The sequence below is a fragment of the Trichomycterus rosablanca genome, chromosome 20 (genome assembly GCF_030014385.1).
Source record: "Trichomycterus rosablanca isolate fTriRos1 chromosome 20, fTriRos1.hap1, whole genome shotgun sequence".
Taxonomy (NCBI): Eukaryota; Metazoa; Chordata; class Actinopteri; order Siluriformes; family Trichomycteridae; genus Trichomycterus; species Trichomycterus rosablanca.
This window is the reverse complement of record NC_086007.1, coordinates 8,341,522-8,445,655: the sequence shown is the minus strand read 5'-3', so window position 1 is coordinate 8,445,655 and position 104,134 is coordinate 8,341,522. Positions and strand designations below refer to the sequence as shown.

Genomic DNA, 104,134 nt, shown 5'->3' with positions numbered 1-104,134 from the left:
ATCAGTGTATATGAAAACTGAACACCACATAGTAATATCTCTAATAAAAAAGATTCAGTCCATCATCTGTAGCAGTGGAGTACAATTAAACTTGAGTAACACTCCTATTCAACCATGGTAAGGTCAATCAATATGTGTTTATACATTTTAATTTAGCCCACAAGTTGATTAGTTTAAAAGTTCGAAAGTGTCATAGTTAACAAAACAAGGTACAGTACATGCCGGGTCCTGTTCCACCCAGAAACACTTTATGCAAGGCAGGAATACCCTGAGCAGGGTGCCAACAGACAAAAGACCCCCCCCAAGACATAGGAATGACAAATCATTTCTATGTATACAATAGCAAGGCTGAGATTTAATCGGTATCCCATGCCCATGCTTTTGGAATAAGATACAGTATGTAACAAGTTTATGGTCAGGTGTCAGAGTATATCTAACTTACTTTTTTATACATCTGTTTAAGATGAAGAAACTTGCCACTGTACCAGCAGGTTCTGTAAGTGGCTTTCCACGAAACCGGTTTTTTTTTCAGTAGCAGTAAATTTAGTCACGCATTACACATACAGGCTGTCTGATATGTTTGCCAGAGGCATATTCAGGCCTGTTTAGTTGGTGCTCCCCGAAACACCAAGTACATTTTTTGCCCAGGTTGGCCCAAGTCTATTATAACTTTTATATTATAACTGTGTTTTTCAAGAAAGTGATTTTAAGAAAGTTCTTCCTACTTTTATAAAAAATGCTACCAGCGTAGTTTCCGATGATTTTGATTGTTGTCAGTATGTTGACAGATCCTGAATATATTGTGGTATTATCAGCTCTGAATTAGTATTGTCCAACATTAAGAAGAAGTGAGTTATAACCACTCTAGGTGTTTTGTTAATAGGACCAGGTCATTAACTAAACTGATGTTTCCAGGAATTAAAGCTGTCATTAACTAAAGATGTCAGATCCCACAGCCTGCACTTTCCTAAAGACAGTATGCTAATTGCCAAAGCCATTTAAAATAATACATGTTGCTCTTCCACACATATTTTCACATAAATTAAATCAATGATCATTTTTGAGTCAGGGTACAATTTACCACGGGTGGAATGAACCTAGATAAACCTTTTTACAAATTAGATATTACACATACTTAAAACTTGGAAACGTGTTTTCAACATTTTGAATTATTCGTACATTTTTAAAAACAAATACACATATTGTGTGTAGAATGTATCTATATCTTGTACCATGTATTGACTACAAACATATGCTTATAAAAGCTATTCCAGTTTTCCAGTAGTGGCAAATAACTTTATTTCTATTTAATGTGAGATTACATGTACATGTATTCGGTGGTGCAACTGATATAATAGCTTTACCTAGTCCAAAGCAAGAAAATAAATATTAAAGCCACATCTTCATTAGATAATACTGTATTTATTTTAATAGGAATTTTCTTTAATTACCATTTTAAAAACTTGTCCAATTTATATATTGTATTGTAATTTTTTTAGTATAATATTTCATTGGGAAAAGTACATATACATAGAGGAAATCTAAAAACAGGAGTCGGAGTTCTCTGTTATTTATTCTACACAGCCTCCCACTGATAAAACAAAGGCAAACAAGTCATGATGTATTAGGAATTAGACAGGGAGGTGGTGACTGTTAAATCTCTATCACATGAAAAGATAAATTAGTGTGTGTTTTAGACTGTAAAATAGTCTCATTGTCTGATGTAAAAAGTCTGATTACTGGACAGTGATTAGCTTTGGCTGAGATCTCTGGTTCACTCTCTTAGATGTCTGATTTTACGTCCCATCTGCATCACAGAGCTCCTGATATGGTCACCAGAGCTGGTTTGGCTCTATCCATGGCTCTGTTTTTTGTTGTTTGGATTAGATTAACATTACAAATAAATAATAATTCAAATATACTTTTATTTCCAGTCACAGTTCTTCTCCTTTTAAGAAATGTACCTTCTACGAATGTAATGTGTCTGTTTCACAAAAACAGGATCCTAGGGGCCTGGGTTTAACTCCCTGTCAAAACATGTGAGTTACTGGATTGGCTACTTTAAATTGGCTCCTGTGCCGTATGCCCATTATGACTGATCAGGATAAAGTAAATGCTGCAAATAAATTAATGAACAGTAAAGGACATTTGCCATTTCTAAATTGTCTTAATATTAAATCACATTAAAAGTATAAACTCTGTAAAATAAAGTATTAAAAACAAAATAGAATTAACTGCTCAGCTTTGATTGCTCTTCACCGAGTTTTCCATCAGACTTTCTTGTTGTATTTGTAGACTTAGTTTAACTTTTCATCTGCATTAAAGGGTTTGTTATATGACTTTCTTAAAATCTGGGTGGGGTGCGTCATCTGAGTGACAGATGAATACATCCTGTTTTGTGGTCATGCAAGTCTACAGGGAGATGTATTTGTTTTGAAAGTGACTTGAATCTCTAAAAATGGTTTCATGTTCAATATACTTTGAAATGGATATAACCTGAGCACAACAGCGTAATTTAAACCAGCTCACTTCTCAGTAACCGATCCCTTGTGTTTTGTGTGTTTTTCTTATATGTGTCTGTTTGAGGTCACTGTTGAGAAAGATGCAAAATTTGCCTCGCCAAATGCAAAAGTGCCCCATTAATTATCCACAAGTATGATGAAAAGCTTAAGCCAAGCCACATGCAAGGAGCCGTCACAAACCACAAATCCTGTTTATTTATCACTATTGTCCTTGGTAGGTCTTATAGCTGTGAACTGAATTATTACCAAAACAGAAAAAGAGGAAGTCATTGTTTTTCATCACAAATCATGTAATCAGCGTCTGAGTGAAAAGTTGAATGTTTTAAACACATAGTATTTGGCACCACAGAGAAACAAGCAAGCATGCCAGTTCATATGTACAAAAGGTCAAATTTACTACAAAAACACATGCTGAGAGGACACTGAGCATGTGGATTTGATCTAATGATAGTTATATGATTAGTAATTAAAAACAATTTGAGAAAAATTTTGAGAATAGTCCACCCAAACATAATGTGGTCACTGGTTCTATAAGTGTCCATTTCAATTGATAAATGGGGTACAGGTGGTAACAAAAACTGATGGGCTGCAATTAGTAATACCCACAAAATTAGAATACCCACTTAATTCATCTTTAGCTTAAAAAATAATGGATGTAGATAGGTATACCTAATAAATTGATTGGTAGGTATCCATACACATACATACATTAAATATTGCCCTCATGTGGTTACAAAACAAATTTACATTAAATATTTGGAAATCATACATGCAATATCTTATATATACATGTGAAGAAATAGGAGAAAATCAGCAAAAGTTTTACCATGAAACACCAGCATGGCTTTAATGTAATGTGCCATGGCATAGATTTATCAAGTGTCTGCACCTTTACTGAACTGACGGCCATAGTATTTGGTTTGCATAATTTTTCAAACTTTAAATTAACTGGCCCCTTGTTCACTGAGTTTAGTGGCATTCCCATTAGGGTACAATGTTTCACCATATTTAATAGTGTAATATTTAATAATGTTGTTGTTAGTTTGCTTTCCTTTTAAGGCAAAGTGGCCTCTGTCCACGGTATCAAAATGTCAGTTAATCAGTATTTTTATTGAGGCCTTTTTCTTTTATCTGTGAACCCTCTCTTAATTCGTTTCCTCTCTGTGTATATTGTATAGAAAATGGTAGGGTATTTATTTCTTAGTTGTATCATGTACCTGTCCAAAAGACTACATATATGCTAGTTGTTGTGGCCTGTGCTTTTTTGCTATAGGCTATTTCCATATATTTTGCATGTGTATCATTACACTTTGTATGTATACCATTGCTACATCCAACCCACTTCTTACTATGAACAATTTGACAGCACAGCAGTGACACTGACATGGTTGTGTTTCCTGCTGTTAAAGGGGAATTTATTTATTTATTAGGATTTTAACGTGTTTTACACACTTTGGTTACATTCATGACAGAAACGGTAGTTACTGGTTACACAAGATTCATCAGTTCACAAGTTTAATTTCATACACAGTCATGGACAATTTTGTATCTCCAATTCACCTCACTTGCATGTCTTTGGACTGTGGGTGGAAACCGAAGCTCCCGGAGGAAACCCACACAGACACGGGGAGAACATGCAAACTCCACACAGAAAGGACATGGACAGCCCCACCTGGGGAACCCAGGACCTTCTTGCTGTGAGGTGACAGTGCTACCCACTGGGCCACCATGCCGCCCTAAAGGGGACTTAATTGCTGTAACACTGACGTTTTTAAAACATTCATAGGTCTAGTGTCCATAACTTACAGTAGCAGGAAAACCTAGAACCTGAATTCCAGCTTTGATTAACCATGAAAAGTGATCTTATCTTTATCCAAGTCGATAACAGACAAACACAATCTGCTAACACAGTTTTACCTATTATACGGCTGTTGAACACATTGATTCATGATTCATTAATTTATGATTCAGGCAGAAAACACAATGTGAACCTTTGTATTTATTAACTAGTAATTGCCCATATGGCAGCTTTGTGTTTTCAGTAACTGCACAACAATGGGGATGAATTTAAACCTATTTTTGGATTTTCAGGCCTTGAGACAGGATCTCTTGGGTTAAGGTTTATAATTTGGCATGGCCAATTAAACTATTAAACACTTTTTTCAGTTAGGTTGAGATTTTGGTGCTGTGCCCGTTTTTCTCCCAAACATAATGTAAACATTCTAATGAGTAATTCCAAATGGTTTACAAACTTCTTGTTTCTATCCTGTTGAAAGAACATGTAGGTATACTGTTAGAGACCATCAATGCTTTATCCATCACCTAATTTTTGGTAATCCTCCTCTTTGACGACAGGATGATTTTCTTGGTTGGTCGACTGCTAATGATTCTGCAGCTGACAGTATTCTCAACTCGCTGTAACACTATGGTATATTAAAACATAAAGCACCTTGCCATGCATATATGCCTATACTGCTGTTTTGTTGGGTATGGTTTACCTTTAAAAGACACTTTGGTCAGTGTTGGTCCAAAGGACCACTGATGGACAGGTTGCAGGGTCTTAGCCGTTATGCATTTTAACCAACTGACTACATTTAATAATTACACTATGTATATACAGTACCTGTAGAATAGGAGAATCTAACGTAAGTCTTTTTTCGCTTATTATTATCTATGTATTAAACCACACAAAATGTAATTTACAGAATTCAGTCATAATAAATAAAGACAATTATAATTTCTTCCATCTTTATTTCAATTTGCATTTTAGAAAGCTCAGTGCCTGTTGGCAGAACCTCCTGCCTCTCAGACATCACTATCCACCTCAAACAACTTCATGACAATGGCTTCATGTGGCTGAAGCTTTATGGACTGAAGGGACACTGAGCCGAGGCGATCCAGACCTGTGCTTGTTACAAACATCCCCTCCTCAGGTAAGCCTACGAACTGCTGCATGTCCAGTGAGTGAGGCTCTGAGCCCAGGTTAAACAACACCAGGAAGTTAACACACTCCCATGAACGGAGGAAGGCTAGAGGAGGTATAGCTGTGGAGTTAGAAGGACCACTGTTGAGTGATGTGGTGTTAAAAGTCAGAAAGGTGAAGGTACCATAGAGTAGCGCTTCTTCATGAGACCGAGTGCGACTTAGAGAGTTGAAGAGAGCTGTGGAGCGCAGATGGTGTTTATTCTAAAAAAAAGAAAAGAAAAAAAAAAAAAGAATTAGTGTTATAAAATATTGTGCTTTGTTAAAAAGGTTGTCCACCTCTTTGCAACCCTTCACTCTTCTAGGTAGGTTTTCTACAAGGATTTCTGTGGGAATGTGTGCTCATTTATTTAAAAAGCTTTTGTGAGGTCAGGCATTGATGTTGAATGAAAGGTCTGACTTCAGTGGGGTTAAGGTCAGGGCTTTGTGCAGATATTTCCATACCAAACTAGTCATGTTTTTGCTTTGTGCACAGGAGCACATCCCTGCCAGACTACAGAAGGGCAAAACTGGTGCCCTGGCCAGGGTATATCTTCTTTAACACCGGAGATTGCACTTTTAGTGTAATATTGGCAACATGGTCACTCCTAGAGAGAAGAGCAATATTACTACATTTTCATTACATTATTTTGAATTGTTTAGGTAAACAGTCTTTACCATACTAATAGACATCACAGTGCAATTGGCAGTGCCCAAATTTCTTAGAGAGAAGCTGACTATCAACAGGTTTATTAAGTTGGCAAGGTGAACTGTTGCACACAATCAAAGCTGGTCTTGCAACGATATTGACTATCAATACTAAATACTATGAATAATATTAAAAAGTGACTATAAATACTGAGTACTATTAATAATCTCTATTTTAAAACAATGCAATTAAACAGGATAAAATTAAGAATTGTTCTGAATACTGAGATTGAATACTTTACGGTCCTTTGCTTACTGATGTCTGGCTGATCTCATCACCATAACTGAAAATGGGAGTCCCAGGGAGGGTCATCATCAAAACCATGAATATTTTTTGCAGCTCTGATGCTATTGGTCCATCTACCTGCAACACACCATGATACAGATTAACACATAGAAGTGTTAGCAGAAAAGTAGTAACAGACTCTCAGCTCTATGGCCAACATTTGTATCTTTGGCTGAAACTGATCAAGTCAGGCTAGCAAGTCTTCCTAAAACACTTCCAGTATATATGCAAGCCAATCAGAACATAGACTAAATAATTTCCTTACAATTTAGTGTAGACTACTAAGAAAATTAAGCCTAAATATTATACATTAGTATAAAATATAATAGCCATTTTTTGCCATTTGAAAGTTCTACTGAGCTCTCAGTCAGACCAAAAGACAGACAAATCCTATGCAAATCATGCAGAATCACACACCTGCAGACTGTTGTGACCACCTACCAAGCAACATTCAAGTCTTTTTTTAGTCGATTGGCAAAACACCTGAGCACAGCAACAAAATATAGTTCCTTTAATGTATAATTTCTTTATTAAATTTGTATGTGTAAACACTGTGAAATTACTGTCTAAAATAATAAAACACAGTAATTATATTTTTCATTTAGGGTGGGTGCAAAGCAGCAACAAACCTGGAAAGGGCAGCAATCCATTACAAGCCACCATAAGTCTTCTTCCTTTTCTTACTTACATCTGGAAGTAATTTAGAGTAACCAATGCAGTTTCTGCATGTTTTATAAGGTAATAGGTTCCCTAAAGAAACCCACATGGGCAAGGAAGAACATGCAAATTTTCACAGCCAGTAATGAGATAAAAATCATACAGTAGTCCCTAGAATGCATGTTACTGTACAGCAACCAATCTACTGGCTAACATGTATCCTGAGGATCTTGGTCTGACCCTTATGTTTCAAATGCTCTTCTCATGTTTGTGTGGATTTCCTTCAGTTAGTTGATAAACTCTTGAAAACTTTTTATACTACCTCCCAAAAGCATGCAGTAGGTGGATTGGCTGCTTTGACATGCCCCTAGTTGTGAGTAAGTAAATGTGACAGTAAATGCTGTCCTGCTATGGACTGATGGCCTTTGTGTATTCCTGCCTAGTGGCCAGTGTTAGTTACTGATGTAATTTACTGATGAATTATTTCCAATTTAGTCAAATAACATTTTTAATAATGATGGACAAAAGTATGGGACATGCCCTTGAATTTTCAAATTACTGTGTTTCAGACACAGCAATTGCTTACAGGTGTAAACTATATGTCTCCAACTGTGGAGCAACAGTTTAGGGAAGGCCCTGTCCTGTTCCAGCATGACTGTGCCCCTATGCACAAGCTCCAACCTTGGCCCAGCTTTGGAATGAACTGGAACATCAATTGAGGCTTTCTTGACCAACATCAGTGCCCAGCCATACAAATGCTCTTTTGACTAAATGGGCACAAGTTCCCACAGACGGGTGGCTGTTGTTATGGCGGGAAAGATCACTTAGCGGTCACTCTATTTTAATACTATGTGTTTCTGAAATGGGGTGTCCAACTAGCTCGTGGTCAGGTGTCCAATTACTTTTGGCCATATAGTGTGGCCTGAGTACCAGTAAATGGAACAGGATGTTAATGCCTGTTAAGGAATTGATTTTAAATAAAAATATCTACTTACTCTCCAACTTGGCCACTCTCCCTGCAACGTCTTCAGATTAGTTTCCATAGCTTCGGCTATCTCAGAAGCAGATAACGGATAGGTGGCTAGAGGGAGAAGAGACTTCGATACCAGCTCCACTAGGGAGCTGTTTAGAACTGTATCGGACATATTCAGCGCTAAAAAAGAGTTACCCATCTGCCTCACCATTACAATCCTGCACAAAAAGGAGACTTTGTTAGTACCATGTAGCCTAATAAATCTTAATCCAAAAAAGATGACAATACCTTTCATTGGTTTCATTGCTGTACTCATTGATCAGTTCCCTCCACCCTTTTAGTGTCTAAAACGTACAAACAATGCAATGCATACAATGTTTTTTTTCTTCCCTAAAATGATCATTTTATTTTTTACCAATGTAAAGCACAACACCACATCACTGCATCCTCAGCACCACTTTACCTTCTCAAAAAAAGCAGCATCAGCATTACAGATTTCAAATCCTGACACACCATGCTCAAGCCAATACCTTAATGAATCCTTGGAGAGAAATACAACATCTGTTAGTGGTGTAGCACACATTATGAAAGCTAGTCCATGAGAAACACTAAGTGTAGTGTTAGTTTACAGTAAGGGGTTGTGCATTTTACCTGGCTGTAAATAGATGCATTAGATGGCATCTCTGTAGCGTTATTGAACACAGGTCCACCAGGCAGATCTATTTCACAGAGGTCCAGAATGATCTTCACACCTATATTAAATTAATAATTAAATTATCATATTTAAACACAAATTATAAATAAGACTGAATTGAATCATTCTTGTAGTGCGTGGACAGAATATTCTCTATAGAAGACCATTCTTAATATTAATTTAAAAGTATTCGTTCACACAAGAAATTAGGGCAGTTGTAGCTCAGGGGTTAAGGAACTACACTAGTAATCAGAAGATTACCACCAAGTTTCCTCTGTTGGGACCCTAGACAAGGCCCTTAACCCAGCTGAAATTGTATTTAGTCACAACTGTAAGTCATATTGTTTGTTTGTTTGTTTATTAGGATTTTAACATCATGTTTTACACTTTTGGTTACATTCATGACAGGAACAGTAGTTACTCGTTACACAAGATTCATCAGTTCACAAGGTTATACCAAACACAGTCATGGACAATTTTGCATCTCCAATTCACCTCACTTGCATGTCTTTGGACTGTGGAAAGAAAACCAGAGCGAGGAAACCCACACAGACACTGGGAGTACATGCAAACTCCACACAGATAGGACCCGGACTGCTCCACCTGGGCATCGAACCCAGGACCTTTTTGTTGTGAGGCGACAGTGCTATCCACTTAGTCACTGCGCCGCCATAAGTCATATTGGATAAAACTGTCTGCAGAATGCTGTAATGTAAATGTAGCACATGCACTCTAGGGCATTGGTAGTTCAGCAAATAAGGTACTGAACTTGTAATTGTAAGGTCATTGGCTCAAGCCCCACCACCTCCACCACCACCGTTGTGACATGGCAGTATGTCCTTAATCCATAATTGCCGGCACTGTAATTGACTACAGTTGTAAGTCCCTTTGGAGAAACAGTCTGCCAAATGCCATAAATGTAAATACACAACTGGTCAGTGCAGAGCCAGACACTATAGGCCAGTTTAGGCCACATATGGCTGAACATTGCCATCTAGTGCCCCCACTTTCCCAGGCACATCTGCTCCTTATTAAAATGGTACATAAATTACATCAACTGGAACAAACATAAATTATAGTAACCAGATGTAGGAAAGAAAGAAAGGAAAAAATGAAATGTAGCAAAACAAGAAAACAAACAAACATAATAAACTAAAAGATGAATGAAAGGGCAGCTGTAGCCTAGTGTTTAAGGTACTGGACTAGTAATCGAAAGGTTCTCGGTTCAAGCCCCACCACTGCCAGGTCACCACTGTTGGGCCCTTGAGCAAGGCCCTTAACCCTCAATTACTTAGAATGTCTACTGTCACTGTACTGTAAGTCGCTTTGGATAAAAAGCGTCTCGTAAATGCGGAAAATGTAAATGAATACACATACCATAACAGCAGTGCACATGTATATCTACTTCAAATTCATATACAGTTGCTATAGGCAATATTCAAAGCCCAAAGAAAATAAGAATTTATAACTAAATTTTGCTTTAATTAAGTATTTACGAGTCGGATGATCAAGCAAAAAAGGAAATACATGATTGAATATTTTAGAGTAGCAACATATTTTGTTACTGCCATGTCACAATTATTGCTGATTGTAAAACCTACTGCTAGTCTGTTTGACTTAAAGTTGGTTTACAACATGACCAAATAAACCACTGGGAACTCAGTAATTAATTTGCTACAGCTGTGACAGGTTATATAAACATGTTTTATAGTTTATTTCATACTGTTTTACCTCACTGCTTAAATACATGTAGAAGGTGGACTGGCTACTATAGATTGCCCTGAGGTATGAATGCAACGTCAAGGGTGTATTTTTGTCTCATGGCTACTGTTTGTGGTTGTGAGAGTCCAACCACAGCCTGGACTAAAATGAATGGGTTATATGCAGCTGTAGTTTGATCAGTGTATCATATTTTTATTTAGCCAGGGCTGAAATCATAACATCGCTTTATGTTTTCTTAAAGACTAATTATTACAGGAAACATTTTGTCTGAGGACCTAGGCTATATGTGATCTTCAGAAACATTTGCCTGGCATTAATAACAAAACACACAAAAATAATGTGTGAAAAAGAAAAAAATGTTGTGTGTTTTGTTATTAATGCCAGGCAAATGTTTCTGAAGATCACATATAGCCTAGGTCCTCAGACAAAATGTTTCCTGTAATAATTAGTCTTTTAAGAAAACATAAAGCGATTTTATGATGTCAGCCCTGCCTAAATAAAAGACAGATGAGAGGACATATTTATTTGCTGTTTAGGGCATCCAAAATAAAAAAAAATGTATTTTTTTAAATTACAGACCATTGACTACTTTAAGAACCCATAGAATTGATCTTCCAGAAATCCAAGAAGTCCAAGATGACAGTTCAATGTATTTATTAATCAGTAGTTTGACTGGCACATCTAATAATTTGTTTAATATGTATCTTATTCTAGCCCTTCATTAAGTAAGATTTATACCTGCTTGGTGGCTGTCTGTAATGAGCTGTTGCGTCTGGGGCAAAGTGCCTAGCCTCGGATCAATCTGAGTCAGGTTAAGAATGGAGACATCATGCCTGAACAGCCCTTCTAAAATCATTACCCCGATCCCTAAGGACTTGAGGTAAGGAAGTCTCTCGGATACTCCTGGATGGGAAGAAAGATGGCAACAGGATTAATAATTTAAAAAGTATTTGACCCTCCCCCCCTTTGCACAATCTTACATAGTGCTTAAACAGGTATAAATGAATTTGTTACACCTAATGCATTCTTCTATCGTTTATGCTGACACCAAACAAGGAGGTATTTATTCGTTCAGTCCTCCTTCCCTCAACCAACTGTCTGTTGGCACTGGTCCTCACAATTCTCAACTGAAGCCAATTTTGTTAGCACTTAATAAATAAAGGAAAAATATTTAATGTAAAACGTTTTCATTCATAGTCATTTTTGTGCAGTAAAAATGAATACTTGGACATGGAAAGAATTAAAAATCCCTGTCTTAGGCAATAGCTAGTTCACCATTTACTGGTTGCCTTTGACTACCATTCCACTTGGTTAAAGTAACAAAACACATTGCATTAGAGGGTTTTAAAAAAGTTGCATGAAAAAAGACTACTCCAATTAATTGAAAAATACAGTCTAAACGAGCTATTATACTCCAGTTATAATTTACTAATAATAAACAACTTACTGCTTATTGGTCCAGACCCTGTACTCTCTACATCCAGGAACAGGGCTGGTTGTAGGCGATAGAAAAGTTCCTTCTGCCACCAATGTAGGTGGCCAGGTGCAGGCCGTGGGCTCTGTATAATCACAGCAACAGCAATACCCAGCATGGTGAGCCAGCCCACCCAGAAGAGCAAAACCAAGCGAGAACGGAACTTTTTCCAGCCTGGTCCTCCAGCAACTGACTCCAGCTCTTCTCTGGAAAGGGGCTTCCATGTATCTGGGTTAGGTTCAGTCTCTGAGACCAGTAGAGGAAATGTCTCTGAACCACCAAGACTGCCTGCAAGGCTGAGGTTTGGGCCTACCACACTGCCATAGCCTATGTCACCCTCCACTTTCAATGTCATCCCTGCTTACTGAAACATAAAGACAGATGGAGACAGGTAGCAAAGACCAAAATGATGTCCACAAAAAGTGCAACAACAGATCTTCTAACTAATTTTAATGTATGATAAAGACAAAGAGTAAACAAAAATATGCAGCATTTAGTGAAGATAAATGTCAGTGCCAACTATGTGAAAAAGTAATTGCCCCCCAAACATAATAACTAGTTGTGTCACCCTTGGCAGTAACAACTGCAATTAAACATTTGCAAAAACTTGTTACTCTGGTTATCTTTGTCTGATATTGAAAGTAGTTTGATAATCTGAAACATATCAGTGTGACAAATATGCAAACATAGAAGAAATTGGGAATTCGAAAACTAGCACTGCAAATATAAAACAAAGTGTGGCAAGTATAAAACCGTTGGTACATTCAATATTTTATTAATATTTTATTAAATTGTATGCACAAAATTTGCACTTAGGATTTTCTTTGTTTAACTATACAGTAAGAATGGCAATTATGCTGAAAATAATTGCTAAAAATGACAATTATTTTTCTAAACCAAAAAACTTTGGAATTAATCTTTAAGGAGCCTTATTTTTTTAATGCATGATTTTTAAGCATATAAATAAATATATAAAAAAGTCTGTAGGATAAAACAACAAAAACCAAAAGTATAACAGGTTTTAAGAAGTTAAATGGTTATTTGGCAACCTGGATGTCAAATGTATGTTATAAATAGCATTTTCTTATAACATAGACTGTTGAACTTGTGGTAATTGTGGTAAAATGTTTTCCTAAATAATTCACACAGATATTTCCATTAATATTTACCAAATGTACTAATGTGTAAAATCACAGGATTTTATGGCTTACCTCAAACCCCTTTAATCAAGAAGAAATTCTTTATAAGAAAAGATCTTCAGTGTCCTGTTTATGCTGCTTCTTCTTCCAAACTAAAATGTTTTTGCTCACAGAGTCTTGTGCCTCTGTGTCTTTTTTTTCTTTTTTTCTTCTCAGTCAAACTGTAATAAAATGAAATGGTAGTCGTACCAGTGAAGACTAAGTAATTAGTACAGAGGTGGCAAGATGCCACACCTAACTAACACATTCATTACATATTACACACTAAGCGGTCAAGCTGCAGACTGTTAAGAGTGAAGGAAACCTCAGCTCATCTATATGTATGGCAGTTAAATTTCAACACAGAAACACATCATTCTATGTACTAAGGGGCTGATTAAATTGTAAGGTGAATAAAGTAAATCTTATTTATTGAAAAAAAGTATACAAACAACTGGTGTGGTCATCACTAACATCTTGCAATAGGTCCAGCTGGATGGTAAAAACAGTGATACCTAAAATGTAACTGAAAAATATATTGACTATGCCAAAAGAGTGGAAAAAAATGTTTATTTTATTAATGTTATTTTTATGTTAATTTATTACAATGAATGTCTCTTAACTGTAGGATGACAGTGACCTACAAAAAAATTACATCTGCAAGTTCCTAGCATGGAGTCTTGCATGGTTCTGTCTACGGCTTTATGTGGGAACCCAACATTGGCAGGTGATGACTGAAGTGGCCGCAGAGGAGGGTGTGGTCATTCATATTGTCACAACAGGGAATTGGAAATGACTAGACTGGGGGACAAAGGGAGAAAAATCCAAAAAAATTGGCTTAATCCAACAAATATTGATTTCTTGTCCTAAACTAACACATTACTATTGTGATCATTTAAAAATGAATGTGAACTCGTTTTCTTTACATTATTCGAGGTGTGACAATGCATATTTATTTTGACTAGTTGTCATTTTTTTATAATAAATGCTCTAAGTGAAATTAATTTTATTTGAACTTATAATAATTGACAGTCATTTCTAGAATAAAACAAAACTGTTCAAAAAACAATTAATAGTAAAACCAGAGAAACTGATCATTTCACTGTGGTCTCTTTTTATTAAAATTTTGCAGATAGTAAAAGAAAAAAACCCATTACAACTTCAAATTATTGTCAGTTACCTAAAATAAAAATATTTGAAGACTGAATGCATGCATATAAAGACCTGTACTTTCAGTTCATCAGTGGCCTCCAGGATTAGTTGTGAGAAACCATGGTTTAGGCCCTGAAAGTAATTGTTTACTATTTCTATTGTACTTTTAATTATTTGAAAGAGATTTAATACACAAGGCTAAGAAATCCCTTTAAAAGAGCGGTCTATCTAAACAGTGAAGTACAGTGGTTCCTCTGGGACTAGATCTGTATACCCTTGTTCTATTGGAATTCTTTTTTAATTAAGTAATCTAATGCTTACATACTGTAGCGTCAGTGGGAGGAGCCGTGGTATCCAGGCTTACCGTCAGCGTGTATCCCAGTGTGGCAGACTGGGTGGCTGCGGTGAGAGCTGGATAGGTAGCTTATATGTTTGTCTGTTGTATGAATGTATGTGTGTATGAATGAGTGTACGTATGAGTGTACGTCCTAAACCACTGAGAGAACTGCCAAGGGCAGCTCACTCGAGGCCCCAACGCTCGCCTTCCTGCTCGCCGGCGCCACAATACTTTGTATTAGTGGTCTTTAAATGTACCTCTTTGCAAGCTAATTGTTTAGGTCTGCACTTTCAAAGACTTAAATAAATGTACTTATGATAGATAATTTGGCACTCAGTGTCAACATTTCAGACAATAAAGTACGACTGTTGTTTAACTGGTACTATTGATGGTACTTCAAATGAGCTTGGAAAAATCAGTTTTAAAAGCATTAAAGGTATGTATAAATCTTTCTGCTAGTTAATTTAAATGCAACACTTAGAGATTAATAAGGAAATGTGGTACTTGGCCTTTTGTAAACAATCCTCATTGTGGATCACCCCTCTCCTGCATGTTATAGTAATCAATCAACTGTGTTGGAAGTTGGAAGTAAATAATGTGCAGGAGAGAGCAGATGCACTTTAAGACCAGGATTAAACACTGTTTTAACGGGTAACCCTTTGTGTGCCAAAAAAGTTGTATGATCGTGTCCTAAACAGCATAGTGTCGCTTAACTGTTTCACTAAAATGTATGTACACATGGTGGTGTACAATTTTAACACGCTAAATAGTGCTTTTCAAGCGCATGCGCAGTTTTTACATGTGTGAAGGTGTATTTCTTTTATATTCTCACCTTACAGCGTGGCCAAAAGTGTGCACAGACTAATGTAAAAAATATTACTAATAATCATAATCATCAGCGACAAAAACGTGTTATAAACCCGCAGAACCAGGGGCGCAACAACGCTGTGAAAAGTCAGCGTGACAAACCACCGCTAGAGGGCACACACGAGAAACTCCGTCATAATAATCAGGTGAACTACTGTATAACCATTTTAGCGAATTGCTTTAAACATATGCAAAAATATGTTTAAAAACAAAATTAATAAGAAAAATAGTATTTAGACACCACAAATAAATACAAAATAATTAAAATAATTAGTACATTCTTGCAAAACAGTTTTAAATTAATTACAGATTCAAAACATATATAGTAAGAACATTAGCTTTTTGCAGCATTGTGGTTCAGTTGTGGCCCATTGTTGGTATACTTTTATTTTTCATGTTGGGGAATAAAATGCTTAGCAAATGTGTGTCATCCAAAAATCTTGTTTCCAATCTTGTTCCTCAAACTACCACTAGTTTGAGTCTTCTGAGCCACCAATATCCTGAAATAGGGTGGAAAGAAGTAAGTATATAAATACAAACAAACATTTTAACAAACTTAAGCATTTTTGTGTGAAAGTTGTCAGTAACGTACCCTGCAGTCCAAAATCTAAAATTCATGTATCTCACTCATTGGCCCCAGTATAAATTAATAAGACCCTGTATGGCTACTGGGTTGTGAATTAATGCCCTAAATAACTTAAACATTGTTATTTATGTAAAAGTAATTTAACCAGAAACGTTTAAAATAGCATTTTATCAATTAAATTAAAAACATATTTAAGAGTATGCATAAAATCATCATTGGTTTAATACCATTGGCTCCTGAGTTCTGAATGCTGCTGAATATTTTTGGTAAGCAGCGATGATGCAGTCTCTCCTGTAAATGAGAAAGAGTACATGACTTCATTTTTAGGTTTAGCAGCATCAAATGTATGACTAAAACTTAAACCCCTCTGTCACTTACTTGCTCGTGATACCACCTCCTGGTGGAAGTCCAGGAATGTTCTCTGTGGCCAGAAACTTCATCACATACAGCAGATCTGGGTCTTCGTTTTTAGATCTGATTACCTGAATGATCTCTGTGTAAAAAATCATGAAAATCAGCTTAGACTGCTGCTGGTTGTTACAAATAAAAAAGTGTAATGGGTTATAAAAATGTTTTACGTTATTCAGACGTATATTGCAATGGTTTATATGTAATATTTGTCTTATTGAGACGTCTAGTAATGGGATTTAGGGGTCACCTACAGGAGTCAGGTGGTCATAGATAATCTTTTGGTAATAGGTGTACCTGTGGTCCTTATTATTATTATAAAGAATATTATAAACATTTTTAGGTGCACTGGTTTATCCAGTAGTTAAAGTAATGGAGTTTATTTGTGTGAAATTACCCTCAGTGCCAATCCTGCAGTTCAGGGACATTAAAGCCCCATACACAGGAGAGCTCAATGCACTGTCAAGTTCAACACATTCCCTCCATTACCTGTATTGAAATTATCTACAATGTAAGCCACAGTAGCATATTTTGTTGGTCAATGCCAGCTGTGATGGCCTTTATTGTCATCTGGCAGTGAAAGGAAAAAAGTACCCAAAGAAAACTTATACTGACTTTGGGAATATAAACAAGACTCTTCAGATACAGTGAGATACCGGAGGCAAGAATCATACCCAGCTTCCAGAACCCAAATAGGCCAATTTTCATTAGGAAAATAAGCATTTTAGCAGGATACATGGTTTATTAATTAAAATAAAAAAATAACCTTCCACTTTAAGATCTAGGAGTTGTTCCAGTTCTGTCTCTTGCTGTAATGCTTCAGGTGTCACTTGAGGTGCACCACTGAAGCAGATAATTATGATGCTCATGTTGTCCAGGCTTCCCTGCAATTTAAATCAGAGTTTTCACAGTTAGTGTCCTTGGTGTGCCACACTGGCTTTTTAAACTCTCAAAACAGTATTGTATATAAGTGGGTCATTATCAAAACTAAGAAATATTTCAACTGTCAGAATAATCCAATTTTATAATTTAGTGGTCCAATTTTATAATGCAGTTTGGGGGAGGCCCTTGTGTGCGAAGTGAGGCCCATAAAGACATGGGTCAGCAAGTTTGGTGTAGGTCTGGTCAGTGGCCAGAATACTTCAAATGTACATGCAAAACAAACAAGGACATATTTAAAGTTATAAACAAAAACCTTTATAGAGGGAAAGGTATTGTAAAGTGTTGCAAAGTCACGACTGGCTTTTAGGACATCTATAGTAACAAACAATGAGCTTTTATTCTGTGTTGCAGTGAGATTTTGGCCCTCAAATCCTTCTTTAATTCCTTAAGGACTTAAGGGTTCTTCTGAAGCACACTACCTTTTTTATTTGTAGTTATTTTGGGTGTATTGGGGTCTGCTGTTTGTCTTCTTTCTAGATTAAGCTTCTTTGCTGATTTGTCTAAATGCTTTTTTGCCAGCAGAGGAATTTTGTGTAGCCTACCATCTGCCTGAGATAAAACATACTATTTTTAGCAACGTTGTCCAAACTAAATAACCTTGAGCTCATACAAAGACAGATGCCGCCTTAATCTTACTGCTTTTACTTCTCATTCCCTGCTGTTTAATCTTCCTATATATAAAATGGGAGTGCCCTGTTTAAGAAAAGGTCATGATGAAGCTTATGCTCTTGGAATTTCAAATGTTCAAATGCAATTTTTCTTTTTCTGTCACTAAATGATTGAAACAAATCAATGTTATATTGGAAATCAAAATATGTGTAGAAACAGGTGTAGAAAGCTCTATGTTGTGATTTAACATTGTGCCATGGCCTCATTCCTAATTCCCAGTTAGTAAATATAAATGACAAATGCTGGTGTTTGGATAAACAGGGGTTGTGTGACTACACCCATTGCATGGATGTACATAGAACAGTGGTCTTCTTGCCAAGTTCAGGGACAGGAAGTTTATCAAGCAAGCTTTAAGCAGGCTTAGATAAGGCCATGCGGCTTCTTAATTATTTTTCAATTAGCAACAAACCTAGAGGCCAATTTTGGATAAACTTTTGTCAACAAGAAACACAGTATGCTAGTAAACAATGTCAGATCAAACAGGTTTAACAGAATTTTTCATCAGATTAGCTGCCTTGTTTCTACATTTTGGATAAATTCTAACACACACCAAATAGGTCCATCATCAGGTCTCAAACCTAAACTGTAGACTATAACTTGAACATTTTAGTTGTAATTCTGATGCCAGTAATATTCATTAATACCATAATGTCTACTCTAGAGACTATTCTTTTTCCTGTTCTCCAACCTTATAGAGGCAGAGATCGATGACCTGGGTGCAGACTTCCCGCAGATCATCACACACTGAAAGACGGTTGCGCACAAAAGCACACAGCTCTTCATTGCTTATGGCATCCCAGACTCCATCACAAGCCACCACCAGGAACTCATCACTAGGTGAGCGCTCCAGATCATAAACTTCTGGTTCAGGGGAAACCAGCTGCTCTGTCTGGGTCCTCCACTCTACCTCTTTAAAGGTGAAGTCTCCGAGGGCTCTGGACACAGCCAGGGAGCCGTTGACACGCTGGAGAGTGACTGAGCCTCCTGCGTTCTGGATGCGTTCTTTCTCACGTGGATTGCAAGGCTTGTGGTCCTCTGTGTAGAAGACCACCTGGCCATCACGGCAGAGAAAAGTACGGGAGTCGCCACAGTTAATAAAGTAGATGTTGTGTGGAGAGATCATGACCGTGGCTGCTGTGGATCCACTGCGGTCCCAGCCATTACTGCGGGTGAGGTTATGCATGTGGCGGTCGATGTTTAAGAAGCCAACTCTGATGCTTTCCTTCACTTGCTCCACATTTTCCTCTGCAGTTATGCCCCCTGGTAAAATAAACAGGCACACAGAAGGCATATTGTATATTCTAGTAATATTTTAGTGGTTTTTAAATTAAATCTAACCACAAATTCTATCCGGGTATTGCAATAAACACTGTTTCAATGCATTTTAACAAATCTGCATTTAGACCCCAAATGAGCTAGCAAGAGGTGACAGTGGCAAGAAAAAGCTTATTTATAATAATCATTTAAGGGCAGTTGTTCTGTAAATATAAATTTAAATATGTGAGTTCATAAATCAAATTAAAAGACATCTGCAGTTAGTATTTCTTATTTACAGGATGCTGTTAGTGATTACATAAGAATCGCAGCTTAGTGTTAGGCCACACTGACAAGGATGTTTTCAGAACACTTTGTGGGTCTGGTGAGATTAGCAGGTAGCTTTTGACTCTGCATAAGTAGATAAAATCTTTCTATGAGTCTATATAATTCATTGTGATTGCTTACCTGTAGCAAGAATGTGATCAAGCAGATGTGTTGAACAATATCGGGCCACAGTGTTCCCTGCATGTCCATCAAACACAGCAAAGTAACTCCAATCTGAAAGCCCATTAGCCATCTCAGGCATACACGTGTGGGCATCCTCCATCTGGGCACGCCATCCCTGCATGTTGGCCATAGCATAGGTAATGCCCCACTTTGACTTGCCCTCTGATGTGTGTTTCTGTAAGACAGGTCTCTCTAGGTATGGGCTGGGTATTTCCTCCACATCATCATTGTCATCTTCAGAGTCTGAGTCTGCATCTTGGTCACCCTGCCCTCCTTTAAAAAAGAAAGTGACCATTTTCTCAGTCTCTTTGACAAGCTGGCGCAGGAAGGAAGGTACCTCCACGGTGCTGGCTCGCCTTGTTGTCCTCATGGCCGCTTGGATAGTTTTTTAAAACCTCCTCTTGGTTCTTCTTCTTCTTACAAAATAAAGTAGTAATAGTTTTGTAGGGTTGTATCAAATGGAACAGTGTTAAATTACCTGACTTGTTCCTGTGCCTGGAATTAGCCAGACTATTATAGATTGCTTATCTGTAGAAGTGATTACCCTGTGTGCTCTGTCTCTCCCGGACTGTTTTGGTCTCTTAATAATCCCTTCTACACTAATAAGCTTGGATTAGTTCAAGTTCATGGACTGTCAGCATTTTATAACGTACCAACGCATCATGTGAGGTAGGATTTATATGTGTGGCATTGGTTTGACAAATGAATATTCTACACCCATTTGTTTCAGAGGGGTTTACTTGCATCATAGTGAACAGCATGTGATCTGATGTGTATGTGAATATGAGGGATCTTCAAAAAGTCTCCGCACTTTTATATTTTGGTTGGAAATGGTGAGGGTGGGAGGAGTAGTAATTGGTTGTGTCTGAGAGAATGAGAGACGCTTATAGTCCTGATTCAGCAGCATCTGATTTCCACCTTTTTGGACGTTCAAGGAAGCTTTAAGGGGAAGAAGATTTTCATGTGATGATGATGTAAAAGCAGCGGTGCATCAGTGGCTACACGCTCAACCAAAAATATTTTTTGCTGATGGCATTAAAAAGTTGGTACGACGCTGGAAAAGTAATGTAATTTGTTTTTGAAATTCTTAATAAAGTTAATAAAGTAAAAAAAAGTGTGATATATAAATACATGGGAGGAAACCAGAGCTCCCGAAGGAAACCCACACAGACACAGGGAGAATATGCAAACTCCATACATTTACAGCATTTAGCAGACGCCTTTATCCAAAGCGACTTACATTATAGTTACAGTATACAGTCTGAGCAATTGAGGGTTAAGGGCCTTGCTCAAGGGCCCATCAGCAGCAACCTGGCAGTGGTGGGGCTTGAACCAGCGACCTTCTGGTTGAATTGGGGAATTGAACCAATCATCCACCCACATACACCCATGTATCTGCCCATCTATTCATATACCTATATATCAATAATAATAATAAGTATTATTATATTTATTAGTGTTGTTGTTATCATTATTATTATTATTAACGAATAATAATAATGATTATTGTTATTATTATTATTACATTTATTATTATTATTACTATTGTTGTTGTTGTTGTTGTTATTATTATTATTAGTATTATTATTATTATTATTATTATTATTATTATTATTATTACATTTATTATTATTATTGTTGTTTTGTTGTTGTTGTTGTTATTATTATTTTTATTAGTATTATTATTATTATTAGTAGTAGTAGTAGTAGTAGTAGTATTAGTATTAGTATTATTATTATTATTCATTAAATCTTAATTTCTCTTAGGTGCCGCCCCTACGTACAAATGAACCATCAACGAGTTACAGAATCGACTCGTTTAAGTGAATCGATACAAATTAATTTAAAACGTGAACTGGATCGTTTACTGTATTGAACTTAACTTGAACGAGTCAAAGAATTGATTCGCTGTACTGAATCAAATGATTCAAATCGTTTCAAGAATCATTTTGTACCAGCCGACAATTTACCAGATGAGGAAAACTGTTCAATCTGGCAACACTCAGGCAGCGGTAGGACCACTGAGTGCGAGAGGTCCGGCGAGGGAGGCGGAGGATGATAGGAACGACAGGATGTGAAGGAGCCAGGAGGAGAGGAGAGAGGAGCGGATGCACCAGTGGTTAGAGATAGCAGCTGCATTAAACCGGAGGGGCAGAGGTCAGGCCCAGCAGCGCCTTGATGGAGCATGGGTCAGGTTTTAGGATTCTCCCACTGCAGTGAGTGCTTTCTTTGTTTCCTCCGACACAGCAGCATGGTAGCATCCTTGCTTCCTATAGCTGTACCCAACTACTGTATTATTATTGTTATTATTATTATTATTATTATTATCATCATTATTATTATGCTGTGAAGGCAATCCTGTCGACCAAAACAAAAGAATAGTTGCTCCAGAACATCTCATCTTCTGTTTGGGTATGGGACTCCTTAATGGCACGTTTATTGTTCATCTGTAGTATGCTAAAACACAGTCTCCATTCCTAAATCCGTGTAAAAGCTGTGGGTAATATACACATTATAATCTATAATAACATCTGTGGTGATGTGTTTATATTGGTATAAGTGGGATGCGTGTTTCTCAGCATTGTGCTGATGCAGTGAAAATATGTACTAGTGATCCACACTGTGTACATACAGAATAGAAGTCACCATCAGTGTGGATGTATGATCAGTTAGGAAAGACTTTAATTTAAAACGGTGTTTTCATGCTAGCTGTTATTTAGTGTACTAACCAGCACTGCAAAATGTTCACTTCACTGGTTTATACTGTACCTATGGGTGGGTCCATGTGTGTCATGTGCTTTTTGTCTCATTCATTCACATGTTCACTTGCTGGATGTAGTCAGCAGTAAGGCTTCATCTATACATGCTAGGGACAATATCTATTACAAAAATTATATCACAATACTAAATGATTTGCCAATGCAGCAACAAAACATTCATGTTTATAATTGCCATCTTCAGTAACCATTTTGTCTTGATTGAAGTGGCAAGAAACACTGGCGACAAAGAAATATACTCTGAACAGGGTGCAACTTGCATCACATGGTATCACACACAATTATGGACAATTTCAAGTAGCCAATCCACAAACCGGCATAATTTTGGGGGTACGAAAAAACATACTCAAAGGACAGAAGTATAATGATAATAAATGCAATATCTATATTATATTGTCTTACTGTCCAGCCCTAATAATGTTTCATTTATTTTTGGCATGGTAAGTACAGTGGTGTTGAATTTATGCTTTGATCTGTTGCTATATTAATTAAAGATTATGATGGAAATGTTTTAACTAAAGCTGCAAAGATCAAATTTCATCCAGATGCCTTTAAGCACATCAGGACAGGGAAGGAAAAAATGCAAAAGACTTTACAGAACGACCTGATGAAGGCTGGGACAAATGCGCTCAACTAACAACCAAGGACCTCAAGGCTAACTTCACAATGCATGTCATTCTTGACCAAGAGGCACAAAAAGGTTTGACTGGCTAGCCAATCATATAGCTACAAGTTATCATTACTCTTGTACGTACTGTATGTCCCATTACTCCATGTTAAAAACCAGAAGAAACCGGCTCTGACCAGAAGCATTAGCCGCTCAAGCACTTTTGAAAATATGCTGGGGCATTGTGGGGAATGTAGTGTATGTTCAATGATCAGAAAGTGTCCAGTGATAACAGGCTAAAGCAAAATTAACACACATTGTGCATGAAAAAAGAAAATAGGTCTGGTCTCTAATGGTACATCTACAGTACATCGATGTGTTCCTAATAAAGAGGGCAGTAAGTTTAAACACTATTTAAAAATTCCAACAACACTGTTGCCCCTGATATCCCAAAACAACACACAATACCATGTGATTACCATGTTAGTGTTTGTTTATTAGGATTTTAACGTCATGTTTTACACTTTGGTTACATTCATGACAGGAACGGTAGTTACTCATTACACAAGGTTCATCAGTTCACAAGGTTATATCAAACACAGTCATGGACAATTTAGTGTCTCCAATTCACCTCACTTGCATGTCTTTGGACTGTGGGAGGAAACCGGAGCACCCGGAGGAAACCCACGTGGACACAAGGAGAACATGCAAACTCCACACAGAAAGGACCCGGACTGCCCCACCTGGGGATCGAACCCAGGACCTTCTTGCTGTGAGGCGACAGTGCTACCCACCAGCCACCGTGCTGCCCCACCATGTTAGTGTCATTGCAGTACTGAGAATGGTTCACCACCCATACATGATGGGGCTCCCTTTTCTCTAATAAATGGGGTACAATAAGGTGATTGGGCGGCAAAGTGTACAGAGCAACAGATTAGCTACAGTCAGTAACTGTTTGCCCACAAAGTTAATTTATATAGTTGTTGTAAGAGATAAATTCTGCAATCCAGATAGGTGTAACAGCGTTTTACACCTTTAGGGAGTGTGTATAGCAACCATGCATAACAAACTACCATTACAACAGTGTAAACCCTGCTGAAGTGTTTTGTTCCACTGTTGGAAGAAAGCCAGTCTTTTGTTAATAAATGGCTGGCACTGCAGTTTAGTTTTCCACTTGGTCTATACATGGCCTCTGCATGTTGTGAGGGCATAAACATAAAAAAGTCATCTTTTATTTACAAGGCTTAACTATTCTGTTTTGTGTAAAACATTTTCTTTAGCTTAGCTCTGTCATTTTCACTGTGTTCAATTGCTCCAGCCCAAGCTACCGTAATGCAGTTATAGAAGAGGGTTCTTTAAAGCTCTCCATTATGCTCAGATTTCATATTGATTTCATATTTACATTCATATGAACTGGTTAACGATCTCTGGCCTGTTGCTAATGTATTAGAAAGATAGTATGGGCATGTTTTTGTACAGGTGAAGAATATGCAAAAATGTTTGCTCTTCTGTTTCAGAGGAGTTTGGCTCTGTCTCCTCAACACCTGATTCCACTCCTCCTTGTACGGATGGTAAGTATTGTTTTACATGCTTCATGGTTTAATAAATAATGTGGTTTAAAACTATAAACATATTTGGCCAACACAATTAGCGAAAGCAGTAGGGCAGTTGTAGCCTAGTGGTTAAGGGTACTGGACTAGTAATCCAAAGGTCACTGGTTCAAGCCCCACCACTGCCAGGTTGCCACTGCTGGGCCCTTAACCCTCAATTGCTTACTGTCACAGAACTGTAAGTCGCTTTGGTTTTGTTACTGAATACACTAAAAGTACTTCCATTAAGAATTTCCACTTAAATGTACACACAATGTCATTTGACTTTTTCTGAATATGAACCAAAATATGTATTTATTTGCATTAATTCAGACATCACGAATGATTAGTATGTTGTTGCAAAGCTGTTAACAGCTTGGATGCAATTCCAATAAAAATAAAAAAAAATTCAGAATTTTTGTTAAATGTTGTCAATTTCTTTCGCCAAACTGTCTTTTATTCACCAAGGTCCCAGTAGTCCCTGTGAAGGAGATTTTCAGAATCCCCCATAAATGTCTGAAGGATTTAAAGCAATCTTAGACACTGGGCAGTATGGCGCCACACTGTACACTTATTCTCATAAACAGCGAAACTACATAAACCTAGAAACAAGAGAATCTGACATGTCAGTGAACAGTGTAAATATATCTAATCACTTATTGTGTTGAGACATTCTTCCTGCTACCCCTTTTTCCATAGGTGGGAATGAGTCAGATTTCCCAGAGCTCCTGACAGCACGAGACTGGTCGGAAGATGATGAAGGTCCTGAAGATGATCTCAGCAGCTCCTCCATATGGGGGACTCCTCGTCAGAGCTCTTTTGAGCTCACCTTTTCCTACATTGCCTTCTCTGAGGGTGAGAGCTTTGGACGAAGAGACTCAGGACGTCGGAGGACAGGAGGAAGGGGTCGACAGGGCTCACTACGCCGTATGGACACTGTGGAAACTGTTTTACCTCCTGACTCCTCTGCCGTGGACTGGGATCCACATGCCTTCATGAGTGCAGAGGAGGAACAGGAGGTGGAGATCCCACTTTCTGAACAATTGGAGAGCCAACATTGGACTATAGAGTCCCCCAGTCAGGGTACAGAAATTGAGGAGATTGGATTGCAAGAGACAAAATGCATCACAGGTGGTGATGAAGGTAGGTAAACACACTTAAAATATACAAAGCTTTCTGTATAATATTATGCTTCTGACTTTTAATGGATAGTGTTTTCAAAATTAGTTTTTAGTTGCAGCTGGGCCACAACAAAAGCAAACACACAAAAGCCCAGTTGTGTAAAAAAAAAAAAGCTGAAAACACAAAAAATTATCGGCACCATTAACTTAATATTTGGTAACCCACCCTATGGAAACAATAACCTGAATCATTCTCTTTTTCTTTCTGTAACCATCAATGAGGTTTCTTACACCTCTTTACTGGAATTTCAGACTACACTTTTTCTGCCTACTGTTCTTGACCTCTCACATTTAAAGGGTGTCTTCTCTCAATTGCTTTTCTGAGATCTTTCCACAAGTGTTTAATGATATTTAGATCTTGTTGCATAGCTGATCCCTTCAGAACTCTCCTGATGGAGACCCAGCTCTCTGAAACCAGGCCTGCACACTGTCAAGGTATCCAGTGCCAGAAACAGCAAATCATCCCCAAAACATCTGTGAACCTTCATCATGTTTGACTGTAGGGACTGTGTTCTTTTCTTTGAAGGTCTCATTTCATTTTGTTCATTTTGGTCTTATCTGTCCTCAGAGGGATTGTAGCAGACTCTGTCTGTCTGCCAGCAGAGGGGTCTCATACCATTGCACCCTGTTTTTTTTAGATGATGACGTATAGTTTTTTTTTAGTGTATTTGTGTTGTTTTTATGCAAAAAGTGGTCAAAATGTTTACAGGCTGGATACATTAAATTCCTTCTTATGTGTGGTCAACTGTTAATGTATATAATAATGTACCTGGAACATAGCGCTGCAGGCTGCAGTATTATGGATTGTGGACCACATTATGAACCACTGTACTATATACTGGGAATGTTCTATTTTTTGCTGTATTAATGATTGTATTGTAAAACAGTTCATGAATGTATTTTAAGCAGTGTTAACTGTGTAGCTCCACAGGTTCAAGGGTTAGAGCTCCTTATTACCACAGACTCAACAACCTCAACACAGATTGATGACACATTGCGTGTATCGCCATCATTAATTAGTCAAAACACTCAGGAAGAGCCAGTCAATGAACAATGGTTTTCTACGATTAACCTCTCGGACGGGCTGACGATACACATCCAGATTGCAGGTAAGGCTAAGCTAAACTCTAGTACCTGTATTCATTGGGCTCTTAAATCTTGCCTCCTTAATGCCTTTTCTTGATTGCCAATGTTTATGATTTACATGGATTGTTTCATGGTCTCTATGCACATGATCTCAAGGGATTATATGGTAAGTGGGCACATGTCCATGGCAGATGCAGCATGGTGGTTGTATAGAGCACACACATTGGTGTGACTGAAATTTCTAAATTGAATAATTAGGAGTGTCCACATATTTTGGGCCTATAGTGTATATAGGTTTTTCAAATGAATTAGCACTCTCTGTGTAACACTGCAGGATCAGATTTCACACACTGTATCAGGCAGACCTATGGGTTTGTTATTAAATACTTGTCCGTACCTGGATTGCCTCACTGTCAGTTGCCTGTAGTTTCTTTTCATGTGCCTCTATGTCCCCCTCTTGTGTTCGAATATGATTGACTCAGTCTTCTCGGTTGGGGATTGCCAAGATGGAGCCATGCTATATTTAGCCGGTGGGTTGGGGGGCTGTCTTTAGCAGGGTGCAGGCCAAAATCAGCTCTGTCTTTCTGAGCAGAGCAGGGAGACCGAGACAGGGAAGAGAGGCTTACCCTCCAGCGGCACACGAAATGGCCAGCAAAGGTGAGAAATCCTGAAGATATCCAAATATTAGTTAAATGCCTGCCTGCCATTGCATTGGTGCCATAGCAACAGGAAATTTGACTCTGGAATGATTATCTAATTGTGCATTCATTTTGACTGGACTTTTAGGGCTGCAAACATTTCAGTTGGGTTTTATTATTTATAGTTTGCTCTAGTTGTGGTGGAGTGACTGTTGTTACAAGTCAGTGTTTGTGTAAATATTGAATGAACATGAAAGAAAATGTTAGGTTTTCACGTGTAATGGTCATCACGTCTTGTCATAGGTTGTCTGTATGTATGAGTAGCATGTGTAAGGGATCCGTGTGTGTTCTTGATGGGCGTGTTCAGGAGGATTAAGAATTAAATCTGGCCCTGGTGTACCTCTTTGGCATTTCAATAGACTGTAAATACGGCATTACGTAACCGGATAAATATGCAGTCAGTCATAAATTGCTCCTACACTATATATTTATACAAATATACACATGTCAGATTTATATATTTATTGATGCTAACAAGTGAACATTTTTTAATTTCTTAACTGTTCTTTAAGTAGGGTTGTGACAGGAAGGGCATCCGGCATAAAAACTGTGCCAAATCAGGTCTGCGGTCCAGAATCATCCACCCCTTTATTGACCCCTGAAAACGGAAGCAGCCTCAAACTTATAGGTGTTAGATCAGTGGGCGAAATCTTATGTCAGGCTTATATTGCATTATTGTGGCACTGTTGAGTGTTATTATTGTTATTATTATTATTATTATTATTATTATTATTATTATTATTACTAAGAGTGTCAAGTCGATTCTGACTCGTGGTGGATGGATATTGTCAAAAAAAACTTCTGTTTGGGTCTTCAGGCTTTTTAATGGCTTGTTTATTGTTCCTCTATTTTAATCTATCTATCTTGTTGCTGATTTTACTCCCTTACTTTTAACACTTTTAAGAAAAATTGCACTTTCCAGTGTCTCCAAAATAAAGGATCTTCAGCTTGTTTATCTGGACTTCGAGTGAGAGGTTTGATTTGGTCAAGCATCCATTTGTACCTAGAAGTCTCTACCAGCACCAAAGTTCAATGGCATCGATAGTCTTCCTGCATTCATGCTGGTAATTTTTAAATTAGATTGGACTCTGCTATTTGGGAAAACAAAAACTGGAGATTTTGTTACCTTCTTCCATAGTTTACTACCCTCTCCTATATGCTGTACATTTAAGTGCATTTACATTGATGTTGTTAGTAATTGTTATTGATGAGAAAAGTGCACAGCATTAGCATTTAACATGGAGATCTATAAAAACCATTATTTAAACTGCCAACATTGAGTAACATTGATGGGGATGAGTTTTAAAGATAACTGTTAATTTATTAAATTAATAACTTTTTTTGCAGGACAGATTTATTTGGCACAACTCTTCAATGCTGTCTCTTAGCCTTTGTATAATTGGCAAATGCATAGGCATGCTAGGAATCAAAGCCAGACCACCTGCCATGGTGAACCTGTTACTGGCTCTGCACGTTCACAATGCTGTGCTAACCTAGCCTCACAGCACAAACCCAGTGCACTGCTCTTCTTTTCTGCTTCCAAAAAGCAAACACAAACACTCAGTCACCAATAAGCTTTTTTTGTATCATAACTAGAACTCGACCATCACAGGCAAACCAGCACAATGTCACGGGATACTAAACAGCTCTCACCTATGAGCAACTTAGCAAATTTTTAGCCCTGGTAAAGCTCATAACAACACTCAGCTGTCTTTCTAACATAGCAAATGGTCGCACTACAAAAATACATGTAACTATGAAACTAGCAAACACTATTAATGTTGTGTAATATAGTATTAATACTAGTAGTGCTGAGACATTATTTTAGCTATTTCTGTTTGGGGTTTTAATAAGTACACACGCAGAGAGGTGACTCAAATTAATCACACATAATAGGCCTATGTAACCACCTGTTTTGACAACAGTAAGGTGGATGACAGCTCAGTCTTACAGTAGCTTAGAGGTAAAAATACTCCACACAGTCACTCTTATCTGAAGGCCTGGTGTGAATGGCATTAGCGCTGATGTAATTCTCAATGATTAGTTACATGTCATCTTTATGTCATCTGTTGGCTGTTCCTCAATAATCCATGCCGACTGAAAAAATAGCTTATGTAAGGACATTAATGCCACTCACATGTTGTGTACACCTCTCAGCTTAGGAGAACGTGGTTTATAATTTCCCCCCAGCTGTAAGGAGGCCCAAAATACTATCAAAATGATCCTGTTAAAAGATAAACAAATCACAAGCAGTGCAAATTCTGCTTCAATTGTATGAATGTTTTTCTTCATGTTAAAAGACTATATGGTATCATGTTGTAGTTTGGTATCTCTAAGGCACTCTGGGTGTTGAGTGGGGGCTGGATGCTGGTAGAAGACTGTAAGCAGGTGCTTGAAGTGACTGTGGATAATTTCTGTATTTCTGTCCCATCCTGGGCAGCCTAAATTTAGCCCAGGCAAACCCAAGTGTCTGTCTTAGACTCCCTGCTCAGTTTACTGCAGACTTTTTCAAAGTATATTCATTCTGATCAGACATTTCCTTTATTTTCTTTTAAAAGTGAAGGTAAATAGCATATTACAATACTTAAAGGCTGTTCTTTATAGAGCCTGATGTATACCTGTATATAATATTTTATATGCTATCGTCACCTCCTCAGTACCATATAGAATATGAACAATGAAACTCAATATATATATACAGTATATACAGTATTTAGCACTCAAAAATAGCCCAAACCTCTCTGCTGGCAATAACTGAAGTACATGAATAATCCATCTACATAAGCATTGATATGTTTTCTAGTTTTATTTTGGTTTTGCCTTTTCTGTTTAATGAGATTTTTCAGAACTTTCCAAAACCTAAACCCAGACGTTGCTTCCTGGTGGTAGCAAAACTGCAGCTGCAGTCAAAAGTTTATATACTTATAAGAGCATGTACATCAGGACAGTTTGGGGATTTCAGTGATTTCTGCAAGAAGTTATTTTTCTTTCTTTATAATAACAATAATAATTTTAAAAATAAAAAGAACAATTATTGCAGTTAAAACTGTATCCCAACTTGTTCTAATTATGACTGTACTTATAAGTATATGTAAGTAATTAACTACTAATAACTAATATGCCACCTTTCTGTCTTTCCTCAGTAATGGACCTGATCTATTGGAAGGACATAGAGCGGACAGGCATGATATTTACCGGTCTGGTGGTGGGCCTGCTTTCCCTCTTCCAGCTCAGTATCATTACAGTACTATCCACATTATCGCTGGCCATCGTGTGCTTCACCATCTCAGTGCGCATCTACTGCCAACTGCTTCATGCCCTCCAGCTCCGAGATGGTGCACACCCCTTCCAGTGAGTTCCATCTCTTAATTTCTTCCCATATATTTGTTTGTTTATTGTGGGCTCATTGACTTTTATGTCTTGAAGAACTTATCTGGAGATGGACATTGGTCTGACTGGAGAACAAACTGAACAGTACATGCAGAAATTAATAGTCCTGTGCTGCTCCGCTGTAGACACACTGAAGCGCCTCATCTTTGTTGGTAGCCTGTTTAACTCCCTTAAGGTAAGAATTATTAATACATGTATAAAATAATTCATATTACCAGCCAGTACTTTGATAAGGCTGCTGTAAAACTTTAATTCTTTAATTTTGTTACAATTTCAGCCATTCAGATTTAGTCATTTTTCTTACTGCATAACCCTAGTACACCTCAGCTTTATTTTATAAACTGATGACCTTACATTCTCACCACAGATTGAAAGATGCAGCGAAACACCTCGATGCAGCAAAACACCACACATTACACTAACACTGCCATGTTTGATTGCTGGTGTAGTGTTTTTACCAAAATGCTGATTTTTTAGCAAGGCTATAAAATGACATACTAAATCGTTTGGGAATCATTCTGATGTTTTTTTCTGCAAATGTCTAATGAGCACTGATGCTTCTTTTGGTTAGCAGTGATTTTCTCTAGTCTCTCTGTTGTATTTGTTATTCATTAACCCACTAGCTAAATCCTCAACAATTACATGACAGCTTCCAGGACTAGCTACATCATGCAGTGGCATTGGACCCTGTAGTGTTCTTTTCCACAAGCTGAAATTGTTTACCTACTTTTGGGGAAAAGAAGTTTGTGTTTTTATCATTCAGTCAGAGAAAAAGAACAGTTCCAAAGACTAACATAGCATACAAGTCCATACATGTATAATTTTTAACTGTATCTTAAATGCTGTAGCATTTTAAGAGAGGCCACGGCCTTTGATACTACACACTGACCTGAATGGTATGTAGTACAGGACTCTCTGAGTATGGGGTTCAGAGGGGTCTCTGGTTTCAAACAGGCACACTGGAATAAACACGCTGACTGGTATTATCGCAGACTGCAAATTTGATTGACAAGCTCATCAGTGTTGGGTATTATTTCCCATCACAATCCATCACCAAAAGGTCCAAAGGCCAGTGTTGGGGTCATAGTGGGAGTGTAAAGTGAGTCGCGCCACTTGATTGGTTGTCTTTTGATTGGTTGTGTTTTATGTACAATAGTAACACACTTCCTTTTCTTATTACAGTTTCTGCTGCTGATGTACCTGGTGACGTATCTGGGAGCCCTCTTCAATGGCCTTACTCTTCTCATTATTGGTATGGTTAAATCCTTACATTAATCTAATACAATATAAAAAACTTTGAGTGGTCCTTGTTTGTGTTTTGGACCAGACATAGGTGCCTATTAGGGGACAGATCTGGATTCAAATTAGTAACATTACAATGTCACTTTATACCTCACTGTATAAAACCAGTATTAGTTCACTTGCATTTAGTTGCATTTATTAAGAAAAAGTGAAAATATACACATGTACAGTACAATGAAATTCTTTCTTCACATATCCTAGCTTGTCTTGAAGCTGGGGTCAGAGCGCAGGCTCAGCCATTGTATGGTGTCCCTGGAGCTGAGAGGGATAAGGGCCTTGGTGAAGGGCCGAACAGTGGCTGCATGGCAGAGCTGGGATTTGAACTCTCAACCTTTCATTTAATAGCCCAAAGCTCTACCCACTAGGCTACCACTGTCCCGTTACTGTAAAAGTCTAGAATAGTAGCAAACATAGTAGTGTTTACTGTTACCAAAAACCTTCAACATGCAGTTTAGATCAAAAGTTTACATACACGTAAGGGATATAGTTTTAAAACAATATACTTTTTTGAAACAAATAAATGTGTTCCAAACTTCCAGACAGAAATAAGAACAGTAGCAAACACTGGGACAGTGGTAGCCTAGTGGGTAGAGCTTTAATCATAGAGGGGCGCTGTACAGGGGCTGACCCTGAGCTCTGCGCTACAGTTTCGTTGTACTGTATGTCTGTATATGTATATATGACAAGTAAAGGCATTTATATTCTATTCTAGCATTAAAAATGTTCCTAACGTGTGAAAACTTTTGACTTTAACTGTTAAAGCTAAAATGAGGAAACAATAATGTGCTTAAATTACTTTAATCAGTTCTTTTGTTTTTCCTCAGTTGTGATTGCTGTCTTCTCTGTCCCTCTCTTCTACTCCCGGCACCAGGTAACACTAACTGTCTTCTAAATGTGTGTGAATACAGGTTCTGGAGTATATATTAGTATTAAGAAACTAATAAGAAGTAGGGTTACTTACTTGCCCTTAGAAAAGCTTTAATTCTTCTTCAGAGTGCCGTTTTATAAGTTTGAAATAGTTTATGGTGGGGTGGTGGAGCATTTTTCAATAGAAAATCTTTCAGTACTTTGAGGGATGAAGGTAAGGAGGAACTACTTCATAGTCTTCATAGTAAAACTGCACTTAAGAATATTCTATATAGGTTCCATAATGTTTAGGCCATGAAAAGCTTTTACCATCTAAAAATAAAAACATAATTAGGAAAGAGAGTCATGTAGAAATCCTTATTTTTCTTAGAATTGACATCAGATTGTATTCCATTTAATTTTCTATTGGTCATGAGTCTGAGTTGTGCACATTTGCATAATTAGTCTTTCATGCAAAAGGTTTCTGAATCTCAAATTTGTTTTAAATAGATTTTATGTTGAAACTTGGTCATAGAGGTACTCATTTAATTATGGGATTTTTGTGGTGGTAATTTTTGCTGAATGGTGGAATGAAAGACACGTGAGGGGTGTGTGCTAGTCTGTGGTCCTCTTGGAGGCTGACTATACATTTGGGTATTTGGACCTGTCAAAAACTAATATAATACCATATAAACAGTGACAGTTTCTGTAACATAACTGTTCATCTTTTTAGGAGAAAGCTGACAGCATCATTGCAAAAGTGCAAGGCCATGTTGACAACATAAAGGACATGTAAGTATGGCTCTCTGCTACAACAGTATAAAAAGCTACTCAGTAGCCATGTATTGAATGTATTAATCATATTTATATTAAAATGAAAAATGTACTAATTAAGTCTGTTGTTCTGCAGCCTGCTTCGACTGGCCCAGGGTGGTGGACCCGCTCCTGACCCCACCCCAGGCGGTGCCAAACCCAAAAGCCAATAATGGAGTCGGACTAGGGTGGAGCAATCATCTGTCACTCTGATGTCTTAATCGAGTCTGTTTCCGAGCACCTTTTCAGATTTAAATGGGCATTGTCTAAACGTTTTATGAGATACTGTGTAAACTAAGCAAGGATCTGTGAATGATGCATGGAAAGAGTGGATGTAAGATTTCATTTTGGGAGAATTTAAAGGACAATCAAAGGATTTCTGAAAGTTGTGAGGCAAAGTGGAAAGTGACAACACTGAACATACAAACTTGAAACACATGGAGTGGTGCACCAGAACTTTTAGATACAATAATAACTAGAGTTTTCCTGCACTATGAAGAACCAAACTCAAATACCCCAGGACCAGTTTACCAACTAATTTTTCACTTTTAAAGTAAATAGCATGTGAATATAGGTGCACATGTGCATACTTTATGTACACGGTATGGCCAAAAGGATGTGGACACCCCTCCTAAATATTAAGTTCAGGTGTTTCAGACACATCATCTGCATAAAAGAAAAAATGGTATGCTTCCAGCACTTTGGGAAAGGCTCTTTCTTGTTTTAGCATTACTGTCCCCCTGTGCACAAAGTGAGGTCCATAAAGACATGTTTGACTAAGTTGGTGTGAAGGGATTCCTGTGGCCTGCACAGAGCCCTGACCTCAGCCCAATTAAACTAATTTGGGATGAATTTGAACATCAGAGCCTGACCACACAAATGCTTGTTTGACTGAATGGGCACAATTCTTGTGGAAAGCCTTCACAGAAAATTGTGGGTAGGAGGGAGCAACTTAATATGAATGTCTTTGGGTTTGGAATAAGATATCCAACAAACTCTTAGTCACGCTTTCACATACTTTTGGCCATATAGTCTATGTAGGATTATGGGCGTACAGATTTATTCTATTATATTATGTGGGGAAACTTTAAACTCCACTGTCAATTTCTTTTTGTTTTATTGTGCTGAAAAATCCCACTTTTAAACAACCCCCTACAGTTTCGCTTTTAATTTGGGGAAACTCTGGTACCTGCTTTCCCCTCCATTCTTGAAGCACCCATGTTTCCCTGCTGAATAACAACTTAATGAACTCATTTGTTCTGACTGTATTTGAAATGGTGAAACAATGAAAAAGGGTGTGGGGGTCATCCTCGGCCAGGGTTGGTATCTGTCTACTGCTGCAAACAGACCTCACATACACCACTACCAAAGACCTCAAAAAAGGGAAGCTCTTTTTATTAAGCGATATAGTTAATCTCAAAACCCACTTGTGGTAGTCATATTGTGAGTTCGAACTGTCCGAAGGTCATTCAAGGTCATTTACACTTGATGAAGGGTTTAAAAAAAAAACACAGACACTAACTTTAAGATCAGCATTTCAAACTAAAGTTTGCTTACCAGCAGCATTTTGTTTGTACTTGTAGTGTAAATGAGCTTATAATGGGGCAGCTGTTCCTTTAACAAAGAATATTATTCTTGGAGCTAATGACCAACAGCTCTTTGATTTTTGAATTTGTTATGGATTCATTAAAAAAGTCAAATAATAACTAAAGCAAAAAGTGTATAATAAGACCTAGTTTCCCTGTGTGTTTAAATGTGAGAATTAAGCTTTAGTCTAGAAGTATATGAGATTTATACTGTTTACACAGCTGTTTAGTTTGGGGAAGTTGCCATGACATCTCTTACACCCTTATTACTGTCCTGGCCTGTAACTAAGTCAGACCTGGAGAAAAACTTTAAAGTCCCACAACAAGTTAAGATATTAAGCTAAACTTCAAAATCTCATGCAATTTTCAGGGCTGCTTTTATAGCATGTGTGAGCATGAGTGCTCCTTCAGTGGTTTTAGCAGTAAACATAGGTTTCCATGGTCTCTGATTTTAACTAAAACACTAATTACTAACTACTGACCTTGTCCCAACTGTCCTCTCCATCAATTTTTTATCAGTTGTTGACTTACATGTTTATCACTGTTAATTGTTTGGTGCAAGTGCTTTTAAGGTGCATGGGGGACAAAAAATGCAGCAACGTATTGTATTTCCCCTACAACCATAGTATTATTTTATGTCAGTCAAATAGCAAAGGAGTCAGTCATGTTTTCATTGGTGTGCAGTAAAGACATAATTAGCAGGTGACAAGCCAACTTTTCACAGTGTTTTACAGACACTGTGTTCTCCGTCTTATGATACTGTTGAAATTCAAATTGTCAAATTGTTTTAACAGTTCTGTTTTATTCTGTTCACCAGTTATTTCCACTTTATTTAAGATAGTAATAATTAAATACTAGCAGATGCACCTTCAAAAAGCAGCATTAAACCCTAACCTTAGCATGCCTTACTCAGTTATACATCATTTACATTTACATTTTCAGCATTTAGCAGACGCTTTTATCCAAAGCGACTTACACAGTGAGCGGAACACAATGAGGGTTAAGGGCCTTGCTCAGGGACCCAACAGTGGCAACTTGGTGGTGGCGGGGCTTGAACCGGCAACCTTCTGTTTACTAGTCCAGTACCTTAACCACTGAGCTATCACTGGCCGTCATCAGTTGAGCCTACGTGGTAAATAACCTGCAGTTGTTCAAGGTGACACCCAAATATGAGTGATGAGCATAGAAATGTTTAAATGCTACATTTGTCATTACGATTAAGAAAACTAGCCTTAAATTAAAAAAAATGTGATGAGTGAATAACCACACTGGCTGTATGTAATCCCAGCAATGGTCTCTCGGTGACGGATCTGATCTATTACAGACATAGAATTAGTCTGAACATAGAATATTGTTACAAAGACCATACCTTTGCAAACACCTCTTTCAAACACCTCCTAAAAGTACCTCTTTTAGGCCTTCAAATACTACGTTTTACTAAGATTGACTCTGCACCTACATTGCTTGCCTTATTTTTTAATTGTGTGAACCTGAGTTTGTGATGAATGATTCTAGCTCCAGTTGTCTGGGCTTGGTAAATGCACCAGTGCAAAAAACTCCTAACAGAGATGTGAACAACAGTAAAACTGAGCTGTTTATCAGTGATGGTCCAATTTTTACTAAAGAACTTTGGACAGTTTCTTGCAGACATTACTGTTTGTCACTGGTAGCTTATTTTATACATACTGTATTGCCCAAAGATGTAATACCATTCTGTGCTGCTCCTTTAATTATCTTAATTTTCCCCTCAACGTATACAAAAATTCTTAGCAGCATCTGAATGCCTGTACAGCAAATTCACCAGTGTTCTATTCATACCTGCTGATTTTAGGGGTTTCCAGTCTTATTCACAAAGAGCTGCGTAGTTGTATACCAGCCAGCCAGAAGCTACGCCTGATACTGATCAGTCATTTGAAGGCCAACTATTACTGATTAAACAAGTGTTATCAGGTTTAATTCCTGTTGGCATGAAAACCTGCTGTGTATAAGAACACACCCGATTCAACGTATAGTCTAGTACCAAGTGCTTAATGGCTGAATCTAAATGGGATAAACCAAATACCTGTTAGCCAAGGGAGCTTAAACCTAGTTCTAGAGGGTTTAAGACCAGCTAAGTTTGGTTATATTCGTGCTCATAGACTTGATTCAGTTTGCCTGTAACAACAGGGTGTGTTAAAGCAAGAACATTTCCGAACTGTGTTAGACTCTGGCCCTGCAGAATTGAAAATCCTGCTGGAATTATTACCACTGGTGATCAGGCTGTACATCCCTCACGATAACTTAAATCTTTTCATTGTTTTTGTATTTTTAGAAAGCAAAGACAAATCTTGAATCTTGCAATATGTTAAAATAAATATTTAAAATGAAACATAAATTTCGTCTTTTTTGTCTTTACACCAAAAACCTAAATGTTTGTGCCACTGAAAGTATAGTGCATTATGTGTATTGAGTCTAATAACAATTTTTGCTTAAAACATCCCAATCTTAGCAATAAGGGCACAAAATACATTGTATTTCTTTCTTTACTGCTGTACATATGGTTTGAAACCAGTCAGCTACCAGGCTATGTACTGACTGAAGCAGCTCTGGTCAGAAGTTGATTTACCATGTGAGACACAGAACCCTTTCAAGAAAACTATGTATATCACATAAAGTGGTTTTTTACAGCACTAGCTTTATAAACATAGTTATGTCTGCTCTTGTTTTATGGTGGTAAACATCATGTCCGAACCCACAGAGAGTTGACCACCAGGTGGAGACACTCATTAAACTTCTGAACAGCGCTTCTACAGGGTGTCCCTAAAGTCTGGACACAGAAAATATCACTAACTATAACTAACTACTGTATATGTTTACTAAAATACACACACATACATATTACATCACAAATAGTGGAAAACACATTGAAGATGTTATTGATTAATATTCTAATGAAATAAAATATGCACTTTGCCTATGTGTCCAGACTTTAGGGACACCATGTACATTAAAGTTCCACAAAACAGTTGAATGTGTTTGGAAACTATTGAGCTTCGTCCCACATTTAACTGGTAAACTATTGAACCCAGTACTCTTGAGAACAAAGTGACACTAAAACTTATGCTCATCTGTTTGCATAATTTGGCAAATTGTTGTTGTGTACTTATTTATTATGTTTATGTTTGTATTTAAATGAAGAAGGTAAAAGATTCTTTCTAATGTAAGTTTGGAATATATAAAGAAAAAGAAAAAATCTGTTGACATGATGTTGACAAAGTAATAAACTGGATAAGCATTTTGCAATGAAAGAAAAATCAATGTTTAAAGTAATTTAGTACTACTTTAAATGTTCTTTGCTGTCCTGCAATAGACTGGCACCCTGTCCGTGGTGTATTGCTGCCTTGTGCTCAGTAGTTCCGGTCCATTCAATGTTTTTTTTTTTTTTTAATTTAAAAACATGTTTTAAACCAGTAATTTTTAATCTCTGGTATAGTTTCCTCTGGGATCACCGGGTGACCCTGGAAAAGCTTTTCATCATGTACATTGCAATTTACATAATCTAGTGTTGTGTTTAGGTTTAAAGTCAACATACTTTAACACAATCATACCCCACATGTTCCATTTCTCATTTTCTAGACTTATTTTTCCAAGGCCATTGAGAATGATGATGTCTTATCTATCTATCTGTCTGTCTGTCTGTCCGTCCGTCCATCCATTCAATACGCGCTATTTTTCAAACAGTATGACGTAATAAGGGGCGGGGATATGCAAATGTAAGTAAGTGTGAACTCTCGGATTGGTGGAGAGCGTGTGGGCGGAGTCAGTCAGACCAGCTCTTAGTTGAAGTGCGTCTTCTCGCCCCATGATTATAGTTCACTGTGTTGTGTGTGGATAGTTGGAGCCGCTTTTAAAAGTCGATTAAAGCGAGTATTTACGACCTGACAGCGACAGTCTACGAGCAACCATGATTATTCGCCAAACTTAAAAGCTTATTGAAACTCCATTCGTATATAAACGTGTTAGTCGTGTACGAGTGTGGGAGCGCAGATGGATTATAATCACTTGATGGCACCTCCGGTACCGCCGCATAAGCCGAAGTGCAGCCGGCCGTCGGGCGCTCAGGAGCGGCTACTGAAGTGTGTACTGCTCGGGGATGGAGCGGTGGGTAAAACCAGCCTGGTGGTCAGTTACACAACTAACGGCTACCCGACTAAATACGTCCCAACAGCTTTCGACAACTTTTCAGGTGAGAAAGCACTTCTGTATAATCAGAAACGTGACTATATCTTTATAGCAAACGCGCTTTTATTAAACAATAATATAACAGGTGCTGTATGTGAGACTTGATAAATAATGGCCATTTTTGCTAATATGTGATTTTTTTTTTAAACTATCATTTTACAACAAGCTTTTAAACTACTTAAAGTAAAGTTAAGAGCTCCACTTAAGGTTTTCTACCTAAAACTGGAACCAGTTAAAATAATAATAAACTACATTATAAGTCAGAAATACAAGTCACTCCATGCAAGGCAACACACACTTACTAACTAACATTAGGGGCAATTTAAAGGACCTAATTTACATTGGTCCTGGGTTTATGAGTTTTGGTACCTGGTGTAAAAACCATACAGACATGGGCACACTATGCAAAAGTACTTAAAATAGGAAAAGGCTTAAGAACCGAACCCAGATTATTTTAAATATCCATGTTGTGCTGCAGCACCCACTCCAACAACTGTTACAATGTTGCCAAAAAACTACATTTAAAATGTTTTTCTTTCTTTTTAAATACATAAACACCTGATTATATTTGAACATACTGTTTAATCTAGTTTCATTTATTTTTGTGTTATGTTAAAAAGCAAGAAACAGCGTCTAGACTTGTTGAGTCAATATTAAACTAGACTATCACTAGGTTAATATTACTCAGTTGATGTAATTACATGCACTTGATGCAACATTTAAACAAATGTTCCATTTTTAAATAGCTGCATTTTAAGAAGACCTAATTTCAATTTTTATATACAGAGAGTTTTTTAAAGGATGTTGAATGTGAAGTGATATTCTTAAAATTATTATAATACAAATCTGGGACAGTTTATAAGAACTAAGGCATGCTTCATGCCATTTTAAATATCAAATCTGACATCAAAGCGACTTCTGATTCCTCTACTGATCCAATACTGACCTCCTCATAGTAATGAGTTCAACTCTGCAACCAAGTTATGTAAAATATATATAATTAATAGATAATTTGTGTCCTTTGCTCAAGTGGATGATCTATGCCATGTTGGTTTTTGGTTACCCTCTTGTCAGTCCTCAGTAATAGCCTATGTGTAAATCCAAATTAAAATCCAATACCTTCTATAACTTTTCTAGCTCTTCCTTTCAATCTGTGACATCACATTGACATGCTTACTGGCTGTGAGCTTAGCTAAAATTTGCCATTCAACACTTTTGTGTCCATCAGGGATTCGGTATACTTGAAGAGGGACTCTTAACGTAAAAGTGTAGCCAGCATGGATTTGTTATGAAATGATTTATAGCAAATACTTTGTGTTGCTAACTGTGGCCTTCCTGCCAAGCTGCAAACAAGGTCAGAGTTTATACATTGTCTCTGTAAATCTAATATTCTAAACAGTCATAAAATCTCCTATTCCTGGGACAGTGCTATTTTCCCACTGGGATTTATATGCCGTCTCAGAGAATGATGTCATTATCAAGCACTGAACCTGATCTGACATTTCAACCCTGAGTTTAGTGTCATTTACGCAAATGCACAGGTGGCACTTCAGAGGAAAAGGGCACAATTAAGGGCAGATCAGATGACGGGGATTTGAGCACCATTACACAATAGAGCCCGCCAGTTTATAAGATCAACCGCTTTCACTTGCTGCTATAGAGAAGCTTTATTGTGTATTTACAAGCAGGGAGAACCAGATTTTAACTGGATTAAACATTTCTGCTACAAAGCAATTTACATTATACTTTTTATTGCCATTTCAGACCAGTGTTTTTAAAATTCTTAATGTAATACTGATACCCAAACTTGTAATATTGGTAGACACATGTACATGTCTAATACTTGTAAGCCTTGCAGTATCTGAGCTGACCCAGCAGGCAAGGTTTGCAAAATGTCAAAGGCATGACTGTGTTTTGTTTTCACATTTATGAGCTGTATTGTGTTGGTCACAACTACATGCTTCTACAGCTTAAAATGGGTTTGGAAGAGATTGTAAATCCAATCCAAAACCAGCCTTTTAAAATTGTTTGTGTGTAATTGTTTTAATGGATATTTATTCTAAATGTTTGATCTGGGCTCTAAATATACATATTTTTGAGTCCATATAAAAAAATTTATCTTAAAAATACAGTTGACCATCATAATCAAATACATCATTATAAACTGTTAATGTTCTCTTTGCTTTAATTTGCAAATTCATCTGTTTCACATGCCAAAGTACAGGCTTTCTGACGATTTTTATTCCTTATAGTCCATTGAACTTCTAGTCAATGTCCTTAAAATAGTTCATATCTTTCTAAGCAGCCTCTTTGCATTTGGTTGATTTATATAAAACCAATTCTAAAATTTACATCCACTGGTTTGGATGGTTTTGGTTGACTGGTTTACATTGTCAGGTGAATCAGTACATGTAAATAAACTGTCCCTCCTTTCTTTTTTCCATTGCAGCGGTGGTACAGGTAGATGGACAGCCTTTACGACTGCAACTTTGCGACACTGCTGGACAGGTAAAAACAACTTCCTACTTAAGATAACAATATTGTTTTAAAGTTTTTTCTGCATCCCCGACCATTGAAACTTATGAAAGTGAAAGTTATCTTAGAGATTGCGGCAAACAAAACAGCAACCTTTGCACAGTCTGCCCGGGCATGGAAAATCCTAATCTGTACTGACTCAAATGCCTGCCTGCAAAGCCCTGATTTGCTAAAACTGTCACCCCCTATGATGGCAAAAGTACTTAAAGGGAAGCAAACCAATGCTACCCAAAAGCAACTGTAGGAAAGCAACCAATGACAGCCAGATAAAAACAGCCAGTGGGTCCAAGTAATATGCATGTGCCATAGGGCAAACATAACTCACCCAAAAGTTCCTGCTGGAGGAAAGGTGGTCCCCTTTACATAAATCCTGTACAATCGCATCACTGAAAAAGTATTAGGTTTCCTGGCTGCAGCAGATGTCAGACCACTTATATAAAACTTATCCAGGACTATAAGAGAATGTAGATTTTTAGGGAACCAAGTGTCTGCCATGTAAATAGCCATAAAAGCTAACATGACATTAAACAAAACATAAGATCTTTAGCACCTGAACGTATAGCTGGACTCCATATCTGGGGTTCAAAGGAAGCACAGTGTTTGAATTGAAGACAGTACAGTGTTTCCCTGTATGTATACTTTCACATAAAGAGTCCAGGTACTTTACTATAGAATTACCTCACACTGTGTCTAAACTTCACACACTGAGTATGAGGTGATTTATAAGACTCATGGAGTGAGGGATGAGGAGGGAATTAGAAAGAAGTAAAACGTGATGGAGGGTTGCATCTAGGCAATTAAAATGGATTAGAAAAGGTGCCATATTGTGTGGAAAAAAATCTCACATTCATTCTCTGCTTTGTGTGTGTGTGTGTGTGTGTGCGCGTGCTGGTTTGGCTTGGAGAAAAAAACTTTTACCCAACAGTTTTGCCTTCAGGGACAGTTCCTCATGCCAGGCTTTTAGTATTTGTTTTTGAGCAGCAGCAATTATAAAAAAATGTTTATCAAAAGGCGATGGAAATGACTTGTAGGTCCATGTCTGCACAGTATGCATCTGTTGTGCCTATGTGGCCAGCGTCTTAGGTTTTTCCATTGGCATTATGTCTGCTCATTTGTGCAGGTTTTTAAAACCTTTAGTGTTGCACACACTGCAAACAGCCATAATCTTTTACGTGTACTATATAGGTTAACCAATAAACGACTCTGCCCTTTCAGTACACAGCTAGTAAATCTAATATAGTTAGAGGAAGCAAAGTGTTAGCAAACATAACGTCAGTAGATAAGACAACACCCACCCCCGAGGTATCGTACTTACGAGAAGGAAAGTTGGCATGCCAAATACTGAAAGAGAGTGTACTCTATTGGGAAAACAAATTGCATAATATAATTATTTTCTACACTGTTAAACCTTTCATTATATTGTCTAAAATTCATCTTTGGGTTTTTCAAATAAAATGAAAAGGAAAGGGTTAAGCTTTTTTCGTCTGGCAGGGCAGCATTGTGTTCTCAGGGATTTAAGAGGCCCTATTCTTTAAAGCTTTGTAGTTCTATAATGTTCATTTACTCGATCTGCGCAGTATGAGGGTAAAGGATGTGCCAGAACTAGATGCCTTGGCAGAGTTTTAATAGACTGTACCTTTTTTTCTGCACTGTCTGTTCTGTAAAAGTCATGGGATGTTCTTAACACTGGCAACTGGTAGGGTTAGAATAACTTTTTTGTGAATCATAAACCATGTTGTCACTGATGAAGGGATTTTATTATTTAGACAGGGATTTAAAATACCAGTGTAGATTAAAGAGGGGAGCTTGCGTCATTGGATTTGGCATTATGCAGTGTTTCATATGAAAGTGCTTAATAATCACAATGTAGCACAGTGTGTGGTGCCCGATAGGGATTATTTCTTTGTGTGTACATAAAATCTATCATGGGCTCCTGAATGACTAAGTAGAAAAAGTTGGCCCTCTTGTCTGGAGATTGCCAGCTTGAGTTCTGATGATACCAACACTATTTGTGGCCAGAAGTACAGTAGAGCTTTTATCCACATCTCTGGTTTCTGTGTATAAAGAGGAGATGCCATCTGATCTGGCCAAGATGTTGCTTGAGCTGCAGGTCTTAAAGGGGTACTGAGGAGGAAGCATGTGCTAGTCCTTAACTTCCCAGGTTATTAGCTGTTAAATAATAGAAGTGAAATTAGGGGTGTGGGTTTAGCTCAAACAAGTGTATCTTAGTGGAAACTATTAAAATTGCAAGTTTTGGTTCCCTCCTAACCAAAACAACATACTACTAAAACTATTAAATTGGGTAATGGGTATTGCATTATATAATAATCTCAAGCTTTGTGCTCCTTTCAGGATGAATTTGACAAACTGAGGCACTTCTGCTACACACGCACAGATGTTCTGCTGCTCTGCTTCAGCGTGGTCAGCCCAGCCTCTTTTCAAAACGTGGGGGAAAAATGGGTCCCCGAGATCCGGCGGCGGTGTCCGTCAACACCCGTTCTGTTGGTGGGCACACAGTGCGACCTGCGGCAGGACGTCAAAGTGCTGATCGACCTGGCACGCCGTCGAGAGCAGCCTGTCCCGGAGCAGGATGCCTGCGCTCTTGCTGACAAGATCGGTGCTGTGACGTATGTGGAGTGCTCCGCTCTCACTCAGAAGAACCTCAAGGAGGTGTTCGACGCTGCCATCGCCGCTGGTCTGCGCCAGTCTGACAGACGTGCCAGGAGGGAACGCAAGGTTCGCAGTACAGCTGATAAGATGAAAATGCTCTCCAAGGCCTGGTGGAAGAAATATGTGTGTATTCAATAACACAACACAAGCCAAGCTCTGAGTCATAGCAAATGGACAAAGCTTCAGTGCCTCCAGCAGATGGACTGATAAGTGAATGAGGTGCTGGTTTACACGTTGGAGAGAGATTTTTATTGCCATGAGCCGAGCTTTGGTCAGTCTTAACTATCTACTCTCAGCTATAAGCTGTTTTTTTTTTTTTTTTTTTTTTTGCTATGGCTATCCTAGAACTCTGAACCAGGACTTTCTGAAATAGATCATCTGGTATTTGGAGAAAGTGAATCTCTAAAAGAGAAATAAGAATTTATTATAGTTATAAAAACATATGCTTCACTGGATTTACATTACTGTTTAGAAGTTTGGAACTACCAGTCATACTTTATTTTACATTATTTTATTTGCTTCACTAAAAGTGTAAGCAGTGTGGCACTGATCACATATAAAACCATATATAATACATACAGTACAGTCATCAGTAAAACATTAAATAATTACATAATGTTCATATTGGATTATAATAATGTTCCTTAAAAATATCACAATTTATTGGATCTCTGTTGATATCACTAACAAATTTAATCTTTAAAGCAGAGTGACCAGCAGATCAATAAATGCTGGTCATCTGATATCACCTGATGCTCTGATGCAAGCTAACAAACTGGAACCAAGTCAAAATGTCATTTGTGTTGGTGGTCTGCTTGTAGGTTTTAGACTTTACTTATGTGTTCATATGGATTATCAAATTGTCGGTCAATATTGGATATATTCAGAACATAAAATTTTAGTGGTCTGAATGTCAAAGAACATATCGTATATGAATCCACCACTGGCCGGTGTAGAGATGCAGCCTGTGGCTTCACACATGTTGGAGGACGCCTGTGCTAGCCTGCAATTTTCTATGCTGGACACACCTAAATGTGTCAGAGCGGAGCACTGGGTATCAGCCAGTACTAGTTGCTGATCTGGAACTGATTTGTTCATGGATCTTAAACAGACACTTGGATACGTTCTGACAGAAATATTGTATTATGGTGTAAATGTTTCCATAGTTCCAATCCACTTCTATCCAATACTGAGCCTGTATCTGCTCTGGGATTGATCATATCAAATCTGTGTATCCCTACTCCAGATGACTTCAAATATGCTAAGTTGTGTATAATCTATATATTGACAACATTAATTCCAAACTTCTGATTGGTTGTGTATATTAAGTGTGCAAGATTATATTTATTTACATATGTCTGATAAATGTCTATATGAATGTTTTTATAATAGCAGTCACTTGCTATTCAACACTGGATCTCGAAGCTGTTTCTAACGCGATCGATTTTGTTTCCCTTGTTGTACTATGAACTTATGTAGTTGTTCTTGTAGTTGTTTTGTTAGTGCCCAAGTCACTATGCCATAAATGTCTAGTTTTCTATAGATAGTCCCGGTGCCATTATTTCATGATGCTTTCTTACTGGCGTGACAGCTGGTGCTTCTGGTGACAACTCAGAGTGTTAAGTGGTTCTCACATGACAAAACAATGTAGTGTAATAGATACCAGTCATTCAGTCAGTTTGTAATGATGCCAGCCATTTCTCAAAGAACTACAGCTTTCTTCATAAAATGTAATTAATTCATTCATTTCATGATGACTAAAAACAACTTTTTATTGACTAACAAAACAATGCCAGGACTCAAATGTTGTCATTCCAGTTGTGTTGATAACCAATAACCGACAAGCTCATAACGTCTCATTATCAACAAACCTTCATGCTTTATTAATTACAAACAGCATCACAGTTAACATGGCATTAATGTAGAACACAAATGAACATAAACATATGAACATATATTCTCTAAATGCATAAATAACTTGTGGGTACACTGTACAGTGTCATCTGTTGAAAATAATGAAGTAAAGACATTTTAAATCGATAGCATTAATTAAACAATGACTTCTGTGTCGGTTATTGGTTACCCAGTTAATCATTGATACCCTGGAGTTGATAAGTAATGCTTTTGAGAATTTTTAAAGAATTGGTTCACACACTGGCTTTAACATTTGTCCATGTGGTACGTAAGCTTTAATTCGCACTATGACGGTATGACTTTAATGACTAATCTATATACTGTATATGTAATAACGTTGGTTAGTCAAAGTGGGACGTCTGCTATTTGCTTCTTATTATTTAGAAGCCATTTTTCTATCTCGAATGACTGAATACTGTAAATCAGATATAAACCACAACATTTCTAAACTGAGGAAATGCAATGACTTAATCAGGGTAAATTTGTAGCTTTATACATTTTTACAGTGTTTTATAAATCTTTTTGTTTCTGTATGATCATTCCTTATGGTTTGTCTAACTTGTTGACTGATCATCATAGCAAATATGTTTAGTTCTTTGAACTTAAATAAAAATGTATGTCTTCTAACATGGTCTGCTTGTCTGAAATATGTGAAATTATACACACTATAGTAAACCATTCTGCATTTATTTATCCTTCATGCAAGTCAATAAAAAATGCCTATCAGCAGACAGAGGTCTTTTACATTCTCTAGGATTGTTATTTGGTAAATGAATGGGACTTTGCTGTGTCAGACAGTCTGAAGCGCGAAGCACTGAACGTTAATTTGGGAAGATGATGTGGCTAGCATTTTCATTGTGATTATGTTGACACCAGCAATTTTCAGGCTTTGTTTTGTCTGAGAGGAAAGCCAGTTGCAGAGGAGGACAGCTCAAAACAATACATTATGTGTTCTCTCAAGGCCAAGCCACGATCCAGGCAAATCTAAATTAGTGCTTTCAGAAGCAGACTTGCCATTTTTATGTAAAATTTTTAGTTTACCCTGCAATTGTGAAAAAAAAAGATCTAATATGTGAAGACTGAGTCTGAAATAGACCCGACCACCAGACATTCAAAGAAACCAACGTTAATCATAGCCAGAAACAACAAGGCCTTACTGAAAACATAAATTGGCTCCTGTAGTTAAAGTAATCAAATCATATTACACGTTTTCATTTCTTTTATAACAACCACATACAATTTTTGCCTTGAGATAGTCCAGTGCAAACGTTTGCTTAACCCAACACTTCAACAAAACGACTATGAACAAAATATATCAGGGTTTGCTGGTGTTCTGTCACTACACAGTTTGAACTGGCAGAAATGAGACACAGTGTGGGTTTTGAACAGCAACATGAGTTCTTGGAGAACTGGGTTTGATCTTTACCTGTGGTAAAGGAGTTTTGCATGTTTTCCTTGTGCTCATATGGATTTTTCCCATGTCCACATGGCTCTAAATTGTTGGATAATAATAGAGATGTTAAGACTGGTTCTGGAGAGCCACAGCACAGCAGTTCTTAAAATTCTACCTTAATTTATATTGTGAAACATTAATGTTTGGTTTGCTGTATGTTTGCTGCAGGGTAAACCTACAATTCATCCTAAACTCTTAGTATTTTTTGTAAAACGGTTATTTGTAAAACGTCTAAATGTTTAAACCCATTAAGGTAAGCACCACACTGAAACTCATTTATAAAGAGATTTGAACAATACAGTTCATGCTTAAAACAAAAATGCTTAAAATTGTGTATATTTACTTTTTTTTTTTATTTAACTTTATTAATTAAAAAACTTTACCATGTCTTCACCATAACATTTTTTCCAGGTGACATGGAAACATTTGTTGCATTCACTACCAATGCAGGGGTAGGTCAGTGATTAAGGTACTGGAATAGTAATCAAAAGTTTGTTGGTTGTCATGTACTTAGTACAGTGCAGTTTGCATTTAGCCATGAATACTTATACATTCTGTGTATACATATATATACACACGTACTGTATATATTGTATATCTTCTTTGTACTATACTGTATGTCCCTTAACAGCACATCTTGCAAAATGTTTAAGGTCCTGCTTTCTTCCTTAAGGTTCTGACATCTTAAATTATAAAGTCTGCTTTAACTAAAATTGGGACTAGTTTTATATATCAGATGTCAATGGTTGATTTCTTTGCAGTCCACCATTTACTGCCACAGTAACCTAGACTCACTGTGTCGTACAGGACAGTCATGCAGACGTTCTAATGTCCATCACTCTTGTAGAGTAGACTTCTGTGTTTAAAGTAAGATTTATTTTGCATTTTCCTAACCAAGATGTAAATGTGTTGTGTCGTAGAGCTATGTAAAACTGCGGGTAGATTTAAAGCCACAGTGGCTGGTTATCATGTGTGGATTTTCTGACACAAATCCAGTCTGCAGGGCTAAATGTGACAATAACAGGGAAGTCGAGTAGCCAAAACCTATACAAAGAGGTCATTTATGCATTTCTTGATAGAATCACCTGTTACAATTGACAGATTGAGTTTGAAACAGTTTTAAAACATTTTTATCAATCCACAAACAAGCATCGGATTAGAAAGTAAAAGGTGAACATGAAATATCTGTTTTCTTAAGCAGTTGTCAATGAAATACCTGTGAATAACAATCAACAAATCACTGCTTTTTTATTTACCAGCCAGTCTACCAGCTCTGCCAGTGTACTGCCAATAAAGAATCATATTTTAATAATCAGCCCTGTTTCCAAAGCATTTAATTGGTTTGTGTTAATCACATTTAAATAGAAGTAATGCATAAGATTTCATGAGGCATTGGTTGCTTTGGATACATTTGGATACATTCTTGCTAGAAAAAAAACACTGCAATCATTCCACTGTATCTTAAACTGTACTTGTAAACAGAGTTTTTTAGTGACAAAGAGCACATAGTTGCCACAGCCAAACCACAGACTATATTTAGTGGGTACACTGGGTTTAAACACCATCCTTAACACCTAATTGACATTTGGTAGATCTAACCCCAAATGGTTTACACCTAATCTAAGCCTGTGCGCCCATAACCGGTTACCTTTGTATAACCAAGAGTTTCATAATAAAGAGATTTGGAAGATTAACTAATGTTGATGATGTAGCAATTTTTGTGAAGTCTAACAGAACATAACTGCCTCATGGAGCAAATCAGAACATATCTGAGCAAGTAGAATGGCATTTTTATCTTTCCTTTCCTTTCTTTTTACACCTCGTTCTACAATAGCCAAATAAGGCATCAGCTCTTTCCTTACAATCACAAATTCAGCTCTTTTCAGGTGAAGGCTCTTCACCAGATTTATAAGTGTATCTAATAGAATATGTGCACATTTATTTGCTTCCACTGTTGGATGAGAACACCTCACTCTCAATTGTCATTTTAATTTAGAAAGGTGTTCAGTGTCAGAGCGGGCAGCACGGTGGCTAAGTGGGTAGCACTGTCGCCTCAGAGCAAGAAGGTCCTGGGTTCGATCCCCAGGTGGGGCAGTCCGGGTCCTTTCTGTGTGGAGTTTGCATGTTCTCCCTGTGTCCACGTGGGTTTCCTCCCGGTGCTCCGGTTTCCTCCCACAGTCCAAAGACATGCAAGTGAGGTGAATTGGAGACACTAAATTGTCCAAGACTGTGTTCGATATAACCTTGTGAACTGATGAACCTTGTGTAATGAGTAACTACCGTTCCTGTCATGAATGTAAACAAAGTGTAAAACATGACGTTAAAATCCAAATAAACAAACAAACAAACGGTGTCAGAGCACTCAAAATGTGCAATACTGGGTTTGGCCCTCAAATGGTCCTGATTTCCACCCTATCATTACTTGTTGACTGTACTGAAAAGTCAAATCTGTGTAAGACAAGTAATCAACTTGGTTAATCTCCATCAATCACAGACAAATTATTGTCGACTGGCTATTAAACAATTAAGCTGAAGAAAATTCAGGGACATTTAATGAAATGTGCTGTGTGTTTGGTCCTACATGTTTGTTTAAACTTTTGACCTAAACAGTTTTTTTAATTGATCATTTCAGACATGATTAATCACAGGCTTCCATTTGGACATTTGGTGACATCTGGTATAATTCTTTTGTTTTTTTTATATATAACAATATGCTTTGTAAGACATGCCTACATTTATTTTACAAAATGACATTCAAGTTTTTGTGTTTCATTCACTCTGACTTTGGCCTTTACATGCCCTCTTCACCAAACCTTTAACAATTATTCACCATACAAGGCTCTAACAATGTCCTTTTTCCACTCTTTGATTCCTGAACTAATAGATCTGTAGCTTATGGGACTTCCCTCGCTAGAGGCCTGCTAATGCTGAACACTAATAGAGGCCTTGTTTGCTTATACAGGTCAAATGTGCAGGTGAATTCTGCTGAATGATTGATGAAAGGTTTCAAGCCCCTATTGCTCTTAAACCAAATTATGCTTTGTGTGTGTATGTGTACAAAGTCTTCACCGCAGGGGTTCTAAAAATGCCACCAAACAAGCAAGCTAATCGTTTCCACTTTCAGTCCATTTTAAGAGCGGAGGCCTTAGTTAGCCGTGTGCATTGTCAGGCTAAGACGTGGCATGCCTGAGTGGAGACTGGAACTAACTGACCCCACCGCACTGCCTTTCAAACGCCTTTGAAACCTGAGCAGAGCACCGCTGACCCCTGACCCATGTGCTGCACCTCCCAAGGACACAGCCTCGTACTCCCCCCTTCGACAGGATGCTCCCTCTCCAGTAGCGTGTCTGTGGTTTGAGACGCAGTCCAGACCTCACGTCTGCTTCGGCCTACTGGGACTGTGTTGAAAAGAAAAGGGGGTAGTTAGGGAAGGCTGGAGAGTCTGTTTACATTTAGAGGGCCAGTTGTTCAGGTCTCTTATATAAAAGGAAAGTCACAAAGGGTAAAAGCAACATTTTCATAGAATGCCTCCAGGGAATGGTGTTGCACATGTGTGGTAGATATTAGTGTGGTCGAGTTAAGCTACCAGCTGTAACGATTAAGATCAATTTTTAATTACAACTATTTGATAATGAAAAAGTAATAATTTTAAATTGTAATTAATTTAAATAAAAAATATTATTAATTAAATATGCCAGATAAATATGTCATATGTAAAGCCCCAATATAGCATACTGGCTTACTAAATGCACAGATAGCCATGACTGGGATTTGTTTACCTAATTATTTTATTTCATTTTATTTTCATCAATCACTTTATTCTGGTCAGGGTCGCAGTACGTCTGGTTCCATCGGAAAACAATTGGGGCAAGGCAGGAATACCTTGGACCCTGGGTGCCAAGTGATTGCAGGGCTTTGGCCATCCTCTCTTTTTAGACGTAGCCAATCATGTCTGGCCAGCCCATAGCACCGCTGATATTTGAACCCCGATCTCTGCGCCACCCAAGCACCTACCAGATTTAATTAAGATTTTTTTACAAAACAGTTCAACAGACATTTTATTGCTTATAGCTTATAGCTTTCTGGCAATGTCTTTAAGAGGGTGCTTATTCATATCTGAATGATCTAAAAACAGTAAAATTAAGAGACGCCTGTGCAGAATGCAGGGGCGAGAAGAGGAGGGCTGTACACGTGTTGGAAGAGGTGTGTACAGGGACGTGCTCTCCTCGGATACAATCGGGTATCCCTCAGCAGCGGAAGACAAATTGAGTGCTCTAAAATCGGGAGGAAAATAAGGAGAAAATGCATATAAAAAAAAAGAAAAAAAAATAGAATTTAAAATACTAATAGTGATATACTGTATATGACTTATTTTCCCTAAATACTTGTCAGTATGTTTGGTTATTTATTAACATATTTGTTTTTTATTCATTATTATTTAAAGTGGTTATTGTACAAATACAATCTTTGTAATGTATTCTGTTTTATAATTACACATTTATTTTAATTAATTTGTTTTGTTAATTTTTTTAGTTAGTGTTGTTTTTACATGACTGTACTTATGTAGTTCAAGTATCTTTTACATAATTACAGGGATTTTTGAGCATTTTGTGGGATTTTACTTATGCATGGATTATTTATGTATTGGCCCATTTTGAAAATCTTGCCCAGTGCCCAGAAGACCCACAGTCTGGTCCTGGTTCAAGATACTCCTCTGAACAGTGTTTCTATTTCATTCTCTAAATGTTGTGACTTTTACAGTAGGAATGTTAAAAATCTGTAGAACAGTATTTGCCCAAAGTTTGGTCAAATTGTAGCTCTAGTAATATTTAAAAAATGTCGCTTATCCTCTCTATATCGTCCTCTGTGTGTGCATTGTAACAATACCTCCCTGTTGGCCTGCTAGTCCCTCAGTCTGTTTGCTGATTTTATATTTTATATTCATACTGCATGTTTCAGTGCTTGATTGTGCTTGATTGTGGTAGAAGTATTTTTTTCTCTCCATGTCTTTGTTCACGACTCCCCCACTTTGTAATCCTCCCACGTTTAAATTTCAGGCTTTGAATGCTGCTAGTCATTGCCAGAAACCAAGTAGGGAAAAAGTTTGTATGTTCTCTTGTTCAGTAATTATAAAAGTGGCCAATGTACTGTAAATCCATATTTTCTATTCATCTTTGTTTCCTGCTTGTTTGACTCTGTGCCAAGGCTTTAATATAACTCCCCAAACAAAGAACCAGAAGCTGCATTATGTTCAATGCAAACATGCTTTTTTCATTCACATATAAACTATTGTCAGAGCCTGAATTTCTGACGTACTTTATATTTTGTGAATGAATCAGGTTGAGTCTTTTAAATCGCTCTTGTGATGGACATGAGAACAGACTGTCGGAGAAGTCTGCTTTCTTTATTCTTTTGTATTGTATGTACTTTCTGTGCGGCTACACCAAAGCTCTACGTTAATCGCTTTTGTCAGATTATCCTCATCGCTCCGTTTTTAGAGAACAATGATTAGTACAGGTCACGTAGGTCAGGTCCAACCTCACAGAAGGATTAGAATTTAGTGAGAAAGCAGTGGAGAGAGATTTCTATAGGCCTTACACGCACTTACATCTAAATTTCAGACTTTTTTTGTGTTTCTCTGTTTAAATTTAGAAAGCAGGAAACAACTTATTGTGAAGTGGAATACAATTGGTGAACTTTTCTGCTTTCCAGTTTAGGGTGAAGTATACTTTAAATGGGCTGCATGAGATACTGGTAATAAAAATGTATCATACCACCAAAGTAGTTTAGAACTAGTACTATGTAATGTACTGCAGAAATTGCTGTACGCCTGTTACTGCTAACCATTATAAGTAAAGGAAGTATGGTAAAATTCAGTTACAAAAGCCTCACATGCTTGCAGGCTTTCAAGAAGTGGAAGAAAAATACAAGTGCCTAGAGAAAACCCACACTGACATGAGTACATGACACGTGGGTTATGACGTGACTAGAGGTAAAGATCAAACCCAGGTCCCCAAGACCTTTTTGCTCTGTGGCATTTATTTTACTAGCAGCACCTCTATGTCACCCTTGATTCTCATTTTATTTTGTTTATTCAACAAATGTTGGATGGCAATCTGGTGGCAATACTTATAACCATATCTGCTAGATGAAGTGCCTTAAAGCAAGATGGGTCCTGGGATCTTGGGTTCAATTTTTGCCTTGGTTTACTGTTTGTAACTAGTAGTTTGGATTTCCATTTTGTATCTCACTTCCCTAAAACATGAAGAAGGTAGATTGGCTGCTCTAAATTGCTCTTTGGTTGTAAGTGACTAAGTAGGTTTGTGAGTGAGTAAGGGTGTATTCCTGTATTTCTATCCTGTACCCAGTGTTACCAAGTGGCTTGGGCTACTGTGATATTAACAAGAAAGAAACACTGTGTAAAAATGAGTAAGTAATCTATCTATTCTATCTATAAACACAGTGGATTCAGAAAGTACTTAGACCCCATGTCCACCTAAATTGGCTAGATATAGTTTAGAAAGGCACACATGAGTCTATAAAGGCCCACAATGTACACTGCATTGATGTTATATTCTATTGTATGAATGAGTAAGGGCAAGCTGTAGCCTAGTGGTTAAGGCACTGGACTAGTAATCAGGTCGCTGGTTCAAGCCTCACAACTGCTAGGTTGCTGCTGTTGGGCCCTTAACCCTTAATTGCTCAGACTGTATACTGTAACTGTAATGTAAGTCGCTTTGGATAAAAGCATCTGCTAAATGCCATAAATGTAAATGTATGATTAAAGTTCTTGTTTGTGGTGTTTAATGTGTTATTGCTGTTAAAGCTACATTGATTGTATCATGAATGGAAGTTGTACACTGTCTTAACTGTGAAAACTGGTTAATACAGGATGAAGGCTCATCTGGTTAAAAAAACATAATGTGGCAAATAAAACTGATGAGTTTCCATGGCAGTTTGTTACTGGAAATCACTGGTTGGTTTGTATGTACCACTGTTTTTTATATGATCTTAAAAGCATATTCCAATTAGTGTTGTTTATACACGATTAAAGGTAGTGACTCTGATGCTAGCAATGATAATCTGTACTTGCTTAAAGGCAAAGCACTAAAATGTAGTAAATGACAGGGTGTGTATAACTGCTCACATCTTGTTGGTGCCTGTATAACTTGCACTCTTCTATGAGCATTACATTAATAACAGGACAATAATTAGTAATATGGAATGGAGAAAAAGGAAAAAGAAACATGCTAAGTCTGAATAAAAGCAGTTGACATGCTGGTTAAATAAACAAAAAAGGGAATTATACTCCCCCTTTTACCCCGTCTCATAATTACCCTCATTAGTGCGGAACTTCCTTATGTGACTATGTATGGTGACCTTGACCTTTCCGATGAGGACCAGAGCTTTATAAAAGGGGTTTAGAGGAAAATAAATGAGGCTTCTGTTAGATAATGTCCTCTGTGTGTGGGTTTACCATGTTGACGTCAAACAAGCACAATTACCCTGGACCTACCTCATCAACCTGTGTTGTTATTATAAAGAATTAAAAGTTTACACTAGTATCACAGGATTTAGCAAACACTGAACTTTAACAGTTCGACTGAATCACAGATGTTTTGATTTTTTGGTTTTTTGTTATGACAACTTTAAGATATCCAGCTGTTCGTGGATGTCCATTAGTCTCTTTTTAAGACCTGAATGATGCAAGCAATCAAACACACTTTCCCCAAAGCATATATTCAGCTCTTAATTAACATCTTTTTCCTTTTCTTTTGTTTATTAACAAGGTCGATGTTACACTGCTCAGCTTTATTTCTACTTGCCTTTACAGTAATATGACAGTCATTTTAGATTTCAAGACGAAGCTTTTGCCTTTTATTCTACTCAGCTTGGGGCCACATCAGGCTTAATCCAGCCCTGTTGCTGCAGTGTTAAAATGTAAATGAAACCACATTAGATCATGTCAAGAAGTCATTTTTTGTAAATCTTTACAAAGCAGTATTCATATCAGTGTAAGAACGTGGAATGAAATGGAATTTACTGTGATCCACAGTTTCAGATTTCAGACGTCAAATATACTGTATCAGGTATCACTCACTCGCTTTCTTAATCGCTTATCCAATTAGGGCCGCGGGGGGGGGGGGGGGGGTGCTGAAGCCCATCTCCAAATAACCTGACTGCAAGTTTTTGGACTGTGGGAGGAAACCAGAGCTCCTGGAAGAAACCCAAGCAGAAATGGGGAGAACATGCAAACTCTGCACAGAAAGGACCCGGACCGCCTGCCTGGGGATCAAACCCAGGACCATCTTGCTGTGAGGTGACAGTACTACCCACTTAGCCACCATGCCACCCCTATAACAAGTATCTTGAAATATAAATGAATGATTTCTTTTAGTTTTTCACCCATTAGTTTGTGCTATAGATTAATATCAAGGCAGTTTTGTTGAGTTATAAGAGGGAATTCCTTCAAAAGTGGCTAAAACTTGTTTAGGTGTGTAAGGACATGAGTTTTTATGAATTGCTGCCTGGCCAAAAGAACTTTAAATGGGTAATTACTGCAGTGATTAATATATTTCAGCTGTCAACGATTTTTGCAGCAAGTATCATCTTATTCTTTTAACCCACCATGTTGGAAGACGTATTGTGTGAAAGTGGAAAAAATGACATGCATTAGGCAAAAAAAAAAAAAAACTAAGGGTACTTGGATTAAAAATGTCCAATGCATAATTAATATTGAAAAATATGATTTTGATCTAATATTATTTTAAACTCTTGTGTGGTTACCTGGAGTTTGGGAGGTTAGACATTTATCAGTTCAATCAACAGTTACCTCAAAACACTGATAGGTAGGTCATGGCTGTACTGGGACTTTGATGATTTCTTCTTTCCATACTTCTTTTTCTCATACTGTTTTCATAAGTAATATAATATAATAAGAAATATAACAATAATAAAGACACCTGACTATAAACTTGCTGGATATCTGATTTCAAAACCAAGGAGTCACATGGAGCATTAGGAGAAAATTTCATTTCAAGCTTGACCATGGCAAAGAAACCACTGTTCCATGTCATTTTCCATGTGGGCAATTGTTTGTACACATGATCCTGGTACCAAAGGTCACTTAGACCAGGCTTGCAGTCTGTTTTCAGTATGTTTGTACATGCATGCTGAGTTTTATGTTTGGACACGGCTTGGATAGAGAAGTAATGACCTCTCTGTCAAGGAATGTTTCTAAACCCATATTAGAGCAGCCTGTTCAGATGCAAAAGTGTATGCAAAACAGAACTAAAGTAGGTGATCTGACCTCAAGTAGCCTGACGTCAAGTCTGAAGTACAGTGGTGTAGTTTAGGACCGGCCAAACCGAGGCTGCTCAGAGACAGTGGGAGGACGGTAGCGATTAGGAACACAGTGTCCTTCTGTGAGTATCAATGGAGCCCATTGATGGAAATGGCGCAGGAGGGTGCCAACAACAAAAGTCTCCTCCATCCAACATGTCAGAGCAAGGCGAGTGCAGCACCCACAGCCTCACCCGACATTGTTGCAAAATGAGCTTGATAAATCATTCCGACACATGCGTATAATCATGCATGTGCATGCACGCAGATCAGAACATCCACCCGTACTATCCACACCCACACTGACATATGATACACTCCAGCATATACTGTATGTGCAGGTGTATGTGAAACTGTACGAATGGCAACAAATGTTATTATCAAACCAAATGTCACATGATTCGGTCAACCTAAAACTTATTTGGCCAGTGGCCCTGTTTTAGGGGATTAAGTATTTCATGACCCTACTACAAGTTCATTCATGTTTTTAGTGCATATACTGTAATTAAAAGTGATACATTTCAATACTGTTGTTCGTACATATAAAAATACTCTTATACTCAGATGATATGACTACACATTATAATATACACTGATCAGCCATAACCACCTCCTTGTTTCTACACTCACTGTCCATTTTATCAGCTCCTCTTACCATATAAAAGCACTTTGTAGTTCTACAATTACTGACTGTAGCCCTAATATACAGTGTATCACAAAAGTGAGTACACCCCTCACATTTCTGCAAATATTTAAGTATATCTTTTCATGGGACAACACTGACAAAATGATACTTTGACACAATGAAAAGTAGTCTGTGTGCAGCTTATATAACAGTGTAAATTTATTCTTCCCTCAAAATAACTCAATATACAGCCATTAATGTCTAAACCACCGGCAACAAAAGTGAGTACACCCCTTAGTGAAAGTTCCTGAAGTGTCAATATTTTGTGTGGCCACCATTATTTCCCAGAACTGCCTTAACTCTCCTGGGCATGGAGTTTACCAGAGCTTCACAGGTTGCCACTGGAATGCTTTTCCACTCCTCCATGATGACACCACGGAGCTGGCGGATATTCAAGACTTTGCGCTCCTCCACCTTCTGCTTGAGGATGCCCCAAAGATGTTCTATTGGGTTTAGGTCTGGAGACATGCTTGGCCAGTCCATCACCTTTACCCTCAGCCTCTTCAATAAAGCAGTGGTCGTCTTAGAGGTGTGTTTGGGGTCATTATCATGCTGGAACACTGCCCTGCGACCCAGTTTCCGGAGGGAGGGGATCATGCTCTGCTTCAGTATTTCACAGTACATATTGGAGTTCATGTGTCCCTCAATGAAATGTAACTCCCCAACACCTGCTGCACTCATGCAGCCCCAGACCATGGCATTCCCACCACCATGCTTGACTGTAGGCATGACACACTTATCTTTGTACTCCTCACCTGATTGCCACCACACATGCTCGAGACCATCTGAACCAAACAAATTAATCTTGGTCTCATCAGACCATAGGACATGGTTCCAGTAATCCATGTCCTATGTTGACATGTCTTCAGCAAACTGTTTGCGGGCTTTCTTGTGTAGAGACTTCAGAAGAGGCTTTCTTCTGGGGTGACAGCCATGCAGACCGATTTGATGTAGTGTGCGGCGTATGGTCTGAGCACTGACAGGCTGACCCCCCACCTTTTCAATCTCTGCAGCAATGCTGACAGCACTCCTGCGCCTATCTTTCAAAGACAGCAGTTGGATGTGACGCTGAGCACGTGCACTCAGCTTCTTTGGACGACCAACGCGAGGTCTGTTCTGAGTGGACCCTGCTCTTTTAAAACGCTGGATGATCTTGGCCACTGTGCTGCAGCTCAGTTTCAGGGTGTTGGCAATCTTCTTGTAGCCTTGGCCATCTTCATGTAGCGCAACAATTCGTCTTTCAAGATCCTCAGAGAGTTCTTTGCCATGAGGTGCCATGTTGGAACTTTCAGTGACCAGTATGAGAGAGTGTGAGAGCTGTACTACTAAATTGAACACACCTGCTCCATATGCACACCTGAGACCTAGTAACACTAACAAATCACATGACATTTTGGAGGAAAAATGACAAGCAGTGCTCAATTTGGACATTTAGGGGTGTAGTCTCTTAGGGGTGTACTCACTTTTGTTGCCGGTGGTTTAGACATTAATGGCTGTATATTGAGTTATTTTGAGGGAAGAATAAATTTACACTGTTATATAAGCTGCACACAGACTACTTTTCATTGTGTCAAAGTGTCCTTTTGTCAGTGTTGTCCCATGAAAAGATATACTTAAATATCTGCAGAAATGTGAGGGGTGTACTCACTTTTGTGATACACTGTATATATATACAGGGGTTGGACAAAATAACTGAAACACCTGTCATTTTAGTGTGGGAGGTTTCATGGCTAAATTGGGACCAGTCTGGTGGCCAATCTTCATTAATTGCACATTGCACCAGTAAGAGCAGAGTGTGAAGGTTCAATTAGCAGGGTAAGAGCACAGTTTTGCTCAAAATATTGCAATGCACACAACATTATGGGTGACATACCAGAGTTCAAAAGAGGACAAATTGTTGGTGCACGTCTTGCTGGCGCATCTGTGACCAAGACAGCAAGTCTTTGTGATGTATCAAGAGCCACGGTATCCAGGGTAATGTCAGCATACCACCAAGAAGGACAAACCACATCCAACAGGATTAACTGTGGACGCAAGAGGAAGCTGTCTGAAAGGGATGTTCGGGTGCTAACCCGGATTGTATCCAAAAAACATAAAACCACGGCTGCCCAAATCACGGCAGAATTAAATGTGCACCTCGACTCTCCTGTTTCCACCAGAACTGTCCGTCGGGAGCTCCACAGGGTCGATATACACGGCCGGGCTGCTATAGCCAAACCTTTGGTCACTCGTGCCAATGCCAAACGTCGGTTTCAATGGTGCAAGGAGCGCAAATCTTGGGCTGTGGACAATGTGAAACATGTATTGTTCTCTGATGAGTCCACCTTTACTGTTTTCCCCACATCCGGGAGAGTTACGGTGTGGAGAAGCCCCAAAGAAGCGTACCACCCAGACTGTTGCATGCCCAGAGTGAAGCATGGGGGTGGATCAGTGATGGTTTGGGCTGCCATATCATGGCATTCCCTTGGCCCAATACTTGTGCTAGATGGGCGCGTCACTGCCAAGGACTACCGAACCATTCTGGAGGACCATGTGCATCCAATGGCGGTGCCGTGTATCAGGATGACAATGCACCAATACACACAGCAAGACTGGTGAAAGATTGGTTTGATGAACATGAAAGTGAAGTTGAACATCTCCCATGGCCTGCACAGTCACCAGATCTAAATATTATTGAGCCACTTTGGGGTGTTTTGGAGAAGCGAGTCAGGAAACGTTTTCCTCCACCAGCATCACGTAGTGACCTGGCCACTATCCTGCAAGAAGAATGGCTTAAAATCCCTCTGACCACTGTGCAGGACTTGTATATGTCATTTCCAAGACGAATTGACGCTGTATTGGCCGCAAAAGGAGGCCCTACACCATACTAATAAATTATTGTGGTCTAAAACCAGGTGTTTCAGTTATTTTGTCCAACCCCTGTATATATTAGGGCTACATATATATATGAAATTTGTTGAGGGGACCCCAAATGTTTGTTTTTTTTTGCACTGGGGTCCATGAGCTCCTAGTTACGCCACTGACTCATATTGTTTAAGACTCATTTTGGAGTTGCATGTCTGAGCTTAACTGATATTTTGCTGCAATTTGTTTGATTGTATACATGTATACCAACTATAAAACCAGAATGATAGAGCAGCCATTCATTTTAATACTGTAATGCTGTCACAACATGCATCCACATTTTATTTTTTTGCTGCCAGGGTTGCCAATAAAAATTATTATTAAATGACAAACCAATAATCAGTCATTCCAGATTTTATTATTTTTGATAATTATGTTATGTAACTGTTTTTCATCTGCTGTAAGGCTGCTTGTCTCATCTACATGTCTTTCATAACTGTTGGTTGTTCACTACCTGTATGCTTTTATGTGAATGCCTAAACTAAGCTCAGAAATGGGGGTGGCATGGTAGCGCAGTGGGTAGTGCTGGGTTCAATTGAAAACACTAAAATTGCCCTAAAAATGTCTTAACCTGGTCAGAAAGGCATAGTGTGTTAACTCTGCTTTGTGTGTTAAGCTCCTGGTGTGCTATTGGTAACCAGGTACGTTTTTTTTTTTTTCTCCCATTTTCTCCCAATTTAGCATAGTAAATTTGTTTACCGCTGCTGGGGGATCCTCGATTGCAGTCGAGGTGGGTATATTCCTGCTCACGCCTCCTTCGACCCACGCGCGGCCCTTAGCGAAACCCTTTTTCACCTATGCACTCTGCACAGGCGCCTCTCTATCTGCCAATCAGGGTCCTTACACAGCATTTGAAGACCCAACCCACATAGTCCGGTCATCCCATCCTAGCAGAACCGTGTCTGCTGCAGGCATTGCCAGTTATGCCCACTAGATGGTGCCCAGCCAACCGGTGGCAACGCCGAGTTTCGAACCAAGGAGTTCAGAATTTCGGCGCTGGTGTGCTAGCGGAATATCACGCTGCATCACCTGGGCACCACCAGGAATGTTTTTATCATGAAAATAGGCAACATTATAATTGTCTTGTATTAAACAACATAATGGAATAGACACTTTTATAAAACTGTTGGTTTTTAAAGCTGTAAAAGTAATAAATTAACCACAAAGCTTGTCTTGAAAACGAAAAAAGCAATACATGGGAAAACCAATTCCTGAAACAAACACTGTTTGTCATGCTGCTATACAAACCCTAGAAAGTTGCTTATCAAAATATGCTGTATATTCTTTGTTCCTAACTTTGACCAACACACTTTTCTTTTGGTCCCGTCTCTTCACTTTTTAAAGACTGAAATGTCCCTTGTATATTTTGTAGGTTTGCATATTTATTGTATTATTTTTTTTATATCTGTGGATGTTGTATTGCTTGCACTTGTGTTTTTTAAATCTTGATAAGACCAAGACAAGTAAGAGACAATGGAAAAAAAAAACATGTGGAGACACTGGGGTAAAGAAATAACACCTCATGTTATATCTCAGGTTTAGATACTCAGACATCCAAGCAAATGAAATGTGGTGCAAAAGGAAAAAAATGGTTTAAAGTTTACCCCTTAGGTGTTCTTGTTATGTTTTGCTGACGTCAGTGTCTACAGGCTTTCATGGATACTGTTTATACAAAGTAAGCTTCATCATTATGCTGACATTCACATCAGAGGGTGTTTGTTCTTGACCCACAGAAATGTTTAAGTGCAGTCTAAATAGATCTCCTCTCAAAGTCCATTCTTGGTAGGACGAGGTCATTTCTATAGATACACAATATAACAGATGTTCAAAAGTATGTGGATACCAGACCATTAGTTTGTTGATCACTCTAATGCAGTCCTCACCTCCACCCAGCCCACCACCTCCAACCTTCACTCTTCTTTCCACAAGATTTTAAAGTTTGTCTGTGGGGATTTGTGCCCATTTAGCCATTTATTTAGAAGTATTAGTAAGAGCAGGCACTGATAATGCATAAGAACGCCTGCCTCACGATAACCTACAACAGACATACAGTAAATTCAGATTTAATTGTGGATTTAATTTTGAATTGATATAACTCCCATTTTTACCTAGCAATATTATTCAATACTTTGTAGAAGCCTCATTGGCAGCAATCACAGCTGCAGTTCTACCTGAATACGTCACATACGTCGTTTTGCATACTTGGATTTACACAGTTAAACCCTTTCTTCCTGGCAGATGTTCTCAAGCTTTGTTAGAGCTGAACACAAATCAGGGTGCTACAGCACAGGGGCTAAATACTGTTGTGAATAACAGATTTCAATTTTGGATTTTTAATAAATGTAATACATTACATGGTTAATTAAGGGTAGATTTATGGGTAAAATTGTAAATATATTAATTCAACATTAATAAAGGGTGTCATAATAATCATGTATTTGCTCTGTACAGTTTATTTTTCTTACTTGAAAGCTCTATGCTTGTCTAAATACATCATTTTAACTTGATGTCATTAACTATGAGAGCAGCTTGTTTGTTTACGTTCCTTGATGTACAGAGCTCAAGTACTTTTTTTGTTTAATTTGGATTAAGCTTCAAATGGCCTTGACATTTCTAATAAAACAAAGAATTAAAAAGGAACAGAAACATAAATATATACAAAAGTATATTTTTATAGATTTTAAAATAAACAACCTGAGCTGCATGTGAGAACAATTATCTATGAAATGTAACATTTTTATGATTTAATGATTTTTCTGTTTGATTCTGTTTTGTTTGATTTTAGAGCGTAATAATTTGCATAGTCATAATCCTGAGCATCAGCCGATCTGATTCATGTATGATATAGACAAAACTATGTTTATTGCATGACATTACAAAGTCATTGACTGCCTCTAATGGGAGCACAGTTTGTGATGCCTTTTGTAAAACAGATAGAAGCAGATGTTTCCTTACCCCGCCTTGCCCAACTGCCGATTGTGGAGTGACATTATTCAGTGATCCACAGCCTGTTGACAGACGCTCTCATTTTTCTGGGACACTTTCCTGAGATTGGAAGTGGGGGTGTGAGGGCTGAGTTCATAAATCTCTGATTGTTGTGTCAGATACGTTACGTGAAAGCTGAAACTGTCAGGACCTTAAGACAGATATCTCTTTTCTAAAAAATTCCATGTTAAGTAATGTGTTTACATAAAGGAATAGTAGGCAACAGAGTGGAAGGGAAGGGCAGAACAAAGATATGAGTATTTTCCACACTTCAGGTGATGTACTGAAACGTGCCTCAAAAAATACAGCTAGAACAAATCAGGTTTACACTGTAAGAGATGACCATGGACTCCACTATCAGTTCATGGGAAATTCTTTGCAGTGCAGCACAGTTTCGATTGTGATGTATGGGCTGCTGTGATAAGAGTTGACCATCCATTTATGCAGCTCAATGTCCTTCAATACATAGTAGTGGCACAAAGCTCTCTTTGTCTCCAGTCATGCTTGCCCAAGTTGGTGTCTAAAGCTGTTATGTTTGAAATAGCTAGAACAAGCATTTGCTTTAAGTAAACACTGATGCAGATGTTTCATAGTTCAGTTTAGACAGTGAACACTTATTAATAAAGCAGACAGGAAATGCTCACAGAAAGCTTTGTTCTTCTGGCATAACATTATGACCATCTTCTTAATATTGTGTTGGTCCCCCTTTTTGCTGCCAAAACAGCCCTGCAACTGTGATGCACTGTGTATTCTGACACCTTTCTATCAGAACCAGCCATTTACTTCTTCAGCAATCTGAGCTACAGTAGCTCGTCTGTTCGATCGGACCACACGGACCAGCCTTCGCTCCCCACGTGCATCAATGAGCCTTGGCCGCCCATGACCCTGTCACCGAACTACTTTTGATAGATACTGACCACTGCAGACCGGGGGCACCCCACATTTACCATACAATTACATTCTAGTGAGTTTTGTAATTTACATAATTCTGCAAACAGTTTTTGGAAGGTCCTTTCCTGTTCCAGCAAGTCAATGCCCCATTCTCAAAATAAGATTCATGAAGATATGGTTTGCTAAATTTAGTGAGGAGCAATTTGACTGGTCTACACAGACACCTGACTAAAACCCTGTCCAAGACTGGGATGAATTAGAATGCTGACTTCAAGCCAGGCCTTGGTGGCTGACATCAGCATTCAACCTCAGTAACGATCATGTGTTTGGAAATCAAGTGGGAAGTCTTTTAGAATGGTAAAAGCTGTTCAGTTATTTATTTATTAAGATTTGAACATCACCAGAGCTTCCAGAGGAAACCCACACAGACACGAGGACAACATGCAAACTCCACACAGAAAGGACTCAGACCACTCCATCTGAGAATCAAACCCAGGACCTTCTTGCTGTGAGGCGATAGTGCTACCCACCGCCCAAAAGGCTGTTCAACACGTATAGATATGACGTATTCACAACAGAATAAACTTTGAGCTGCATGTATATTCCTACATCATCTCCAAAACACTTTTGTAAACATCAGCAACATCTGTGATTCTACCAATAAATAAACACCCCAGGGTCAGTGATGGAGGTATTGATGCAGGATTGGGCCAGCCCAGCCCCGTTCTCCTGTTACACTGTGCCCATCTGCTGTGTTAGACACACACCATTAAGGACTGACTGATGACCTGCTGCTCTCCTCTAACCGTAAAACTTGCCAAACCCCTGCAGTCTGCTGCTCCCTGCTAGTTCACACACACTCTTGACCCCGAAGTGTTAGCGGAAAGTGAATTGTTCAGCTGATTCTAGCTCAGATTAAGCTGTTTGCTTTATGGTTAAGCTTAGGATTTAGGAAGTGGGAAGCCTTACCAGCTGTATGACCTTAGGTACAGTACCTGAGGGGATCTCGTGATGCTGAGATGATTGACAGTGGACAGGAATTTAACTTGACCGGTGGACATCTATATGAACAAAAATTTATTAATAAGCTGTTTTGAGCCCACATGCAATGAAGATCAGCAGTGTGGTTCGGTAACAGAATCATGTCCTTTATTATAAAATTATAGCTTGTAGATGGGGCATGGAGGCACAGATGATGACATGTTAGTTCCTCTTAATTGACATCCACCTGCACCTACCTGCATTTAACTGCACTAGGCAGTTGTAGCCTAGCAGGTCAGGTGCTGGACTAGTAATCAAAAGGTCTCTGGTTCAAGCCCCAGTACTGTAAGTCGCTTTGGATAAAAGTGTCTGCTAAATGCTGAAAATGTAAATGCACCCCGTTGAGGGTTAATTCGCTCCAGATGGGAGTGTTTCTATTTATCACGGTTTATCCCTCACAAACTGGCAAGCTTCTCTGTTTGGCAACCTGCTTTCTCTGGAACCGTGATGCCAGGCTTGGTCCAGTCCGGTTTTCTGCTAATGTGGGAAGCTATCCCCTTCCTGTTATTATAAGTATTGTTCTGCAAGGCAGTAGGAATATTTTTTTAAACAGAAGGCACAAATTCCACATGCTCAAAAATAAGTGGACAAACTAACAATCATAAATTAGTATTTAATTTTTAATACTTGGTTGAAAATCTAGAACCCACAGACAGCACCAGATGTTGGGTTTCTTCCCTGCTGATGTTCTGCAAGGTCTTTTCTGCACTTGTCCAGATCAAGAGAACTCAACAGGAGTTTGGTGTATCTGCATCAAAGTCAACAAACAAGAAAAGACTTGACCAAAATTTGAACCTTGGATCCCAGTGGTAGAAGGCTAGTGTAATTTACCGCTGCACCACCCAAACATCTGTATGCAGATAAATTGCAATCCTCATAATTAATTTTCTGGGCAAATTAGAGAGGATGATTTTCTCGAGTCTCAGTCCTTCCCAGGTTTCCTTAAAGTTTTTTGTCTTGCCAGTGTTGCTTTTGGCTTGCTCACTGGGGGGGGCTTAACCTCTGTAAACCTACTTTATATTATGTGTATAATAAAGTAAATGGAACGTAGGGACATAATTTACTATTTGCACCTTGGTGAAATAAAAACCTTGGTAGATAAACTAATGATTTATGTCTGTCTGAGAGTGTACTTGACTTTTCATCTCAATTATCTTCTTCTTCAATACAACACTTATCAAACACATACACCCATACAAATACATACACATATAAATTTGCCTTAATAATTGGTGCTTTAAAGCTTCCTTTCTTATCCACCCTACACCCTTAATTATGTGATTACATTATTAAGCATGTAAGTGGCGTTGGGTACGTTCATCTCTTTCCAACTCCCTAAGGGTTTGCCATCCTCGCCCACACACGGCTTCCAGTTGATCCAGGATATTTGTATATATTATATGGATATTTCCATGTTGCTCAGTAATCTGGGCCTCTCTGCTACCTGCCGGCACATTTCTGCATCCTGCTATCAGATTCCCAGGTATCTCATAATCTGATGTGGTCACAAACATCTGTCACTGGTAAAACCATCTGCCATTGTCCAACCACAATACAGCCAAAGTCAAACATATCTCTCAGTCTGTAATGGGTTGATATTTTAAAACCTTTTAAAATTAAAACTTATACACTGATCAGCCATAACATTAAGATGACCTCCTTGTTTCTACAACGACTGTCCATTTTATCAGCTCCACTTGCCATATAGAAGCACTTTGAAGTTCTCCAATTACTGACTGTTGTCCATCTATTTCTCTACATACCTTTTTTAGCCTGCTTTCACCCTGTTCTTCAATGGTCAGGACCCCCACAGAGTAGGTATTATTTAGGTGGTGGATCATTCTCAGCACTGCAGTGACACTGACATGGTGGTGGTGTGTTAGTGTGTGTTGTGCTGGTATGAGTGAATTAGACACAGCAGAGCTGCTGGAGTTTTTAAATACCGTGTCTACTCACTGTCCACTCTATTAGAGACTCCTACCTAGTTGGTCCACCTTGTAGATGAAAAGTCAGAGACGGTCGCTTATCTATTGCTATTGCTAAACAAGGAGGTGGTTTTAATGTTATGGCTGATTGGTGTAGTATGCTAACAATCTATTTCTTTCTTTGCAACAGAAAGACAGACTGTCTCAGAATGGTCATAAAAATATACTGCCTGGCTGAAGAGGAAGAACTAGGTAATAAGGGTTAACTGACCGGACATGTGGACAAGATTTATGAGCATACTAAGTATGCTGTGAAACGGTAAGAGCATCGTATGACAGGTGATAACATAAGATTTATAACCAAACAGCCGAGATTTAGACACCTCAGTCAGCCTAGGATTCCATATACAGCTGTTTATTCTTTTATTATTATTTTTAAAGGATTATGTAACATAATTATTTATTAATGTATTAAGATTTTTTACTTTTTAACCTCATGTTTTACACACTTTGGTTACATTCATGACAGGACAGGTAATTACTGTTTACACAAGATTCAGTTCACAAGTTTAATGTCACACACAGTCATGGACAATTTTGTATCTCCAGTTCACCTCACTTGCATGTCTTTGGACTGTGGGAGGTAACCGGAGCTCCCAGAGAAAACCCACGCAGACACGGGGAGAACAAGCAAACTCCACACAGAAAGGACGCAGACCGTTCCACCTGGGGATCAAACTCGGGACCTTCTTGATGTGAGGCAACAGTGCTACCCACTGAGCCACTCTGCCGCCCTGTAACATAATTAAAGTGAAAACACAAGAATACTACGACAACACAGTGGCAACAGGTAGTGTTGATGCTACAGAGCTCAATGAACCTGAGTTCAATCCTCATGTCCTACTACTGTTATGTTCTTTTTGCATCTTTGCTTTTCTCCTACATCCTAATATATATGCCAGTGACAATAATCAATCATTGAGCCAAGAAGGTAGAACCTGTTGACTCACTTCAATACTCACTTAATATAGCTGTCCATGGGCAATTGGTGTTTTGTTAAAGAAAAAAACAGAAAGACAGTAGAGAATCAGGATGTCCTACTACACCTGCCCTGTAGCTGTATCCATTTTCCCAATACTATCACAGGTCTGTGTGTTCTCTGTATTGCTCTAATAAAAAAAATGTATGTATCATAATGTATGTATCGTAAGAACAGTGTTATTTCGCAAAGACATACATTCTAAAAGTCTCTGAAAATATGACTATAAAGAATATAACATACAATTTCGATCATTTTTATACTGAGTCATTAAGATGGGCTGCATCCAGACCACAGGCTGCCTGTTAAATATCATGTATCACTTAAATCAACCCACATTTTCAACCTTATTTTCAAAAACAATGTCAGTATTACTTTCAAAACTTTACTGGGATCCATGGGATTTCTTTTTATATCTAGAGAATACTCTGGAAGGATTCACCTATGACTGTTTGGAACCTAAAAAGCTTTATTTTAGTTATGAACAAAACAATTAAACCATGTATTAGCATTGGGTATTATAGACACACTTTTCTATGAGAATTCATTTGTCCCAAATCAGCCACAAGAACACCTCATTACTGTTTCATTCATCTGTTGGAATCTGGTGAACTAAACTCCACGCGCTTCCAGTATAACCCATAGAGAGCCGACAGGACCAGCTGTCCCAATTTAGTTCATGACTGCACCGCCTGTAGCACTTCATAAAGCTTGCAGAGATCACATACCCAGTAAAAGCAGACAGATCCCATATACACACTTAAAATATTCACCATCCCCCAAGCCGTATTCAGTTCACTGCTGTTTGAGCGATCCTCTGTCCCCAGATCGGACTGAATCCCCTGAGGTGCCTCTGCCAAAAACCCAGTCTGGGTGGTCCTTCTTAACCTAACCATTTTTGGAGGCCAAAGGTTAGAGGTCAGTCCATACCTATGGGAAACGTGCAGCACTGGTTTTGAGAAAGGAAGCACAACCTCTGGTTTCACTCTCTGAACTCTGGAGGTTAATTAATTAAGTCATGGCTTGTGGTTCCAACAGGAAGGAGAGTGTGTATCTAATAATGGGTACAGGTGTGTTTATAAAGATTTTGATTGGGGTTAGAAAGTGTGCAAGAGGACCAGGCCTATGAAATATAAACACTGTTTCATGTGCACCACTAGCCCCAGTTGTTTGTGCAGGCTTGACAGTGTTATTACCCTGGTGGAGTTTATATGCATAATACACATTGTGTTATAAGTGGAAGACTAATACAGCTGAAAAAGTTGGTATACCCACAATGCTAAAAAAGTTCAAATACATTTTAAGGGCCACTTCTCTTCACATAATAAATGTTCAAACTTTGTAATCATGGAGAAGATCAATTAAAAACATTTTATTTTAAATGCTTTAAAGAGTCAAGCGAAATTGAGGAACAAATAGGGATCTTGAAATGAGAATATACACTCACCAAACACTTTATTAGGTACACCTATAGTATGTATATTCATGTTACAGTATGTATATTCATGTTTTTATATATAAAATGCCCAATTTGTGTAGACTGTGCAATTGCATTACAGTTAGCTGAGCACAGCAGAGTCTGGATTGTAGAGGCTACCTTTGGGTTATTTTAAGTGCCAACGCCCTTGATTGGCCAGTTTACTGTTTAAATAATACGTTCCTCAACATAAATGTACTCAATACATGATAGAAATACAGCGGTCTGGAGGGCTGTGTCACAATTCGCACAAAAACTCCTACCTATACATTGTGCTTTAAATAAAATAGCTTTACCGCTGATTGAATTTAGCACACTTTTTAATATATAGGATGGAATTTAGAACACAGCAGCTCTCCTCTGCTCCATGTGCTGCTCTAATACAGTGAGTTTTGCGCTGATATTTAAGTGTGATTCTTCTTAACCGTTTTATTAGTTTTACATTTTTATTTTTTTCCACAACAAAACATGAAACCCACCCGACCGATGCTCATGTGAGTTACGTGCAGTCTTATCAAGTTACTTCACTCCAGGTAAATCAGTCTCACTCATCAACTGTGCTGTCATCATTCCAACAATAGGATTACAGTGCTGTGTGCAGTATTTTCCATGTGATTACAGTCTTAAAGAAGTATAGGAACCTGTGGATCTGTGTTTCACCCACTGGCACTTTTCCAAACCCAGAGCAAAAAGCACTGAAGGTGAAAGAACTCCCTTTTTTCCCTTGTCGGCTATTAAAATTTTCAACAAGTTATACAGTGTTCAAATTCTCCCCCAAGGTAAAACATAATGAACTGAGAACCCGCCATGCAGATGTTTACAGACTTCTTTAAACCTGTAATTTTGTGAGCTTTTACAGTGTTTACATCAAACTAAGCCATCAAATCACATACTTTAATAATAACTTTAGAAACACTGTTCTTTTTCGGCTCGAAATGTTTTTCAGATGTCTGAAGATGTCAAAATGTTTGTGAAAAGATATTGTGAAACATGTTATGCAATAAACACATTAAGGGTGGATTTTTTTTAATCTCACAGACGGTTCAGGAACACTTCAAAAACACAGCAACAAACGTTCAGAATAAGAGAACTAACAGCTCATAACATTTTACACAACAGGCCAAGATGAAAGTGTTTCTTAAATTATGGTTTAGACTAAGGCCTGAATTGGATAATATTCCAAAATAATGTGTTGTTTGGATATCAAGCCCAAATTACTTGCCACTTACAATAATATACCCTAGAACAAGCACCCAGAAAGTCTCTTGCAAGGCATCAAACACTCACCCATTCACTTTTGCCTAGGTTCTGTTTAGAACAGCCAATCAACCTACTGCAAATTGTTTAAGGTGTAAAGAAACAACATGTACTCAAAGGATACCCATTCACCCACCCAAACACCTTACAGAAAGAGAAGACTGTGCCAACCAAGCTCCCAAGAACCCTCACTATTTGCTGTGCCACTGTGCCAACCCTCAAGTCAGACGGATTTGAGCTGCCAGTCTAAACATAGCTTTAAAAATCAACTTCCTGAAGCTTTGATGTTTTATCATTTGCAAACAGCAGAGAATTAAAATCCCTTCAATCTCAGATAGGCATTTGTACATGATGAATGATTCATCTGAAAGGTGTTATCATCAAGAATCGTAGTGTACATATAAACAGAAATGACTTCACGAATCCCTGACTGAGGCTTTAGGAGGATTTTCCACAAGACTGTCTCAGAAAAATCTAATTGTTTTACTAATCTGCATAGAGACAATGGATGCCCGACTACTGTGGAAAAGTGATGAGTCATGTTTATACATAACAGAACAATGTTACAGAGCGATCCTTTTGATCCGCAGGACTCAGGAAACAGACAGGAGAAGGACTTTTTCAGGAGACAGGAGGACTTTTTCCATTAACAGCAGACATAACACAAATAAAAGTGCTCTGTAAGATCATATAGGGCAGCAAGGTGGTTCAGTGGGAAGCGCTGCTGTCCCAGGGTACTTTCTGTTTGGAGTTTGCATGTTCTTCCTGTGTGTGAGACATGCAGTCGGGCCAATTGGAGCTACTAAGTTGCCCAAGGTCTGGGTGTGTGTGTGTGTTGCCCTGTGATAGACTGACGACCTGCCAGGGGTGTTTCCTGCCATTCGCCCAATGAATCCCACTTAAAGCAACCATGACCAGAATAAAGCGGTAGTAAAAAAGACAATAAATGAATGAATGAATGTAATATCATATTCTCACAAACTGTATCTGAGTGCTAATGCAATATTGGTGCTTTTGTTGTGCCAGGTGCAGCTTTCAGTGGCACACGTGTATGGCGTAACCTTTGAATAAGGTCCAGTTTCCTGATTGCATTGTATTGTTTCATACTGTTGAACTGTAAATGAGACTCTTAAGGTAATATTTGCTTTACCACTTGATTTTCTTGTGTTGCTATTCGGAAATCAATCCCTGAGTAGATACAGGATTAAATAAATATTTACCCATATTAAAAAAAGGAACACATCTTGGCCTACTAAGGGCCATTTGTGTAGTTTCTTTTTTATACTAAGTCTAAATAAATTCTGAAGAGAATGTACATCGTACATTGTACATAAATTGTAAGAACCATATTGAGTTACTTATCAGTATTTTAATGTACATTGTTTGCCCAAAAAAATGCGGTCACATGACCATGAGCTTGTTAGACTCATTCCAAAATCATTGGTTGTTACATTTAGCAGATGCTTTTTAATCCAAAATGATCTTACAGTTTACAGTCTAAGCAATTCAGTGTTAAGGGTCTTGCTCAAGGGCCAAACAGTGGCAACCTGGCAGGTGGTGGGGTTTAAACCAGCAACCTTCTGCTTACTAGTCCAGCACCTTAACCACTAGGCTACAACTGCCACATTTTTCTAAAGAGTTGGTACCTTCCTTTGTGGCTATTTAATGGGAAGTTTGTCCACAAAATTTTGCTGTGTGCCTGTGAAAATGTATGCCTACTGATGCTGGACAAAAAAGCTACATCACAATAAATGTTCCAATGTATCCCAAAGGTGTTCAGTACGGTTAGGATCAGAGTTTTGTACAAGGCACTAGACCTCCTTCACAGCGAACTTCTTAAAATATACCTCACTTTCTGCACAGTTCAAAATCATTGTGGCACTCAGAACCGTTACGCCAAAGTTGAAAGCATAAAACTAATTTTTTTTAGAAATGGATAAGGATGAAACATCTAAACTCAATTGATAGGATGGATACCCACATACACTATATGACAAAAGGTATTTGGACACCTGACCATGTTGGACATCCCATTTACATTTTCAAGTGCTGTAAACTGCTTAAGTAAAAATGAAATTCTTTGGCCACAATCACTAAAGGTATGTTTGGAGAAAGACCGTGGACCCTTTGACAAAAAGAACACTATGTTAAGTGTTAAGTATGAGAGTGGATCAGATATGTTTTGTCAGTGACACAGGAAATACTGCTTATGAAATAAGTGTTGATAAACATTTAGGAAAGATTATGGGACCAAATGTGAGTCATTCAAGAAATTAATGCTAAAAATAAGCTGACTTTTACAACAGAACAATGATCCAAAACGTATTTTAAAAGTTAACATAAACTACTTCAAGAAATGCAGGGTGAAGCTTTTGAAAGTGTGAATCAGTGGGTAGATCTTAAACATGCTGTGCATACAAAACTGCCAGGGAATATGTCAGACCTAATCATCTTTTTTATTTTTTTTATTCAAGGGGGTCAAATTTGTAAAACAAAAACAGAAAAATCTTAGCTGGATGTACGAAGGTTCTTCAAAAAGTTTCCGCACTTTTATACTTTGGTTGGAAGCGGTGTGGGCGGGAGGAGTAGTAATTGGTCGTGTCTGAGAGACTGAGAGAGAGCTTATAGTCCGGATTTAGCACCATCTGATTTACACCTTTTTGGACGCTTAAAGAAGCTTTAAGGGGAAGAAGATTTTCATGTGATGTTGATGTGAAAGCAGTGCTGCATCAGTGGCTACACGCTCAACCAAAAACATTTTTGGCTGATGACATTAAACTGTTGGTACGATGCTGAGAAAAATGCATTGGAAGGTGATTATGTAGGAAAGTTATGTCATTTGTTTTTTAAATTGTTAATAAATAGTTTTAAAAAGTGCTGAAACTTTTTGAAGAACTCTTGTCTTTCATCTCATAATAGTAATTCTAAAGGGGACGCTTTATTGTTTATTGTACCAACAAATGTCAATCAACTGTAATCACACAGTACAGTAGCTGTGAATAAAGATTTGGTAAAAAATCAGAGTATTCCTTTAATTGCATTCTAGTGCCTCCTACAACACATGCCTGATTATTCATGACCTGGAACTTTTCTAGCCTGCTGGGCTTCTTCCTCGAGGGTCTCCACAGTGTCCATCATGCTCTGTATGGGGTCATTAGAATCAGGGTACGGGAACATGGTGTCTGATGTAGAAGTTTTACTGACAAAGCAAATATCCTGTTACTAAGCACGTGAGACTCCCCCAGGCAGAAATGGATGGGATTATTTAGAAGAACTGCTAGATAAATGAAGACCTTTAACTGTGGTATGCATGAAGATATTTTTACTCCTACAACAAGACATTCAACCTCAATATTTAGAGGTGGATAAGTAATGGGTTAGGTATGGGTGAAGTATTTCTTAAATAAATCTTATAACAGTTTATGCACTGTGTATACTAGCAGACAAAAGAAACACTGAATAATAAATATTATTTATAACAAATGAGAACAAACTGAAGGAATGTGAGCAAGAGTGCAAAAAACTTAAGGTAAAATGTCCAGATGTACTTAAAAGTTGCAAAACAGTCCAAATTGAGAAAGATCTAAACAAATAAAAACAGTGCTGATGCGCCTTAATCTTCACTAACAAAACAAGATTTATGAACATGCAAACAGGCTGTTTTCCTGCCATCCCATAATAACAGACACACAGGTATAAGAAAAAGAAAAGTACTGGACTAGTAATCAGAAGGTCGCTGGTTCAACACTGCCAGGTTGCTGCTGTTGGGCCCTTAAGCAAGGCCCTTAACCCTTAATTGCTCAGACTGTATAATGTAACTGTACTGTAAGTTGTGTTGTGTTGGACTAGGCGTCTGCTAAATGCCTTAAATGTGAATGTAAAAATTTGCCTCCATTAATTTCACTGAGGTTTGCTTACTGGTGCTTTTATTTATAGCCATTACCATTTTTAATTAAAGTAAGTTAAATCTAGATTTTAAACATGTTACCACATCATCACATTGTTTGACTGAGCATGATAAACATGGGTACTAAAATAAGAATGAAGCAGACACACTTAATAAACAGTAATAAAGCAGACACACTTTGACCAAATTGCCCATTTACTGCAATCAGTTCAGTTTGTCCTTAAGTTCAGCAATTACTGGACGGTTGAATAGACAACTTGTCCCAACCTTTTCATTTAAATGCTCACCAACAGTGCACATGTGCTGAGTTTACTTTGGAGAGTGTACATGTCCACACCTAAAGTGGCTCAGTAGGAGAATGCTTAAAATGATAACCTTTGGTTAAGGGTCAGAAAGGGCATTTCAGCCCCTCCCATGTCCTAATAATAGTTCTCTCATTTCTATTGTGTCGTTTCTGTGCTTCAAGTACCCTGAGGGTGGAAAGACCTGTTAATCTAACCCTGGGACTTTAGTACTTTAGCCTTAACATGGGCTTTAGGTTTAGATTCTGCTAGATTACCCTCAGGCTTTTAGGGCAATGTGTCACTGATCACACAGGGACCATTTCAAAGAATAGATGAACAATGGCACCACTCTGGAAAGTATGAGTATATATACTTACTGGCCACTGTATTAAGAACAGCTCCCTGATATTGGGCAGCATTAGGAACAGCCTTTAATATTTGTGTAAAGATAAAAAATACCTGTTGAGATGTCCAACTACATTCTCAATGTTGCTTTATTGGATTTGGATTTAGTGACTGGGAGGCCACTTAGGAACAGTAAACTTAGTGTCATCTTCCTAAAACAATTTTAAGACTTGTGCTTGTGCTTTGTGAAGTGGTCATCATAAAATGAGTAATTTTGGACACTGTCATCAGCAGTACTCTCATTGGCTGTCTCATTCAAGCAATCCTTGTTTTGTGTTCCTTGATTGTGATTAGAGGGCCCAGTGTGAGCCATGAAAACATTCCTTACATCCATTAAACCACCATCTGCCTAAACTGTTGACACAGTTGGGTTAATACATTTGTACCGTTAATGCCAGATTTTGACCCAACCATCCACATCTGGCAGCAGAAATTGAAATTTATAATACCAGGCAAGTCTTTATCAGTTGGCCACCAACAGCCATGTCATGGCCAGTGTGACTTAGCTCACAATTTTACTATTTGTATGTTTAAGGAAAACATTAACTCTTGACCTGTGACTAAAAACAGCTCTTGACCTGTGTCTCTGTGATTGCATACATCATGCTGCTTCCACATGACTGTTAGTTTATATGTACCTGCCAAAAAACTGGGAGGTAAAGCAAGGTAATAAACTATAGTTGGAAACAGTCATAAAGGAAGCAGAGAAAAAAACAAAAAGGTACATGAAGAGTGATGCACCCCGCCCCCCACACACATACATAGCTTTTTTTGCTCTTAATAATAGGCTTGGGTAGTGACACGTCTGTGATCACTGTTATTAATAATAATAGCTGCACTGCTTACACACATGAGCACTGTAGTCATCTGCTGGCTGTAAAATCAAGAGGAACAGGAAAGATTAAAAGGGGAAGGACATTAGCAGCCCTTTGAAGGTATGAGTGGAGTGAGTGTATTTGTGTATTTTGAGGGGGGTAGTTAGGAGGGTTGCTTGGTTGGGTTCCAAGTCCCAACATGCAACATGCATGTTATAACCCATGTTATGCACCTGGTTATCATGACATCATTAGTGTGAAGAGACTACATCAGCGCTGGTGTGTTCATCACGTCTCTCTTGCCCCACACACACATACACACCCACACACATACACGTTCCAAGTTTACATTTCATCCATCAGAAACATGCTGAAGCCATTACATGGACTGAAGTGTGTGTGAGTGGACTGGTGTGTGTGTGTGTGTGTGTGTGTGTAAAGTGTCTTACAGTGTACTGTATCTGATAAAGAGGAACGTAGAGTTGAGATAATGTGGAGTGTGCTGTTTAGTGTAACATTAGAGCTGTTGAAATAAACCAGCATTTACATATTCAACAGCTTAACACAGCTGATATAACAAGTGGTTCCTTTTTTAAATGTAACACTATCGAATTAAGACTATTGCAGTCTTAGAATTCAGAATTATTCAACCCCCTGAATGGAATCCCCTGAATAAATAAGGCCCTACCTAATTCACAGCCATGAAAATCGCGTCAAGGACCGTGAAACAAGCCTTTTTCAGTGTAATATGCAAAATGCTGCTGTGAAATTCCAACTTTAAGGTTTGTGTTTAGTGATTTAGCTTTTTAATTTGTGTAGCGTTCAAGTGCCTCATGTTTACAGGTTAATTTGCACTATGAGGTGTCCTAGCAATCCTAGGGCAATTCAGTCAAAATGTCCAAGATGTGGAGGTGTAAAGCAGCTAAAACACGACTCGAGTAACCAATTCTGTGGACGCATAGGGGGGTGTCGAAACACGGATGAGTAAGGTCAGCTGTACTGTGTACTGTAGCTTCCATTTATTCTATCATTCAGTTCATGAGTGTTATTTAATGACTGCAGTGAAATGTGGAACTTTTCTTTAAAAATCCATGAAATTAAGCACATTGGCCTGTGAAGTAAGTAGGGCCCTACTCATAAGAGCACACATTTGCAAATCAGGTATTGTCTCAAGAAACATCAGTCAATAGTTTCATCAGTTGCGCTTGAGATAAAACACACCAGATACCTTGACTAGTCAAGGGTTTGTTGAGAGTGACATTTAATTGCATGTTAGAAATATGGCTAAGTCAAGAGGGTTGTCCAAAATGTCAAGAGAAGAGATAATTGCCTTGCACAAAAAGATAGCAAAGGTACTGAATGTTCCTATAGAGATACAGCACAGTTCACAAGTTTAAGGTTAAAGGAACACTGGCTACAATACCTGGATGAGTCAGAAAGAGGAAGCTATTGTCCTGTCTGCAACCCTTAACAGGATGAAAAGATTACTGAAGAATAATTACTGAGGAAATTAATTACAGTGGTACCTTGAAACTCAGCGTCAATTGGTTCTGGGACTGGCGTTGAGTTTTAAGGGTTTTTTTTCTCACAAGGATGTATGGGAAATCTGTTAATGCGTTCCATGGTCCCGTGGACTTGCATATATTTTAGGCTTCTGTAAAATAATTGGGTTGTTTTTGACACGTATACACTGAAAATAACACAAGTACATATAATATAAAAACACTGAAATAAAAAGCTGATTCTTACAGTTTCTCAGAGCCCCGAGCTGAGGAAAATCCAGCTAAACACAGATACAGAGATACTTTCAGATGGGATTTGATGTTATTCCACACAAATGCAGATTCGTCTCATATTCACACTTTGATGGCATTTTACTGCATCGCATTTTTAAAAAACAAACTGAACACGTTGAGTTTAGGGGAAACGTTGAGTTTTAGGGTACAAATTCCTCAACAAACAGCGTTGAAATTCAAAGGTTTTGAGTTTAGGGGACGCTGAGTTACAAGGTACCACTGTACATCTCAAAACAAAGAACCCAAAGTATATCCAAGAAAATCAGTGACCTCATTCAGTAAATAAAACACGTTTTGTCTGACAAAGTGCAGGTTAGATCCCAAGTCACAGAAAGGTCACCAGTAACCAACGACTGGTTTAGTTATATCAGGATAATATAACTGAGGTGTGCCTCAGAGGAACCTGATCCTCACCTCTGTTATCTGAAAATCTAGCCACATATGAGGTCAACTGTTTCCAGCACGTGTTGCTTCAAGCAGAGACTTGAATGTGTATACATACACACACACACACACACAGTAATTAATCACATGATTTGACAAACTTATGTTCTCACAATCACACACCTGCCCAAACACTCTGCATCTATGAGCAATTAAACACACATCACATGGCTGCAGCAGAACACAATTATTTGTTTTATTTTTATATATACGTATATATGTATATATACTTTAGTCATATCTAAAGGGAAGTAGTTCTTCCTTTTAAACCAATCAGTTGAAGGAAGCTGGAGTGAAAGCACAGGGTCAGGATACTGAGGCACCCATGGATCACTTGTGGATTATGAAAGGTTTACACTGAATGATTTTCAGCTGGATTTTGCTCTTGCAGACATAAATAAGGAAAACAATGGAAGTTATTTGGGCATAAGTCAAGATTTAGTGGCATTATGAGCAAATAAAACATGTTGAATATCTGAATATCTTTGTCAAGCCAAGCTTTCTCGTTCAACATCAATGACTGAGCTTATTATTACTCATTAAAAGCTCATTAAAACCTGTTTCCAGAAGAACAAAGGGTGTTAAATCCACAACTAGGGGCCACCCTTTGTTAATATTAGGGCTTTATCATTGAGCTACCACTAATCAGATGCTACCAGATTATGAATAAGTTGCTGAGTACTTTTTTTATTTTATTTATGCATTTTTTCCCATTTTCTCCCAATTTATTGTAGTCAATTTGTCTTCCGCTGCTGGGGATCCCTGATTGCAGTCGAGGTGGGTATATTGCTGCATCATGCATCCTCCGACCCACAGGCAGCCCTTAGCGGAACCCTTTTTCACCTATGCGCTCTGCACAGGTGCCTCTCTATCTGCCAATCAGGGTCCTTACACAGCGTTTGAAGACCCCACCCATATAGATGGCGTCCAGCCGACCGGTGGCAACGTCGAGTTTCGAACCAAGGAGTTCAGAATCTCGGCGTTGGTGTGCTAGCGGAATATCCCACTGTGCCACCTGAGCACCGGTGCTGAGTACTTTATATTTGTATTAAGATATTTTTATATATATTAAACTGGGCTGCTTTAAACTGGGATTAACTGGGCTGCTTATCATAAAGGGAAACAATAACAGTTTATTGTGATAGAGCAGAAATAACCTTTTCATTGCAGTGTGGATTTCATTTAGACTAGATTACTGACATGCATCATTAGTACAGGGTCACTGTGTGTCCAATTTACCGGGGCAAAGGCAGGAAACACCCCAGACAAGTCACCATTCCATCACAAGGCGACACACACACACACACACACACACTTAGGGCAATTTTAGTGGCTCCAGTTAACCTGACTGCATGTCTTTGGACTGTGGGAGGAAACTGGAGCACCCAGAGGAAACCCATGCAGACAAAGGGAGAACATGCAAACTCAACACAGAAAGGACCCGGACCTCTTCACCTGGGAATCAAACCCATGACCTTCTTGTTGTGATGTGACAGTGCTATCCAGCAAGCAACTGTGCTGCCCATACAAGTTTAAATCATGTAATAAATTTTATATAACTAATTTTATACATCTCTTATCAATTACTGTGGCTGAAACAACTGAATTCGTTTTATTCATTATTTCTTAAAAATAAAAAATCAGCAAATTTGACAGTCCTCTCATACAATGCTATTACCACCCAGCCATGGAGTTGCCACACAGTTGTTTGCACAGCTAGTTCATATATGAAATGTACTAACAGGCCTGCTAAAGGTAGTGTTGAGAGATTACTGACACTTCTGCGTCTCTGTACGAATGCCCTCGTATCTCCTTAAATTTCACCGAGCTGTAAGCATGCAGTGCCTGAACATGAACACAGTAATAGCTCGACCCTGCATGCCGGAGCTGAAGGAATGTACTGTATTCTACCTGCATTGTTGCACACACTTGCTCTTGATCTTCACCCTGTATCTACGGCTGGATTCCTGATGTTTAAGCAATGACATCATTTCTGGATTCCTAGACAAGTCACATCCAGTCAGTCAGTCTTAAAGTGTCAGGGAAATATAAGCAGATAAATGACGACTTTAATTGAGTGTACTTTTTGAACTAGTGCTTTGTGGATCCAGCACGTACACCGACTGTTTGTTAACATGTCAGCTGTCTTTAAAGTAATGGATGCTCTGTGTGGTCATAAACTATGTTAGAAGTGCAGGTGTGAGCCCTAGAGCTTAGATTTGGGTTCCAGTCTTAGCTCTTCTATTTGCTGATCTGGTAATGGTAATATTGAAAGTGAGGGGTAAAAGGGTTATTGCTTCATGTTTCATCTTTTTATTTTTTATTTATATCATTTTAAGTGACTATTTAAGAAAAGAAGATATGACTCAAACTGTACCAAGTGAAAACTATGAGGGTTCAGCACTTTTCTACATAGTCATCTTCTGATGCATTTCTCCCAGCATCGTACCAATCAGCAATGCCATCAGCAAAAAATTTTTTTGGTTGAGCGTGTAGCCACTGATGCACCGATGCTTTCACATCATCATCACATGAAACTCTTCTTCCCCTTAAAGCTTCCTTGAGCGTCCAAAAAAGTGGAAATCAGATGGCGCTAAATCCGGACTATAAGAATCTCACACTCTCTCAGACACGACCAATTACTACTCCTCCCACCCTCACCGCTTCCAACCAAAATGTAAAAGTGCAGAAACTGTAAACAGTAAAGGTCAGATAAAAAGTGTAACTTTTACACTTTTACACTTTTACATTACGTTTTGTAATTTCCAATGTTACTAAATAAGTCCTATTTTAAACTGGTAATTACTTTATTGGTAATATACCTTTTTCTACCTTTTAGATGAATTACAAGCAGCAGTACAGATGAGTCCTCTGGTACAGTTAAATCTCAGCCTTTGGATGCTGCCTCGGTAAATTTGGGCATCTTCTCCTTATGTCCACATCGATTTCTTTATGGTACTGGTTTTCTCACACCTACCAAAACAAGTTAGCCATTGGATTGGCCTCTCCAAATTGTGAAGCGTGTGCAATTTCCTGCAAAAGTTTAGAAATCTTCCGTAACTGTGACCAATAAAGCAGTTAGTGAATTAATTTTAACAATGGAACCATATAACTTAAAAACATTGTCAAAATATTGTTGTTGGGGTTTAGATTTTTATTCATTTTGTTTTAACCCTATTTGGATTGGATTAAATTTTCACATTTCTGAGACTAAAACTTTAGTTTTTTTCTCACAACTTTGGTTATATAAACATAGGCCGCAATGGAGGGCGGCACGGTGGCTCGGTGGGTAGCACTGTCGCCTCACAGCAAGAAGGTCCTGGATTCGATCCCCAGACGTGGTGGTCCAGGTCCTTTCTGTGTGGAGTTTGCATGTTCTCCCCATGTCTATGTGGGTTTCCTCCGGGAGCTCCGGTCAAGTCAGGTTAATTGGAGACACTGAATTGCCCTATAGGTGAATGGGTGTGTGTGTATGTGTATGTGTGTGTTTGCCCTGCGATTAACTGGCGCCCCGTCCAGGGTGTTATTGTGTGCCTTGCACCCATTGAAATGCTGGGATAGGCTCCAGCAAATCCCCCCACCCATGACCCTAATTAGATAAGCAGTTAAGAAAGTGAGTGAGTGAGACCACAATGGCATGTGTAAGGACAAGAGAAGAGATTCTGGCTCTTATTTAGTAAACCAGTGTTACAAAAAGCTCAAGACAATTCATAACCACAAAATGTGGAAGCTTTATTGGGCAAATGTTTGCAAGTAGGTTCCGCTAGATGAAGTGGCAAATTGACTAAGATGTACATCTTGATGGATCCTAAAATATGACACAAGCATTGAGTTAAAAACATATATTATATCTGCAGTAAAGGGAGGGAAATCTGTACAAATTCTGCTTTACAATTACGATCCACATCAAATTACCCCAGGTCTTCAATGGCGTCTAAATATGGCTTTTGTATTAAGTATTGAATTATGTTTTTTTATTGTATAAGCAGGCCAGTCAGCACTAGACTGCCCCCAGAACAGCATTCCAGGATTTGATACTAAAACTTATACCTGTGGTACTAACTGGTAGGGCTCATAGAACTGTTTTATTAGATTCTGTATAAGCTGGCACCTCTCATTGATTCAATGGTTTGAACATGAGGGTTTTCACTGGGGGTGTTGAATGTTGGCTATGTTAACATTGCAGGAGAAGTGAGTATGGCAAGGGAAGTAGATTGTCATCAGGTTTTGTCATCAGGTCCCTGCAACTGATCCTCTTCCTTTTCTTTCAAAATCTCTCATGCACAGATCAAATGTAAAAGCATTCTGGCAAAACGAGTATTGAAGTAAAACAATACTGAAACGTGATTGAAGTGTACTTGCTGTCGCTTCCTCAATACACATGCTCCATTTAAAACACTCATGGTTGTTTACGAAAGAACCTATTGCCATTGCTTTTCAGTGACATGCTTGTTCTTCTCTTTATATTTCTATTCAGTCAAACCATGTAAGCAAGCAAGTGTGACTTCAAGATATGTTGCCAAAGCACCTCAGACAACAATGAGAACATCTTTCTAGAACCTGGCTTTGTTTTTGCTTTTTGACCCTTTCACCCTATATTCCCTAAGGCCAGTGGAGCGTGGTGTGAGGAACGGAAAGCAGATTTGTGTGTTTATGTGTGTGTGTGTGCGTGATAGAGAGAGAGAGAGAATATATCCTTAGGCCTCTGAGAGGACCTTGCTTGGAGGAGTCACACAATTTCCAGTCTATAAGTCATTCAGGGACAAAAAAGCCATCTGATAATGATCAGTGATTTCTGTCAGTAGAAGAAAGCAGTGGACATGGCCTGACCTGTTCCCTTCACTGACCACTCCTCAATTTCTGCATTTCATCCTTGTCTTTCTTTTTTTGCTCTAACCTTTTTTAGATTTGTTAGTAAGGCCTTTAAGATGCATAGTATTGTATTTAAACCCAACTTTAATCCACCACAGGATTATCCAGCAGTTCTTGAGGTGTTTTACCACTTCTGACAATTACAAAAGGTGTCCCAATTCGGGAGATACTGAATGTTTAATAGTGACAATTTTGAATCAGGTAGGTTCTCACAGCACAGGATTATCTGATTATATAAATGTTAAATCCAGTCTGACATATTTTCTAATTGCTGTAAGACCAACACAAATGTCCTTTCTTTAGACATGTCAAGAAAGCACCCAACTTGGTAGACGGCACCTCAAATCTGGGTCTAGCTGTCTAGAGTACTGGGCATGTAAATTAGACCATTGTGCCACCCAAGTCTGTACAAAATCCTGAGATAGTGCATAAAAGCCAACAACCAATCAGAGTACAACCATATGTATCTATTTTAATTATCAAACGATTATTCATAAACTATGGATTAAATATCACTGGAACATCATGTGTGTCTTTTAACCGAGAGAGAATATATCCTTAGGCCTCTGAGAGGTCTGAGAGGACCTTGCTTGGAGGAGTCACACAATTTCCAGCCTATAAGTCATTCTGGGACAAAAAAGCCATCTGATAATCCGATAATGATCAGTAAGTGTCAGTAGGAGAAAGCAGTGGACATGGCCTGACCTGTTCCCTTATCTGACCACTCCTTTATTGCTGCATTTCATCCTGTTCTTTCTTTTTTTTTTCAGTATGGCCTTAAGACACAGAGTATTGTTTTTAAACCCAACTTTAATCCACCACCATCCATCTAATGCCTAACTCAAGAAATGTCAAGAAAGCACCCAACTTGGCAGACGGCACCTCAAATCTGGGTTTAGACGTCAAGGGTACTGGGCGTGTGACTTAGACCATTGTGCCACCCAAGTCTGCACAAAATCCTGAGTTTATGCATAAAAGCCCGATAAACAATGACAGTACAACCCTATTATTAACTATACTCATCAAATGATTATTCATAAACTATCAATTAAAAATCACCTAAACGCCATGTATCACCATTAAAACCTTTTTGGGAATAATAACTGTCTAAGGTTTAGGGCTGATCATGTACAAATGAAACATCAAATTCTGATGCATTTCCAATGCCCGTATGTCTATTGTTGTCCATTTAACCATGGATAGGGATTTTCAGGGGTTCTTCGACTGGCCTGTGACTACACAGCCTCATATACAAAAGGGTTCGTTGCACTTTGTTGTGATTTACCCCATCACCAATATCAGCCCTTCTGTTGGTCTGTACCAGATGTAATGGCCACATTGTTCTCTGGCATTAATAAGTCTAGACTGCCCAATAATGTCAAAAATGTAAAGGTTTTTTCCTCCTCTGACCACTGTGTACACACCACGACTGCCCTTGAACACCCCTTGCTGTTGCACACAGGACTTTACACCTGTTCTAGTCTGCTGCATCCACCACATGTACTAAGAGTACCTACCATCAGCGCAACATTTGATATCACAAACAACACACATTTATAGATGTATGTTCATAAAATATTGGCTTTACTGTGTAAACAATATTGTGACTTATTAACACTTTTGTGTTTCAAGTCAGTTTCTGTTCCAGTAAAGGAAAACAAATGAAAATTCTTGTCTATATTCATTGTTTATATGGTAAACATATAATGAATAGAGCATTGACCAAAACAGTCTGGAATATTCCTTATAAAACAGTTAGCTTTACTTGAGGGTGTGTTAAATCGTTGCATAACACATGCATGTTTAAGCAGTTGTCTCTTGTAATAGCTTAGTTCAGTGCTGTCACTGTGTAGAATTTTTTCTATATAATGCTTTCATTCTCATGGCGTGCTGGCATTTCAGACTTGCCATGAGAATCTAACATCAGGGCACAACCACAAATGTCTGACACAATGACAGAAACTGCTGCAGGTCTCTGAGAGAAAGAAAAGGCCTAAAGGACCAATGTTTGAAAGAAAGACTAAATAAGTGGCCAGTGAAAAGTCTTCTGGGAAATAAAATGCTTCCCACTTTGTGTCCTTTACTTTTACAGCCTTTTCTAGTCTGTGGGGTTAAAGGGGGAAAGGCTGGTTTGTTCTCACACCACTGACATTCACACTGTCCAATGGAACATACACTGGTAAGAAAAAGGCGTCATTATTTTACTTTCAACCTTATAAGGTTAATCGTTAAGTGCAATTTGTGCACAACTTAATGTTCTACATTCTAAAATAGTACTATTGTAGGATATATGTTAGGTGTGGGAACTACCCTGATTCACCTAATGATTCATTTGAGTTTTTTTACCTTTGTTTTTTACTTATACATACATACTTTTTGTTTGCTAAAGAATACTGTGTGTAAAGTAAAAGTGAATATGTGAGGAAATTAAGATTTTAAACGGCTACAATGTTAACTGTATTTGTGAGCGCTTGGGTGGGCGCTTGGGGCCAGTAAATTACGCTAGCAAACTGCTGCTGGGATCCAGGGTTCGAGTGTGTTAAAGGCAATAAATGCTAAATGTGCTAAATGTGTAAATACAAATAAATACCACTTACAATTAAATAAAAATTAAAAAGAATTAACAAGCACCCTACCACTGAAACCTGGAGTTCATATTCCCAGTGCTGTCAGCCGTTCTGGCATCTACATACAGACATGATTGGTGTCCTGCCCTGTGCTAATGCATTGCATTCAGGGATTCCAGGAGAACCAGACCCACTGTGACGCTGACCAGGATAAAGTTGTGGTAGAACATAAACATAAAATAAAATGAAATACAATTTAATTTCAGTCAAACTATGACAACAACACTTCTGTGACTTTGTTCTTTACAGCTCACTACTTTAAGTCAGTCTCTTGTTATGGAGCTTTACCAAACACAACAGAGTTTAAACCAATCTCTGATTCAGGTTCTGATTCACTGTTGTATCTTGATTCATGGTGGAAAATGACTCATTGTTAGCGCTATAATTCTCCTGTGGTGTGATTAGCTGAGCTTTGGAGTTTGCCCAGTGACCCAAACACACACTTCACTCAGTCTCCATTTTTCATGTTTCCATGAGGTCATGTAAAATACTGACATGTCCTGACATGCTTGTGTGTCTGTATGTGTGTGTGTGTGTGTGCGTGTGTGTGTTTTAGAATACAAATCTCACTTATCTGAAAATTGTATTTCGTCCAATATATGTTTTAAAAACAATTTAAATACAGTTACTTTATTAAATCTAAAATAATAATTTGTGAATATTTTATGTATTCATTTGATTTATTTTGAGTAAATGCTTTATCCTCATCAGGCTCACAGTGAGTCTAATGACTTACAGCAGAAATACACTGTATAAAGGCACCAATCCATCACAGGGCATCATTCACTTAGTAAGAGATAAGCTTCAAAGCAATTTCCCCAGGACTCATGCAGCTCCAACAGTTTTCTACATCTGTCTTTATTAACCGCTTCATTTTGATCAGGGTCACAATGAGTCTAAAGCCACCTAAAAACAGTAGAAACAAAGAAGAAATACAAATCGGGACAGGGTGCCAATCCATCAGAATGGCAATTCCTTCACAGAGCATCACACATTCACTCATCCACTTTCACTCTATTAATCAAGGTAATTTATAATAGATAATCTACTCCTCTACTGGCATGGTTTTAGACGATGAAAGACAATCAATGTTGAAATCCAGAATTTTGTTAATCCAATTAAAATTAGTGCATCCAACGCTGCAAAGTAGCGCCACAGACCGTCCAGACACTTGCTGATGCCCTGATCAAGGTCTGGGAGGAGAACCCCCAGCACAACATTCGCCATGTCATCAGGAACATGAGCAGACATTGTCAAGAGTACATACAGGCACATGGAGGCCATACACACTAGAGTCACATTATCAGTTCCCGTGATGAAATTCACTAGGGATGTAATGATGCACCACAAGACAGTTAAAGATCGGTGCACATGTATCACGATTTGAATCGGTTATTCATTTAAGATGAATCGATATTCACTTTAAATAGCAGAGGACACTGGCGCTATATTTTCACAAAAAGTGAAACCAGCATTGGTTTGCATAGTTTGCACCTACCTCAGAAATAAAAGGGCATTAATTATTTAGATGAATAAAAGATTAAAATCTGATGTGTGAGACCCTCTGTGACTCTGATAAGTGCCAAATCATTGTGGCTAGATTACTAGGTGAAAGTTTCTCCTAAAGAGCTATAAGGACCCCAGATTTAAGATCAATACAAGTGTATTCAGTATTCTGTGTGTGTGTGCGTGTGTGTGTGTCTATGCACAGTTCAGAAGCGGACTCACTTAACTAATCTGTCTCTCATGGTAGCGAGTATTTCCAAGGCCGACTTGTTGGCTTCTCTGTAGCCTAAACAATATCAGCCTTTAGGTGTCACACTGTCATACCCTATGGCACTGTGTCTTTCCAGGATTCGCAGGGCATGAAGATGAGAGCAATCCCTTTTTCCTAAATTCTTAGTTTAGACAAGCTTATGAAAACATCCGTGCCCTCACACGACGCTTCCTCCTCCTTTTAATCTCCGAAACAAAAAAGAGCTTTTAAAAATTGCTGAAGAGGTTTAGGAAGGGGGCTCTGCCCTCAGAGAACAAAGGTAGGGAGAAAACCACAGAGATAGTGGTAGAGGGGTTCTGTAATTTATCACCTGTTGCCCTGGGCAGTCCGACATGACGGCGGCTCCTAAGCTCTGTGTTTGTGTGTGTGTGTGCGCAGAAGGATGTTAGGATCAGAGATAATAGGAGATTGTTTTTTTGTTTCTCATCATAAACCAGCAATTTTAACAAGTACAATGAAGAAAATGGGAAGCTCAAACTGGTCAGCCTCAAACTGTTAATGTAGATAAACAGTTTTGTTCAGTTGTCTATGAAACAATTTGTAATTAAGAAGGCGTCCATCAATTGGATAGTTGCTTGAAAAGTTGGATCAATCTAGAAAGGATAGTGAAGTCATTTAAAGGTGCCAAGACTAAAAAAAAAAAAACACTACAAAAATATCTCTAAATCGAGGAATTGAAAGTGATTCAGGGCTCAAACACAATTTATGCATAGTATGTCATAAAAATCCCAGAAAACCATCTAAAAAACTGCAAGCAAAAGGATTTAAAGCTTTAAAAAAAACGTACTTTATATTTACATACAGAGCTCAAAAAGTAACAGTACTCACAGGTACGCTCCTCACCGGTACACTGTACTGGCACTTCTCCATTTTACTGTGTGACTTTTTCTTATGTACCAGCACTTCTCGCTCCTCTTTTTTGCTCTCTCCATATCAGGTTCTGGGTGATTCATAATGACTGTATATAAACTGAACTATCAAGGGGGCACTACATGAATGAAGTCTAGGGCATGGTGGCTCAGTGGGTAGCACCGTCACCTCACAGCAAGAAGTTCCTTGGTTTGATCCTCAGGTGGAGTGGTTCAGTCCTTTCTGTGTGAAGTTTGCATGTTCTCCTCATGTCTGCATGGATTTCCTCCCACAGTTTAAAGACATGCAGTCAGGTGAATTGGAGATACAAAATTGTCCATGACTGTGTTTGACATTAAACTTGTGAACTGATGAATCTTGTGTAACGAGTAACTACCGTTCCTGTCATGAATGTAAACAGAGCGTGTAAAACATGACATTAAATCCTAAAAAAGAAATTAAATAATGCTAGTCTAAGTAATGTTAATTAAGAATTTAATACTTAATAATGCTTAATATTGCTGATAAACACGGCAACATGTAAATAAGCAATAGAACACGAGAGGGAGTGTGTTATCGCGAATAACATCACGGCTGTGATTCGGTCGCAGGCATGAGCCGAAGGCGAGTGCCGTAGATCAAAATAAAGAAAGAAAATAAATCAAAGAAGCCCTGAATTTCATAATAAATATGCTTTAATATTGACAATACCTTCCGCCAAAAAGTAGTTCTACAACGAATATAAAGTTTAACACTACAAAGCAGACATCCCAAGTTGCAAAAACTCATTTTAGGGAGGTAAGAACAACAAGAAGAAAAAGGCAAGAACCTCTGAAGAGAAAAAAAAGAAACAAAAAACATCTTGCACACACCAAAGGATATAGGTGAGAACAGAACTCTTAGGAGCTGCTAACTGGGCTATTAAGCTAACTGTTCGCGTTACAAACACATTAATGTTCCCTACATAGTGCACTAGATTGTGGATCGGATAACGCATTCATGTTCACTACATAGTGCACTAGACAATATATTAGACAATTGGTTATGTTCCCTACACAGTTCGCTAGATTGTATATCAGATAACGGATTTAAAACGCGATCGGGAATAAAGTCTGTGTTGCCTGCGTGCGCGTTTGTGTGCATGAAGCTTGTCGTTAATGGCGACGCGTCAGCGGAGTAATTCAGTTGAGGTGTGAAAAGGCCGTGCTGTTATCACGAATATCAGCACATTTCGAACGCTTCTCAACCAATCAGATTGTAAGGTCGGAACTACCTGTTGTATAAATTATAGATATATCACCTGTAGAATGAGCTTACGATCATACTGGGGGTGTCAGCTATTACTTTGTTAACAGATTATTTAATTTAACAACTGATGCTTAACTTAAATTGTGAGTGCAGCTACAGTCTACAGAGAAACTCAACCAACCCACCTCCAGTGCAAATGCACAAAAAGTATACAAGATCACACTTAAGGTTTTTAATCTAAAGTGTGTATTTATTTATATGATTTAGATAATGAACAACAATACAGTTACACAATGAAATAACAAAAGTTGTTCATCTGTATGAGTCTGACTGCAGGTTAAACTTTGCACATGCAGATCTGTGTGTAGCTCCTTATGTGGGTTTTAGGGTTACAAAAATGTGGGTATTTTGCATAGTGTCCCAGTATAAATATAAAACTATGCTTAACATCTTATTAATGCACTTATGTTGTCAGAATAAGCGTTAATATAGCGACTGAATCTCATATATTTGATTAGCATTTAAGCTAGCAACTGTAATAAACGGTTCCCTACTGACTCTGTAAAATTTAATGTTGAACTGGTTCTGCTTACTGTGTTTGTGTTTTTCTTAATATTTCAGTTTTTAAATCAATAAAACTTGTGACTTGTATAATATATTATTTATATAGGCTACTATACTAATTATAGAACTTTGTGTTTTATATTTTGATGGGAGGCTATACGCTTGTCAGTTATAATTTAAAAAACTGACAAAATGTCATAAGAAAAGCAAGCAGGTCGCCTGGGTGTAATGAAGAGCAGTGAGATCTCGGTGTGTGGGACTGTGTGAGAGAGTCTCTGTGCTTTTGCTGCCACCATGTGGTAGTTTATAGCTTAGGTCGCTATGGAGTTTGGACCAATTACTGTGTTGAATATTACTGCTGTGCTACTTATGGAATTACAGCACCTCTGCAAAACGGGTAAGGCTTCCATCTTTCATGCTTTACAGTTAAAGTTTATATACATCTATGTCATGATTTTCAGGATTTAAACGATGTGTGCAACTGTTATTTCACTTGTATCACTTGTAATCTCACGGTTGGACTACTGCAACTCCCTCCTGGCAGGAGCTCCCATGTCCACTATTAAACCCTTGCAGCTCATTCAAAATGCAGCTGCCCGTCTGGTTTATAACCAGCCCAAACACTGCCACATCACCCCACTGCTGCGTTCTCTTCACTGGCTTCCTGTAGCTGCACGCATTCAGTTTAAAACACTGATGCTCGCCTACAAAGCCAAAAATGGACCAGCCCCAAGCTACCTTCGAGGCCTAATCAAACCCCGCTCTGTACCACGCAACCTCCGAGCCACTAGTCTCGCTCAACTAGAGCCTCCATCCAGGACTAAAGGAAGACAAGCATCAAGGCTCTTCTCTGTTCTAGCACCCAAGTGGTGGAATGAACTTCCTCTGTCTGTCCGAACATCTGAGTCTCTTGCTGTCTTTAAAAAACGATTAAAAACCCACCTCTTTACTAAGCACTTAAGCTGACTTGTACTTATTTACTAACTTTTTTTTTCCATTTCCAAAAAAAAAAAAAAAACACTGGTTCTAAGAGGTTTCAGCAGATTTGTGTTCTTCGACTGTTGTTTACTAAAGCTTGAGAAATGAAATGTTTATTATGGAAGCACTTCTGTAAGTCGCTCTGGATAAGAGCGTCTGCTAAATGCAGAAAATGTAAATGTCAATGTTATTTTTCTGTGACGGAATAATGGTGATGGCAATACATGTACTTTTATTGGGTGCAGTCAAACAACCCAATCTACAGTATATGAGCAGCTAGATATCTCCTGTTTGAAAACCCACAATAAACTTGCTAAAGAAATACATTTGTGAACATTAATGAAAAATTGTTTTATAAAAATGTTACAATCATTTAGTCACAGAAAAAACAGGTACAGGAAGATGTGTCACTTACAAACGTCAAGTGGATAGATAGAGAGAGAGAGAGACAGACAGACAGACAGACAGACAGAGAGAGAGAGAGACAGACAGACAGACAGACAGAGAGAGAGAGGCAGACAGACAGAGAGAGAGACAGACAGAGAGACAGACAGACAGACAGAGATAGATAGATAGATAGATAGATAGATAGATAGATAGATAGATAGATAGATAGATAGATAGATAGATAGATAGATAGATAGATGTAAGAAAAACAGTGCAAAATATAATAACAATTCAAGAAAAAATTTGTAGCCTAGTAGGGCAGTTGTAGCTTAGTGGTTAAGGTACTGGACTGTTAATCGAAAGGTCACTGGTTCAAGCCTCACCGTTGCCACTGTTGGACCCTTGAGCAAGGCATTTAACTCAGTTGCTTAGACTATATAGAACTGTAAGTCGCTTTGAATAAAAGCGTCTGCTAAATCACAAAAACGTAAACGTGTGTGTGAGTCACTTTCAATTGTATTTAAGAATAGCTTGAGTGTGTTTAAATGTATATATTCATATATTATATATAAGTAAACATAAAATAACATTTCAGCTCCGTTTAGATCATACGTTTTAGAGCGTGGGTGATGACGTAGGCAGCGTCATGACGTACCGTCTGTGTTGTACATTAGGAAGCGGTGTAGCAGTGAGAGGAAAGTAGCTAAACCCGGTAGCTAACTTCAGTACGAACCGTGTAACGTTAAAGTAACACAGAGTGACAACAAAGTCTTTTTAAAGAAGAACTATTGCTGCGGGACTGAGTTCTGGTGGTTTTAACAGCGGAGTTGCCATGTCAGAGACATACGGTAATGTTACATCCTTCACCGAGCGAGCGAGCTAGCAACAAACAAACAAGCCGTGGCTGCATCACAGGAGCGTACTAGCGTACTACATAGTATGTCGATATACCGTTACTGTTAACATACTACTTAGTACGCTAGTATGCGGGCTCTGGCCCAGTCAGTACAAGATTCTAATGAGTATGCATCAATATTATAATCTAATACTATCTATTATGTTTTAAAGTTAATCACGCTAAGTAGTGATTATGTCATTGTTTGTTTTCATTAAATCATTGAAGTATTAGAATTTGTTGTTGATTTTGTGTTTACATACTTTAGTAAACTTTTAATTAATCCAGATTACTTAAACTATTCTTTTCTACATATGGTGTGAACCATGTTTATAACCATGTTAAGTAACATTTTCTGTGTTGAAATGGCAATTTTACCATACTACCATAATAAAGGGGCGGCACGGTGGCTAAGTGGGTAGCACTGTCTCCTCACAGCAAGAAGGTCCTGGGTTCGATCCCCAGGTGGGGCAGTCCGGGTCCTTTCTGTGTGGAGTTTGCATGTTCTCCCCGTGTCTGCGTGGGTTTCCTCCGGGTGCTCCGGTTTCCTCCCACAGTCCAAAGACATGCAAGTGAGGTGAATTGGAGACACTAAATTGTTTATGACTGTGTCGATATAACCTTGTGTAACGAGTAACTACTGTTCCTGTCATGAATGTAACCAAAGTGTAAAACATGATGTTAAAATCCTAATAAACAAACAAACAGAACTTTTTGCTTAACAGCTGTTAACTCCTGACTAGGCCAATTTTATAACATAGTGTTAAATTATCTTTAAATGGTTACATTATCTTACAAAATGGTCAAATTCAAAAACACTTGGTCAAACTGTCAGTAGCCAAACTAAAGTTTCTGATAACATTATGTAAACATGTAAATGTGACTGACAGAAGGGCAATAAAAATACCCACACCAGTGGCTTGGGTACATTTGTCACCTTAGATGGAAGGGTTATAGGAAATATATACAGTACTAAGGTTTGCTGACCAGTCAGTAATTTAATTTAATTGGTTGTCTGGTAAATAATAATTTAAAAAAAATCATGGTGACCACTACTGGCTTTTAAAGATGACAGTGCTGTGTGCAATGACAGTGTCCTGTTCACTTACACACACACACACACACACATACACACACGTACACGTAATCATTTAGAATATAAATAGCAAAAATCAACTTTTATTGTAGCAAATTGTAAATACCACTGATGAAATTGTCTTCGGCTAAAGTGTGTGTGTCTTCCTGTAAGATTACTTAAAGGTTGTACTTCACGGTTTACATTCTAGTTTGTGGTTCTTGGTCTAAAAGTTTATGAACCACTAGCTTAAGTCATTTTGTATACCCCAGCATTAATGTCTGCATTAGGTGCTCACAAGCCCCTAGTAACTGTTAATAGAAGAATGTTGTGGTTCTGTAGAATTGGATTTTGTCTTATTACATGCTTTTACATATCAAAACTATTATACACATGATCCCATTTCCATCCATTTAACTCTTATCTGTGTTATTGCTTCATGCACTGTAGTATAATTAAATATTTATGTAAGTATCAAGTTCACCTTGCTCAAAAGCCTCATCCACGTTCTCTCTCGCTGAAATTGAATACCTAAAGTGTATGTTGCATGGCTTTCAAATGCACTGTAATTGTCCTATTGATCTACTAGGATAGTTAATTTTTTAGATGGATTATATGTTATTACTACATTTTTTCAAGAAATCTGGTTAGTGGGGGTCCAATGGGAATCCCTTTAAATTGGTAAGTGGTGTACAGGGGGTGACAAAGTGTATATAGAAACAAATGGGTTATGTTCAGAATATATATTCTGAATGTTCAGAATAATTGTATACCCACAAAGTCTGTCCATATGGTATGTATATCTTATAAACTAATCAAATTAGTTCAGTGGGAACTGGGCAATTGGTCAGGATTGAAGTTAAAAAAAGATCCTCCCAAGTTTTTGAGGGAAACACGCCACCCTCTCCTAGACAACTGTAGTTGGAAAGAAGGTTTACTAAATATGAAAACATTGTTGAGAAATGAGATCTCCCATCCAGTGTCAGTACATTTCACTCTATTATTTTCACTTTATCAGACTGTACACTTTGACCAATTAGATCCAACCTGTCTCTTAAAGCTGCATTTGACCACATCCACTATGTTTAGAGCCTTGTGCTCGAACTGATCATTGACCTAAGTATACGGTTTCTTCTTTAGCAGCACAAAAGGCTTTTGGGACATTGCTTATTGAATTTAACCTTAACCCTGAACTCGGCTGCATTAGCTTTGCACTCCAGCAGCACGTCTACAAGTCCCTTGGCACATTAAGAAATGACATTATTTACCACTGTCACTAGTGTGCTTTTTTGTGGTTAGATGTCACGGGTTTTTTAGGGATGTGAGTTGTGGAAGCGCCTCACAATTAAAAATTAGCAAAATTTAGCAACATTTCTGATTGTTTCATCTTTTGCTCTAGGTTAAATAAATAGTGTAGGAGTGAAAAGGAACAAGACTTGGTTTTTAATTATTTATGTATTTGTATGTGTTATGTTATGTATATAAACACTACTGAAAAACTTACATGCACAATGTAGAAAGAACATTGGAATATTCCTAGAAGTAGATAGATGTATAATTGAGCATAGAGGCTTCTTCCATTTTTCCTGTCCATGTAGAAGTCTTTATTGATTTTTTTATTGTTCAATATCTCACTCTCTCATCTCACCCCCACCTTTTCTACATCTCTTTTAATGGTTTCAGATTTCCTGTTTAAGTTCCTTGTTATTGGCAGCGCAGGGGCTGGCAAGTCCTGCCTCCTTCACCAGTTCATTGAGAATAAGTGTAAGTACCTTGCTGAACCCTTCAGCAATATGTAAAATGAGTGTATCAGTTAATTATCAGAATTATACAACCACAGAAAGTTTTCACTGGCCATCATTTATGGGTTGATTCCCTAAGGCAGTTAAAAAAAAAAAAAAAGCTTAAAAAAATTACGTCACAATACAGACCAAAATCAATTCTAAAAGGAATTCTGAGAGGAAAAAGTTGTACAAATATTAGTCTTAAAAGGGTAAAGTCATATTTAAGGCTCAGACTTTAGCCAACCATAGAAACAGCTAATATCTTTAAATGGAGAAATCTTGGAACAGTGATCTTTCAAGAACTGGCTGACTTACTGAAATTATTTTAGAAGTGCATCAGTGACCTATGCAGCAAGTTACAAAATAACCCAAACTTGCAGACCTTACTGACTTCAAATGGTCATTTTACCCATACAAATAGCTTCTATCTTGTTTTATGTCATTTCTGTAACTATTACCTACATAACAGAATTGCCTGTTTATTATAAAGTGGCAAACCAGAAAATGATGACGAATATACATTTGTTCACATGTTTTAAATATTCTTTGCCAATGTGTTGTTTAAATGTCACATAACGCAGAATTCTCAATTAAATGGCTTTGAAAACCAACAAACTAAATTATAGTGTTAGGAAACTGTAGTGTTAGACACTCTGCTGCCTGTATTTGCTAAAAAATAAAAAAAAAATAAAAAAGACCTGTACGAGATTTAAATAAATTAAATAAATAAAAAACAGTGTTGCAAAATTACTGATGTGCCACTTATTCTTTTATTAGCAACTGACTGGACATTATGACCTTCAAAGATTAATATTTACTATCTCATGTTTTAGTCAAACAGGACTCCAATCACACTATAGGCGTGGAATTTGGCTCCAGAGTGGTAAATGTTGGTGGGAAAACAGTCAAGCTGCAGATTTGGGATACGGCAGGACAGGAGCGCTTCAGGTAAAAGCTTATAGCTGCTTCCACCAGGTGAGCTTAAAATGATTACTGTGGGTTATGGAATGACATCAGATGTTCATAATGTTTTACAGGTCAGTGACTCGTAGCTACTATCGTGGGGCAGCCGGGGCACTTCTTGTCTATGACATCACAAGGTAAGAGTAAACAATCAGGGTAGGAAAAAAAAATCAGCCAAAATGTAACTTTGAACTTTGTCTGGGTTTGCATGAGCTTACTGCAATTAATGCCATTTGTTATACAGTGTTGACCTTCTGCGTAGCATTAAACGTCAACCAGCTAATAGAGGCGAGCAAACCACTATGAGAGAACCCAGTTCTTGTAAAATTGACAATATTTTGTTCTATGTGTTTACCTCTCAGTCGAGAGACCTACAACACTTTGACTAACTGGCTGACGGATGCACGGACGCTGGCAAGCCCCAACATTGTAATCATCTTGTGTGGAAACAAGAAAGATTTGGATGCTGATCGTGAGGTCACCTTCCTGGAAGCATCTCGTTTTGCCCAAGAAAATGGTAAGTGCCCAGAAAAAAACACAATGTTGTCACAGTACTTAACAAAATATGTTTCTTAGCTGAAATAGTTATCAGTGAGTCAAAACAAATGTTGTTATTGTTAAAGTAATCCTTTTTTGTCACTTATCATGTGTGTTTGGCTATTTTCCCCCATTTGACTTTTCTTATCCTAGAGTTAATGTTTTTGGAGACGAGCGCTTTAACCGGGGAGAATGTGGAGGAGGGTTTTCTCAAATGTGCCCGCACGATTCTTAACAAGATAGAGTCTGGTAAGAAAATCCTCTACAGATACAATAGTATTCAGTATTAAATGGTTCTATAGTTTGTTTTGATTTAAGACTGAGGTTAAGCATGTGTACTTGTTTATGAACTTCTATGTATGTTGTTATCCATGTAGGTGAGCTGGACCCTGAGCGGATGGGCTCCGGTATCCAGTATGGCGACGCGTCTCTGAGACAGCTGAGGCAGCCACGGGGTTCTACTGCACAGGCCAAGCAGCAATGTAACTGCTAGGGACTGGAGACGCTTCTCCCACCGCACATGACCTCTTCTGTTTCAGGTCAGTCCACAGTCTTTAATACACAACAGCAAGCAAGTCTATGTTTTGTAGTTTCCAACATGCTTGAGTGGTCTGGCCCGTATTTGATGTTTTAGAATACAGCACATAGATAGAGGCGAAGCACAGACATGACGGAGAGAAACTGATTCTCACTCTTTCATTCAACCCTAAATCTAGCATGAGGTGGTCACTCTTTAAATTAAGAGTATAAAACCAACACAAGTAGCTTTGTTGCTTGAAACAGGTGGCACGGTGGCTCAATGGGTAGCACTGTTGCTTCACAGCAAGAAGCTCCTGGGTTTGATTCCCAGGTGGAGCGGTCCGGGTCCTTTCTGTGTGCAGTTAGCATGTTCTCCCCGTGTCTGCGTGGGTTTCCTCCGGTTGCTCCGGTTTCCTCCCACAGCCCGAAGACTTGCAAGTGAGGAGAATTGGAGATACAAAATTGTCCATGACTGTATTTGAAATTAAAAACTTGAACCGATGAATCTTGTGTAACCAGTAACTACCTGTCCTGTCATGAATGTAACCGAAGTGTGTAAAACCTGACGTTAAAATCCTAATAAAATAAATTGTTGCTTAAAACTAATCATATGCAAATCTTTCTTTCTCTCTTTCAGCTCCAGGTGTCTCTGGGTGTCCCAACTCTGATTCCCCACACCCAGATACATCAGGATCACATTTTATGATGTCCATCTACTACCTTCAACGACAGAGGTTTGGAAATGGCCTGCTGGTTTTGAAAATGTTTCCCTAAACAAGTGGCTGGCAGTTCCAGTAAGACTGCAAACCTGATGGCCTGGGGGTAAAAAGGTGTTGTGAAGGGATCTCGTAGATTTAACCTTGATCCTGTGATCTCATGTGTGTATATACAAACATGCTCGCATTGTTCATGTTAACAGCCAACAGTTCTGTGTACTGGGACAACTGAATCTGCAGGAAATGAGGATCATGACCATCTGTATAACAGCTACACACACACTAGTTATGTCTTGTTCATAAGGTAAGAATTTGTTACTCAACGAATTCTTCATTTTTTTCAACTGGTTTACGCCAGCCTAAACGAGTTATTCTGCTTTGCACACAGACTGGAGTTCAGGCAAAGTTACACATTTACTGTTTTCCTAATATAATAGCAATGCTCATTAGGTGCAGTCTGTAGGTGCAGTAAATGTAGGCTGAGCAATTTCTCTCCCATTGGTCCCTGTGTTGCACCTAAAGAAACTATTTCTGGCTTTAAGCACAAAGGGCAGATTGTTCATACCCCACTCCAAAACCACCAGACATTATCTGATTTTAATCAAACATTCCCTGCGAATGACTTGTGCGGGTTATCTCGGCTTTATCTTTACAATAACCTGCATACGCCAGTTCCCTCTGCATTTCTCACATATGGACTTGTTGCATTTATATAATCTAAACTATATTTATTTATGTAAATCAAGAAGCTAGTGGGCATAAATATGACTGATTTTATTTTTTATTTTTACCTTTATTGAAAGAATCTGCTCTGACATTTAACATGAGCCCAAATATAGCACTTTTATTATTAAATCGATTCAGTAGTAAAAGGTTTGCACAATTTCTTATGGATGCATGAAAAATCTGAATGTTAACTTATATAGTACTAAATGTTTCGGGGGAGCATATGAGAAAATAACACATTGCAGTGCTCGAAGACTCTCTGACAAAACACAGGATCGATAGCAATGTTTAGTTTAAAAATGGACAATAATGCTTGTCATCATTTTCTGGCAAAAGGTCAAATATAGGCAAAATGTATCTTAAAATTCACATCAACCTGAGTAGCCTTGTTGCACAGCTGATAAAATGTTAGTAACAGCCCCAGAGACAGGAATCAAGGACAGTCCTTGATTTTAATCAGGTCTTTGTGGAGTTTTGTTTCTTCCTGTGCGTCTTTCTCCCACTCACCAAAAACATGCCAATAAGTCAAGAGGTTGCTTAATTCTAGTAACTATATGTGGTAATGGACTTAAACTCTATCCATAGTGTACCTCACTCCCAGTGTCTCCATGACAATCTAACAATTGCTTAGATACTGAATTAATAAATATGAGTTTAACCTGTTGATTCTTCTTCTATTAAAATAGGCATCATGGTGGGGCAGCAGATTAGTGTGAATGTCACACAACACCAGGGTACTTGGGACCTAGGTCCAATTCTTACATTTACATTTTAAGCATTTAGCAGATGCTTTTATCCAAAGCGACTTACAGGTGTGACAGTATACTGTCTAAGCAATTGAGGGTTAAGGGCCTTGCTCAAGGGCCCAAAAGTGTCAACCCACAGTGGTGGGGCTTGAACCGGCAACCTCCTGATTACTGGACCAGTACCTTAACCACTGGGCTACAGCTGCCCCTGGTCATTCTCTGGTTTTGACTCTCTGGTTCTGGGTGTCCTCCAGGTACTTTGGTTATTTTCCAACCCTAATAATCTTGCAGCAGGTGGAGCTATTATATGCCCCTGGTTTTGAGTAAGTGTGAGACAAGCTGCAGTAGATGTCACCATGTCTAAGGGTGTGTAACTACCTTGCACCCAGTTTTTCAGGTAGACTCTGGACCCACTGACCCACAAATTTGGTTAAGTGTTTACAGAATGTACTTGACAAAGAAATGTAAGTAAAATGAAGAATTTGCTACAAAATGATTTTAACGTCCAGACAATTGAGCTATAAAAGCCCTAACATTTTGACAATACCCATGATATGGGGGCGGGGGTGTTTAAGGCATTGAAAATCCATACTGTATTTTTGTATGACCCTACTGAATGTTCATGCTTGGATTGTATTATCAACCAACAGATTTAGAAGGCTATTTTTTGCACTGTGTTATTGTTGGGAACCATCACACATCACAAAGACTAGAAACCGTCTTTACACGAAGATAAATTACGGGTCAGATTAAACACTTGCTTTATGAAAACTTTAAATGCTCATTTTGTCTCTGTGCCTGTTTTAGATATTCTTTTACTGAATCACACACATTAATTTCAGCCTTTTGTGTTTTTAATAACCGTCTCTGTGGTGTGTGCTGGGTGGCTTTTTTTTTTCTCTGCAAGTGGCTGTTTATATGCTGTACTTTTATTATTTTATGATTAATCTAAACTTGACAATTATTCATGAAGAAATCATTCCTTACTAAAGAACAACTGAGTGCAGTCTAACACCATGGTAGTGGTTTACAGTTAGGGAATATTCCAGTGTTTTAATCAAATTCTTAGCTACAACATGTATAGTGTAACGAGGAGGGGAAAAAACAAGATCCTTTTCAGATCAGTATATAACAATGCCAGAACTACTTATAAGCCTGGAAGCTGTGATGATAATTGGAATAATTGGCTCATCTCTCTAAATAAAAGAAGACGATGTATCTCTTACACTCCTAGCAATGAGCTCATGTGTACGGATGGGCAGTTGTTCCACCCAAGCACGTTCTTCCGCCCAATGATGTTGCATGAGCTGCGGTTTAAAAAGAGGTATTGATTCTGTTCATGTGTCACTGTATGTGCTAGAAATAATAAATATTAAAAGTGCAGTAGTTGTGTCCTACAACACCCAAACAACTTTTCTTTTATTTTTAAGTACAGAAAACCATGTACAAAAAGACATCTGTGGCAGATGCTGTAAATAAAGTAAACACTGGTATATTCCTTAATAATTACTGTATGCATTTGGCTAAGAGAGTCTGTGCATTAAATACATGCCATTTAATTTCTTTACTCCCTTCGGCAAGAACTAAGACGTTTTTCATTACACCTGAGGTTTGAAAGTTTATATGAAGATCTAACATTCAGAACAATCAGAATCTTGGTGCATTCATGTCTCCACCTAATTAGTCTCTAAAATGCTGCAGTGTGATGATCAGGCATGTTTTTTCTCTATTAAAATCATGTACAGTTAAAGACTGGGATAGACCAAATCACAATTCAGCATGAAGCATATATTAAATATACATTTTCAGCTTCTGTGTCACCCCTGTCAAGGCATGAATGACTTGCATGGTTCCTAAACACTTGAACTGAAATTTTAAAAAGAAAAAAATAGAAATGTTGTTTAGTTAATTTTTAAAATTATTTTATTTCTAGGGGTGCCAATAATTAAACGGTTTTGTTTAAAAGCTGTTCGCTTCTTCAGTTAAAGATTAGAATTTTCTCCTACTTTCAGTGAAAGCGAGCTATTTATCCACAAATATATTTTTACCCTTCCCCAAGGGTGCCAGTATATTTAAAGTTAACTGTTTATAACAAATTGGCACACATGCGTCGGTTGATGTAGATTATGGTGGAGATCATGATTGCACATAACACCCTCTGATTTTGAGCTTTATGCTTAAGACAGTACTACTGATGAGCCCAATTAAAAATCAAAGTTTCTGGTTGTTTTTGGCAGCCGTCTCCGTGACTCTTTACTCCGGTGTTTGAGGACCTGCCTGTGTGCTGCAGAACTCAGTTGTTGCTTAGCAACCAATGTAATTTAGTACATTTATGAACACTGTATGTCTGAATCATTCATGCTGTAAATAAGATTGATCTCATCTATTGGATTGTTCTGAGAGGAGGATGTCTGGTACTTTTAAAGTTTCAAATTATAATTAAAGTTTGCTTGTTTTTTATGTTACATTGTGAATGTCACCTTTGTTTAAAACAATTGCACACTTTCATTATATATCCTATATGGCCAAAAGTATTTGAACACCTGACCAAGAGAAACTAAATGCAAATCTATGTGTGTGTGTGTGTGTGTATATATATATATATATATAAATATATACAGTGTATCACAAAAGTGAGTACACCCCTCACATTTCTGCAAATATTTCATTATATCTTTTCATGGGACAACACTATAGACATGAAACTTGGATATAACTTAGAGTAGTCAGTGTACAACTTGTATAGCAGTGTAGATTTACTGTCTTCTGAAAACAACTCAACACACAGCCATTAATGTCTAAATGGCTGGCAACATAAGTGAGTACACCATTATTATCCAGCACTGCCTTAACCCTCCTGGGCATGGAATTCACCAGAGCTGCACAGGTTGCTACTGGAATCCTCTTCCACTCCTCCATGATGACATCACGGAGCTGGTGGATGTTAGACACCTTGAACTCCTCCACCTTCCACTTGAGGATGCGCCACAGGTGCTCAATTGGGTTTAGTCCATCACCTTTACCTTCAGCTTCCTCAGCAAGGCAGTTGTCATCTTGGAGGTTGTGTTTGGGGTCGTTATCCTGTTTGAAAATTGCCATGAGGCCC

General features: G+C 38.2%; 5 protein-coding genes across 7 annotated transcripts; 3 read left to right on the top strand and 2 right to left on the bottom strand.

Annotated features, from left to right (window-relative positions):
• Positions 1-5,270: 5,270 nt before the first annotated feature.
• si:dkey-202g17.3 (amino acid transporter heavy chain SLC3A2) lies at positions 5,271-12,352 on the bottom strand. The gene is made up of 8 exons (XM_063017352.1): positions 11,971-12,352; positions 11,262-11,426; positions 8,759-8,859; positions 8,571-8,648; positions 8,396-8,451; positions 8,126-8,325; positions 6,448-6,551; positions 5,271-5,708 (listed from the first exon to the last, which is right to left on the bottom strand). The coding sequence occupies exons 1-8, from the start codon at positions 12,350-12,352 to the stop codon at positions 5,328-5,330; spliced, it is 1,467 nt and encodes a 488-aa protein (XP_062873422.1). The 3' UTR covers positions 5,271-5,327.
• A 3,649-nt stretch (positions 12,353-16,001) lies between these two features.
• On the bottom strand, positions 16,002-20,270 carry ppm1na (protein phosphatase, Mg2+/Mn2+ dependent, 1Na (putative)). Its single transcript, XM_063016785.1, has 6 exons — positions 19,859-20,270; positions 18,825-19,396; positions 17,292-17,409; positions 16,496-16,610; positions 16,345-16,408; positions 16,002-16,031 (listed from the first exon to the last, which is right to left on the bottom strand). The coding sequence occupies exons 1-6, from the start codon at positions 20,268-20,270 to the stop codon at positions 16,002-16,004; spliced, it is 1,311 nt and encodes a 436-aa protein (XP_062872855.1).
• A 1,647-nt stretch (positions 20,271-21,917) lies between these two features.
• Positions 21,918-38,149, top strand: rtn2a (reticulon 2a). 2 transcript variants are annotated; one of them, XM_063016927.1, is made up of 10 exons: positions 21,918-22,116; positions 24,802-24,855; positions 25,573-26,016; positions 26,978-27,163; positions 30,982-31,189; positions 31,265-31,403; positions 32,411-32,480; positions 33,355-33,401; positions 34,110-34,168; positions 34,287-38,149. In XM_063016927.1, exons 1-10 carry the CDS (start codon positions 22,086-22,088, stop codon positions 34,360-34,362), a joined length of 1,314 nt encoding a protein of 437 aa, XP_062872997.1. In that variant the 5' UTR covers positions 21,918-22,085; the 3' UTR covers positions 34,363-38,149. The 2 variants fall into 2 exon arrangements, with proteins under 2 accessions (XP_062872997.1, XP_062872998.1); XM_063016928.1 differs by lacking the exons at positions 21,918-22,116; positions 24,802-24,855; positions 25,573-26,016; positions 26,978-27,163 and adding an exon at positions 27,736-27,797.
• Positions 38,150-39,649: 1,500 nt separating this feature from the next.
• rhoub (ras homolog family member Ub) lies at positions 39,650-45,486 on the top strand. Its single transcript, XM_063016313.1, has 3 exons — positions 39,650-40,000; positions 42,446-42,504; positions 44,884-45,486. Exons 1-3 carry the CDS (start codon positions 39,802-39,804, stop codon positions 45,337-45,339), a joined length of 714 nt encoding a protein of 237 aa, XP_062872383.1. The 5' UTR covers positions 39,650-39,801; the 3' UTR covers positions 45,340-45,486.
• Positions 45,487-93,761: 48,275 nt separating this feature from the next.
• On the top strand, positions 93,762-103,493 carry rab4b (RAB4B, member RAS oncogene family). 2 transcript variants are annotated; one of them, XM_063016896.1, is made up of 8 exons: positions 93,762-93,915; positions 96,721-96,801; positions 97,655-97,769; positions 97,859-97,921; positions 98,147-98,301; positions 98,475-98,570; positions 98,699-98,860; positions 99,478-103,493. In XM_063016896.1, the coding sequence occupies exons 1-7, from the start codon at positions 93,900-93,902 to the stop codon at positions 98,812-98,814; spliced, it is 642 nt and encodes a 213-aa protein (XP_062872966.1). In that variant the 5' UTR covers positions 93,762-93,899; the 3' UTR covers positions 98,815-98,860; positions 99,478-103,493. The 2 variants fall into 2 exon arrangements, with proteins under 2 accessions (XP_062872966.1, XP_062872967.1); XM_063016897.1 differs by lacking the exons at positions 93,762-93,915; positions 96,721-96,801 and having other exon boundaries at positions 97,725-97,769; positions 97,839-97,921.
• Positions 103,494-104,134: the final 641 nt, after the last annotated feature.

Coding starts and splice junctions, on each gene's coding strand:
- si:dkey-202g17.3 (XM_063017352.1), bottom strand. CDS start 12,352: ATGACATTGAAAGTGGAGGGTGACATAGGCTATGGCAGTGTGGTAGGC. Junction 8,860..11,261: donor TACAGACAGCCACCAAGCAG/GTATAAATCTTA, acceptor AATTTAATATAG/GTGTGAAGATCATTCTGGAC. Junction 6,552..8,125: donor GTGGCCAAGTTGGAGAGTAA/GTAGATATTTTT, acceptor TGTTGCAGGTAG/ATGGACCAATAGCATCAGAG.
- ppm1na (XM_063016785.1), bottom strand. CDS start 20,270: ATGAGGACAACAAGGCGAGCCAGCACCGTGGAGGTACCTTCCTTCCTG. Junction 19,397..19,858: donor TGATCACATTCTTGCTACAG/GTAAGCAATCAC, acceptor TTATTTTACCAG/GGGGCATAACTGCAGAGGAA. Junction 16,611..17,291: donor CCTAGATCTTAAAGTGGAAG/GTTATTTTTTTA, acceptor TTTTTTACACAG/AGATCATTCAGGTAATCAGA.
- rtn2a (XM_063016927.1), top strand. CDS start 22,086: ATGGGTCAGGTTTTAGGATTCTCCCACTGCA. Junction 26,017..26,977: donor CATCACAGGTGGTGATGAAG/GTAGGTAAACAC, acceptor TTAACTGTGTAG/CTCCACAGGTTCAAGGGTTA. Junction 32,481..33,354: donor CCTTACTCTTCTCATTATTG/GTATGGTTAAAT, acceptor GTTTTTCCTCAG/TTGTGATTGCTGTCTTCTCT.
- rhoub (XM_063016313.1), top strand. CDS start 39,802: ATGGATTATAATCACTTGATGGCACCTCCGGTACCGCCGCATAAGCCG. Junction 40,001..42,445: donor AGCTTTCGACAACTTTTCAG/GTGAGAAAGCAC, acceptor TTTCCATTGCAG/CGGTGGTACAGGTAGATGGA. Junction 42,505..44,883: donor TTTGCGACACTGCTGGACAG/GTAAAAACAACT, acceptor TGCTCCTTTCAG/GATGAATTTGACAAACTGAG.
- rab4b (XM_063016896.1), top strand. Junction 96,802..97,654: donor CCAGTTCATTGAGAATAAGT/GTAAGTACCTTG, acceptor CTCATGTTTTAG/TCAAACAGGACTCCAATCAC. Junction 98,571..98,698: donor TCTTAACAAGATAGAGTCTG/GTAAGAAAATCC, acceptor TTATCCATGTAG/GTGAGCTGGACCCTGAGCGG.